The 144179-nt window shown below is 34.7% G+C and overlaps 2 protein-coding genes and 2 pseudogenes across 3 annotated transcripts; 1 reads left to right on the top strand and 3 right to left on the bottom strand.

Annotated features, from left to right (window-relative positions):
• Positions 1 to 30701: 30701 nt before the first annotated feature.
• Positions 30702 to 35146, top strand: LOC149226707 (large ribosomal subunit protein eL15y pseudogene; annotated as a pseudogene).
• Positions 35147 to 37274: 2128 nt separating this feature from the next.
• Positions 37275 to 44603, bottom strand: LOC149226706 (putative inactive purple acid phosphatase 27). The gene is made up of 13 exons (XM_089375353.1): positions 43719 to 44603; positions 43430 to 43517; positions 42129 to 42404; positions 41935 to 42043; positions 41714 to 41831; positions 41454 to 41586; positions 38797 to 38984; positions 38488 to 38677; positions 38289 to 38356; positions 38037 to 38145; positions 37768 to 37956; positions 37574 to 37654; positions 37275 to 37486 (listed from the first exon to the last, which is right to left on the bottom strand). Exons 1-13 carry the CDS (start codon positions 44075 to 44077, stop codon positions 37433 to 37435), a joined length of 1962 nt encoding a protein of 653 aa, XP_089231479.1. The 5' UTR covers positions 44078 to 44603; the 3' UTR covers positions 37275 to 37432.
• Positions 44604 to 65686: 21083 nt separating this feature from the next.
• Positions 65687 to 105737, bottom strand: LOC149226705 (aspartate aminotransferase, chloroplastic-like; annotated as a pseudogene).
• A 2926-nt stretch (positions 105738 to 108663) lies between these two features.
• Positions 108664 to 125807, bottom strand: LOC149226704 (putative inactive purple acid phosphatase 27). 2 transcript variants are annotated; one of them, XM_089375351.1, is made up of 13 exons: positions 125191 to 125807; positions 124886 to 124973; positions 122707 to 122982; positions 122508 to 122610; positions 122286 to 122403; positions 122029 to 122161; positions 110188 to 110375; positions 109877 to 110066; positions 109677 to 109744; positions 109425 to 109533; positions 109156 to 109344; positions 108991 to 109071; positions 108664 to 108903 (listed from the first exon to the last, which is right to left on the bottom strand). In XM_089375351.1, the coding sequence occupies exons 1-13, from the start codon at positions 125562 to 125564 to the stop codon at positions 108850 to 108852; spliced, it is 1971 nt and encodes a 656-aa protein (XP_089231477.1). In that variant the 5' UTR covers positions 125565 to 125807; the 3' UTR covers positions 108664 to 108849. The 2 variants fall into 2 exon arrangements, with proteins under 2 accessions (XP_089231477.1, XP_089231476.1); XM_089375350.1 differs by having other exon boundaries at positions 122508 to 122616; positions 125191 to 125804.
• Between the last annotated feature and the right edge of the window lie 18372 nt (positions 125808 to 144179).

The raw sequence follows: 144179 nt of genomic DNA, 5'->3' as shown, positions 1-144179 counted from the left end.
TCTTGCCCAAAATAACCATGAGGTGAAAGAATCACAACATTAAAAACCATAGGAATCCCTACTAGAAACATTTCCAAAGTCAATGGCTCAGGTGGCTGAAGGATCTCCAACAACAAATGAATCATATTGAAGACATTCTCTACATTCTCTCCCCATCCTTTTTCCAATCCCATTTCTTGTAACCTACCCACACCAAAGTCAAATAACAATCAAACGAAGGCATTGGCACTTTTTAAAATCTTTTATATCTATAAAATTTGAATCTGATTTGTTTCAATAACATATCAATTCATATTTAAATCCATCCTGTAATGAGAATGTATCAATCAAATAGGACATCAAAAAAATCGACCTTAATGAGGTCCTTAAAGAATTCCTATAATATCAATATTTTTCTTGTTGTGATATCTTAGGTAGAAAAAATAACATATCTGTAAAATAAAAATCCATATGTTACTTGTGTTCAAACTCTGTATATGGTGTAATCGTAGGCGTTTTTTCAAGATGTTCTTCTACATTTACCAAAGTAGACTGTAGCTTGGTTAAACTCTATATCATTTCATTCAACATCAATTTATGCAAGAGAGATGTCACACATTATTATTTTCCATTTCTCAACATGTTACAAATGATAAAATGAAAGTCACATAAAACTGAGAACAAACTCTTTTTTCTAACCAAAACAAACAAACAAATAGTGCCTCTAATAAAACTTCACACCTCAAAAATTACTCTGCCACATGCATGGGATAAAGATGAGATTATTTGAACCATCTTTAGTTCATACTTAATGGGATATTTGTATGTTTATCATGATTCCAAATTGGTGTTAAAAGCAATATATAAATCTAGGTTATTATCAGTTAAATTCAAGTATAATTAAAAAAAAATTCATTGCAAGATAGTGGAGAGAGAAACATCTTCATAATTAGGCTTCTCTATTTTATTTTGATTTGAATTGAGTTCATATTTGAATATATAATTTTCTCTAAATAAGTGAAATAGAAAGATGAGAATCAAAATAGCCTAGACAATCCCAAACCTTCCTTTCCTAGTTAGCCATACCTATCTCTTAGCCTTGTTAAAAAAATGTGCTTGAAATTATTGAAAGAGTAGAATGAATTTGCTACAAAAAAATTGCGGTCATCATGATATTAATTATAAGCTCCACAAAGAAAGTTGTCAATTGGGTTTATCTCTGGTGGTTGTGAGAAATGATTGCTATCCTTACCACCCAATTTCAATTTCCATAAGTGACGTGTTGAGCTCATAACAAGCATATTGGTGTAATGACAATGAACCTTGTTGTTGACTTTCATTCAACAAGGTAAGTCTTTTGGTCACCATTATTTTTAATTCACTCCAAAAACAATTGGCCAGTTGCCACATAAGTGATGTTATAACTACAACTTGTGAATTGTTTCCTAGCACATGACTTGTTTCATCCTGAAATTCATCTACCTTACCAAAAAATTGGACTTCTTTCTGTCCTATATTCAATAAAAAAACATATGTGGTATTGACAGAGTCAAATAAACTAAATCACCCATTTTAAGCTTCTAACAAGGATCACTAACAATTTTGTGATTAAATCTTGGCCTCAACTCCTCTTGTATTGGAAAACCATAAGATGTAAAAAGTGAATTGTGATAAGTTATTTTGTTTAGCAAATCCTTCACAATAGAATTTGGATGTAGTTCTTGCACATACGTCTATTTAACAACAATAAGCAATCCTTAATTAATGAAATTGATATGATGATAGAAATTTCAAACAACATACATAAAAAAATGTGTAAAACATTAGAAAATGAATTTCAAAATAAACAGACTGCAAAGAAACTACATCATAATATGGTGTTTTTAAGAATGCCATACTCACTTTATCATCTTCCAACATAATTAGAAGGAGACTATCATTTGTGCCACATGGTAGGCTGTAAAATTTATCCATATGTGGGCAACCATATTTATGGGAAGGGAAAGGGCAAGGTGGTCTCATGTCTGCACCCTGGGGAGATAACCATAGTTTAGTGTCGATAATATCATTGTTCCACATTAACACCTATCATGCCCACTCAATGATATGAACAATGAAGTAAGAGTGTGTTTCTTCACCCTCCTTCTACCTCCAATGTGCAACAACTCCAAATTCAATTTGTTGATGCATTTATTTAGTCTAGATCTGTATTTGCAGTGGAAGACCATCATCCCCAAAAACAACGATATGCAAATAATGATACCTAAATTGTTTGGACCACAACAAGTGTTAGGAGACTAACCCAAAAAATCCCATTCATTTGTGCCTAACTTAATCTACAAATGATGTAACTTCAACATAGCGGAATTATGTATATACCAAATCAAGGAAAGCATAAAATATATATCCTTTGCATACACACTTATAGTGCCAAATTAAAATTCCTATATTTGGGGAGTGGTAGCAATGCAAAAGATTTTCAAAGGGTATGTGTTGGAAATAATACTGAGAGGGGGGTTGAATCAGTATTATCAGATCAATAATTTTAATTTCCCAAACAGATTTATATACGCTACTTCATCTAAATGAACCAATGTGTACACATGACTGTACTTAAAGCAGCCAGCGTATATGCAGAGAACTTTTGATTTAGCCAATTTATCATGCATTGAACTTTAACGAGAATATCAGAGATTTATTAGACAGTGCAGTAAAAGTAGAATAAAGCATTACACATAAGCAACACACATGAACACCAAGATATAAGGTGGAAACCCAATGTGGGTAAAAACCACCTGCTGATGTTGTCTCTGTCTTCTTTTAATAATGAGAAAATTTGTTTACAATCTTGTACTGGTGCAGACTCATACCAGTACGTAGGCTTCTACCTGCAGAAGGTTACAACCTTCTCTTGTTCTCCAGCTTCTACTGGAAGGGAGCTACAACCCCCTAGCTCTTGTACAAGTTGATATGTTTACTAGTATGTAGGCAGTGACCTGCAGAAGGCTACGACCTTTTTTCTTCCTCCAAGGACCACACTTCATAAATTTTCAGACTGGATCCATCAACAACTTCATAACTACAATACAATCATCAAACACATCTGCATCAACCAATCACTGAAACTCAATCATCACTTTCTGAATCAACCACAACTGAATTAATCAATCACTTTGACAACCCATCGTCACTATAACAAATCACAATCAATCTGATCATTCAAAATACTGTCACCAACATACAGTCACCAGAACCCAAAGTAGAACCCAGAACTCTGCAACAACAAACAGAAACAACTCAAATATTCTTCATAAGGTATACACTACTTCCATGTGTCGAACCAGCATGTATACGCGCTTTTATCAAAGCCAACCAGTGTACACATCTGCAAATATTAATTCATAATTTTGCAGCTATTCCGGACTTCAGTTATACCCAGATCATAATATTTACAAAATAACACATGCGTCAGTATTCAGATCTACACTATACATGATCTAACCACATAATGATAATTCATTTGAAGCCTTAAGATCTTGATCCATCATTCGATCTTATTCCTCATCAACCGCTAAGGTTCATCCTTGGTTTAGATCAAGCACAACACCATAAGCCAATAACTTGCATACTAGATCTCACACTTCATCATATATTCGATACTTGCACACCTGGCCTAATGATCTTCTCCTCCTTATATAGTTTTAGGCCTTTCTCAATACCATGGACCAAAACCACTTAGGACCAATACCTTGGACCAAATACCTAGGGTCAATACCTCGGACCAAATACCTTGGATCAAATACCTCGGACCAAAAACTTAGTTTTCTAAGATATATGCACTTTTCCTTTCGTGAAAGTGCGTGTGTACGTATACGCTACTTGTGTTCAGTGAACCTGCGTGTATACACAGCTTGGTCAAGGTGAACTTGCGTATACCTCTCTTTCTTCATTCTTTGTAGTTTGATTTGTAATTCTTTGATGTTGACATGCTGTACTGTGATCTTTCATCTGAGTGAGTTGCCATCAAGGACAACACCTGTATCATAATGCCAACAATCTCGCCCTTTGGACTTGATGGCAAAAACAACACCAAGTCACTCTCCCCCTTTGACATCAAGGGCAAAGGGTGGGCCAAGATAATTTCTCCCTTTGACATACATTATGCTGGTTATGCTCCCCCTGAGTACATGATGAATTCTCTGATTGAGCTCCCCTTTTGTACATGTTGAGATGCACTGAAACCATCCATGCTCTTCCTGAGCATAAGCAGAGTCTTAAAAAATAATATTTTTTTAAAAGAATAACATGACTATATAACTCAACTATGTGAGGATGACCTTCCTATCACCAATAAATCATACATACATCCATCTCCCAACCAAGTGGGGATATACCAAATGTTTATACATGTCAGAAACAAAAAATATTACAGTGTCCATCCTATGTAAAATGGGGATACAAATTACATCATTTGTCCAAGAGGACTCATTCAAGACATATCACACCCTAGACTTTTATTTGAAGCCATAGCTAGACTCAGCAACCATAATGCCAACAATGTTGAATGTATGTGAAGGCTAATGCTCCCCCTAAACCTGTGCTACCTGTGCATTGTTAACATGTCAATGATCAAGGCATCTTTGTCAGTTAGATAAAATTAATGAACAGAACATATAGACATTAATCATCAATATCCGTCAGAGCACCCATATCAGAGCCCGCCCCACTGTTTTTCTTGTCTGAAACACATATACGCTACTTGAACCACAGAAACCCATGTGTGTACGCGACTATACTTCATGAAACCCGCGTATAATAACATTTCTCTGAAAATTTGGATTTAACAGCAAGATGATGCAGCAACTACTCCCAACTTTTGTATGAGATATTCAAATGTTTCTCTGGGCAGTGGTTTAGTGAATATATCAGCAACCTGTTCTTTGGAGGGAACATACTCCAATTTGACCTTTTGTTCAAACACTTGTTCACGTAGAAAATGGTATTTGATGGGTATGTGCTTGGTCTTGGAGTGCATGCCTGGATTCTTAGAAATACTGATGGCACTTGTATTATCACATAGAATGGAGATGGGTGGAGTACATGTAATATGAATGTCTTGCAAGGTTTGCATCATCCAAAGTAGTTGGGTGCAGCAAGATGCAACAACCACATATTCTGCTTCAGTTGTAGATAACGCAATTGAACTTTGTTTCTTGCTAAACCAAGACACTAACCTGGAACCCATATAGAATGCACCACCACTAGTGATTTTTCTGTCATCAACACTTCCTGCCCAATTTGCATCTGTATATGCATGAAGATTAAGATCTGTATCTCTAGGATACCATAAACCAAAGTTCTGTGTTCCTTGAAGATATTTGAAAATTCTTTTAACTGCCTGAAGGTGTGATTCCTTTGGATTTGCTTGGAATCTTCCAACTATTCCTATTGCATGCATGATGTCAGGTGAGGTACCTGTTAGATAAAGCAGACTGCTAATCATGGATCTATAAGTGGGTCGATGTACTGCTGCTGATTCATCATTTGAGCTGAGACTGCATCCTGATACCATTAGGGTACATACAGGTTTAGAATCTTCCATGTCATACCTTTTCAAGATCTGTTTGAGATATTTGGTTTGTGAAAGAAAAATACCATCTTTATTTTGTTGAACTTGTAGACCAAGAAAATAGGTAAGGACATTTCAAATTCTTGCTGCATTACTGTAGCAAAATTATGACTCATGGATTCATCATTCCTACCAAAGATGATATCATCAACAATAACAATAATAATTAGCAATTTATCAGTGTCAATCTTTGTATATAGATTGCTATCTGCTGACCCTTTTGAAAAACCCTGTTGGTGTAGATATTTGTCAAGGCGGTAATACTAGGCCCTTGGAGCATGTTTTAGACCATAGAGAGCCTTTTTGAGTCTGCATACAAGTTTTGTATCATTTCCAAGAATGAATCCTTCTGGTTGTTCAATATAAACTTCTTCTTCTAAATCTCCATTAAGGAAAGCAGATTTAACATCCATTTGGTATACTTTGAATTTTTGAAAGCTAGAAAGAGAAAGAAACATCCTTATGGCTTCAAGTCTAGCAACAGGTGCAAAAGTTTCTTCAAAATATATACCTTCTTGTTGAGCATACCCTTTAAAACAAGTCTGGCCTTGTTTCTAATGACTTCTCCATTTTCATTTAGCTTGTTTTTGAATATCCATTTAGTTCCTATAATATTTTTATCATGAGGTCTAGGAACTAATTCCAAAGTATTATTCTTTTCAATTTGCTGAATTTCTTCATTCATGGCCTTGACCCAACATTCATCTTTGCATGCTTCATTTACATTTTGAGGTTCTGTGGAGGATAGTAATGCTAGATAGCTTGAGGTTTCTGTAATAGTTCTTCTTATCTGTACACCTGCCTCTTTTTCCCCTAAAATTTGAGTTTCGGGATGATTTTTTTGAACATACTTGGACAGAGTCTTTTCTTCTATTGATATCTCTTCTTCTGGTGCTTCATTGGTTTCTTCTTCAGTATCATTGTGATCTAATGTGGGAAAATAATCCCCATCTTCTTCATTGTCATAATCTTCTGTTTTTATTTGTTTTGGATTTTTGCGTGCTTCATCAACTACAACACCAATACTTTCAACAATTTTTGCAAGTCTTTTATTATAACATTTATATCCTTTACTTCGGGAAGAGTAACCAAGAAGAATACCTTCATCTGTTCTGGGCTCAAACTTACCAAGTTTTTCATCAGTCCTTTTGATATAACATTTGCTTCCAAAAACTTTAAAGTATTTTACAGTAGGAGTCTTACCATACCAAAGTTCATGTGGAGTTTGAGTGTTGTTTACTCGAACATTTTCTTGGTTGAGAATAGTTACGACGACGAATGCAGCTTCACCCCAGAAGGTTGCAAGAGTTCTAGATTCATCTAGCATAGCTCGAGCCATTTGTTGAATAGTTATTTTCATTCTTTCTACCACTTCATTTTGCTGAGGAGTCCTTGCAGTGGAGAATTTCCTTTTTATTCCATGTTGTTAACAAAAGTCAAAGAATTCATTCGAGGTAAATTCCCCTCCTCGATCAGATCTGAGACATTTGATTTTTCGATCTGATTCATTTTCAACCAAAGCTTTGAAGGCTTGGAACTTTTCAAATGCTTCATCTTTATGCTTAAGAAGACCTATCCAATACATTCTGGAAAAATCATCAATGAACAAAATAAAGTATTCTTCTCCACAAGGTGACTTTTTCCTTGATGGTCCACATAAATCAATATGGACAAGTTCAAGAGGCTTACTAGTTGACCCTTCTTTTTCAATGAAATGAGCTATGGTTTGCTTACTGAATTGACATGGTTTGCATATTGTATTTTCAGGGATGCTGATATCTGGAAGATCACGAACAACCTTGAATCTGCATGCTTTTCTTATTTACGAAAAGCTTAGATGTCCCAATCTTCTATGACATAGCCAATTTTCATCGTTTTTTCTTAGATAGCACTGTTGTTGTACTCCCTTGAGTATGTATAAATTATTTGGAGTTCTTCTACCTTTGATCACGGTCTCTCCTGTATCAAGCTCATGAACAACACATCCGTTTGATCGAAACACTACTTCATTTCCTTGATCACACATTTGACTGACACTCAATAGGTTATGCTTTAAACCGTCTACATACATAACATTTATAGCTTTAACCTTTTCTTTAAAGAGAACAAAGCCTTTACCTTTTATGACTGTAGGAGTGTCATTTCCAAATGAGACATTCTTTTCCTTTTCTAAGGCAGTATATGATTGGAATTTTTCTTTGTCACCTGTCATGTGTTTTGAGCATCCACTGTCGATGTACCACTGATTTTCTTTTCCTTCTGCATACAAGGCTATACCACATCTTTCTGTTTGAGATTCATTCCTTCTCCATATCTTGGGGTTTAATGGAGTTTGCTCTTTTTGAGATATTTTCTGAAATTTGCTCCTGCATTCAGATTCTTCATGACCAAAGTTGTTACAAATTGAGCATTCTATTTCATTTTCAAGAAGAGAAATGTTATTATAGGAAAATTTCTTGACCCCTGTTACATTCCTTTGATTTTGTGCTTCTCTAGTCATGATGGTTTTATAAGAAACACATTGAGCAACTTTGTGTCCAAAATTATGACATGAGAAACATTGCCCATTAAATAAGTTCCTGTGATTATTGAGTCTATTGACCTGGTGATTGTAGTTTCTATTGATATTCATCTTTGGAGAAAATTGAGTATGATTTACCTGAGGTTGGTTGTGGCTTCTATTCATCCTTGGAGTAAATTGAGTCTGATTTACCTGGTGATCCACTTTATGCCTTTGCTGATGATTGTCATACTGTTCACTGGTCTTTTCTGCATCCAGATAGCTTTTAGTGGAGGTTGACAACTTCTGTGATTGAGATGCTTCTTCAGTATATCCAAGACCTGTCTTTATCAGAGGAGAATGCTGCACTTTGATAATTTCATTTAAGGTTTCTGATCCTTTAGCAAATATAAGATTGAGAGATTTCATTTTCTCAAGATCCTTTCTTAGACCCACAATTTCACATTCTATTTTTTCATTGTGTTTTTCTTTTTCAGCAAGTTGGTATGTCAAGGTATCTATAATCATATTCTTTTCTTCTAAACAGATTTTGAGTTTAGATATTTCTTCATGAGTATAGTAACTCTTTTTATTTACAACTTGTTTTCTATTCCATTTTGCATATTCCTTCCCTTTTTCATATTTATCTTTATGAGGACATTTGGCAGCATAATGACCGACTCTGCCACAAGCAAAGCATTTGAAGGGCAACTTACCTCTAAATCTTTCGGAACCTTGTTGAAGCTTCTTGACAAATTTTACCTCATCTTTTTCTTCTGAAATATGTCTTGATTCATTGTGTTCTTGCTTTCGTTTTGCAGAAGCTTTAAATGCGGCTTATCTCATATCTAATGGACCTCCTTTTCTCATCTCAAAGGCAATTAAGAATCTGTGCAGTTGTGTCATAGAGATAGTCTGCAGATCCTATTTTTCTTCTATGGCAGACACTTTTTATTCAAATATAGCAAACAAGGATCTCAAAAATTTCTCAACTAAGGTAACTTCCTTTATATCTTCACCCAGATTCTTCATACAATTAAAAACCTCATCTATACGTAAGAAGTAACTAGCTATACTTTCATCATTGTGCATATTAAGAGTTTCATACTGAATTTTGAGAGTTTGAAGTTTAGCACGTTTTACCTGAGAGTCTCCTTCGTAGCTTAGAACGATTTTGTCCCATATTTCTTTGGCTGATTTGAGCTGCATGACTTTGACAAAATTTGATTGTGACAAACTTCCCAATAAAGTATTGAAAATATTGGCATTTGTTTCATATTGCTTTTTACCTACCATATATGTAGGAATTGCTATTGGAAATGTATATCCTCCTTCCACAATTTCCCATACATCTGTTCCAAGTGATTGTAGATAGGTTGTGGTTCTTATTTTCCAATAAACAAAGTTTCTCCCATCAAAGATTGGCGGTCTGATGGATCCCACGCTTTCTTGATTACTCATGATTATGGATCTCCCTTCAAGCGATCAAGCTTCTTGTGCATATTAAGAGTTTCATACTGAATTTTGAGAGTTTGAAGTTTAGCACGTTTTACCTGAGAGTCTCCTTCGCAGCTTAGAACGATTTTGTCCCATATTTCTTTGGCTGATTTGAGCTGCATGACTTTGACAAAATTTGATTGTGACAAACTTCCCAATAAAGTATTGACAATCCTGGCATTTGTTTCATATTGCTTTTTACCTACCATATATGTAGGAATTGCTATTGGAAATGTATATCCTCCTTCCACAATTTCCCAGACATCTGTTCCAAGTGATTGTAGATAGGTTGTGGTTCTTATTTTCCAATAAACAAAGTTGCTCCCATCAAAGATTGGCGGTCTGATGGATCCCACGCTTTCTTGATTACTCATGATTATGGATCTCCCTTCAAGCGATCAAGCTTCTTCTGAAGAACCTGCTCTGATACCAATTGTTGGAAATAATACTAAGAGGGGGGATGAATCAGTATTATCAAATCAATAATTTTAATTTCCCAAATAGATTTATATATGCTACTTCAACTAAGTGAACCAATGTGTACACATGACTGTACTTAAAGCAACCAGTGTATATGTAAAGAACCTTTTATTTAGCCAATTTATCATGCATTGAACTTTAACCAGTATATCAGAGATTTATTAGACAGTGCAGTAAAAGCAGAATAAAGTATTACACATAAGCAACACACATGAACACCAAGATATAAGGTGGAAACCTAATGTGGGTAAAAACCACTCGCTGCTGTCATCTCTGTCTTCTTTTAATAACAAGAAAATCTGTTTACAATCTTGTACTGGTGCAGACTCATACCAGTACGCAGGCTTCTACCTGCAGAAGGTTACAACCTTCTCTCGTTCTCCAGCTTCTACTGGAAGGGAGCTACAACCCCATAGCTCTTGTACTAGCCTATATGTTTACTAGTACGTAGGAAGCGACTTACAGAAGGCTACGACCTTACTTCTTCCTCCAAGGACCACGTTTCATAAATTTTCAGACTATATCCATCATCAACATTATAACTGTAATACAATCATCAAACACATCTGCATCAACCAATCACTGAAACTCAATCATCACTTTCTGAATCAACCACAACTGAATCAATCAATCACTTTGACAACCCATCGTCACTGTAGCAAATCACAATCAATCTAATCATTCAAAATACTGTCACCAGATTCCAAAGCAGAACCCAGAACTCTGCAACAACAAACAGAAACAACTCAAATATTCTTCATAAGGTATACACTACTTCCATGTGTCGAACCAGCATGTATACGCACTTTTATCAAAGCCAACCAGCATAGACATATGAAAATATTAATTCATAATTCTGCAGCTATTCCAGACTTCAATTATACTGAGATCATAATATTTACAAAATAACACATACGTCAGTATTCAGATCTACGATATACATGATCTAACCACATACTGATAATTCATTTCAAGCCTTAAGATCCCGATCCATCATTAGATCTTATCCCTCATCAACCGCTAAGGTTCATCCTTGGTTCAGATCAAGCACATCACCATAAGCCAATAACATGCATACTATATCTCACACTTCATTAGATATTCGATACTTGCACACCTGGCCTAATGATCTTCTCCTCCTTATATAGTTTAAGGCCTTTCTCAATACCATGGACCAAAACCACTTAGAACCAATATGTTGGACCAAATACCTAGGGTCAATACCTCGGACCAAATACCTTGGATCAAAATACCGTGGACCAAATACCTCGGACCAAAAACTTAGTTTTCCAAGATATACGTGCTTTTCCTTCTGTGAAAGTGTGTGTGTACATATACGCTACTTGTGTTCAATGAACTTGCGTGTATATGCAGCTTGGTCAAGGTGAACTTGTGTATACCTCTCTTTCTTCATTCTTTGTAGTCTAATTTGTAATTCTTTGTTGTTGACATGTTGTACTGTGATCTTTCATCTGAGTGAGTTGCCATCAAGGACAACACCTGTATCATAATGCCAACAATATGTTGATGAATGATGTAAGTAGAAGCATCCATTATCCAACATATCCAATGGAATTTTCAAAAACATTAATAGCATTTTATTAAGAAATAATGAAAAATACGACGGCGTCACCATGTAAAACATGTCAATATGCCACCATGAAAAACTTGTTGATAGGATTGGTGATATGCCATTTAAGTTGTACTTTCTCTTATAATATGTCAAAAATCTCATCCACATATTTGCGGCAATTGATTTGAATGCCCTCTGTCATGAGATATTTCAACACCTGATTTTCTTCTTTAGAATGTATGATGATCATCAAGAAGGGGTTTGTTAAAATAACCTTCTTCGCCTATACTACCACTATATGATATCCCTTGTCATAATTTATTGACCTCCTCGAAGCTCAGGTATTTCATCTTAGGAACAAAAGCAAGGGAAAAAAGGAATGCAACCCCAACAATAGTTGTGAATACAATAAATTTTTTGGATGTGCCCAACACATCAATCAAACATAGGAATCTCTTTGAAAAAATCAGATTAAATATCCAACAAACTGTTGTAGCAATGCCTCCACACGTACTTCTATGCTTTCAAGTATAAATTTCGAAATTGATTGTCCATGGAACTGGTCCCATGCCAAGTGAGAAGAAAGCTATATATAAAACCAAGCCACAAACAACAAGCTAACCATAGCTAATTGGACCCACATCAATGTACCAAGAGCGAAAATGATGGGAATAGTATTACTTAGATGTTGACCTTTTTATTAATGAGTTTTGAGGGCATTAGTTCTACCAGAGTCCCTAATACAACACCCAACCTTATCCTTTTTTTGGCATGACATATGGGTTGGGAAAACCCAAGCGAAAATGGGACCCTGGTAGGGAAGGCCCTCTACTCTATTGAACTCAATAGTGAACCAAGGCCCTGTTGGCTATATAGAGATACTAAAATGATGAGTTTTAAACCTTATATGATCTTTAAAGCCTTAACACTTGCAACAATACTCCAGCTAAGAAGGCTTGAAATTCGAAATAGTTTAGGGAGATGGAAAGGTTTTCATGCCCTAAGGACAAAATATTTTGATTGCAGGACTAATTATTTTCTTGATCATGCTACCAGAACAAGATATATTTCAGCAGAAGCAGTCTCATGGAATCTCGACACTGAAATTTTTGAAGAACAAAAACAATGTTTTTACACTTAGGCATTTAATTCGGGTAATATTGCTACTATCTATAATTTGTTGAAGGGACATCGTTGGGATATGCTAGAGCAATTATTATATCAATTGATCCCATGTGTTGTAATTCAAGTATTGCTTGAAATCCAGGATGATGTTGGATTGGCATTGCAATTCTTCAACTAATTAGAAAAACAACATATTCAACAAACTATACAAGTTCACTTAACTCTGATTCATATATTGATAAGGGTAAAGTTGTACAATGATGCATAGGATGTAATGGATCATTATGTTATTACCTACAAGGATAAAACCTCAATTTCGGGCATTTTTTGGGCATTAATTTCTACATATTCAACTTATTCGATACCTATAGTCGTTAAAAAGGTGAACAACACTTGTGCATAATGTCAAATGATGCCAGAAACCACTGACATATTACAAGTCTTTGTAAGTGACATTCATTGTTGCAATATGCTTCTTAAAGCTTTAGAGCATATGGAACAATTGTAATTAGTGATGGAAATCTTTAAAGAATTGCAAGAAAGGGGATTTTTTCCAACTACTAATACTTGGAATTATGTTGTTGAAACTTTTTGTTATGGGGGTAAGCTACCAGAAGCCCCCAAAATTATACAAACCATCCATCAAACAGGCTACGTTCCTGACTTTTGTACGTACGATTTACTTATTTATGGGTATTGCAAGGAAAGTAGAGTGTCAAAGACTCTTGAATTGTGAATGATCTCATTTCACAATGGGCTTTGTGCCTCAAATTAAAAATTACAATGTACTTATCAGAGGTCTCTACAGGATAGGTAATTTGAAGGATGTCAACTACCTCCTACAATAAATTCATCAAAGGAGATTGAAACCAAGCTTTGAAATTTATACAATTTTAATTGAATCTCATTTGCAGAAGGGAAGCATTGGACATGTTATAAAGCTACACAATCATATGCTAGAACATGGTCTTATCCTTGAGCTGGCTAGCTACAGTTCATTCATTAGCATACTTTTTAAGCTTGGAATGGTAGAGGAAGTGAATAATATTATCTTTCAAATGTTAGGCTATGGATTGGTTTCCACATCAACAATTTTCTCTGTAGTTGTGGAGATCAATTGCCTCAAGGGCAATGTTGAACAAATAAACATAATCCATGATGACATTATTAGAAAAGGTATAGTATTGAATGTTGTAACTTATACTACACTAATTGAAGGGTTGTATAAATGAGGATTGGAAGAAGCAAATGAATGGTTTAATGAAATGTAGGAAAGGGGTTTGACTCCAAAAAAGAGTAGCTATGTCAAGCTTATATACGACCATTGTCAGAGTGGGAATTCAAGGATGGAATTGAAGTTGTTGGAGGAAATGATTCACAAAGGTCTTCCTCCTCTTTCCATATATTTCTAAGAAAAGTTGTTGGTGGGCTTTACGAGGATGGAGATATTAAAAAATCATTATAATATCTCTATTCAAATACTAAAGAAAGTTCTTGTACTCCAAAAAAAAAAGTATTTATGCCACACTAATTCTTGGGCACTTGCAGGAGGGAAATATTCATGAGCCTTTGGTTCCAATGGACAAAATTCTCTCAAAAGGAGTTGTTCCAGAATAAGACATATGCATACTATTCATTACTCAACTTTTCATGCAAAGAGAAATAAATGCAGCTGATAAATTTTTTCACTGCATGATCAATAATGGGTTGCGGCCCACTGTTTCAGACTATAACTTGTTAATTGATGGTTATTGCAAGGAAGATAGAATGCAGGAGGCTTTAAAAGTGCAGGAGAAGATGGCCAGAAATTGTATGGATTCTAAAATTAATAGTTTAAAGATACTCATCAGTGGGTTCTGTGTAAAAGGAGAGTTGGAGGAAGCTGAATGACTCTTGGACAATATGCTGGACAGGGGGTTGACTCCAGTTGTTTCTATTTACAATGATGTTATCCATGGCTATTGTATGAGTGGAAAATTAGAGGCGACATTTAGAATTAGGGATAAAATGTCAGTTAAAAGAATAGAACCTGATGTGGACACTTACAATGCACTTATCTGCGAAATTTTATACTTATGACAAAAACAATTAATGGGAAATGAGGGAACTCAAATCAGCTACCAATTATATGTTACTGATGGCACAAACAAGTTAAGATATCTCCTTGACGACTCCAACTTCTAGATGTTGAGTTCTATGTTTGCAATGATGCCATTAAATATGTTTTGGCAAAGTATTTTCATGTTTTCTAGACAAAGGACAATATGAAAAAAAATTGATCTCTGGATAACATTCATGAAATACAACAATAGCTTTCGTTCAAAAATTATGAGAAAATTATATTTTGTTAAAAAATGTATGGAAATGGCTACCTAAAGGTGGGCTCAATCACAAGTGTGTCTCATGAGTGGGATGATTTCATTATTCACTCATTTTTCATCATATTTACAACTTAGTTATAAATGTGTTGTAAATAATTTGGTGTGTAGAGGCATAACATAAAATCCCATTTGCATTCTTAGGTAAGATTTATACATTATAATAGACTATAGAAGTTCCTTCTAAAATGGATTTTGGTTACAATGCCGCAAACAATATGAAATAAAACAACCTAAATTGTAAGCCAAAATATTTATGTGACAAGAAATAGAGACAATCCATCCAAAATCCACATCATAATGTGGTTAAAACCAAAAAATATGATGCCCCTATTGTTTATGGCCTTGAGAATATTGAGTGCCAATACTCCCTGAGTTACATGCTTGAGCTTGGTAGGTTGTCCTACCTAAAAAGGGTTGATTAGGAAATGATTGATTGTTGCCATATGATTAAGTCCAATTTTCACCTTCCAACCATGGAGGAATTGAGTACCCATACCTCACATTTTCACTACTAACCCCTGCATTAAGTGGAGGTGTGTGATGAGCATACATAGAATTGACACCTCCTTTGGTAGGAATAAGGCAAGTGGATAAACCCTCATTTTGATAGTGAGGAACTTGAATGTTTATGAGGTCTTGGAATAATGGTGTATTATCTGCAATATTTTCCAATGTGTTTGACATAATCCTGGTTTCATTAGCTATGCTTGCATCATTGTCAACCATATTGATCATCCCTTGTTGTGCCTTTCTTGATTCCTTTTCCTGTCTTTCCATTTGTTTTTTTTGGTCGTTCTCTTTCCTTGCTTTATCTCTTTCAAGCCTTTCATCTTCTCAACGTTGTGCTGCAACAATCCTTGTTGCCTTCTTCTCCTTGGTTAGATCCTTCTTTTTCTGTTTTAATTCCTAATTTTTTTTATTTTTATTTTTTCTTTAGACTCAACTAATAGGTTTATATAGTCTTCTGAGGTGAGTAAATATGAACTTTTGCCCAAATGAAAACTACCCGATGTACCTTGATTTTTTTCATTGATACTCCCTCTACTGGTAGCTTTAGGAATCGATCAAGTATCTTCTCCATCCCTCCCACCTGCATGTCATTGCTTGGGACTTCCCTTTCAGTATCTGAGACAACTGATTGAACTATATTGTTATCTTCATTTGATGCCTCATTATGTGCTTCATCTTCTTCCATTGATCTATTGTCCATAAAAAAAATGAACAATTTCATTGTTCAATTCTGCTAGTTGTGAAGGCATGTTCGTGCTTTGTTCATTGGTTGTTGACACACAATGTTCATTCAAATTAATCATGGCTTCTGCCAGCCATGAAAATTTCATTACTTGGCTTGGAAATGTCAATTGGTCATTGTCAACTGCATGTTCAATAATGCCATTAACACTATCAACAACAAAAGTTTCATGTTCTTGAGTTGGTAGAATGACCTCCATGTTACTGTGAATTTGTTCATGATTATACTGTGTTTCACATACAATTTCATCATCTTCACCATATAAGTGTCCTTGAGAGAGGGAAATCATATTACCAGCTGCAACCACATCATCTTGTTCATCTACTTTTTTCACTTCAACACCTGTTTGGACATGCCCTTCTTCCTGACCATCCACATGAAACACTTGGCTACAACTAGTATCATGCAGAAGAGCATAATAATTCAGTGGCCAGATTCCTGTCCTCCTAAAGAGAACCTTGATATTTGATGGTGGCAGGTCCCTTTTAAACACTTTACTTGCAAGCTCTACTAGATCGAACCTTTTCACCTCAACCCCTAGATTCTTTGCCATCCATGCATCATGCTCTGACCTAAAATAGTTCTTAAAAGGGCCAAACACACTAACGTTAAGGGGTTGTAATCTGTGAGTGGTATGAACGAGAAATGTTAACATTTCGATACCTAAATTGTTTGCTTCCTCAATTGTTTGTAAAACCATGTGGATTCCATGGCCATCTAATATCAATAGGTGTTTATTATTAGGTGAGACACCACCTGGTACAAATGCAGCAAAGTGACAAAGCCAATTTAAAAAAAGTTCTTTAGTCATCCATGCATGGGGATGTGCAGCCATGCATGCACCTACTTCACAGTTTTGTATATAGTTTTTCAGTTGATTTTTACCTTTGAATAGATAAAATCCTAGGATTGAAGTACTAATTGCATTGACACAACATAAAATAGTTAACAAATCCCTGCTCTTAGGCAAAATCTTTGGAACATTTCGGCTCCCTCTCTTGGAAATTAACTGCATGCCAAAATTCCTTCCTTCCTGTAAACCTGTTTCATCATAGTTCCGTATATGGCATGTAGCATAAGAATGTTTATTGTAAGCACTAGAAAGAGTGTGATAGAACTTACATACAACTGCAGGGCGCAAATTTAATGCTCTATCTCTGTCAAGGCCCTTCGCTGTACGCGATACAAGGTCTAGATGACTTTTTTAAAACCCAAACCACCATTATTTACCAGGAAACCCCTCTTTGAATGGGTTCGGCCTCCCTTGATAGATTTGAGCAACTATGGATTTGAGTTGTATCAACTCTAGCCCATGTCCCAATTTAGCCATCTCTTTACACCACTCAACCACCTCGGCCTCCTCCTCTTCAGTCATAACTGTAAGAGGCCCTCTACGTTTTGTGTGAGTCAGTTCATTTTTCCAATAATGTATTGATGAGGGAGGAATACTATGTATTTTTGCAGATGCCTAAACTAAATATCCATTAAACTCTATGTCGTCAATTGAAACTAACATTTCTTCTTTTTCTCAACCTATTATAGCGCTGATCGTTTTATTTGAACTTGACCCTTGGACTGTTGTTGACGGTTGCTTTGTGGGTGATGGTGTGACAACATCAGCTTTAGTTTCATGGTCATCCTTAACAATGTTTCTTGGGGCATTGTTGACATTCACATCACTTGTCCGATCCTCATCTGAAAAAGGGCATCCTAGTTGGGCACCCCTTGTCATTTTCCTGCCACTTCTCCTTGTACAAGCAACATAACTAACTCTTGCCATAGATGCAACAACTTGCAGAATTATTGCATGCATTTAGTTAAGAATATTTGAAAATTATGCTTTCATACAAGCCAAAACATTTCTGCTTTATTACAGGGAATTATCAATATGTATGTTAGTATCCTTGAAAAATCAAATCTAAAGAATGAATTTGTTGTATGTCTTCAAAATTATCAATGATTGTTGTTTTGATAACTTGTTTTTACACTTAAAATACCATGACTATATTTATACTTGGAAACTACTGCCAATTTCCACCTTCTTTTGGTACTATGAGAAGACCCCTATACTTATCGCTGACTGTAATGCTTCATAAACTTCTGCATTGCTTGTTTTCTTTGGCGTTATCCTGGTTCCTTTTCTGGTTAAGATGTTGATCTAGTAGTTAATGTTGTTTGAATTAATTTGTTTAGCATCATGTTTATCATTATTGTTATTCATAGTGACCACAAACATCCTAGGTTTGGATTGGGAAGACATGGTAATTATGCAAGTTGTTTGGCTACTGAGGTTAGCCTTAGCTGTGTTTTTGGACCTATTTATAAAGTGCATTGGCTTACTATTTTTTCAATTAAATTTAACCCTTAAATGTTGAAAACTATAAAGTATGACACTTTTGGATACACTCATAGACATCCTAGGAATTTCAACTAAACAAAGTGATCTTTCTGCTTAAGATGTTGATCTGGTTTAGTTCTTTTTTTATAAAATGTTATTTGAATTAAATTGTTTAGCCTCATGTTTGTCAATATTGTTTAGTTTCATTAGGTTTCTAAGTACGAAGATCTGAACAATATTTATATTTTCTTTGAGACAAGTTAGTTTATTGTTAGGTTGCATGACAGCTGATTCAATGCTACATCGTTTTCATTCCTTTTGATATCATTATCATATATGCCTCTACTCACATATTTGCATGCTTTTAGTATTGAATTTTCCCAAAAGATATTTTGGGTTTCTACATTCTTGTCATCGGAGTAGACCCATCTATTTATTGTTTATTGTAATGCTTCATAAACTTATGCATTGCTTTTTTTCCATGGGTTTCCACCTTCTTCTGGTACTATGAGCAGACTCCTCTACTTATTGTTGACTTTAATGCTTCATAAACTTATGCATTTCTTGTTTTCTTTGGGGCTATCAATGAATTCTCATTTGGGTTCTTTGGCAACCTAGAGACCTAATGTCAATACTGTTGTTATTCCAATAACTAACACTCTTTAGATGTGAAGGAAGCTATAGGAGGAATTTCAGCTATAAAAAGTGTCACTTGGTTCCTTTTCTCGTTAAGATGTTGATTTGGATTGTCTATCACACGTTGATTTTTGGACTTATTTTTCCTCAAGAAAAAAGTTTAATGAAATATTTATTTGCAATAAAACAAGAAATGAATGTCTATGGTTTGAGAGTTAGAATATGTAGTTGTCAGTTCAATTTAATGTTTATCTCCATGATTTTTGTTCTTTTTCATCTGTAGCTAGCCATACTAGGCAATACTCTTCATTATGGTTGTCATATTTTCCAATCAACTTTAAAATGATTTAGAATATAGAAAAATAGAAAAAATATATATTTTAATGAAAATGAAACTGTATGAATTGAAATAAAAATTGTGAGAAATGAAAATAAAACTGTAAGAAAAATGTGTTGTAATTGAAATAACTAATCTAAATACACTATCAAATGTTCTGTGATGGTTTGTCTCCAGGGCTGGTGAATAGTTTGAATGTTAAACATGCAACTTCAACAGTGGTTGAACTTCTTTTATAGTTTTTTGCACTTGAATTTAATTGATGGCAAGGATGGACATGGATTGCAATATCTTCATTTTGAATGTGTGATATGGATTGATTTGGATGTGATCTAATGGCTGAGAATTTGTTTTTTGTTGATCCATGTGCTTTGATATGTTTTAATGGGAAATCAAATGGGTTGGATGTCATTTATTGAACACAATAGGTTTAAATGTTGAACAACACAATAGTTATGGATGACATACATTCACTTTTATTATGTGCAGGTATGGATATTTATTTGGGATACATAGCTTTAGTTCTAATGAATAGGGGTTGAAGTGACTACTACTATGTACTTCTGGAAAAAACCATTTTGGAAGGATTTATGGTTTTATCTATTTTATAGTTGGGTCAATATGATTTGTACTCTTAAGTATTAAGATACTATTTATGGACAGTTGTGGGCCCAGCTAATGTTTTGGGAAAATTTGGACATAAAATAAAGCACATTTGCACTTAATGTTATTTATTTTTGTTTAAATATTGGTTGCATCTCTTAATTTTTGCTGGCTTGGTGGGACTAGTACTATATCAACTTCTGGTCCTGCACAACATTAGACATCTCTCCCCTATATAGAGGAACATTTACATTTAGTTCAAGAAATTTATTGTGAGAATAGATTGGGTGATGGTACTTATGGAGGCAAGGTTGGTCTGTTTTGGTTTAAGCATCTCAATTCTTAGTCAGATGGAGTAGTGTGCTCCTTGAAATGAGTCAATCCCTACAAAAATATGGAGTTTCCATCAATGAATTGGCGTTCTCTTTTCTATATCTTCTGGATAACATGAGTAAGCTAGATAATAACTTTGATATTCGCTAGATAATAACTTTGATCTTAAGACAAATAATTATAGGAATGTTGCTGCAACATAAGAGGCAACTAGATGTTTTGGAACTTGTTGACGGTGCTGGACCCTCCAACATTACGGGATCTCCCTGGTATGAAGTCCCAACTAGACCTCACACTTTTTGGTGTAGGAATCCAATTCGATACAATGGCCTGGTTTCCATTATATTAAAGATATGCATTAGCTCTTGCTTGTTAGCACATGAGAGTGATCTGATTTGTCTAAGAACATCGAGGTTCACGTGCTTGGTGAGTGCTAGTGTTACTTGTGTCAAGGTTCTTTCACTACACAGAGAGAGGGTGGAAGTGAGTCTCCAGTCGAAAGGGAGGAAGTCCCAAATCTGTCGGAGACATAAATCACAATAGGACATGCATAGCTTCCAGAGGAGCAGTCCATAGGGATGCGACAGTCACAACACATAAGGGAAGATAGAACATACAACACCCAGCGGGACAGTCCGCGCGATTACGACAGTCATTATAACAAGTTTACGTGAAAGTTTTTGTCTAATGCCCGAGAAGGTAAACAACACAGGCATGACAACATTAACAACTTATACAACACATTTTCATAAATATATGTATTAGAAAAACTGAATGAGTTCAATTGTTTAAGATAGGTTAAAGAAACATGTATTACGAGTGTTTAAGATTAATCTTACAAACAGTTACAACACGTGTGAAAACATGTTGGCATGTTAGCATGCTTCTGAATTAAGCGAAAGTTCAAAGACACATCAATACACCATACATCACTAACCCTGTAGGAGGGGTGTTGGAGACACTGTTCCCTCCTCAAAGAAAATATTACAGACTCTCAAGGCTATGTGGGAGGAGCCAAGGTGAAAAAGTCCTTTGCATGTACAAATGAGGGGGTATTTATAGCCAAACTTCCCTCATGACTATTTGATTATTTCACTGTTCATCTTTACATGACTCTTCATATGACATGTAGGTCTCTTAGACTTCCACTTTACATTACATTTATTTACATAGTATGGCCCACAATAGTGATTTGGCCGACATGGCTCATGACATGACTCGACATGATAGTGTTGGTATGTTCATGTTGTTTCTAGTGTGCATGTTGAGTTGCAGTGCTTCTGAGTGATGGATGTCCTCTTGGTGTATCACAACTTCACCTCTGCATGGTGAGGTGTGCAGAGTCTTCAATGCTCATTGGGGTTCGCTTGATGTCATATGTGCACGTTGTTCCTTGCTTTTACTTTGGCATGCTTGACATGTCTATCCGTTTGTGAAACTATCTCCTTGCATGTTCATCCGTTCATCCGTTTGCGAACACATCTTCACATGGTCGTCCGTTCGCGAACACATCTCCTCCCATGCATCGTTTGTTCGTCCGTTCGCGAACACATCTCCTCGCATGCATCGTTTGTTCGTCCATTCGTGAACACATCTTTTTGCAAGTACTCTCCTTGTTCATCCCATTCGACATCGCGTCATGTCTATTCATGTACCTGTATTTGTAATCACTCATGATGAGACAACATCAAATCCTTAAACCTCCTAGTCAACCATGATGCATGATCATTCATTTTTTAGATGCGGGTGACTGGGAGAGAGGACAAAGCTGTGAAAATTCACAGGGAAAGTTTTAAGATGGGATGCGAGCTCTGGGCACTGTTGGTGAAAGTTGTGCATAAATCACTAGGAGACTGAGATGGACAATCTAGATCGGAAGTGACTATCCAAGGGATCTGGCTCGGCAAGAGGGCAAATCTGCGTAATTTCCGGAGGGAAGCAGTGCGGGTAGCTGAGGGGCTTGGACGAAAAAATCTGTAATTCATGGAGAGAGCTGGTTGCGAGTTTGAGGAGGCTTGGCAGCAAAAACTATGCAATTCCTAGAGGGAGCTTGCAAAGGGTTGCGATATGGTTTGGAAACAAAAACTGCGCAATTCTTGGACAGAGCTGGCAGCAGGTTGCGGGGTTGCTGGAGAAAAAATTTGTGCAATTGTTGGAAGGATGATCTGCTGAACACCTCTACATAGTTTTTGAGCTGAGTGGGATGCTGGGCTCCTAAGGGTATTCCTTAGAAATCTGTGCAATTTTCTGGGTGAGCAGCCGACTGGTTGACTGGGTAGTTGGCTGGAAAAATGGTGCAATTCCTGGAGGGAGATAGGGATGGGCACTTGATGTCTGTCTGATCTGTCTGCACAGCTTACTCAGTTAGCGGAGCGGGAAAGGTTTGCAACTTTTGTGCAATTTTTGAGGGGTGTGAATCTCGGGGTCACTACCGGGTTAAACTCTCTGGTTGACCAACAAGAGGGTTGGTTGATTAGTTTGTGGGCAACGTAGATTGAAATAGCTTGTTGGATATTTCTGCGCTATTCTGGGTGATATCTGGTCAAGTCGATTGTAGGGTGAAGGTTCGACTATTAGAGGTAGATTTAGTAGTCAGAGCTTCAACAAAATGACTAAGTGCGTGAGCAAGTGAATTTGTGCATACACATCTTTGTGAACACACACTCAACATAACTTGACAACAAGGCGCCTCAAACCATCAAGAAAACATATACTCAACATGACTAATTGGTGGTGTGAGCGACAAGCGCGATGCTTGTGATATATTGTTGAATGACCACGACGACGCTTGTGTGACAGTGCATACAAAATTATGTGTGAGTGCGATAGATGTGTACTTGGCAAACACAACTCAAACATAACCTTCAACATCACCAGAACAAGGTCACAAGCATGACATAACAATCAACATGCGGAAGACGACAGTTGGTAGAACAAGTTAAAAAGAAGCAAGACATGTAGAACAAACACATGAGATGAATTTTAGTTTTGCACACATGCATGTTACTGAGGGCTAGATGAGATGACAATGAAAAGCAGTCCTGCAAACTCAACTACGAGGTGTACTTTGTAAGATGTTCTTTACTTACCATACTTACCCTCAAGATGATCATGCATATGACGGAGTTTGAATGCAGTCCTGATATTTTCCATTACTTGGTTCCTTGGTCCTTCTCCTCAACTCCTTGGAAGCAATTTCAGCATGTCACCTTTTCTTGTAGTCACTGAGAGGTAGATCAGCGCAATTTCAGCGAACAATGACTGCGGCCAGAATGAGGCCTCGGGAGACCCGTCTGCGTAGTTTCTGCATGCAAGACCAACAAGACAACTTAGAAACAACTACGTAATTTTAAGGCTCAAAGCACTACTGTAGGAATGGGGTCTTGGGAGGACACCTCTACGTAATTTATGAGTGCAGTGCAGTTGAACCGCTCTACACATTTCTGGAGAGCAGTGCTGGCTAGGGCCTCTGTGGGCTGCGGGGTTTTAACAGGCAAGGGAGGTTAGTGTTTCTGCACACTGCGAAGTTTCAGTAGGCAAGGGAGGAAGATTGATGGTTGCAGAAGCAAAGAACAAACTTCCGAGAAGTTGGAGGAGGCTAGGTTGCTTGGGAAAATGGATAAGTGTGAGATCAATGAAACATATGCAAACACTGGTAGGAATCGACTGTGATCACACACAAACACTTTGTGACACAACGTAGACGATCCATAATACATAAGACATCCTTTACTTGATGCAACAACCTTCATGATGTGAGTGTGTGAGGTGAGTGTGAAATATTTCTATGTGATGACAACCTCTCATACACATACAATTCCCTTAAAGGTAAGACAACAATCCCTTTGTATGACAAACAAAAACCCCTATGCAAAAATATGACACATGCTGCATGAAGATGAGAACACGAAAAACTCTTAAGATCAAGGAGGGGGCTTGAAATCATCAACTTACTAGCAAGAGGCCAAGGATAATTGATCATAGGATCCAAGGTAGGCTCCGAAATTTGCATGCAAGCTAAAATTTTGGAGGGTGGTTGTAGCTGCTGCAACACTTGGCAACACACTAGTAGAACTCCAACGCTCTGTATGGACCTTGTTTCGTGAAAAGTGAGTCTACCCCTTCCGTAAGTATTGTTCGATTCTTTGATCATTGTGGTTTCCACACTAGCTTGATTGAAAGATGTAGTCCCTACCATTCTCTCAATCGGTCAGCACACATTCCAAGCCAAGTCAAATTAGTTATTTCAATTGTAGATGAGGGGTATATTGGTGCACAAGTAATATGACAGTCAAAGTTTAAGTTTCATCTTTGGAGTTGCTCTGCCGCGAGCAGGCCTGGACAGTACCTTGACGAAGTCACGTAGTAACACAAGCATCGCTTCACTGCCAGGGAGCCTGGTCAATACCCTAGCGAAGTTACTTGCATCACCTCTCTATGCAGGAAGCCTTTCTCTTCTTTTGCCTTAATCATTTTTTTTAATAGAACTGTGCATAGGCACAAATTTATTTCAGAGGTAGAAGATGGATCCCAACTTATTGAGAGAAGAAGAGGTTGTTCCTTCAGAGAAGTATGTTATGTATACCTTTAACATACTTTTTAAGGTTCCCCCCTCACCTAACTACTTGACTGAGCTGAAAATGATTAACCCAAAACAACCAACTAGAGTAGGTGGTGCTAGTTAGAGTGCAAGCGTTATGTTTTCAGCAAGACTCACTCTGAACAAAATGTATTTTCCATCAAGGCATCATCGACTGAAGACAACAAGTTCGTCATAAAGAGAGAGGACAACAAATAACTAGATGTTGATAGCTGTACAAATCCTCTTAGATTCGCTTGGCTTGTCTTGAGAGCCAAACATGGTTTCACAAGAGGCTGACCTATGGGTACAAGCAATCAAAGAAAGAAAAAAGAAAAAAGTAGAAGTAAAGTGAAAGAAAAACAAGTAAGCAAGAATACCAAACCAAGAAAGCAAGCAAACAAACATGCGAACCAGAAAGAAAAGAAAAGAAAGAAGCAAAGACTACTCCTACTCCTATGCTAAATAGTGCATGGGCCTATTCACGTGAAGTCATATTTCCAACGCAGCCACCGACACATTGGTTGGCCCATGTTGGTGAAGGCATGGTTCATGAGAAGCACAGTCAAGTGAACCAGCAAACAGAAAAGATATAACAATGAACACCAACATGCTCCGAGTTCTAAAACATCCACAAAAAAGAAAAGAGTGAATGCATAAGACAAACATTCTACGAACTTAACATGGTATTGTGACACACTGCATACAGATGATAAACATATGCACTCTCTTGACTGTGGCAGACAAGAAAACATGAGAAAAATATACAACTTACGCCTTTCAAGTGTGCTTGCTGTGAATGATTTCTCTAGTGTGCAAGCGATGGGATCATGTGATTCTAGTGGAGGAAGCAAAATTTGTGTGCTGGATTGATCTTCAGTGCATATAGATGAGTGATGAGGAGCCTTGGGTGTTTCGAAAACTTTCTGATCAGAAGTGGAACTAACCTCAGGACAACAAGGGTGTGACATAACCATTAGCTCAGGCTGAAGTGTCTCGACAGCCTTGGGGGTTTCCACTTTGTCAATAGATAAATCATCAGAGACTAGTATCTTAGATAGATTAACAACGAGTGAATCAACATCATGATTAGATGAAGAAGTCTAGATATCACGACAACCATGATCAAAAAATCCAAGATGTTTGTCGGCATCCTCATGATTTGATTAATCATACAAAGGGGTAGATGAGAAGCAAGAATGTTCACCCTCTACGTTTCCGGAAAAAGTAGATGAAAGATCAAGTGGATTTTTAATGAAGAATTTTTCCTCTCTGTTGTTAAATGATGTACTGACATTTGGTACATTCTGTGAATGATTGGAAGTAGATGCATCCATGGATAGACTAACACAGGGACAATCAGATATAACATAATCACCAACGATGTCAGGAAAAAGTGGAGGAGGCATGGATAGAAGGAGGTCATCCTTCACCGCGGATCATGCTCAGATGCTCGGTCATACTCTTCGTGGATGACAACGTAGGTTGGTTGTGCAACATCAACTCTGTCGATGGCTTGATCCTCGTTCACAACAGGTGTAGAGTCCGGAATGAAAGAACACAAGACAGTGCAATCTGGAGGATCAATACAACGCGGAGACGGAGGTTGATGTAACAAGTGTGTATGACAACCCATGGGCTTCCCAACCAAATTTGCGCATATATTGAGAGTAGTGAGGGTGGCAGCATATTACAGTTTAAAAGACGTGTGCACATGTTCTCCCACATCACTCTGTGGTGGTGGAGTTGTTTGATGAGGGGAAGGCGGATAGTCACTTGTGACAGCGACTGTGTCCACTTTTGATTGTGCAACCCCATCACCGAATGCTGAGCAAGGTTAGAACTTCAACTTCATCTTGGAACAAAGTGATTTGGTAAGGAAATAGTCAAATCTGTCCATGAGATATTGTAATTTCATTTGATTTTTCAGAGCTTCAAACATGAATAGACGAAAGTGCTGCGAAAAATCCATAGGCGATTCATGCAGGGCCTTCCGTTGTTTTAACAATTTTTTATCAAGTGCTTCAGGATCAAAATGGTGAAAAACATATTCAATTAGATCACTAAACTACTTGAATGAGTGCACAAAGTTATGAGGTAGTATGCTACACCATCGCAACGCGTGGTCGGGAAGTGTGTGTGTGAGCAGCAAACAGACCTCGGTTTCATTAAAACCTTCCACGTTCTCCATGAGCGCACGGAAGTCATCTAAGTTCTCAGGCCAGGCCACTTCGCCTTCACCATCATACGTGATTTGTGACAAGTCATCCCAGAACTCCCTCTTTACGTGAAATATATGTCCGTTGGACAGACATTTCAGAGGGTGAACTGTAACAAACTCCATGATAGATGTGCGAAGATTCAACACAGATTTTGAGGACTCAGATTGTCATCTGGCCCTCCTTCTAGCACCAAAATGTTGACAGTGATGGACCCACAAACAATAGGGGATATCCCTGGTATGAAGTCCTAACTAGACCTCACACCGTTTGGTGTAGAGTCCCATCCGGTATGATGGCCTGATTGACATTCTCTTAAAGATATGCCTTAGCTCTTGCTTGTCAGCACATGAGAGTGGTTTGCTTTGTTTAAGAACATCGAGGTTTGTGTGCCTGATAAGTTCTAGCATTCGCTACTTGTGTCAATTTTCTTTCACCACAAAGAGAGAGGGTGGAAGCGAGTCTCCAGTCGAAAGGGAGGAAGTCCCAACTTTGTTAGAGACACACAACACAACAGGACATGCACAACTTCCGGAGGAGTAGTCCATATGGATGTGGCAATCACAACACACAAGGGAAGATAGCACGTACAACACCAAGCGGGACAATTCGCGCGAGTGCGACGGTCATTATAAAAAGTTTAAGTGAAAGGTTTTTTCTGATGTCCGGGAAGGTAACCAACACGGGCAGTACGACATTAACAACTTATACAAGACATTTTCATAAATATATGTATTAGATCAACTAAATGAGTTCAATTGATCAACACAGGTTAAAGCAACATGTATTACAAGTGTTCAAGGTTAATATTACAAATAGTTACAACACGTGTAAAAACGTGTTGTCCTGTTAGAAGTCTTTTGAATTAAGTGAAAGTTATAAGACTCACCGATACACCATACATCACTAACCCTGTAGGCGGGGCATTGGAGCCACTACTCACTCCTCAAAGAAAATTTTACAGACTCTCAAGGCTATGTGGGAGGAGACAAGGTGAAAAAATCCTTTGCATGTACAAATGAGGGGGTATTTATAGCCAATGGTAAAACTGGACCTTGTGACTGTTTGACTTCCCTCATGACTATTTGACTTATTTAAATCTTCAGCTTTACATGGCTCTTCTTATGACATGTGGGTATTTTGTTCCTCCACATTACATTACATTGAGTTACACAATATGGCCCATAGTAGTGATGTGGACGACATCACTCATGAAACTACTCGACATGATAGAGCTGGTATGTTCATGTTGCTGCTGGTCTGCATGTCGAACTGTAGTGCTACTGAGTGATGGATGTCGTCTTGGTGTATCATAGCTTCACCTCGGCATGGTGAGGTGTGTAGAGTCTTCGATGCTCATTGGGGTTCACTTGATGTCGTATGTGCATGTTGTTCCTTTCTTGTACTTTGGCATGCTTGACATGTCCGTCCATTTGTGAAAATATATTCTCGCATGTTCGTCCGTTCGTCTATAGGCAAACACATCTTCACATGGTTGTCCGTTCGTGAACACATCTCCTCTCATGCATTGTTTCTTCGTCCATTCGTGAACACATATTTTTGCATGTACTCTCCTTGTTCATCCCATCCGTTGTCGTGTCATGTCTACTCATGTACGTGTATCTACGATCACTCATGACGATATGACAAGAAATCCATAAACCTCCTAGTCTACCATGATGCATGACCGTTCATTTTTCGGATGCAAGTGACTAGGAGAGAGGACAAGGCTGCGAAACTGCACAGGGAAATTTTTAAGCTGGGATGCGAGCTTGGGCACTGCTGATGAAAATTGCATAGAGGTTAGTGTAATTTTTGGAGGGAAGCAGTGTGGGCAGCTGAGGGCCTCGGCAGCAAAAACTTCGCAATTCCTGGAGGGAGCTGGCTGCGGGCTTCAGGAGGCTTGACAGCACAAACTGTGTGGTTCCTAAAGGGAGTTGGTAGTGGGATGGCTTGGCAACAAAAACTGCGCAATTCTTAGAGGGAGCTGGTAGCGGGTTGCGGGGTTGTTGGAGACAAAAATTGCACAATTGCTGGGAGGCTAACCTACTGAACACCTCTGCGCAATTTCTGAGTTGAGGGGATGCTGGGCTGCTGAGGAGTTTGCTCAAATCTGCGCAATTTCTGGGTGAGCAGCCAACCTACTGATTGCGTGGCTGGCTGGAAAAACTGCACAATTCTTGGAGGGAGACAGGGACGGGCACTTGGTGTCTGTTTGGCCTATCTGCGCAGTTTCCTCAGTTAGAAAAGTGAGCAAGGTTTGCAGCTTCTATACAATTTTTTAGGGGAGTGAGTCCCAAGGTCACTACTGGGTCAAACTCTCCGATTGACCAGCATGAGGGTTGGTTGATCAGCTTGTAGGCAACGCATATTGAAATGGCTTATTGGACACTTCTACGTTGTTCTGGGTGACAGTCAGTCGAGTTGATTACAGGGTGAAGGTACAACTATTAGATGGTGATCCAGTTGTCAGAACTTCAACAAAATGACTAATTGTGTGAGTGAGTGAATTTGTGCATACACGACCTTGAAAACACATAATCAACATAACTTGAGGACAAGACACCTCAGACCATTAAGACAACATATACTCAACATCACTGACCGATGGTGCAAGCGACAAGCATGACGCTTGTGATAGATTGTAGAACGACCACGACGACGCTTGCGCGACAGTGCATACAACATTGTGTGTGAGTGTGATAGATGTGTACATGGAAAACACAACCTTCAACATCACCAAATGAGGTCGCAAGCATGACATAGCAATGAACATGCAGAAGACGACAGTTGGTCGAACAAGTGAAAAATAAGCAAGACATGTAGAAGAAACACATGAGATGACTTTTAGTGTTTGTACACTTGCATGTTACTGAGGACTGGATGATATGACAATGACAAGTAGTCCTGCAAACTCAATTAAGAGTTGTACTTTGGAAGATGTTCTTTACTTACCATACTTACCCTCAAGATGATCATGCATCCGATAGAGTTTGCATGCGGTCCTAATATTTTCCATTACTCGGTTCCTCGGTCCTTCTCCTCAACTCCTTGGAAGCGATTTTAGCATGTCACCTTTTCCTGTAGTCACTGAGAGGTAGATCTGCACAATTTCAACGGATAATGACTATTGTTAGAATGAAGCCTCGGGAGGCCCATTTGCGTAGTTTCTACATGAAAGAGTGAAAAGACAACTTGGACACCACTACGCAATTTTGACGCTCAAAGCACTGCTGCGGAATGAGGGTCCTGGGAAGACACCTCTGCGCAATTTCTGAGTGCAGTGTAGCTGGATTGCTCTGCACATTTCTGGAGAGCAGTGCTGGCTGGCGCCTTTGTGGGCTACAGGGCTTCAGCAGGCAAGGGATGTTGGTGTCTCTGCGTACTACAGGGTTTTAGCAGGTAAGGGAGGAATCTTGATGGTTGCAGAAGCAAAGCACACAGTTCCGGGAAGCTGGATGAGGCTAGGTTGCTTGGGAAAATGGCTACTTGTGAGATGAGTGAAACATATGCAAACATTGGTAGGAATCGACTGTGATCGCACATGGACACTTTGTGACACAACGTACACCATCCAGAATACATAAGACATCCTTTGTTTGGTGCAACAACCTTTGTAATGTGAGTGCGTGAGGTGAGTGTGAAACATGTCTATGCGATGACCTCTCATATCATACAATTCCTTTGAAACAAGACAACATTCCCTTCGTATGACAAACAACAACCCCTATGTCCAAATATGACACATGTTGTATGAAGATGAGAACATGGACAACTCTTAAGATCAAGGAGGGGGCTTGAAATCATCAGCTCACCAATAAGTGACCAAGGATAATCGATCGCAATATCTGAGTTAGGCTTCTAAATTTACTTAAAAACCAAAATTTTAGAGGGTGGTTGTAACTGCTACAACAAAACTAATAATTAGTAAATCAAATAACCAATAAGATAAAAAGATTCCCATTACTTGTCATCTCCACCGAATTCACAAAGAATTTAGAATTAACATATAAAACAATGGGGAGAGTTCCCATTCCTCCTCATCTCCTCTAATTTCACAAAGGAGAGTTTAGAACAACATGTAAAACACTCTGAAATTAAAGAGCATGAGAAGCATTCCTATAAACTAGCTAGTACAAAGGACGCCACGAATGAAGACAACTTAGCACTGGGAGCTCTCCTTAGACGTCTTCGTTTTATCTATGTGGTATGTACACCTCTTATTAGGATTGTTTAACATTGGGACTCGTTTTGTATTTTTTTAAAACAATTTTATTAAAAAAATTAACGAATCGTTTGAGCTAATCTTTAAAATATTTTATTATGAAAAAATATCAGTATATTAGTAAATTTTAAATTCAAAATATGTTAGTATATTTAAATATGTCATGATGCTGTTGATAGTCAATAACCTTTCAATGAGAAGCCATGGATATGATTGATTATGCCTTGATGTTGTTGGTTGGGCGTAAAGTTAAAGAGTTTCATAAATTTAAAGAATGGATCATAAAAGTGTATTAAATATATGAGGTTTTATTCAATGAATTTATGTTTATTTATGTATATTAAACAATATTCTTAATTTCATTATATATTAGAAAATACTTCTAAAATCACATTAGTTAATGTTGTGCGGATATGAACCCAATTTACCTTTTCAATTAAGAAAACCTCTACTTTCTCTAATATTATATGTATCTATTTTTTCTATTAAACACACATGGGAGCAAGAACAATATGAAAGATAAATCATGAGAGTACAATTTTTATTAACAAGAGATATACATTTATAGTACAATATGTGACTGTTGGGTTTCACATCCCAAGGTCTCTTGGACTCCTTTTGTCCATTCGGCTTCCACACTAACCCATTGAGGATTAGGTGTCCAACATTCCCCCCTTAATCCGAAGGGTTATGTATGAGTCCAAGAAGAGAGCTGTAATACAAAATGTGCAAAAATGCATGGCAGCACTAGGCTGAATGTGCTCTCTAAAATGTTGGTATAAAGGGTGGTGGTTTAAAGATGACCACCAACACTGGAACGCTTAGTGCAGTTCCCGAAACTCTTCCAAAAATGGCAAGAAACTGAAGTCTTCTGCTAGAGGAAGTGATCCTATTGTTTTAAAGAGGGAAACCTTCAACCGTGAAAGGGAGGCCTCACCTCGCATAAAAGGGAGAACTTCAACCTGAAAAGGGAAGTCTCAGCCTGTGATGGTTTAAGGATGACCAACAACTCTGGAATGCTTAATGCAATTCCTGGAACTCTTCCAAAACTGGCAAGAAGCTGGAGTCTTCTATTAGAGGAAGTGTTCTCAATTGTGTTCCTGGAATTCTTCCAAAACTGGCAAGAAGCTGAAGTCTTATGCTAGAGGAAGTGTCCCAGATTGCCAACTGAAGGCATGTTCAGGGGCATCTTTGTTTCTGGCTACAACTCTGAAACTGGTGTGGCAGGTTGTGGCTCAGGCTCGCTTGACGTGGCTTTGAAGCTTGTAGATGACCATCATTTCCCCCCCTGTCAGATACAAGGTGAGATGATGGAGAAAACTCAACTGCAAGACTGTTCAATACTCTAGAACAAGTTCTGACATGTGTTTGGAATATCTTCTTGGCTGTTGATGCCCATTGCCAAGAAGCGATCCATCCAAGATGAATCTTTGTTCTTGCAGGACGTTTGTTTTTGAAGCATCTGTGTGAAGGATGGCTAGTTTTATGACAATGCTTACATGGATAAAGATCAAAACAGTGATCTTTCAGATGGCCAACTCGATCACAGTGTTGGCATTTCACAATCTGTTGTTGTTGTTGTTGCTGTGGAAGAGGGGCAGAATCTGGAACAGCTGGAGGTGAACTGTCATGAGGAGCAGCTGAACTATCATGAATGAATCCAACACTCTAAAACTGAATGGGCTTGGTGTAGTCTGGAATATGAAAGGATAAGTCCTTGTCATATCCAAGACCAGTTCTGTGCTTGTTGTGGACAAGTTGTTCCCAAGGTTTGATGATGGGCTTGGGAAGTGCACACTGAGTTTCTGCATCTGCATGTACAACTGCTGCTTTATTTGAATGAACAGTAACATTATTGTCTTGCTGTTTATGGGTTGCAGTCTCAATGTTCTGAACATAAACATGTTTAGAATGACTCCTTTGTTTTAATTCTTCTTGCTGTAGCTGAGATTCAAGCTGCAAAAAATCAATCTTTTCCTGTGCATATTGTAAAGATTTTTGAATATCTCTGAGAGTGTTTTTGTTGACTTTAACTGTACTTCCATCAGTAGATAAGATTAGAGTGCTTAATAACTCTAATAATCGATGATTTTTCTCCATTATCCAGACAATGTATTTGTAAAAACAATCAAATGACGAAAAATGCACTCCCCCCTTCCTTTTTTTTTTTTTTAGTTTTAGCCTCCAATGCACATTCCTTTAGATATCAGTCCACCCTTATAAGCATGAGTACAATAATGTTTAGTACTTATTTATTTGCTTCACACAGAGATATAACTAAAAAATAGTGATATCTGGAAACATAAGAGAAAACGGTACTGAAATATAGAACCTCGGTAGAAGTTTCAACTGTATAAGATGAAGATTTCCCACTTTTGCAATACCCAGAAATTGTACCCAAGAGCAACCTTTTCCTCTGACATTGTACAGTAGTGGTTTCAACCACCTGAGTATGACAAGCTTAGTCTTCTGCAATTTTATGTCAATACGAGCTCCTGAATTCCACAAGGAACCCCCAAAGACAAACTCCCACAAGCCTTCAAACCGAACTCAGTCTCAGTTTATTCTGTCCTGGGACTTACAACGACAATGAGCTCCCAATTGCTATGTATAGTAGCTCAACAATCTTCTATCACCCTGTGAGCACACATTCAGCCAGACTTCCACAATTTGACATTGAGTGATATCGACTTCAACAAGAGGGGATAAATACCAACGCTTAGTGGCCAATGCCTCTGGTCGCATGAACCTCTGCATGCAACAGGAATTCGCTCCAGAACAATTATTATCTTGGTATATCAGGTGCTCAATATACAGTATGATTTCCACCAACTATGCAAATTGGGTTCGATTGCCTGTTGGTTCAACATATATGTTGAGATTAGGACTAAGGGAAATATTTGCAAAAAATTACACTCTTTGAAGCTTGTAATGTAACTTGATCAACTATGAACAGTCATGAATTCAACCGCGCTTTCTCTTATACCCAATTTCCACATCATTTTCTCATTCCGCCTTTTCACTGCATGAGAACATAATCGACCTCTTCATACGCAGCACTATCCAATTAATGTAAACTTTGAATTGCAATGATTGTGAGGACTGCCTCTGGGCCTCTGAACTTCGCTGGATTTCGTTTTACAGCAAGGCAGTATTAGCAGAAGAGAGAGCTGGACGAAAGCTAGGAGGATTGAGAGTTTTGAACTCTTACCGGATCAATCAGGACTCCACCTACAAGTATTATGAAGTGATACTGGTTGACGAGGCACACAAGGTAATACGAAATGATCCTCGAATCAACTGGATCTGTAATGCAGTTCACAAGCACAGGGAGCTTCGTGGACTTACATCAGAAGGAAAGAAGTATAGGGGTCTTCGAGGGCGGGGCCATCTGTACCACAAGGCTCGTGCTATATGGAAAAGAAACAATACTCTATCTCTCCGGCGTTTTAATCAATAGCAGTATTGAAAAAGAAACTATATTCGTATAACAACGTTCAAAAATATGAAACTGATACCAGGTCAGATACCAGTGTTCAAGCAGCATTCAATACCTCATTCAAATGGACACCATATAAATGTCGATACCAGGAGCTGGAAAACTTCGGACCTTCATCAATGGTGGCGTGCAAGTAGAATCAACTGCATTAAATCATATAAAACAAGAAGTAATTTTTGCGTGAGTCGAGTCAGTTTCACGTCCCCATGCTCATCATTTTCAAGACCATCTCAGCCATTATTTATTCTCCATATTCTTCTTTAACTTGACTATCATCAGCGTATTTGTATGGAAGGGCGTATTGGAGTAGCGCACTGGAGTAGCTGCTGCGCACTGGAGCAGGAGGATAGGCAGCTATATAGGAGGATAGGCAGTGTGTATTTTGTGAAGAATGTGAAGGGCTATTGTGAATGGGAATGGGTCGATTATGAAAATGAAATGCTGCTCTGCGACGAATGTGACACCAGAGGTTATCACATGTATGTCTTCACCCTGTTGTGGCTAGAGTTCCGGCGGGAAGCTGGTTTTTCCAACAAATGCATTCACTGATAACGAGTTTACAACAACTACTGGAGCAATGCACATTACATTTTCCAGCTGTGTGAGACTCTCGTATGACAGATCCGAGCCATACTCCTGTCCATTGTGATTCATATTATGATCTGAACTTCCATCAGCGTATTGGGCTAATGAGAGTGAAACAGCTAGAGCAATTTCAATCTTGTAATGGTCAGAATTTGTCAAAGAATTCCAGCAGCATGGAATGAGCGACAGAGAGGAAGGCCAAGAGATACCACAAAAGATCTGGAAATGGGACCTGCATAGGCCACCACAATGAAACGCTTCGCTCCACGCTCACATCACCACAATGAAACGCTTCAGCACTCCATCCTGACACACAACAGCGCGACCTTCACCACAATGAAACGCTTCAGCACTCCATCCTGACACACAACAGCGCTGTATACCAAAATAAACCGCAGAGCGCATACACCAAAGCGCTGTATACCATGTCAGTTCAACGCATATACCAAGTGAATGCAAGCGTTAAGCATAAGACAGTTTTACCATTATTGCCTGTTCCTGTTTATGAATATTCATATAAGTGGTTTCTTCCTTTGAACCTTACGAAACAAAGGTTTCATCTGCGATTTAGCATACTTGAATGGGACAGTGCAAGAAACAAGTATAGACGGTAATTTTTTTTATTTGAAGACGTTGCAATGACAATTTGAAACTGCAAATACTCACAAAACACTTCGTTAACGATCGCTACAGAAAATAAATGGAGGCGCAGGTGAGATGTTGGGAATCCGCACAGAATAATCAATGGAGGCGCAGTATAATCAGGTGAAGCAATTCATGCAATGGAGGCGCAGGTGCAATAACGCCCTTTTTGAAACGTTTATGACAGTCAGAGAACTGAACAGTCAGACAGAGGGGCAGCTAATTTTATGGAGAACAGACACCAGCAGCAGTATAATCAGGTTGCAGCTAAAATTGAGCTGAAGAAATATTCATGAGAAAATATTCATGAATTTCATGGCAGAAATAAACTGCACAGAAAGGCCATAAAACAAATGGCTCAAATTAATTATGCAGGGCAGGAATACGCCTGCTCTGATACCATGTTAAACACACATGGGAGCAAGAACAATATGAAAGATAAATCATGAGAGTACAATTTTTATTAACAAGAGATATACATTTATAGTACAATATGTGACCGTTGGGTTTCACATCCCAAGGTCTCTTGGACTCCTTTTGTCCATTCGGCTTCCACACTAACCCATTGAGGATTAGGTGTCCAACATTTTCATTAACATTTTTTATAACCCTTTATAATTTTTCACTAATTTTAAACTCCATTTTTTATAACTGTCAATATAAAAACCCTTGCCCCTATTTTATGCTCAATATATTATATCATTTTTTTCCATATATATCTTCCAATATAAACCCACCTAATAAAATATTAAATATTGCTAAATTAAACATATTACATCATATTAAAATTAAATAAATACTCTAACATGTACCCCAATTCTTTAACTTACTTTGAGATTTAGAAAGGCAGATTGAGAAAATACTCTGCTACTGAAATGAGGTTAAGCGAACTCTTTTCACTCCCAAGAGCACAATTCAATGAATTCTCTCCTTGGATGATTATCTACAGTTGCGATTGGCTGAACTCTTTAACAACAACCTTCAAGGAGCACAATTTAACGACTTCTGTCCACTGGAAGATTATTTAGTCATCTGGAAGCTGTCTTTCACCTCCCGAGTAGGGGAACTGACGAACTGCAAACAGCGTAGGAGGTTTAGAAGAACTGGTGAATCTTAAAATCAAGAATTCAAAGGTTGCGGAGCACACATATCATGATTTACCTCAAACAACAGTAGGTGGGTCGTTGCATGAACCCGAGAATATCCATACTCAGAAATACGGACCAAACTCCAGCTACTAGGCTGCAGTAGGATACATTAATTAGATATATCACATTAGTGTAGTATTAATTAGATATATCACATTAGTATTGTTATTTGCATTTCTGTGATTGAGTTTCATTAGGATTACTCACGTTCGTTACAAATTTATCAAGACTAAATCCTCCCATCCCTATCACTGCGTGCACTGGTGCGCTGTAATTTGCACTGTTGTAGGTATCTACGCCATTCACGTCTTTTGTAGGAAGCGATTCGCAGGTCTTCTGAAACACAGCGCAGGTACGTTCATAGTTGTGAACATGGCCCCAGAAAACCAAGTCCACCTGCAATAATTCAAAGTCACGCATTTAATTTTTCTTAAAAACATGTCATTTGGTTTAAAGAAACATCTTTGCATTTTTACCTGGTAATTCAAGAGAAGTGGTTCAATGGCTGGAGCAAATTCAGCGTCTATGCTTGGTAAGATGAGTTCTAAAATACCATCATCTATAGAAGAATACATAGGCCGATGGCTGTTGGAATTCAATGTAAAATTTCGTTATTGTTAGAATGAGTTAATTAAAATTCCTTACATAGGTTTTTTTAAATATATATTTTATGAAGAGATTGTATTCTGGCTATATTGAAGTTAAATAAGCGAAATAAGAATACCTACCCTGTAAAAATAAGCCAAGGGGTTTGTTTACGGTCCACAGAAGCCAAATCCTTTCTGATCCATTCATACTGCCGAAGGAACTTCTCATATTCAGATGAAATTTCGGAACTTCTCATATTAAGATGAAATTTCGGAACTTCGCATGTTCGAGAGAAAAAAAAAATACCATGATGAAATTGAAATGAAAGATTTGCAATACCTGCTCACTATCTTGTGACCAATCATGCTCGGTGGACATTACAGTGAAGTGCACAGGTCCTTGATTGATTGAGTACCATGGCTTGTCCTCTGCAGTTGTTGGCATCGGAAAATATTTCTCATAAGGAACACCACATTCTCCACCAGAATCTCTACTTTGCTCGTACTTTGATCCACTGTTGGGATAATCTCTGAAATATTTCAGTCATTGCCCATTTGAGTTTTTGTATCAATGGCCTTAGAAGATATGATCAATGTCGAAGATTTAATGGAGAGAGAGGAATTTGTAGAAATGTGTAATAAATTTTACCTTTCATGGTTACCAATGGCAGTTATGTAGGATAGGCGGGAAGCGATTGGGGTGATGAGTTGGAGGAAGAAATCCCACTCAACGAGAAACCCTGTGGCGTAGCTAATATCTCCGATGTGGAACATAGAATCCAGGTTACCAGATGACACTTCTTCAGTCATGGCGTCGATAACTCCGAGGGCCCCTGGCTGCCAATAATTATTCTCAGCATACTCCTTTCTATTTTGCTCTTGCAATTTTAATTGTAAATGGAAACAATTTGTATGGCCAGAAACGAGAACGGACCCAGGAACGTTCGGTACTAAAAGTGGTAATTAAGAAAACCATTATCACGTGACTCTTTTTTCTTAGCTCATTAACTTATTTTCTTTAATTAATTTACCTCATTAACTTATTCTCTCTTTGAAGAAAGAATTTTCACATTAATTATATATGTAAATTGTGATTTATCATTAAGAAATCTAAGACATGAGCTAACATAAACTAAATAGTGTCAAAATCTTCCACAGAATTTTAAGAAAGAACGAAATAATATGTTGGAAAGTCAAATGTCACAGAGTCAAAGAAATTAACTAATTAAATCCACTGTATTTCAAGTTTGAGTAGCAGTAGCATAATTGATTGAGAAATGGTTTTTTTTAGGGTGTTTGTGTTCAAATCTCACTAGGGTGTTAAGCCCCCGAAAAGAGACCTCTTATTATCTAGGGGCTGTGTTTTGAAGATTTATAAAATTTTATTGTAATTATTAATGATGGATAGTAGAGATTTAATTTTTAAAGAATATGTTTTAGTAGTTATATATTTAAGATTTAATTAAAAATTACTTATGTCATTGATGTATTGTTTCATTAGCAAATCATAATATTGCCCCATGGTATTGTAACAAAATTTATTTACAACTTCAAAATTTTCCATATTAAATAGAGTGATTTTATATGTTTAAAAATCTTTTACATGTTTGTTTAAATTTGTATATATTTAACTTATATATTAATTCTTTTAATAATAACAATAATAATAATAAATATAATCATATTATTTTTTTAATGTTGGTAATGTGAAATGTATCATGAAATAACTATTTTAATGTTTATCAACATTTATCAATCATTTAATTTCTATAACTCTACTAATTTATTTTTCTTCACAAATTAAATCCACACTATATATTTTAAACTATAATATTATTTGCTATTTGATAATAAGTACAATAATTTTATAATTGTAAATAGAAAAATATAAAAATTTGAGTATATAAGTTTTAACAATTGTTAATTATATTTGTTTATTTTTTAATATAAACTCGGTATGAATAAAAATGGGCAATATTTTAAGTAGACACTTTACCAATTATGAGGATAAAGAAACAAAGGAAAAAAGGAGTGTCTACATTATATGTTGGATGTTTTTATTTTTACATACAATTTATACCAAAAATAAATAAACAAAATATGAAAAAGTTAAACGATTAATCAATAATATAAATATAAATTTAAAAATAAAATAAATTAATATTGAAAATTCTATATATTAAAATAAAAATAAAAATGAATTTCTAAAAAAAAATATTATTTTATCACATTTAAATATGCAAATAGTTATAAATTTTAATAAACACTTAAATATTAATTTATAATAACATTAATATAAAAAAATCTTTAAAATTAAAAAGAAATGAATATAAAAAATTCTTTAAAATTAAAAAGAAATACAAACAAAAATTTAAAGAAATGGAACATAAATAAATATTTATCTTTTCCAATTTTATTATATAGTATAATAATAATGATATAGGTAGAAAAAAATATCTTAAAAAATATAAATAAATATTCACCTTTTGCAATTTCATTACTTAATATAAGTATAAAATTTAAATAAAATAAAATGTTCATTAAATATTAGGTAATTAATATATATGTAATTTGTATATTTTTTTAACACTTCAATGTTTAAATTACCAAAATCATTTTATTAAATTATGAAAATTTAATATTAAGTACTAATCTTTCAAACCATACATTGTAATAATTATTAATTTAACATAATTACATGACATAATTTTCAAAGAATACATTTAGTAATCATTAATTTGACATAAATATACAAAAAAAATGTGTTAGAAATAACTTTGACATATATGTGTGAAAATATTTTTATAAATTTATAATTTTATTTAACATTTAAATTGTGTTGTTTTTTTTCCTGTGCGTTTGTGCTGGTTGGTTTGTGCTGGTTGATTTGGTCATTCATCTAATGGTTACTCTGCATCTGGTCTAAATGACCAATTTTTCTAAAGTACTCAATCTCTCACCAAGAAACCAGAGACCGAGTACTTGAAAATGGCATTCGGGTTTTACCCAAAACACAGTTCAACATCAGAATACTGTGAACATAGAAGAAAATAGCTGATTCATCAAAATCTGAATATAATAACTAATCATAAGTTTACGCCTAGAGTTTTGTTTGATCTTTTTTGTGATTAAGCAATTCTGGATTTTGACTGTTGATGCAGCTTAATAAGTCAATTACAGTTCTGCTTGATCTGCTCAGTGATCAATAAATTCTGGATTTTGAATTTTCATGTCTAATAAATCAATCCAAGGTTAAGGTGGAACCATATAAGTTTATCCAACTATGTCAAAACCCTAACGTCATACCTGAATGTAATGCTCATCAGATGAATCGCGGGGAGCCTTTCCCATGTCGCCGAATGCAAGAAACCGAACCTCGCTGGCGCCTGATGCAGGAGGGGTGGAGAAGCTCGCAACAGAACTCCAACCCACATTGTCACTGCAAAAATGATATAGATATCAATGCTAGCCACGAATTAATATACAATTCCCTAATACCAATTCAATGAAAATCTTTAGACTTACATTTAACAGGAGCCTGCAAGTATTCTGGGTGCTTGCAGTACCTTCCATATCTGTAACTATATTTCTGAGAAGGCAGCAGCCCCGTCATTAGGGCTGTATGAATATACCCTGGATCGTGCCATCCAAAATCCATTGCTGGGCTTGGAAGCAGATCATGACCTAGCAAAGCAATTAAATTTATGGTAGAAATTTCACATCTGCTTTATAATGTATCCATAATTGACAGAATGGAACAAGAAATTCAAAGATTGGCAGAACATACTGCACATATCAGCTCGAGTGAACCTTGTCACAGTGGACATGGCCGATTTTCCAGCACCGTATTGCACAAATTGCGTGGTATCGCTCCCGCTGATCCATGTTACCTTCATCTGATTTCTCGAAAAGTAATTATAATCTTATACAGTTGATCAATAACAGATATAAATGCCCTTAATTCTAGAATCTTATACTTACGGATGAACCAGTAGAATCCACGCTGGACAGATGGGCATAGAGCGGCATGTCTGGGTTAGAAAACTTGAGAGCCTCTGATCTCCGGAGGATGCAGGGGTTTTCATAACCACCAGACAGCAATACAAACTCGATATCTGTTCGTATGTTGATGACTTGAAATGTTATGGAACCATTGCAGGTCTTGGGTTCAAGTTCGTCCCAGTCCTCTAGTAATTTACAGCTGCTTCTGTTTTTGGTGCATTCCCTATAGGAGGGATCGTTTTTCAGGAACTGAGACTGTTGCCAGTAATTCGAATCACAGAATCGATCTTTAGACATTAATCCCAATCTTTTTGGAAACATTCAATTTCAAATTTTACAGATTTGCCAAAATTTGAAAATTTCTGTCATTTCCTAAAGCCAGGACGACTCTACTCCAGAACTAACTGAAGCCTAAAGCTGGTTTTTCTTCATTCCCACAAGGAACGAATTTAACCTTGAGGCCGAATATCTAGAGCCTATTTATCTTCAAATAAATTTAAAATATTTTGAATTTATTTAGATTGTGGAGTTCAGAATATTTAGGAATCTCAATAATAGGATGATGAAATGAGGTTGAGAAATTGTTTTACTTTGTTTTTGCACATTCAATTCTGAAATATTAAATTATATGACTTTATAACAATTTCTTAACCTCATTTTAATTTAATTTTCTCTGAAATTTATATATTAAAATTATTTCTTTCCTAAATATGTCAAGCTAGACCAATTTATACCAGTGGAATGATTATCAATGATCCCAGTACATATATAATAAAGTAAATTTATAAAAAATTACATTCTCCTCTATCACTCAAAATAAATTACATTCTTAGGAAGCAAAAGAAATATTTGTGGGATGTTCCTTGTATGGTTTGGATGAATTAATGATTAAAAGTGGATATTTCTTAAATTAGTTTAAATATATATGATAAAATAAATTTAATGATTAAAATAGATATATTTTTTTCCCTATAAATTCAAATTTAAAATATGTATATTTTAATAAATGATATATATAATTTGAGTAGCCTTAAAAGTTAAAAATAGATTTTTTTGAAAAATTCATACTTTCAAATTTAAAGAGGTTAGAATATTGTTGCATTTAGATGAATCCTGTACAAGTAGTAACTAAAAATATATGTTTCTTCTTAAAAATCACAAATTCAAATTCACAAAGATTAAAGTATATACAGCTTTTCCATAAACGAAGAATCTGATATATCAAATTTTTCCAAAAGGTTTCATAACACAGATATGAAATAAAAAGTGATATGGAATACCTTCACAGTGTAATGGCAGAGCAGAGAATGAAGCTTTATGTCTCCAGTTTCCAAGTACATGTACAGTTTCAGTGGACAATCCGAAATGCTGTTACACACTATGGTTAGTTATCGATTGGCATTTTTTTCTATAAACACCCTACGTTCTGATGCAAGCCTAAACATAATTATGATTCCACATTTCTCATCGGAAAAACTTCGGCACCAGAATCAAATTCATTACACAGGCCCATGAAAACATTATGAAATAAACGAGATAGAGGAAAAACGAACTGTTAATACACCGTACTTGCGGCTTGAAGGCGAAACTAAGGCAACCCAAATATCATCGGAGGGATTCGGGAGTCCATTTACAGTGACAGTAATGAACTCTTCATCCGGAAGGGGTCCTTGCGTGCTGAGATTCATCTGCAGGTCTGGATTCTGATCCGAACATTCTCGAAGATCCCTCCTATTAATACATCTGTAGCCTGTCCCGCACAGGTTACGATAGCCCGGACTTGAAGTCTCGGTATCGAACCGAGGGCCCGAAGGGTAATTATCTGAAGACGATCCATTGCAGCGGGAATCAAAACCAACGAGGCCTGTCACAACAAAAATCAAAGTGACGAAGAAAATAGGATCAATTTGATTCATGAATTTCTGCATTCTGAAAGTCCTTATGGCTGGAACCCTCTGACTGGGCAAGAAGGTGCAGAAGCAAAAATTTATGAGACTAATAATTGCGGCGCATGATATTTAGGCAGCCTTAGGGCCTTATGTAATCAAATTAAATGGAATTTGAGTTTATAGATAAAACTAAATCTGATAATGTTCGAAGAACTTTGAGTGTCATGATCGAAATTTATGGGCAGCTTGGTTCCGCTCCCGCGGGCAGCTTATGTCCATTAAAGATAACTCAACGTATGGACATAAGCTTGTGTTCAGCTTTCGCCGGAAGTTTATGTCCATTAAATATAATTTAGTTAGATGCAGAGGCTTAGTTGTTACGGGTCACCTCACTTGGAGCTTTACAGATGATCATAAATGCGATATTACGTCTCTTCAAACTACATGCGCCCTGTCAAAATCTCCCAACTATCATCCTCCATTCAGTCCCTCCTCCATTATGAACGCTATCTCGAATACTCGAAGTCTCCAACTGTCCCTCCTCCCTCCATTGAAAATAAAATCACACTGGATTGATTGCGCAAATTTTCAGAATACCCGCACGATAAACCAGCATTTATATCGTTTTGTACGAATGTCACCCAGTCACAGGGGCATAATGTAAGCAATGTCATCCAGTCACATACGGATAGGGAGACTTCAGAGCATTCTAATTATGAATTATTATAATATTCATAAGAAAATTTGAAAAAATTGTGAATTTTAATAATTTCAAATATATTTTTGTTGAATATATAAATAAATTTAATTTTTTTAACTTTTTAAATTAAATAATTAGATTTCAAATAATTTTATTAAAAATAGATTATTTATGCTATTTTAAATGGAGTTGCTTTTAATGTAATTTTTTAGAAGCTTTTACAGGAATTTATTGAAATCATAAGTTTGATGGGTAATCTTGTGCAATTGAAGTGCTCTAGTGTTTTTAGTGCTTTTCCAGGGTGCTGAATTCATATATACAATAAAAAAACTAGTTTAAATAACACAAATCAAGATTTCACCTCAAATTTTTCCACCGGCACCCGCAAAGTCCAAAAAAATGGACTAAAACCAACTCCATTTTAAACAAAGTTTGATTTTTTTTTTAATTTTAATAATTTCAAATATATTTTATATATATATATATAATTATATTACTGTATTTCAAATAATCTTATTAAAAGACAATTACCAGTTTTCCACAGAGTTTGATTTTTTTTTGAATTTTAATAATTTCAAATATATTTTTAATATATATATATATATATATAATAAATTATATTACTGTATTTCAAATAATCTTATTAAAAGACAATTACCTAGTTTTCCAATAATTATGTCATATGAATGTTGGATTCAATGAATTTACTCTTAAAAATAATCTTGGTAACCTTTTCTTTTCTTTCCTTTATCCAAACATTAAAATGCATTTGTAGTGAAATCAACATGCTTATAATAAAATGCATTTGTAATGAAATCAACATGCTTATAATAATTATATATAATAATAATAAAATATAAATAAAATAAATTTTAATAATAATAATAAAATATTTGTCTCAAAAATTTGATTGATAATTAAAGTAATGTGAAATATAAAAGATCAAAAAATAGACTAAACTATAGACCAAAAATAATAGTGTTAAAACAAACTATAGACTTCCAAGATTTACTAGTAATTAGTGCCAAACCAACTCCTCAGTTTTATTATAAAAGAAAATTGTAATAAAAAATATTTTATTTATATTTTAAATAAAATAATTTTTATAATAATAAAAATAATTTAAATATATATTTAATTTTTAATTTTTAACTTATTTAATTTAAAATATTAAATTATTTTAAATTTAATATTTAAAATAATTTAAAATATTATTGATGACGATGATGGTGGTTAACGTCTACTGAGACTAAACTTTGGTCTATGAGATCTAAAAAAACGAATTATTGAGCTCACTATAATTTTGACATCCTAAAAGGCTAGGAAGGTCAGTATTGCAACAGAGATTTTCAAACTGAGATCTAATGTGGCTGTAAGTGGGGCACTCTAAGAGGAAGTGATTTTCATCGTCGATGTTCGTATTCTCACAGAGATGGCAGAACCTTTCCATCCATGGAGCGGATGAGAGTTCGTTCTAATCTGGGCTATCTTAATTTTCTTCTTTGAGCTAGTTAAAACAAAGAGATACTTTTGATCTTCTAGGGTGGGGTTGATGACCTCCTTATAATATCTTAATTTTCTTTTAGTTGCTCTCACACAACATTTTTTTTGAACTTAGAAGTAACTATATTTTTAATGTTATTAATGTTTTGCAATGCAACATTCTTGTCGATCTCCCAATGGTTTAACCTGGCCCTGGTGTCTTTATACGAACTTCGCTTGGGCCTTAGAATTTAATAATTTATCTAATCTAGAATTTATTAAATAATTTAATTATACATATTTAGTTACTAGGCTCCTTTTATAAAAATATACAAGCCATCAATAACTTAGCATCATTAAGTTTTAAGTAATAATAATGTAATAATATAATTTTAGATTAATAATTAAATCTATTAATACTATAGTTAGAAGGATATTAGAAATAAGAAATACATGATGTCATTAATACAATTTACTATGAAACATTTTAACATAAATATAGTTACATTTTCTTAATTATTAATACTACAAGTTTAGTTGAACATTATAATAAAATTATTAATTGAACATTCAAGAACCCAGAGTATATTATAATAGATATTAATTAATTGATTGGATTTATCTAATAAAATTATTATAATTAAAATAGTATTAAATAAAAAAAATAAAAATTGGTCCATATCCTTAATCTTGTAGAGTCCGATTGGTTGGTCAAAGTTAGAGGTTACATGGTCAAATATAACCGTTAGTCCTATTTCCTAATTAAATTTAGCTGTTGGAAGATCTGCTCTCCCTATTTAACATGTAGCCATGGTCTGACGAATACATCATAATCTCTGATTTGAGCCGAAATTTTTTCTCATAAAATAATATTATTATAAAAATTTGAATTATTAATATTTAATGATAATTTTTATTAATAACTATTAAAAATAAATTGGCAAAATATTTTCCGTATATTATTTTTTATTTAATATAAATAAAATAAAATAATATTATTATAAAAAGTTGAATTATTAATATTTAATGATAATTTTTATTAATAACTATTAAAAATATATTTTTGTCATTATAAATTAAGTATATTCCATGAAAAATAAATTAGAAAAATATTTTAAGGAAAATATTGGCGAAAATTTGATCGATCTTTTATGATGAGTCGAGTCAAAATGTATTTTAAATATATTAAATGAAAAGAAAATTAGAAAAATATTTAAAAAAAAAATATATGGGTGAAAATTTGATTGAACTTTTACAATGAACCAAAATATCTTGTGAGTGTGGGATGAAGACTTCAAGGCTAGCCGGAGAAATGCATTTATCAATATAAATAAAATGTAATGATTAGCTTTTAGAACAATTTAAAATAAATTCATATTTAAATTTATGAAAATCATGTTCATATAGAGATTGATTTTAAGATTTTTTTGGACAATATAACTTGCGATATTAAGAACATGGAAGATGAAAGGTAGAGTGTTTGATTTTTGGCCACATTCGCTCTAGATTCCCTATGATCAGTGAGACCTTCAATCTTCTTGATTTATTAAGTCATTCCAATTATAGGTTGAAGAAGAATGACAATTAGACTCTCTTTTTTTGAGGTCTGAAAAACCACATTGGTGTTAGTGGACGTTAAGAACATGGAAGATGAAAGGTAGAGTGTTTGATTTTTGGCCACATTCGCTCTAGATTCCCTATGATCAGTGAGACCTTCAATCTTCTTGATTTATTAAGTCATTCCAATTATAGGTTGAAGAAGAATGACAATTAGACTCTCTTTTTTTGAGGTCTGAAAAACCACATTGGTGTTAGTGGACGTTAATCATCATCATCAAAAATCAATTATAATTTTAATGGATCGTTATTATATTATATAATTATTTGATAAAAATATTTTAATTAAAATAATTTTAAAAACATATTTTTATGTGAAATTTAATTATTATAATTGCTTCATAACTTAGAATAAAGTAGATGTTTAGGCGTTAAATGTTAGAAGTTAAATGTAACTAATTTTTAGATTAATTTTTTTTTATTGTAATTTTGTTTTATTAATAAAATTACTGACAAATTTTTAGATAAAAGAAAATAATAATATACATATCACATTAAAATATAACATATACATAGTATAAATTAACATTCATTTTACCATATAAAATAAAACAATAATTCAATAATTATATTTAAATTTAATTAATAAGCACATGATTTTTTTTGGTAGGTAAGCACCCATGGGGATTTGAACAAGTGAGAACCATTATATTTTATTATTTATTTTTATATTATTATTATTTTTTAATATATATAAAAAATAAAAATATTAAAATTATAAATATTTTTTTTTATAAAAATATAAATATTATAAATATTTTTTGTTTCTTTGTTTTATGGATCAATTAAATTATTTACTTATATATAAATAGGAACACTCTATATATATACAACTTTGAGTGTCATGTAGTGATCAAAATTTATGTGCAGCTTGGTTGTGCTTCAGCCGGTAGTTTATGTTCATTAAAAATAACTTAACATATAGACATAAGTTGGGTTCATTAATAATCTCCTTCCTTAGCTTCAAATAGTTATTGAAGCAATTATGATGTAACCATGATATAATGATATTGATATATATGAGTTTCTTCCAAAGAGTCGCACTACCCTTTTGAAAAAGAAAAGCTAACTTAATGTATGGACATAAGCTTGTGTTCTGCTTTCGTCGGAAGTTTATGTCCGCTAAATATAATTGGGTTAGGTACAGGGGGCTTAGTTGTTACAGTTCACCTCAGTTGGAGCTTTACGGATGATCATAAATCTCCCAACCATCATCCTCCATTCAACTGTCCCTCCTCCGTTCATTGAAAAAACGAGAATTAGAATAAATTTTGTACGAATGTCATCTAGTCACATTAGCATAATGTACGAATGTCATCCAGTCACATCAGGATAAGAAGACTTTGGAGCATTCTCATTATTATAATATTTATGAGATGTTTTTGCTTTTGGATTCCAAATTGACCTATATAATGTTATTAAACGAAATTGTGAATCTTATTTTTAATGATTTAAAATGTATTTTTAAATAAATAAATAAATAAAAAAAACTATTATTGTTAAAAAAATTTATATAAATAATTAAAAAATAAAAATATACACAATTTACACCCGGATGCGGGTGCTCTTTCTAGATAACAATGCAATACATCACCGAAACAACAGCTGGCTTATTTACTGGCAGTCGGGCGTGCTGCAAGGTACAGGGGGTTGATAGCATTTATACGCTCAAGGCATTCACATTTACTATGGAGCTGTCTCGAAACCAGTTATACTTCACCTCAAGCATGGTAACAATGAAGGCGCATGGGCTCTGGGTACTGTTATCAAGTCATGGCATTAATGCCCCTTGTCTCTTTAATACAATGCCGATCCTGTCTTGCCGCAGTATGTTGTATGTCTGTGCGGAAGGCTCCAGGAGTTTCATAGAATTCCCTCCCTGTTACGCCACTGGAGTTCTTTCTGCCTGTACAAGCTCTCTGTGCCCGCAAGCATAATGCGCAGGCGTGGCATTCCTCGGCGAGGCAGCAACTATGGCAATAGAGGAGGTCGAGCATATCCAGCTCCCTCGACTGTTAATCCGATTTCTGCAATTCCGCCTTCTCCTCTGTCGCTGGAAGCCGAGGGGGCGCATCCGAACAGCTTCAAACTTCTAGTTTTTCATTCCAGAGTGAGGTAAATAGGCCTATCATTACTATCAATTTTACTGTTTCGGTGGTAGAAGAGGAAAGGAATTCCTCCAGTTCGGCTCCCTCTGACAACGACCCCTCTCAAGATGACAGCATCCTGCTTGGGGATCTGTCAGGGCATGTGTATCGCTCAACATGACGACCCTCCGGCTTCTGAACAAATTCAGCCACCGCATTTCGCCAAGGAGAATGCTGGTTCAGGATCAAAACCCAAATTCGACTCCAGCGTGGATAGAGGGACCTTCTGGTGGTCCTTCTCATGGATACACTCGAATCCTGCACCTGGTAACTCATCCCAACGGCGAGCCAGTGCTAGACGAAGAAGGTGGTGTAACCTGGTTAGCATCGCCCAGTCCAGAAAGGGAGAAAGCGCCATCATCCCCGAATCATGCTAGTTCAGATCAGTAATCTCTGGCTGTGTGGCCATCCTGCTCTCATGTTTTGTATTTTTGTTTTCAAAGTCTGGGATAGGAAGTTAAATGCTAAATACTGGCATACCCTGTCATCTGTTTTTGTCCACTTCAGAGACTTTTTGGTTCTAGTTGTCAATATAGGTCCAGAATTCCACAGGTATGCTATATCTAGTATGCAGGACCTCAATGTAATCGTGACTGATGTGCTATATGGTAAAAACCATGATTTTCCAGCTGAGGACTGGCTGAGGCCTACTCTCGAAATGTAACCTCTCTGTACATATTTTTATTTTCTTAATAGATTTAGCCTTTACCGAGAAAAAAAAAATATACACAATTTATCATTACATTTAAATGTAAAATTAGATCAATTCAAATTAGGTAAATGAATTGAGAAGCCTTCTTCATACTTAAAAAATAATTTGTCACTTTTCCCTTCCTTTATCCAGATATTAAATGCATTTATGACAAAGTCAGAAGTCTTAATTTTGAAAACCAAGAGACATATAATAAATATATATAATAATAATAAGTATCAAACAATATTAATAATAATTTTTATTTTTGATATATTAAATTAAAAATATATAAATAAATAAATAAAATACAACTAATGATGGAGACCTCTTGTAATATATTTCAATATATTCTTTTTTCTATATCTTACTTTTAATATCAAATTCATTTGTGACAAAGTCAGAAGTCTTAATTTTGAAAACCAAGATGCATATAATAAATATATATATAATAATAATAAAAGTATTAAATAATATTAATAATAATTTTTATTTTTGATATACTAAATTAAAAATATATATATATATATATAAATAAATAAATAAAATAGAATTAATGATGGAGACCTCTTGTAATATATTTCAATATATTTTTTCTTCTATATCTTACTTTTATTTAAAATGATCAGATTTCTATATCAAGGTTTATTTTTATTTTTTATATTTAGCATCATTCTTTAATTTATTTATTGTTATTATGGTTCAGCGCCATAACTATTATGCTCATAGTAGGTGGTTTCCTTTAGTGTTAAGTCTTTGCATTGTGTAACTTTATATTAATAATCTTTGCATGGTTTGACATTGTAACGTCTTAGACATCGTAATGTGATTATATGTGGTTTACAACATGTCATACTGCTGAGATATTAGTAAGGTGATATGTTTATCCTATGGTTATTGCATATCATCGCATGTCACATTACACCATGGGTTATATCATTTGTTTTTCTTGGCCGGTTACATCGAACCTTCACGATGTTGCCAGATGTAACCCTCCTAGGGATTCGATCACCTTGGGATGTGAAGTGTGGTTTTGGATCAATAGTGCAGGCTTGTTAGGGTTTGCATCTACGATTGTGAGGGGAAAAGGTGGTTAGAGAGTAACCACTCGCCCTCCTGGTGTTGTGTTCACTCACTTGCTCTCTCCCCTTTCGTCGGAATTCTAATTTGCAATTACCCTTGTGATTTTATGTGGATACCGACGCCTTAAAGCTATTTCTTCCAACTTCGATTGACATCAATCTTTCCAAGTGAATTTGCTACTCCATTATTCTTTACAAAACTAGTTTTGGTAGATAGTGGGTTATGTTTTCAAATGATCGAACTCTAATTCCATTTTATTTTTATTTTTATTTTTATTTTTTGATTGAAAGAGAGCAGATATGGTTAACTTACGTAGCCCATGCATCGACCTCCCTTATGCACTCCTTTTTGAAATTTGCATGGTTCGAGCTGCATTTCAAGTTTAGGTTTTCCATGGATAGACTCAATGAAAAGGTATAGGCCACTTCCGTCTTTAGTTATTTCTAGATTCTTTATTTATACAATGTTCTTAGTGGATTTTCTAACTGTATAGTTGCGCAGGACAAAGTTGGGGATGACTATGGCGACTGAGTAGGGTTTCAAGTAAAACATTACCTCCTTTTTCTTTTATGCACCAAATATATATATATATATATATATATATATATATATATATATATATTTTGTTTATACTTATCAAAATTCCTCATGGCCTTTTTTTTCTATAGGTGAGGACCTTGGCTCCATTTCAATTGACAATGCTCTGGTTTTCACTTCTCTATTCCAAAATTTTAACATTACTTATCCCTTCTTCTTCTAGGTGTCATTGATTTCTAGACTTAGGCTTCCTAGGGTTTGCATAATGTTTCTCTTTTGAGATGTCTTTGTTAAGGGTTTCACCCCTTTTCAATTTAAATGGTCGCCGACATTGTTAATTAAAATATGGTATATTATGCTTGTAATTATTCAGTATCAGATTGCTCTATTATGACCCATAAAGAATTGGATTGATTCAAAACTTTGTCTATCAAATTTTATTAAATCAGCTTGTTGTTGTGGTCCTCCAACTTGGGATTTGCTAAATAATGCGACTGTAGTTTTCTATTGACTTATTAATGGTCGTGCTATGGCGAAGCAGTTATTGCTATGAACTAGCTTTAAATTTTCATCATACTATTGCTATTGGTTGATGCAACTAAATTTTGAATATTTATGGAAGTATTGTCTTGTTTCAATTCTAGGAGTTTCGCTTTATGTTACTTTTTAAATTAATATCACCCTAGAGTATGCTTCTCCTTGCATGATGTGATAATGATCTCAACTGTATAAACTATTGTTGTTGTTCTTATAAGGGATTTTGAGTGTTGTATTCATTATTTATAATGCCATAGATATGTAGCGCCGACTCATGTTATTAATATGGTTATTTAATTCATAGTTACATTTGAACTGAGTTTTTCTTTTATTTCGTTTGGTTTCAATCTTGCTTGAAGGGTTTTACTATCCTTGTTGAGTTTAATATAGATAATTCCTTTCGGACTTTTGTGCAATCTCTGTGATTGATTGCTGTAAAATAGTTCATGATCTATACACTAGTACAAAATGGCTAATTAATTACTAAAAAAATGACTAAAATTTGCATATAAACGACCATTTTCTAGTGGGTGACCAATAGTAGCTAATTTACAGTGTCTTATAACACGACCAACTTTTAGTCGTTTTTAGCTTAGTCATTAATTGGCTGTCTCGATTTTATCATCTAGTAGTATATTTAGTCACAAATTTGGTCATTAGTTGTTGTAATTAATGACCAAATATACAAAAAAATACATTACTATATGATTACCTGAGAAAACGAATTAATGGCCAAAGAAATATGACCAAAAGGTTGGTTGTGTTATAAGATATTGCAAATTAGCTACTAATAGTCATATATATGCAAATTTTAGTCATCCTTTGAAACCAATTAATGATTAAAGAAATATGACTAAATTTTAGTCGTGTTATAAGATACTGTAAATTAACTACTAATAGTCATATATATGCAAATTTTAGTCATCATTTTTAATCACAAATCTATCATTTGTAGTAGTCATTTATATTTTTTTGGTAGTTTCATATTCATTATATAAATGACTGATTTAGTAGTTTTTATTCATTTCATTTAATTTCATTCATAATCATTATAAATGACTAATTTAGTCATATATTCATTTTATTTGTGTTCATCATTAATCAATATAAACTACTAATTTAGTAGTTTTAGATTGATTTTATGTGTTCATTATTAATCAACATAAATTAATTAGTATGATTTTGCGACTAAATTAAAAAAAATGTCATACAATATGCATGTTCATCTAATATGATAACGTAAAGTTACATATGTAAATTACAAGACTAAATAATATCAAGTGCAAATAAAAATAATTTCAACTACATAAATTTTATTATATAAAATGTCAAGTATTACAATATGAGTTTCCAACTTAATATTGGTTGGACTACAATTTACACATGACATATTGTTTCATTATTTCAAAACATTATCGCTGTGTTGCCAAGGCATTGCAAGTGAATTCACCTACTTTGAAGACTTGACCACGAGTTTCTATGTGTGTGCCTTATTCAAGATATTGGCTCTAAGGGTATCATTAGACTAGTTCTTTTCTCTCTTATTTTGCATTTGTCGCTCTAGTGTTAATGTTCTCCTCTTTCTTCAATTCCTACTTCTTACCATCAATATTGCATTCCTCTCATGAAAATGAAAAAAGATACAATTCATAGTATAATACATGAAAGACGACAAATACTTTAATATAAACTAAAGTAGACTATAAAATATTTATACGAATTATACGTTAACATTAGTAATGTCAATGTCATTCCCCCCCATAAAAGCAAAAAACTCGAACAAGTTTTCTTCAGTTGGGGATAGTGGCAATTATGTGGTTATATGACTTGTATAAAAAAAAGTAAATAAAACATCACCATAGAAAATAATACCTTAGCAACTTAGTTATATTAGATGTTCAGAGAAAGCTTAGGCACAATCATGCCAACTAAGTTACATGTTAAAAAGCTCAGATTGTAGATAAATTGTTAAAACAAATAATCTGAGTTGTGACGTTTAACTCTTGTTGTTTTATTCGAAACAACATTTCATTCTCTAATGCATGAACTTGGTCAAGTATATAGATAACCTATGCTACAACATGAAAGTAAAATTTTTAATAGTCATGAAAATATTTTAACACAAAACAACTAAAAGGATTTCAATTAATATCATGTAATACTAAACTCATCTTCAAGCTTTGGATGTTTTTTAAATGGACATGATACCAAGTATTTTCAATTTCATAGTTAAAAGACAAAACAAAATCAAAAGAAACATTCAAAATACAATCAAACAATAAAGAGAGGATATCATGGAATGAACATTGCAATTATAAGAAATTTGTTTACCTGTCCACTAGTGTCTTGTCTAGCATTCCTAAAACATTTTCTTGCCCAAAATAACCATGAGGTGAAAGAATCACAACATTAAAAACCATAGGAATCCCTACTAGAAACATTTCCAAAGTCAATGGCTCAGGTGCCTGAAGGATCTCCAACAACAAATGAATCATATTGAAGACATTCTCTACATTGTCTCCCCATCCTTTTTCCAATCCCATTTCCTGTAACCTGCCCACACCAGAGTCAAATAATAATCAAACGAAAGCATTGACATTTGTTTTTAATCTTTTATATCTATAAAATTTGAATCTGATTTGTTTCAATAACATATAAATTTATATTTAAATCCTTCCTGTAATGAGAATGTATCAATCAAATAGGACATCAAAAAAATCGACCTTAATGAGGTCCTCAAAGAATTCCTATAATATCAATATTTTTCTTGTTGTGATACCTTGGGTAGAAAAAATAACTATCTGTAAAATAAAAATCCATATGTTACTTGTGTTCAAACTCTATATATGGTGTCATCGTAGGTGGTTTTTCAAGATGTTCTTCTACATTTACCAAAGTAGACTGTAGCTTGGTTAAACTCTATATCCTTTCATTCAACATCAATTTTTGCAAGAGAGATGTCACACATTATTATTTTCCATTTCTCAACATGTTACAAATGATAAATTGAAAGTCACATAAAACCGAGAACAAACTCTTTTTTCTAACCAAAACAAACAAACAAATAGTGCCTCTAATAAAACTTCACACCTCAGAAATTACTCTGCCACATGCATGGGATAAATATGAGATTATTTTAACCATATTTAGTTCATACTTAATGGGATATTTGTATGTTTATCATGATTCAAAATTGGTGTTAAAAGCAATATATAAATCCAGGTTATTATCACTTAAATTCAAGTATAATTTAAAAAAAAATTCATTGCAAGTTAGTGGAGAGAGAAACATCTTCATAATTAGGCTTCTCTATTTTATTTTGATTTGAATTGAGTTCATATTTGAATATATAATTTTCTCTAAATAAGTGAAATAGAAAGATGAGAATCAAAATAGCCTAGACAATCCCAAACCTTCCTTTCCTAGTTAGCCATACCTATCTCTTAGCCTTGTTAAAAAAATGTGCTTGAAATTATTGAAAGAGTAGAATGAATTTGTTACAAAAAAATTTCGGTCATCATGATATTAATTATAAGCTCCACAAAGAAAGTTGTCAATTGGGTTTACCTCTGGTGTTTGTGAGAAATGATTGCTATCCTTACCACCCAATTTCAATTTCCATAAGTGACGTGTTGAGCTCATAACAAGCATATTGGTGTAATGACAATGAACCTTGTTGTTGAATTTCATTCAACAAGGTAAGTCTTTTGGTCACCATTATTTTTAATTCACTCCAAAAACAATTGGCCAGTTGCCACATAAGTGATGTTATAACTAAAACTTGTGAATTGTTTCCTAGCATATGACTTGTTTCATCTTGAAATTCATCTACCTTACCAAAAAATTCGACTTCTTTCTTTCCTATATTCAATAAAAAAACGTATGTGGTATTGACGGAGTCAAATCAACTAAATCACCCATTTTAAGCTTCTGATAAGGATCACTAATGATTTTGTGATTGAATCTTGGCCTCAACTCCTCTTGTATTGGAAAACCATAAGATGTAAAAAGTGAATTGCGATAAGTTATTTTGTCTAGCAAATCCTTCACAATAGAATTTGGATGTAGTTCTTGCACATATGTCTATTTAACAACAATAAGCAATCCTTAATTAATGAAATTGATATGATGATAGAAATTTCAAACAACATATATAAAAAATGTGTAAAACATTAGCAAATGAATTTCAAAATAAACTGGCTGCAAAGAAACTACATCATAATATGGTGTTTTTAAGAATACCATACTCACTTTATCATCTTCCAACATAATTAGAAGGAGACTATCATTTGTGCCACATGGTAGGCTGTAAAATTTATCCATATGTGGGCAACCATATTTATGGGAAGGGAAAGGGCAAGGTGGTCTCATGTCTGCACCTTGGGGAGATAACCATAGTGTAGTGTCGATAATATCATTGTTCCACATTAACACCTGTCATGCCCACTCAATGATATGAACAATGAAGTAAGAGTGTGTTTCTTCACCCTCCTTCTACCTCCAATGTGCAACAACTCCAAATTCAATTTGTTGATGCATTTCTTTAATATAGATCTGTATTTGCAATGGAAGACCATCATCCCCAAAAACAACGATATGTAAATAATGATACCTAAATTGTTTGGACCACAACAAGTGTTAGGAGACTAACCCAAAAAATCCCATTCATCTGTGCCTAACTTAATCTACAAATGATGTAACTTCAATAGAGCGGAATTATCTATATACCAAATCAAAGAAAGCATAAAATATATATACTTTGCATACACACTTGTAGTGCCAAATTAAAATTCCTATATTTGGGGAGTGGTAGCAATGCAAAAGATTTTCAAAGGGTATGTGTTGGAAATAATACTAAGAGGGGGGGGAGGGGGGCGTGAATCAGTATTATCAGATCAATAATTTTAATTTCCCAAATATATTTATACACGCTACTTCATCTACGTGAACCAACATGTACACGCGACTGTACTTAAAGCAACCAGCGTATATGTAGAAAACTTTTGATTTAGCTAATTTATCATGCATTGAACTTTAACCAATATATCATAGATTTATTAGACAGTGCAGTAAAAGTAGAATAAAGCATTACACATAAGCAACACACATGAACACCAAGATATAAGGTGGAAAACCAATGTGGGTAAAAACCACCTGTTGATGTCGTCTCTGTCTTCTTTTAATAATGAGAAAATTTGTTTACAATCTTGTACTGGTGCAGACTCATACTAGTACATAGGCTTCTACATGTAGAAGGTTACAACCTTCTCTTGTTCTCCAGCTTCTACTCGAATGGAGCTACAACCCCCTAGCTCTTGTACTAGCCAATATGTTTACTAGTATGTAGGCAGTGACCTACAGAAGGCTACGACCTTCTTTCTTCCTCCAAGTACCACGTTTCATAAATTTTCAGACCGGATCCATCAACAACATCGTAACTACAATACAATCATCAAACACATCTGCATCAACCAATCACCGAAACTCAATCATCACTTTCTAAATCAACCACAACTGAATCAATCAATCACTTTGAAAACCCATCGTCACTATAGCAAATCACAATCAATTTGATCATTCAGAATACTGTCACCAACATACAGTCACCAGAACCTAAAGCAGAACCCAGAACTCCACAACAACAAATAGAAACAACTGAAATATTCTTCATAAGGTATACACTACTTCCATGTGTTGAACCAACATGTATACGCGCTTTTATCAAAGCCAACCAACGTACACATCTACAAATATTAATTCATAATTCTGCAGCTATTCCGGACTTCAGTTATACCCAGATCATAATATTTACAAAATAACACATGTGTCAGTATTTAGATCTATACTATACATGATCTAACCACATAATGATAATTCATTTCAAGCCTTAAGATCCCGATCCATCATTAGATCTTATCCCTCATCAACTGCTAAGGTTCATCCTTGGTTCAGATCAAGCACAACACCATAAGCCAATAACCTGCATACTAGATCTCACACTTCATCATATATTCAATACTTGCACACATGGCCTAATGATATTCTCCTCCTTATATAGTTTTAGGCCTTTCTTAATACCATGGACCAAAACCACTTAGGACCACCAAATACCTAGGGTCAATACCTTGGACCAAATACCTTGGACCAATACCTTGGATCAAATACCTCGAACCAAAAACTTGGTTTTCCAAGATATATGCACTTTTCCTTCTGTGAAAGTGCATGTGTACATATACACTACTTGTGTTCAGTGAACCTGTGTGTATACGTAGCTTGGTCAAGGTGAACCTGCGTATACCTCTCTTTCTTCATTCTTTGTAGTATGATTTGTAATTCTTTGTTGTTGACATGTTGTACTATGATCTTTCATCTGAGTGAGTTTCCATCAAGGACAACACCTGTATCATAATGCCAACAATCTCCCCCTTTGGACTTGATGGCAAAAACAACACCAAGTCACTCTCCCCCTTTAACGTCAAGGGCAAAGGGTGGACCAAGATAATTTCTCCCTTTGACATACATTATGTTGGTTATGCTCCCCCTGAGTACATGCTGAATTCTCTGATTGAGCTCCCCTTTTGTACATGTTGAGATGCACTGAAACCATCTATGCTCTTCCTGAGCATAAGCAGAGTCTAAAAAAATAATATTTTTTAAGAGAATAACATGACTCTATAACTCAACTATGTGAGGATGACCTTCCTATCACCAATAACTCATACATACATCCATCTCCCAACCAAGTGTTGATATACCAAATGTTTATACATGTCAGAAACAAGAAATATTATAGCGTCCATCCCATGTAAAATGGGGATAAAAATTACATCATTTGTCCAAGAGGACTCGTTCAAGACATATCACACCCTAGACTTTTATCTGAAGCCATAGCTAGACTCGGCAACCATAATGCCAACAATGCTGAATGTACGTGAAGGCTAATTCTCTCTGTGAACCTGTGCTACCTGTGCATTGTTAACATGTCAATGATCAAGGCATATTTGTCAGTCAGATAAAATTAATGAACATAGCATATAGACATTAATCATCAATATCCATCAAAGCACCCACATCAGAGCCTACCCCACTATTTTTCTTGTCTGAAACACATATATGCTACTTGAACCACACAAACCCATGTGTGTACGTGACTATACTTCATGAAACCCACGTATAATAACATTTCTTTAAAAAATTGGATTTAACAACAAGATGATACAGCAACTACTCCCAACTTTTGTATGAGATATTCAAATGTCTCTCTGGGCAGTAGTTTAGTGAATATATCAGCAACCTATTCTTTGGAGGGAACATACTCCAATTTGACCTTTTGTTCAAACACTTGTTCACGTAAAAAATGGTATTTGATGGGTATGTGCTTAGTCTTGGAGTGCATGACTGGATTCTTTGAAATACTAATGGCACTTGTATTATCACATAGAATGGAGATGGGTGGAGTACATGTGATCTGAATGTCTTGCAAGGTTTGCATCATCCAAAGTAGTTGGGTGCAACAAGATGCATCAGCCACATATTCTGCTTCAGCTGTAGATAATGTAATTGAAATTTGTTTCTTGCTGAACCAAGACACTAACCTGGAACCCATATAGAATGCACCACCACTAGTGCTTTTTCTGTCATCAACACTTCCTGCCCAATCTGCATCTGTATATGCATGAAGAGTAAGATCTGTATCTCTAGGATACCATAAACCAAAGTTCTGTGTTCCTTGAAGATATTTGAAAATTCTTTTGACTGCCTGAAGGTGTGATTCCTTTGGATTTGCTTGGAATCTTCCAACTATTCCTACTGCATGCATGATGTCAGGTCGGGTACCTATTAGATAAAGCAGACTGCTAATCATGGATCTGTAAGTGGGTTGATGTACTGCTGCTGATTCATCATTTGAGCTGAGACTGCATCCTGTTACCATTAGGGTACATACAGGTTTAGAATCTTCCATGTCGTACCTTTTCAAGATCTGTTTGAGATATTTGGTTTATGAAAGAAAAATACCATCTTTATTTTGTTGAACTTGTAGACCAAGAAAATAGGTAAGTTCACCAAGTAAGGACATTTCAAATTCTTGCTGCATTACTGAAGCAAAATTCTGACTCATGGATTCTTCATTCCTACCAAAGATGATATCATCAACAATAATTAGCAATTTATCAGTGTCAATCTTTGTATATAGATTGCTATCTGCTGACCGTTTTGAAAAGCCCTGTTGGTGTAGATATTTGTCAAGGCAGTAATACTAGGCCCTTGGAGCCTGTTTCAGACCATAGAGAGCCTTTTTGAGTCTGCATACAAGTTTTGTATCATTTCCAAGAATGAATCCTTCTGGTTGTTCAATATAAACTTCTTCTTCTAAATCTCCATTAAGGAAATCAGATTTAACATCTATTTGGCATACTTTGAATTTCTAAAAGCTAGAAAGAGCAAGAAACATCCTTATGGCTTCAAGTCTAGCAACAGGTGTAAAAGTTTCTTCAAAATATATACCTTCTAGTTGAGCATACCCTTTACAAACAAGTCTGGCCTTGTTTCTAATGACTTCTCCATTTTCATTCAGCTTGTTTTTGAATATCCATTTAGTTCCTATAATATGTTTATCATGAGGTCTAGGAACTAATTCCCAAGTATTATTCTTTTCAATTTTCCCAAGTTCTTCATTCATGGCCTTGACCCAACATTCATCTTTGCATGCTTCATTTACATTTTGAGGTTCAGTGGAGGATGGTAATGCTAGATAGCTTGAGGTTTCTGTAATAGTTCTTCTTGTCTGTACACTTGCCTCTTTTTCCCCTAAAATTTGAGTTTCTAGATGATCTTTTTGAACATACCTGGACAAAGTCTTTTCTTCTACCGATATCTCTTCTTCTGGTGCTTCATTGGTTTCTTCTTCAATATCATGATGTGGGAAAATAATCCCCATCTTCTTAATTGTCATAATCTTTTGTTTTTATCTGTTTTGGATTTTTGCATGCTTCATCAACTACAACACCAATACTTTCAACAATTTTTCCAAGTCTTTTATTATAACATTTATATCCTTTACTTCCGGAAGAGTAACTAAGAAGAATACCTTCATCTGCTCTGTGCTCAAACTTACCAATTTTTTCATCAGTCCTTTTGATATAACATTTGCTTCCAAAAACTTTAAAGTATTTTATAGTAGGAGTCTTACCATACCAAAGTTCATGTGGAGTTTGAGTGTTGTTTACCCAAACATTTTCTTGGTTGAGAATAGTTACGACAATGAATGCAGCTTCACCCCAGAAGGTTGCAGGAGTTCTATATTCATCTAGCATAGCTCGAGCCATTTGTTGAATAGTTATTTTCATTCTTTCTACCACTCCATTTTGCTGAGGAGTCCTTGCAGTGGAGAATTTCCTTTTTATTCCATGTTGTTCACAAAAGTCAAAGAATTCATCCGAGGTAAATTCCCCTCCTTGATCAGATCTGGGACATTTGATTTTTCGATCTGATTCATTTTCAACCAAAGCTTTGAAGGCTTGGAACTTTTCAAATGCTTCATCTTTATGCTTAAGAAGACCTATCCAACACATTCTGGAAACATCATCAATGAACAAAATAATGTATTCTTCTCCACGAGGTGACTTTTTCCTTGATGGTCCACATAAATCAGTATGGACAAGTTCAAGAGGCTTACTAGTTGACGCTTATTTTTCAATGAAGTGAGCTATTGTTTGCTTACTGAATTGACATGGTTTGCATATTGTATTTTCAAGGACGCTGATATCTGGAAGATCATGAACAACCTTGAATCTGCGTGCTTTTCTTATTTGCGAAAAGCTTAGATGTCCAAATCTTCTATGCCACAGCTAGTTTTCATCATTTTTTCTTAGATAGCATTGTTGTTGTCCTCCCTTGAGTATGTATAAATTATTTGGAGTTCTTGTACCTTTGATCACGGTCTCTCTTGTATCAAGCTCATGAACAACACATCCGTTTGATCGAAACACTACTTCATTTACTTGATCACACATTTGACTGACACTCAATAGGTTATGCCTTAAACCATCTACATACATAACATTTCCAGCTTTAACCTTTTCTTTCAAGAGAACATAGCATTTACCTTTTATGACCGCAGGAGTGTCGTTTCCAAATGAGACATTCTTTTCCTTTTCTAAGGCAGTATATGCTTGAAATTTTTCTTTGTCACTTGTCATGTGTTTTGAGCATCCACTGTCGATGTACCACTGATTTTCTTGTCCTTCTGCATACAAGGCTATACCACATCTTTCTGTTTGAGATTATTTCCTTCTCCATATCTTGGGGTTTAATGGAGTTTGCTCTTTTTGAGATATTTGCTGAAATTTGCTCCTGAATTTAGATTCTTCATGACCAAAGTTGTTACAGATTGAGCATTCTATTTCATTTTCAAGAAGAGAAAAGTTATTATAGGAACTTTTCTTGACCGCTGTTACATTCCTTTGATTTCGTGCTTCTCTAGTAATGATGGTTTTATAAGAAACACATTGAGCAGCTTTGTGTCCAAAATAATGACATGAGAAACATTGCCTATAAAATAAGTTCCTGCGATTATCGAGTCTATTGGCCGGGTGATTGTAGTTTCTATTGATATTCATCTTTGGAGAAAATTGAGTATGATTTACCTGAGGTTGGTTGTGGCTTATATTCATCCTTGGAGTAAACTGAGTCTGATTTACCTGGTAATCTACTTTATGCCTTTGCTGATGACTATCATACTGTTCACCGATCTTTGCTGCATCCAGATAGCTTTTAGTGGAGGTTGACGACTTCTGTGATTGAGATGCTTCTTCAGTATATCCAAGACCTGTCTTTATCAGAGGAGAACACTGCACTTTGGTAATTTCATTTAAGGTTTCTGATCCTTTAGCAAATATAAGATTGAGAGATTTCATTTTCTCAAGATCCTTTCTTAGACCCACAATTTCACATTCTTGTTTTTCATTGTGTTTTTCTTTTTCAGCAAGTTGGTATGTCAAGGTATCTATAATCATATTCTTTTTTTATAAACAGATTTTGAGTTTAGATATTTCTTCATGAAGGTCACCCTCTTCTAAAGCATCCCAAAAATTATCATCATCATAAGCCATTAGAAGTCTATAGTCATTACTATTTTCATCTTCATCACTATTTGATAAATCATCACTGTCTTCATGAGTATAGTAACTCTTTTTATTTACAACTTGTTTTCTATTCCATTTTGCATATTCCTTCCCCTTTTCATATTTATCTTTATGAGGAAATTTGGCAGCATAATGACCGACACTGCCACAGGCAAAAGCATTTGAACGGTAGCTTACCTCTAAATCTTCTGGAACCTCGTTGAAGCTTCTTGAAAAAGTTTACCTCATGTTCTTCTTTTGAAATATGTCCCGATTCATTGTGTTCTTCCTTTCCTTTTGCTGAAGCTTTAAATGTGGCTTCTCTCATATCTAATGGACCTCCTTTTCTCATCTCAAAGGAAGTTAAGATTCCATGGATTTGTGTCATAGTGATAGTTTGCAAATCCTATTTTTCCTCTATGGCAGACACTTTTGATTCAAATTTAGCAGACAAGGATCTAAAAAATTTCTCAACTAAGGTAACTTCCTTTATATCTTCATCCAGATTCTTCATACAATTAACAACCTCATCTATTTGTAAGAAGTAACTAGCTATACTTTCATCATTGTGCATCTTAAGAGTTTCATATTGAGTTTTGAGAGTTTGAAGTTTAGCACGTTTTACCTGAGAGTCTCCTTCGTAGCTTAGAACGATTTTGTCCCATATTTCTTTGGCTGATTTGAGTTGCATGACTTTGACAAACTTTGGTTGTGACAAACTTCCCAATAAATTATTGACAATCATGGCATTGGTTTCATATTTCTTTATACCTATCGTATCTGTAGGAATTGCTATTGGAAATGTATATCCTCCTTCCACAATTTCCCAGACATCCGTTCCAAGTGATTATAGGCCGTGGTTCTTATTTTCCAATAAGCAAAGTTGCTCCCATCAAAGATTGGCGGTCTGATGGATCCCACGCTTTCTTGATTACTCATGATTATGGATCTCCCTTTAAGTGATCAAGCTTCTTCTGAAGAACCTGCTCTAATACCAATTGTTGGAAATAATACTGGGGGGGGGGGGGTGGTGAATCAGTATTATCAGATCAATAATTTTAATTTTCCAAATAGATTTATATAAGCTGCTTTTGCTAAGTGAACCAATGTGTACACGCGACTGTACTTAAAACAACCAGCGTATATGTAGAGAACGTTTGATTTAGCCAATTTATCATGCATTGAACTTTAACCAGTATATCAAAGATTTATTAGACAGTGCAGTAAAAGTAGAATAAAGTATTACACATAAGCAACACACATGAACACCAAGATATAAGGTGGAAACCCAATGTGGGTAAAAACCACCTGCTGCTGTCGTCTTTGTCTTCTTTTAATAAGAAGAAAATCTGTTTACAATCTTGTATTGGTGCAAACTCATACTAGTACGCAGGCTTCTACCTGCAGAAGGCTACAACCTTCTCTCGTTCTCTAGCTTCTATTGGAAGGGAGCTACAACCCCCTAGCTCTTGTACTAGCCTATATGTTTACTAGTACATAGGCAACAACTTACAGAAGGCTACGACCTTATTCTTCCTCCAAGGACCACGTTTCATAAATTTTCAGACTGGATCCATCATCAACATCATAACTGTAATAAAATCATCAAACACATCTGCATCAGCCAATCATTGAAAATCAATCATCACTTTCTGAATCAACCATAACTGAATCAATCAATCACTTTGACAACCCATTGTCACTGTAGCAAATCACAATCAATCTGATCATTCAGAATACCGTCACCAGCATACAGTCACCAGATTCCAAAGCAGAACTCAGAACTCTACAACAACAAACAGAAACAACTCAAATATTCTTCATAAGGTATACACTACTTCCATGTGTTGAACCAGCGTGTATACGTGCTTTTATCAAAGCCAACCAATGTACACATCTGCAAAAATTAATTCATAATTGACATTCATTGTTGCAATATGCTTCTTAAAGCTTTAGATCATATGGAACAACTGTAGTTAGTGATGGAAATCTTTAAAGAATTGCAAGAAAGGGGATTTTTTCCAACTACTAATACTTGGAATTATGTTGTTGAAACTTTTCGTTATGGGGGTAAGCTACCAGAAGCCCCCAAAATTATACAAGCCATCCATCAAACAGGCTACGTTCCTGACTTTTGTACCTATGATTTACCTATTTATGGGTATTGCAAGGAAAGTAGAGTGTCAAAGACTCTTGATATTGTGAATGATCTCATTTCACAAGGGGCTTTGTGCCTCAAATGAAAAATTACAATGTACTTATCAAAGGTCTCTACAGGATAGGTAATTTGAAGGATGTCAACTGCCTCCTACAACAAATTCATCAAAGGAGATTGAAACCAAGATTTGAAATTTATACAGTTTTAATTGAAACTCATTTGCAGAAGGGAAGCATTGGACATGTTACAAAGCTACACAATCATATGCTAGAACATGGTCTTATCCTTGAGCTGGGTGGCTACAGTTCATTCATTAGCATACTTTTTAAGCTTGGAATGGTAGAGGAAGTGAATAATATTATCTTTCAAATGTTAGACTAGGGATTGGTTCCTACATCAACAATTTTCTCTGTAGTTGTGGAGATCAACTGCCTCAAGGGCAATGTTGAACAACTAAACATAATCCATGATGACATTATTAGAAAAGGTATAGTATTGAATGTTGCAACTTATACTAAACTGATTGAAGGGTTGTATAAAGGAGGACAACTAGAAGAAACAAATGAATGGTTGAATGAAATGCAGGAAAGGAGTTTGACTCCAAAAAAGAGTAGCTATGTCAAGCTTATATACGACCATTGTCAGAGTGGGAATTCAAGGATGGAATTGAAGTTGTTGGAGGAAATGATTCACAAAGGTTTTCCTCCTCTTTCCATATATTTCTATGAAAAGTTGTTGGTGGGCTTTAGGAGGATGGAGATATTAAAAAATCTCATAATATTTCTATTCAAATACTAAAGAAAGTTCTTATACTCCAAAAAAAGTATCTATGCCACACTAATTCTTGGGCACTTGCAGGAGGGAAATATTCACGAGCCTTTGGTTCTAATGGACGAAATTCTCTCAAAAGGAATTGTTCTTGAATAAGACATATGCATACTATTCATTACTCAACTTTTCATGCAAAGAGAAATAAATGCAGCTGATAAATTTTTTCATTGCATGATTAATAATGGGTTGTGGCCCACTGTTTCAAACTATAACTTGTTAATTGATGGTTATTGCAAGGAAGATAGAATGTAGGAGGCTTTAAAAGTGCAGGAGAAGATGGTCAGAAAGGGTATGGATTCTAAAATTAATAGTTTCAAGATACTCATCAGTGGGTTCTGTGTAAAAGGAGAGTTGGAGGAAGCTGAATGACTCTTGGACAATATGCTAGACAGGGGGTTGATTCCAGTTGTTTCTATTTACAATGATGTTATCCATGGCTATTGTAGGAGTGGAAAATTAGAGGCGACATTTAGAATTAGGGATAAAATGTCAGTTAAAAGAATAGAACCTGATGTGGACACTTACAATGCACTTATCTGCAGAATTTTATACTTATGACAAAAACAATTAATGGGAAATGAGGGAACTTAAATCAGCTACCAATCATAAGTTACTTATGGCACAAACAAGTTAAGATATCTCCTTGACGACTCCAACTTCTAGATTTTGAGTTCTATGTTTGCAATGACACCATTAAATATGTTGTGGCAAAGTATTTTCATGTTTTCTAGACAAAGGACAATATGAAAAAATAATTGATCTTTGGATAACATTCATGAAATATAACAATAGCTTTCGTTCAAAAATTATGAGAAAATTATATTTTGTTAAAAAATGTATGGAAATGGCTACCTAAAGGTGGGCTCAATCACAAGTGTGTCTCATGAGTGGGATCTTCATTATGTGTTGCAATACCTCAAGTAGCAATTTCAACATTTACTAGTTTTCCACTAAAAGCTTTCCTAGAAAACAACGAGGACAGGCCTTACTTTCAACGTAGTATATATAATAGAAAAAATAGACTTCTTGCCTACCAATTTTTTTGCCACCTATGGAAATCCCACAGTCATCGTCCTTACATTAATGTTGCGAGGTGATAGATTGCCAAGTAATCTCCCAAAATTCTAATGGAAGGTAGAGGATTTCCCCTCTTACTCCCCTATTTACAAGTTGGCTCTTCTTTGCTCTGTGCCTTATTTAAAGCCAATGGTTCCATGGTTTCATAGATGAAAAGGTGTAGCGCCTATGCTCCAAAATAATTTAATTCTTCCATTATGTACCAAGACATGTTGACATGTATCAGGATAAAGCATGACCAGTTCACTTTGGGAAGTGTTTTGGTTGTGTGTGCTGGAAATGCAACGCTAAAATAAGGTAAGGAGGTCCATACCTACTTTATACCTAGATTGGGATCAAGTGTTATCATTGGGAGTGCCCTTGTTGACATGTATGAAAAGTGTGGGAATGTAGAGGATTCACTGAAGGTTTTTTAGAAAATACTTGAAAGAAATGTGGTTTCATGAAATTCCATAATTTTCGAATGTGCTCAACATGAATGAGGTATAGGGGTTCTCAAATTGTTTAGGTAGATGATGCAAGTGGGAATATGTCCTGATTTTGTCACCTTTATAACACCATATTTTCCCGAGAGGATAACACCCCAATTTACTAGTGATACCTAGTTTCTGCATCTAACGAGGAGCACACAACATTGATAGCTCCTATTTGTTATGCATATAAAACCAATTTCTTGTTGTAGGAATGGGTAATATAAAATTCCATCGCATGAGCTACAAACAACCTCACAGATGATGCATCCTGATCAAGACTGCCACTTGAAAATCCCTGCAAATTCAAGTAAAATCTCAAATTTGAATCATGAAAATAAGCTCTTTTAGACCAATATTTAGTTCATTACTCCATGAAATACTACTAGACAAATCTAAGTTGGATAAGAACACATAAAAGCATCACAATATTAATCAAATTATATTTTTTTCACAATAAAATATAATTTTTATAAGAAAATGTTGCAGTTAAGCCAAACATCTTAGTAATAGAAAAAAGAAAAGTGGTAGCCATAGCCGAATGCCCAAAATGAAAAATTATAGTCCCTCAAACCATATGGTCAATCTTCCTTGATCCAACCTCTAGTGGCCTTACAAGTGCATTTCCTTACATATATAAAACTGGAAAAGAAAAATATTAGTTTCCATGAATACTACATGCATATGATTGTTGCTTCTCCTTTGGATCACTTCCAACATCCCTCCAAGTGCCTCTCTTGCCCAATTGCAACAACAAGGCTGGTCTTATATGTACTTTCATCCATTACCAGATTTTGAACATGTTGAATACCCACTTGATTTTCTTCTTTCATATTCATTTACATCCTAAAAAATATCCAAACTAAAAATGGCTAAAATTGAATCAACTGTATTATCCATTTAAGCAATTGCTAAATATCTAGGAGCAACATAAACACCCAATGGGAAAAATAAAAATCCATAATTTACAAGTGATATCTAGTTGTTGCATCTAACGAGAAGGACACAACATTGATAAATCCTATTCGTTTTGCATAAAAAACAAAGTTCTTGTTGTAGGAATGAGAAACAAGAACTTCCATCCCACAAGCTACAAACAACCTCACAGATGATGCCTCTTGATCAAGACTACTACCTGCAAATCCTTGCAAATTTAAGTAAAATCTCAATTTTGAATCATGAAAATAAGCTCTTTCAGACCAATTTTTTAGTTCATTACTGCATGAAATACTGCTAGATACATCTATGTTGTCAAAGAACACATACAAGCATCACAATAGTAATCAAAAAAAAAAAAATCACAATGAAATATTATTTTTTAGAAGAAAATGTTGTAGTCAAGACAAACATTGTTGTAATACAAAAAAGAAAAGTGTTAGCCATAACCGAATGTCCAAAATGAAAAATTATAGTCCCTTGAACCATATACTCAATCTTCCTTCATCCATCCTCTAGTGGCCTTACAAGTGTATTTCGTTACATATATAAAAATGGAAAAGAAAAATACTAGTTTCCATGCATACTAGAAGCATCTTCTTATTTGTCCTCCTTTGGCTCACTTCCAATAGCCCTCCAAGTGCCTCTCTTGTCTGATTACAGCAACAAGGCTAACCTTATATGTACTTTCAGCCATTAACAGATCTTGAACAAGTTGAATACCCCTACAATTCTCCAAAAGACCAAAGATATAGCCACAAATGGACTTGACTCTTCAAGAGGGGGATATGACACAATTTCTGGAGGTAAATCAAAATGAGCCACAATTCTTCCAACCATATGTTGTAGAGACCATAGATGTACATTGAACTCCAAATACTTCCTGTAGTGACCCCAATGAATCCATCACATTTTTGAAAATCCCAGATTTCCAACATGCGATTGCTATGTCCATTGCACAAGAGTTCCCAACACAATTTTTCTTCAGAAAATGCTTCTCATACTCTTCCTTCCATTTTTTTCCACGTAATTCATTTCTCAAAGTAACCCACTAGAATTTTCCTTCATTATGGTGATGTTACATAGGGTAAACCCAATTCTGTGAAGCTCAAAGCTTTTCCATGTCACTTTCAAGAATAGAACCTGAGTGGGAAGGATAACATCATAACACTCCATCAAAGAATGGTAGAATTCATCATACTACACTTCACCTCCACTATTTCTTTTGCATGTGCTTCACTGCTCTTTTTACCCTATCATGCTCAAAAAATTCACAAGAAACACTCTTGCAATGGTGGTGAGCCATTGCCACAATCCTAGAAATCTGAACAAATAAGAAACCACCATTCTATGTCCATTGCTCATGCCAAAGGTCAAATTCTAAAGTAGAGAAAAATAAGTCAAACAAAGTCTCAATTCCCTATCGAACAAGCCCACACACCCATTGCTTGCACTTGGGGAAGGGGTCAAAGCCCAAATCAAGGGAGCATAATGAAATCCTCATCCTAATTCCTAGCTAAATAAACCCACAAGTGGCACTTGACTCCTCCATTGTAGCCGTCATAAACACCTATGCAAAAGTTGTGAGGAAGAACTGAAAGGGGTGATATTGACGTATTAACTTGCTATCATGTCAAACTTTACATGATTTTATGTGTTTTTGAATGAGGGCTCACCCTATGATTCAAATGGATTCATGGGGATACATGGATAGTAGGGTCCTATTTGAATCACCCACCCATCTACAACCTAGTTTCCTTGCTAGTCTACTTGTCGAAGACCTTGTTTTGCTTTTATGGGACATCAAAAAACTCAAATATTTTGAAAGTATTTAATCTCTACTAGAATTATTTGTGCTAGCCTATATAGACTGAAATTCGTCAAAATCATTTTGATACATTGATGTTTGAATTAGTGAGGGGTCCCCACCATTGTAGCTATATGGATCCATTTATATTTAAGATTAGGAAACATTTGTATAATTCCAAGGCTTCCGCCTCATTATTAGTTGATATCCTTTAAGGTTGAAGATACCCTCCCCACACCTACCTCCCTAACAATAATAAAATTATAACATGTAACAATAGACCTGATTTATGGAGAACAACATGATTTTTTATTTTATTTTTTAGCACATAAGCCAACATATCACCCCTTTGTTGTTTCTTTGCAATTGGTTTTTTCGTTTTCTTATTTCTTTTTGGTGGTTGATGTTGCTTGGCTAATGTTAGTCAAGGGTTTGAGATTATCCTCTGATGAGATTTTGACTCACCCTCCCACATTCATGGACATGCACATCTCAATCCTTATCTAGAATAGGCCAGAGCTAAAGTGATGAAGAAGTGGGGTCTACCCGCATTTTCCATGGCAAGAGATTTGCAAGTTGCGGGACTATACGTTACCCTAGAGAAATAAGGGTTCCCCTGGGCTCAAACAACGAAGAAGATATTGATGAAGACATTGAGAAGTGAGTCTTTGGGAAAGGAAATCTTCCTTATTTCAAAGTGGGAAACGGACACCCACATTCATGCTTCAACTGCAATCACTCAAGAATCCTACACGAGGTTGCTAAGCTGGATGATGAGGCACGACAAAAGGACAAAGGAAAGGGTCTGGAAGGCATCTCTCCCTCAAATGTTTTGCTGAATGATCCTAGGAACATGAGACACTTACCTAATGGTAGAACACTTTGCACGTGATGTGTCACATTAGATCTTTTGTGGTCTCCTATCTTGATCCAAGAAGTTCAGAGATCTGCTTAAAGATCTATTGTCATAGATGGAGCTGACATTTACAACTCTTTCCAAGGGGATCTCCAAGAAAACCTACAACTTGCATACTCTCTCAAGTGAAAGTGCTCCTTCCTTAGTTTCATGAAAAGGGTAAGGTTGGAGCATAGGTGGACTGGTAGTAATCTAGCCCATATGAACCCATTATTTCCACTGGCTAGTGTCATAGTATGTTATGACAACCTAGATTACTATCAAATTCATGTCAATAACAATACAATTTATAGTGTTTCCTATGTTACTAGTTCCAATTTCACCCTACAATTTGGTATGGTACATAGTCTTGATAGACTCTTGCATCTTGGTAATCATATAAAGTCCTAATAGACTCTTGCATCATGGAATCATACAGGTTGATGATATTATGATTATTCTCATTTTGATAATCAAATTATGAGGGAACTTGCAATGAAATCATAAAGATTTGAAAATGAAGAACCAGTAAAAACTAAAAAATTATTTTCAAGAAACAAAATAAGACTTACCAATATAGGAAAATGTAAAAAAATGAAAGAACAAAGTAATATGCAATGATTGATTCACAATATAAAGGATATAAACATAACCCCCATATCATTAATAACCTGATAAGCAACATCAAAGAAAGCAATATGATTATTTTCCTGAATGAAATCAGCAATCTTCTTCCACTGCTCAGGAGTTAGATCAATTACAGTTGGACTTTGAGCACAACCATGAAGTAGCACAAAAGAACCACTTGGTGTAGGCTGAAGGAAGTTGAGAAACTATCAGTCTCCTCTACTAACAAAAAATCAACAATGACTTTACCAATCATCTCTCTGTGAAAATATCTAAGAATACAAATGTTTATTACCTTGATGTTTGCAATCATCGTGTCAAATCTAGTCCTACAGTTTTAGGATCATAGTATCGGTATTCCAATCATGGAACCCCAACATAATTGAAATTGATCTTGTGATTCCTTCGTCAAAATCAAACTAGAATCAAATAGCTTCAAATAGATCAAATATTTGTTTACATAAAAATGATTAATAATGTTCAATTATAAGATGTGCATGAAAACTCTAAATACATAACTTAGAGTTCAGTATCACAACTCTAAATACATTACTTAGAGCTTAGAAGAAAAAATCTAATAATTGCCCCAAGTTGGAGAAGAAATCATGACTTGTGCTTCAGGGAAATGTCTTTGAATAAAGGTAGCAACGAGGAGAAGAGAACCAGTTCCTGAAAGGCCTTGGACAATAGCCACCAGATAAGTGTCAACATGGTATTATGTAAATTTAATTCCACATACACAAGCACAGAATATCATCATCCTAACATGCACATGACATAAGCATTGTAATGCTAGTCTGAAAAAGGGGATCTATGATACACCTTCGCTACCTTTTATTAGGTGATCTACAAAGATACAAATATGTTTTTCCTAGCATAGTCTACATAAGGGAAAATATTGTGCAGCCTAAAAGTTAAAAATAACTTGCCCTATTCTACCACCCATATCACCTTGTTACCCCCAACCTACTCCGCCCATAAGTAATTCATAGAGTAATTCGGAGACAACATACAATCCTTGCTTGGTTGCATTATTGTTAGCTCCCATCAACAACTCCATAGCAACCTTATTAAAAGAAGTCAAACCTTCAATAGGGAGGTGTTGTAGAAAAAGCATAACAAGTAATGTCAAATATGTAAAAACTTAAAATGATTCCCACAGAAAGGGTGTAATAGTTTCTTCACTAAAACCACATGCATACCTCTTCATTGTCTCCCTTCTCCAACATCATATTCTCTACCTGCAAAATAGAAGCAGTGATAAGAAGGATTCCATTTAATAATATAAATCTAAAAGAGCCCTCAAAATTCTATAAACTAAGATAAATACCTCAAAACCTTTATACTATCCAATTCAAATTAGCTAAAAGAAAAAATAATTCAATGACACCTTTTTCACTAGATTGAGCACACAGGGTTGAAAATCTTCTGTTTTGTAAGCTCCAACACCAAGATTAAGCTTCAACTCGCTTATTTGCTTTAAATGATTCTAAAACACCCAGAATTGGATCGAGAGGTGCCATTTTCATTGCTTCAAAGCGAGAGACGTCTGTTGCAATAACCATATTAATTCTACTCACAGTCTGTACAAAAAATCATTCTGTTAGAAAAAAACCTCCACCTATGGGAATAAATTTCAATTAAAATTGTTTTATATCAATATACTACAGAAAATACAGTTGGTGGATGCAATGCATTCAAATCAATAGATATGGAAATAAAGTTACACGTTTAATAAAGTTATTCAAGAACCTAAAATACATCGCATGTCTTATATTTCTTTTTTAATTAATACTTTTTAAAATACTACAAAATTTGAAATAATATAACTTAGAAACCAACAATGATAAATTTATAATATCACTTCCAAGCAAAAGTATTTCCTATCACTCATCAGTTTGATTTTGATCACCTCAACAAATTTATTCACTGACAACTGATTTTATCATGATGGAATAATACTTTTAATCGCAAGTATCTTAAATTCACTTTTTTCATTCATAACAAAGATTTGAATTCTTTAAGAAATCATCTTTCTCAAGGTACCTTACATAAATTTCATGATATTGTTTTGCAATGAGAAAATAAATTTACTTAATTATGGCATTATTTTATCATAAGAACATAGGCATTAATTCATTCAAACTTTTAAACGCAATCATAATTGCAATTGTGGTTGTTTTCCAATGGTTTAAACATCTCAAAAGAAAGCTTTGGCACACATGATGAAACATCAATCAAATGTTAGATAAAATTGACTCGGTGGTGGGTTTGAGTTTGTGTCAACATTTGTGGTTAACAATTATGGTTTTGGGCACCAATTGTGGTTAACAGTTATGGTTGTGTCAACAATTGTGGTTAACTTTTCTAAGTGCTAAGGCTATCACAATTGGGTTGAACATGTAGGAGAATCTCCAAGAGGATTCTTGCTCATAGTACATAAGATGACCTCAAATAAGTCAAGAATATTCCTAAGGTTTTGTGCTCGTAAACGTATTTGCATGGACAAGCTCACATGAATTAGGGAGCTGGAAAACCGACATAAACTTTTATCATGCTGTATGAGATTAAATAACACACCATTCATTTTCTTACAAATAAATGAGTATTTCCACTCCCCAAAGATGCCATGAAGCCTACAATTCTATTGCCCATGGTAGTTCATCACATAACAAGGCTATCTTCCATGAGATTGACGTTGGTAAAGCTAACCAGAAAAGAACTAAACCCATTCTTGGACAAACTTGGGAGGAGGGAAAAAACAAAAAAAATGTGCTTGAGGATTTGAGCATCTTAGACTGACCATCCACAGGGAAATTAGGTTGTGGTATTCCCAAGCTATGTAAGTTTCATGCCTAGAGGTAGGCCACCCAGTATTAATGATCAAATAAAAAATACCATTTTAGTTTCATGAAATGGCTTCCACACACTACGAATTATGAAAATCCAAGTCTTTTGTTTCAATTAGAAAACCTGTTGTAATTGACATCATAGCAATCCCAAACAATTATTTTCTTGGGAAATGAATCCATATTTCTAGTAAAATGTAGTACCTCTCCTTGTTAAGTTTACACTTCAACAAACCCCTTCCTACCGAATCACTATTTTGCTCTGTATCTCTTTTCCTTTGGTACTAAGGAGATGTCATGGCACTGCCACATTACTATTAGTGTTTTGACTCCATATACTTTGCATTCCCATTGAAACCATTTGATAACTTGTTAGCATTAGTAAAATTATTGTATCTTATGATTTAATAATATATTTTTCCTACATATGAATCATCTTTTGATAGAGGATATAGTATGGCTATGAACTAATCTGGTGAACTCGAAAGAGTGTTCAAACGTATGGATACTTTACAAATATTTTACTTTTTACTAAGTGATTATGCATGCAAGTAATGTAGTCCAGAGTCTACTCTAGAAGAGCCAATCAATTTGTAACTAGACAAGACCTATGCTATCACCATGGATGGATAGTCACCATCCCAACCATACCATAGGAAGTAAAGGCTATTTTTAAAACTGGAAAATGGCATTCACAATTCCATATGATATATTTTACTAGTAATAGAGTCTTTGAGGGGAGGTTTACACACTTTAGTTGATTAAGCCCTACTAACTCAAACTCTAATTTTCTTCTAGTTAAATATGAAAGAGAAAGACACATATAAAGAAATAATCACTTTATAGATATAAATATTTAATGCATATGGTTAAAATTGTTGTTGTCCATCAACTCCTATTATGTTAGAGGCCTTATCAAATCTCTAGAGACATGACAATAACATAAACAATCTTAGTGTGTAAGAACCCAAAAATAGCTATACATGCAATATCTCAATGATTATTGTTGGGACTCAAAAATGCCATATTTTCATCCACCTTTTTCTTCACTATTCCTTCCATTTCATCATCCCATTAACCTTTTATCATATCATCTTCATACATACATTTGGGTTTCACCTTCTTATTTTCCATTTTATTCATTTTTGTATTACAAGTGAATTTATGATTATTTAGTAGAAAATATACATATTTTTATATATATCTCAAGAATATGTGAGTTTTCTGATGTGTAAGAAATATGTGAAGAATTAATTCCAAGAGACTTATCCATATATCCTCCACCATATTAAGGAGATAATTATGCAAGCCTATTCCTAAGGAGAAAAACATGGAGGATTTGGTTGGCATATCTTATCCAATTCCTAAGGAGAAAAGCATGGAGGATTTGGTTGGCATATCTTATCCAATTCCTAAGGAGAAGATCACGGAGGATTTGGTTGACATATCTTATTCAAGATATGTGAGAGATTTATGGAGGATTCAAAGGGATCATATTTTGTAATAATGGGAAAGTAGTTAAAAATGCTTGAGAGCTTTGTGGGATCATATTTTGTAATAATGGGAAAGTAGATTAGTGGATGATCATTATGAGTTGTTACTCATCCCATTGTATAAATAGGAGTACAATCTCCTCCATTTGTAATCTGGAAGTTTTTGTAATCTTATAGTTTTGGAGTATGTAATCTTAGAAGCTTAGAGTTGTAATTTTAGAGTTTGTTTGTGATGGAGATTTTGAAATAAAGGATCATACTTCAATTTTGCTTCTACATCTGAGTCTCCATTGAAGTGGTGTGCTTGTGGAGTTATGGAGGGCCCCCATGGCCTCACTTGCATGCTTATTTGTTTATAATTTATTTTATGTTTTTGTTTGATTTCAGCTTTCAAGTTTTGCTAAATGTTCTAATATTGGAAGAGTCTTATTTGAAGGTGTTCTTGTAAGAGAACCGTAAGATCTCATACAATTATTAGATCTAGGTTTATTTCATTTCAGCTTTTAATTTCTTATTAGATGTTCTAATGTTGGAAGAGATCTTGTAGAATATGTTCTTGTAAGAGAATCATAGATCTCAAACAATTGTTAGATCTAAGTTTGATTAGTTATTGAAAGAGATCTTAATGAATATGTTCTTGTAAGGGGACTTTAAGATCTTGGAAAAATTAGGAATCTTTCTAGATCTATATATTTTAGATAAGCACTTCTAAGTTTACCTTCCCGGGTTGACATTAAATTAAACTCTAATTTGCATCCGCATTTTAGACCAAACATTTTGGCGCCGTTGCCGGGGAAGTGAAACTAGAAGGATTTAGTATTTATTTTATGCATTTGTTTTTCTGGACTAATTTGTGGAACTTGGTGACAGCAGGTTCGTAAAGGAGTTCAAAGTTTGGAGCATTTTTATTTTCATACATAGTTATTTTAAATTCAGTTTTTATTTTAAACCCCCCATTTCTCACTAATCCATCTACGGATGAGGGCTTTGACAATGTTGAACAGGTACTTCTTGGAGAGCAAGGACAATAACCTTGAGCCAACTCTAAGACATGATTCTCACATACTTGCAAAAAATAGTGTAAATTTTTTAAATCTTGATGTGAGCATGTTCAAATTTATAGTCCGTAGATGGCTTCAATGGAGGCATGCTTTTACTTAGAAAATAAAACATCTTTTAAGTTAATGTAGAATAGATTAGAAAAATAAAAATGAGATCTCATTAGAAGTCATTAGAAGTCGTTATCATTAGAAGTTTTTAGTTTTGTTTTCAAAAAAATAAATCATCATGAATAAATTCAGTGGCACATCTTTGCATTTCTATGTCTTGTTTCTGTATCACGGGTGAGCCAGGAGCCTGATTATTGGAAAGCCTTGTCTTCCGAGAGTCTAAATGCCCCCGTGACATTGCAGAAAGAGTGTAGATAATGCAAGGTTTTGTCGCAGATCTTAATTGTGTTTTTTTTGTCGCAGATTTTAATAGTGTTTTATCCATCCACGCTAACCTGCATAAATAAAAAATAAATCAAGAGATTAGTATGCTCTCTTCCCGCGCTTCGTGCGATCTAGAAGATCAGAAAATCTATTGATTTATTTCAAATAAAAATACTCTTGCTGGAGAACTAATCTGCAATATGACAATAAAGAATTTTGTGAATGAGAAAAAGATCATCTTAAAATAATTTAGATAAAATCTAGTTTTTTTTTTTGAATCAGAACGCAACCCCTTAAAAACGTCAGTTTTCAAAAGCGGTTTGTGGTCGAACCAGGACAAATTTGGAAAAACGAAGACATGGGTTTTTTCCATAATAGAATGAATTATATAACCCAGAAATCGTTTGCTTAAATTCCTAATGGTCTAAGAGGAAATCGTGGTTCTTCGGGACCCTATTTTGGTAACTGCATGATGAAAAAACGGTTTTTACAATTAATATGCAGAGGAATTCAAAGTTACATAAAAGCTCGATTTTTCATTGATTCTAGAGGATTTTGTGTGTTTTTTAGGATATTGAAAAAAAATCCATTTTAATGTTAATTTATTTTTAGAAATTTTCTATATTAGTTTTTAATTAATTTCTTTATTAAAAAATAAAAATTAAAAATTAAAAAAAATGATTTTTTTTAATTTTGTTATTAAAAAAAAAAAATTGAATTTCATTCTTTTGTTTTTTATTTAAAAAAATAAAAATAAAAATAAAAAATAAAAATATTTTTTTTTTCACAAAATTCATGCAGGTCTGAAAATTAAAAAAAATGGAACACTTGGAAACAAATTTTGAGGATCAATTTATCAAACATTTGGAGGATTCTATAAACGATGATTATCTTGTTTAAATAGCTTCAAGTTGGCATTAAATATTCATGTTGAATGCTTTTATATCACATACTAATATGTAGAACACAACAGATCTTTCTAATGTCAGTCTTTTTGCCGAGCATATTTCATCTGACCCAAACAGGGAGTATTACTTTTCATGGTTATTTTAAGAATGGATTGATTTTAATATCATGATTAAGTCAATTTCAACACTTTGATTGTCCTTAATATGTTTTATTTGGTATGAAATTTTTGCGTAAGAATCATGAAGGAAATGGCCATTTCTTCTTGAACACACTTATGTTTTCTTTCTGCCAAGTTTTTTTTACAGGTTACAGGATAATCAAGTGATCATAAGGAGATTACATTGTGATGAAAATTGGTCTTCCAAAGACTCAATTCATGAAAAATTCTAAAGACAAATCCAACTCCACAACCACTACCTTGCACCTCCCTTTTTGAAGCAGATTTTGAATTCCACCAATTGTAAATCCATAAAGCATGACATTTCCATATCCATTTTTCACAGCAAGAGTTCATCTTCATACACCATGCATTTCCTTACATCCATTTTTGGACGCTTGAAGGAGCTAATTCTTCACTGCACATATCATGACATTTTCCACTCCACAACGATCCTTTTGCGTCATGATTACAACTCCTTGTTTTACAATGATGAATAAAACTCATTCCCTTTCCATGATTACATTGCCTTGTTTTCCTCGCCATGCTGATCCACACTGCTTGTCCGTGAGTTCTTTCCATTTATAGTCCTACCAAATCTTTTTGTACAAACTCGCGTTGACTGATGTGGGATTCCTTAAGGCCCACCTTTCAACAAGTCTTGCCCCATCGACATCAGCACCTTATCTGGGAAATAGACTAGAGTTCCTTTTGAGTACCTAGAGGCTTGCATGCCTTAATGGCAAGTTCTCTCGCTGACGATCATGGGAATACATCAATGTCCCTTGATCTTCAGATCTTGCAAGTGGCTCGACCTCAACACATCCATTCACACTTCGCAAGATGTACTCGGGTACCTTGGCACTCATTGACATCAATGGTGAGTTTCCTTGCATTGGTTAATGGCATACATCAATGGCCGGTAATCCAATGATTTCTATTCATGCTCGACATCGACACATTCTTTCGCATGATTAGAATTGTACCAAGAAGTTTAGTAGCAGGTGAAGACTATACACTTTTTCACGACTCCCTCAGCAGTTACAGCAGCATGAATTCTGATCTATGAGAGTACCACAGTTCCACTTTCAGCGTTTCTCTTTTCCATGATTCAGCATCAGCAGTTTAGATTCCTTCATCTCCCAGAATCCAGTTACAACAACATCAGTCACATTTTCCTGATCCAGCAGCAGCAACAGCTACATTCCTATTGCATAGTTCATCATTCTTGGGTAAGTAGAGGTATGTTTTTTTCTAATCTTTAATCATGCAATTCCTTATATGTTGATTTGAATATTTTGGAAAATTCCCTCACCATGCTACATTTCCTTTCATGAGCCATGTCAAGTTGCATGAAGACATGCAACCAATTCAGTTGAGGGGAGGGGAACTATATTCACTACATATTCACTTCCATGATTCTATTTCTTCACTACACTACATATTCACTTCCATGATTCCATTTCTTCACCACTATCACTCCATTTTTTTCATTTACCATTCACCAACATTTATTTTCCAATGATACTTTGTTGCACTTTGCTTCATACGTAATATTGGCATGCTTCATTAATATTACAAAAGGGCTTTCTTATGCACATTGATAGCTTATGATTTCTAGTGAGTGTTTACATTATTATTGAAGAAAAGAGAATAGAAAATGAAATGAATGTTGTTAACACAAGAACCAACATTCTTTGTATTCATGGTTGTCACACAAGAACCAACCATAAGAAAATGTAAATTGTTACTCATGTCTTTCACATATCCTGGAAACATTCATTATTAAAAGACATCATCATGTAAAGCCAAAGTTCAAAATGCCAAATGTTCTTAAGGAGACTCATGCATGGTTGCATGAGGACATGCAACAAGTTCAGTTGGGACTCAGAAATGTCATATTTTCATCCACCTTTTTCTTCAATATTCCTTACATTTCATCATCCCATTAACCTTTTATCATATCATCTTCATACATACATTTGGGTTTCACCTTCTTATTTTCCATTTTATTCATTTTTGTATTACAAGTGAATTTATGATTAATTATTAGAAAATATACATATTTTTATATATATCTCAAGAATATATGAGTTTTGTGATGTGTAGGAAATATGTGAAGAATTAATTCCAAGAGACTTATCCATATCTCCTCCACCATATTAAGGAGATAATTATGCAAGCCTATTCTTAAGGAGAAAATCATGGAGGATTTGGTTGGCATATCTTATCCAATTCCTAAGGAGAAGATCATGGAGGATTTGGTTGACATATCTTATCCAAGATATGTGAGAGATTTATGGAGGATTCAAAGGGATCATATTTTGTAATAATGGGAAAGTAGTTAAAAATGCTTGAGAGATTTGTGGGATCATATTTTGTAATAATGGGAAAGTAGATTAGTGGATGATCATTATGAGTTGTTACTCATCTGATTGTATAAATAGGAATACAATCTCCTCCATTTGTAATCTGGAAGCTTTTATAATCTTAGAGTTTTGGAGTATGTAATCTTAGAAGCTTAGAGTTGTAATCTTAGAGTTGGTTTGTAATGGAGATTTTGAAATAAAGGATCATACTTCAATTTTTCTTCTACATCTGAGTCTCCATTGAAGTGGTGTGCTTGTGGAGTTATGGAGGGCCCCCATGGCCTCACTTGCATGCTTATTTGTTTATAATTTATTTTATGTTTTTGTTTGATTTCAGCTTTCAAGTTTTGTTAAATGTTCTAATATTGGAAGAGTCTTATTGAAGGTGTTCTTGTAAGAGAACCGTAAGATCTCATACAATTATTAGATCTAGGTTTATTTCATTTCAGCTTTTAATTTCTTATTAGATGTTCTAATGTTGGAAGAGATCTTGTAGAATATGTTCTTGTAAGAGAATCATAGATCTCAAACAATTGTTAGATCTAAGTTTGATTAATTATTAAAATAGATCTTAATGAATATGTTCTTGTAAGGGGACTTTAAGATCTTGGACAAATTAGGAATCTTTCTAGATCTATATATTTTAGATAAGCACTTCTAAGTTTACCTTCTCGGGTTGACATTAAATTAAGCTCTAATTTGCATCTGCATTTTATACCACACAATTATCATCACATCAGTTGTAAAAATTAATAACTACTGATATCATTATTGAAGGATCTGCAACTAAAAGACAAGAATGGAAAAATCATTGGAGATCTTGCCCTTTTTGGTTTGTTTAAACTGTGGTAGAGAAATATCTCTTTCTCTTATGCCTTCAACATGCAAACTATAGCCCCAACAGAGCCCTCCCATGCATCAAAACCTTAAGGAGATTACTCTTCACTAGCTAGAGCTTGGTCCATGTCAAAGGTTGAGATCTTAACCATAGTTTACTACTAGAAAAAGCTTCAATCACTGGGTACATACAAAGTATTCTCCAATTGAAAATCAATGGAAATCAGGAAAGGAAAAAAAAATTCTCATTTAATTTGGGTTCTAGGAAAGGACAAACATATTCACATATGGGAAGATAACATTGTGGGAAAGTCCTTACTAGTGAAAAATCTATCTCTCCATGTTCTTCATGCTTGGATACATCTTGACGGCCCTCCAATGGAGATTGGTTGGGCTTGAACATAGGCTCAATACTACCCCACCATAGGGCTCTTCCTTTCCTTTTGATTACAGATCTTAAGGCGTGTGCTCAATGTCACATCAAAGACGAATATTCTTGAGCTTGGGAAAACATTGGTTATACAATTAAGCATAGTTACAAGATGCAGTTGAACCCAGATAGGATCCATTTGAAATATGGTGTATGGGTACAAATTTGGCATCCATATGGGATTTTCGAGGTAAATATTTTTTTGTTGGACCTTGGCCCATAAGAAGTTGCTTACATTGGAGAATTTGTCTAAATATGGAATAAAATGCACTTCTAGATGTGCACTATGCCCCTCAAGCAGTGAATCTAAAACCCACCTTTTCCTCGATTATTAATTCATAAGGACAAAATTCAAAAATTTATCCAAGTATTGAGCTCAGAATCAATGGCTCACCACACTACCCCAACTCTTTGACTCCTAGTAAAAGTAACATCATGGCACTTTTAATGGTAAACCCTTTCTAAAATATTTTGGCAAGCCATTCCCAAGTTCGTTTAATGGAAGGGTGCAATTTATCCCAAACAAAGACATATTCCACGTTAACTCTTAGCAATCAACAATATTAAAATGGGGTAAATTCCTATTGGCTAAGAATCTTCATTCTCGTAATAGAAGATCTTTATGCTGCAAGTGTTGGATCCAATAGAAGAAGTCTCGTGCTCTAAATTCAACCTATAGCCCCTCCAAGTAGGACTTTATTCCCATGAGAAGAGATGGTAGATCCCCTTCTCATAGGTTGAATTTAAATAATGGATCAAGTCTCACGATGCCTATGTTCTTTGTTTTCATGCAACCTCTAAGGGAAGTAGGTGCTCATTCAGCGTAGAGGAAAAAATAAATTTTTCTTACTCTTGGAGCATAGGTAGAGCCACCAATAATCAAATAAAGACTTATGAACTACTCCTATGCATAAACTTAGAAGTCACCTTGCATACCTGCAAATTGATTATTATTGGGGACTCCAAAAAATTATATAATAATGCATTTGCAACTTAGTTCCTCTCCTCCAAATACGAAACGTCAAACTTTTTTTCAAGCAATATGGATAGGATTGGGCTCCATCCTTAATGTGTATTAATTCCATGTTCTAATAAATAACTCCCTTGTTGACTCTCTTGCTTCAAAATCTATTGTGAGGCTTGAAGGAACTTATGAGGATTAATAACAAATCCCATTTATAGCCTATCACTTAGTATACATGTTGACAGGTGACTCTCTCTCTATGCATCAATTGGTGGTTCAGGGTGTCTTTTCAAAGTTTAAGTTGCCATGAAGTGTGGGAGCTCTATTAATTGGGACAATTGTTAAACATGTTAGCTTGTCCCATCTCTTTAGTCTAGGAAATGGTCATGCATGTGATGGATAGTGAGAATTTATGGCATTTGTTTGTGGCTTTGGTATAGGGGCCTCTTCACATGCTACAACATCCCCATAATGCTCCTAGGCAACATAGTATCTAGGTCTAATCTTTGGAGGTTTAGATTGTAGACAACTTGTCCAACCTTGTCCAATTGGTTATGGTGTAGTGTTCCCCTAAAATCTAGTGGAAGGAGCATATGGTTTCTCATCTGCATTGAGTACTAGTTGGAAGTGAAATTGGTAGTAACAATGGATATTATGATAGAGCGCTACCAACGAATCTGAAAGGTGGAGGACAAAATTGATAATATAAGGGGTCAATTAGAAGAGATTTAACATGTTGACACTCATGGTACTTTGTCTCCCTCTTCTTCAATAAATTATGTTAGTGCATATTAGTGGTAACATATGCAATGGCGAGTAAAAGGACTGCAATTTATATATTTTTTGGAATAAAGTCTGTGATAATATGCAAAGATTTCACATTCGAACTTCTTAGGGAGATACTTTAAATGCAGTGACTGCATTAATCTGTGAAATTCGTTTTCCGATTCCTTCCTCTATAACACTTAGAGTTAAAATATGTAATTGCACTTAATGTTTGGGTTGGAACAAATGTATAATTAAAAGATGTTTTGGTTGGAATGAATGTACTTGTGTGTTGTTGTCCCATTCCATTGTGGCATCTAGTTTGTGGAGAAATCTGGATTTTATGTCATTTTGGAAATGGTTTTGGTTCTGGTCAGATTTAATTTGTTGTCTTCTTGAGTTTATATTAAATGGATCTAAGTTGTCCTTTTGTAACTTTCCATCTTGAGGAGCTTCTTTATTGCTCTGTCTCCATATTTTTTGATGTATGGAATGCTAGGTTATTTGTGAATATGAAACTAATAGGTATGTAACTTTTCTATATTAATGAATTTCAAGTGCTACAATTTATAAAAAGAGAAGAATTCACAAGTTAGTATAACAATTCTCCCATATTATTGACCTTATTCCTAAAATTTTCAACGCTTCTTTTAATTACATTACAAGTTTTTTGAGCTTGTTGGAGCACATTCCTCTTTGTCAATTTTTTGTCTTTCTCCATGATCATTGTAGTCATTAGCTCTAAGGGATTTTAATTTGTCCCAAAATTTAGAGTTGAAATTTTTTATAATTATATTTTCCCTATATATTTTCTAATTGTCCTTGAAATTTAATTTTAGTCTTATGATATTCAATTATAATTCCATCTTTTTCCTTTATTTTCTCTTTAAAAATCTCTAACTTATCATTTTTAATAGTGATTACTCTCTTCAAATTCTCAACCTCAATATCTTGAGGCTCAAATCTAACAATATCTTAGCTAACTCTTCAGATGGGTCTATTAGTATTGAAGGTCGAGAAGATGAATATCTTTTTCATATATGTTCAACTCTCTCCTTCCTTAGAACCTTAATCTATTGCTCATATAATTCAATATGATTAATCATTTCAAGAATCTACTGTAGGAGTTGAACATTTTGTTTTTATATTGCTTGCAACTTAGGAGCTTGAACATGGTCCATATTTGGTATTTTTAGATTTTTGTTTAATTTTAGGATTTGAATGTCTTTGGTTTTGACCAAATCTTGTAGTGACTTCACATAGTTAGGGTTAGCACCTAGATTAATTATCCACTATTCCAACTCATCAATTCTTATTTATTTTGTTTTAGTGGCTAATTTTTTTTGCTTTAGCTATTTTCCATGGTTTGTAATTTAGTCATGCATGGAGAAGTTTGTTTGTCTTCTAAGTTAACTTACAATGGATGAGGTTTCATATGTGGTGTGAGGTTAGGTACTTTTATTGTTCACTGTTTTATGGAATTTTCATATTAAAATAAGTGACTTGTTCAAGATTTCATTATTCACTCATTTTTCATCATATTTACAACTTAGTTATAAATGTGTTGTAAATAATTTGGTGTGTAGAGGCATAACATAAAATCCCATTGCATTCTTAGGTAAGATCTCTACATTATAATAGACTATAGAAGTTCCTTCTAAAATGGATTTTGGTTACAATGCCGCAAACAATATGAAATAAAACAACCTAAATTGTAAGCCAAAATATTTCCGTGACAAGAAACAGAGACAATCCATTCAAAATCCACATCATAATGTGGTTAAAACCAAAAAATATGATGCCCCTATTGTTTATGGCCTTGAGAATATTGAGTGCCAATACTCCCTGAGTTACATGCTTGAGCTAGGTAGGTTGTCCTACCTAAAAAGGGTTGATTAGGAAATGATTGATTATTGCCATATGATTAAGTCCAACTTTCACCTTCCAACCATGGAGGAATTGAGTACCCATACCTCACATTTTCACTACTAACCCCTACATTAAGTGGAGGTGTGTGATGAGCATACATAGAATTGACACCTCCTCTGGTAGGAATAAGGCAAGTGGGTAAACCCTCATTTTGATAGTGAGGCACTTGAATGTTTATGAGGTCTTGAAATAATGGTGTATTATCTGCAATATTGTCCAATGTGTTTGACATAATCCTAGTTTCATTAGCTATGCTTGCATCATTGTCAACCATATTGATCATCCCTTGTTCTTTTTCAAGCATTTGTTGTGCCTTTCTTGATTCCTTTTCCTGTCTTTCCATTTATTTATTTTGGTCCTTCTCTTGCCTTGCTTTATCTCTTTCAAGCCTTTCATCTTCTCAACGTTGTGTTGCAACAATCCTTGTTGCCTTCTTCTCCTTGGCTAGATCCTCCTTTTTCTGTTTTAATTCCTACTTTTTAATTTTTTTTGTTTTTGTTTTTTTTTTCTTTAGACTCAACTAATAGGTTTATATAGTCTCCTGAGGTGAGTAAATATGAACTTTGGCCCAAATGAAGACTACCCGACGTACCTTGATTTTTTTTCATTGATACTCTCTTGACTGGTAGCTTTAGGAATCGACCAAGTATCTTCTCCACCCCTCCCACCTGCATGTCATTGCTTGGTACTTCCCTTTCAGTATCTAAGACAACTGATTGAACTATATTGTTATCTTCATTTGATGCCTCATTATGTGCTTCATCTTCTTCCATTGATCTATTGTCCATAAAAAAATGAACAATTTCATTGTTCAATTCTGCTAGTTGTGAAGGCATGTTCATGCTTTGTTCATTGGTTGTTGAGACACTATGTTCATTCAAATTAATCATGGCTTCTGCCAGCCATGACAATGTCATTACTTGGCTTGGAAATGTCAATTGGTCATTGTCAACTGCATGTTCAATAATGCCATTAACACTATCAACAACAAAAGTTTCATGTTCTTGAGTTGGTAGAACAACCTCCATGTAACTGTGGATTTTTTCATCATTATATTGTGTTTCACATACAATTTCATCATCTTCACCATATAAGTGTCCTTGAGAGAGGGAAATCATATTACCAGCTGGAACCACATCATCCTATTCATCTGCTTTTTTCACTTCAACACCTATTTGGACATGCCCTTCTTCCTGACCATCCACATGAAAAACTTGGCTACAACCAGTATCATGCAGAAGAGCATCATAATTCAGTGGCCAGATTCCTATCCTCCTAAAGACAACCTTGATATTTGATGGTGTCAGATCCCTTTTAAACAATTTACTTGCAAGCTCTACTAGATCGAACCTTTTCACCTCAACCCCTAGATTCTTTGTCATCCATGCATCATGCTCTGACCTGAAATAGTTCTTAAAAGGGAAAAACACACTAACATTAATGGGTTGTAATCTGTGAGTTTTATGAACGAGAAATGTCAACATGTCGATACCTAAATTGTTTGCTTCCTCAATTGTTTGTAAAACCATGTGGATTCCATGGCCATCTAATATCAATAGGTGTTTATTATTAGGTGAGACACCACTTGGTACGGATGCAGCAAAGTGAAAAAGCTAATTAAAAAAAAGTTCTTTAGTCATCCATGCATGGGGATGTGCAGTCATGCATGCACCTACTTCACAGTTTTGTATATAGTTTTTCAGTTGATTTTTACCTTTGAATAGATAAAATCCTGGGATTGAAGTACCAATTGCATTGACACAACATAAAATAGTTAACAAATCCCTACTCTTAGGCAAAATATTTGGAACATTTCGGCTCCCTCTCTTGGAAATTACCTGCATGCCAAAATTTCTTCCTTCCTGTAAACATGTTTCATCACAGTTTCGTATATGGCATGTAGCATAAGAATGTTTATCGTAAGCACTAGAAAGAGTGTGATAGAACTTACATACAACTGCAGGGCGCAAATTTAATGCTCCATCTCTGTCAAGGCCCTTAGCTGTATGCGATACAAGGTCTGGATGCCTTTTTTAAAACCCAAACCACCATTATTTACCAGGAAACCCCTCTTTGAATGGGTTCGGCCTCCCTTGATAGATTTAAGCAACTATGGATTTGAGTTGTATCAACTCTATCCCATGTCCCAATTGGGCCATCTCTTTACACCACTCAACTACCTCGCCCTCCTCCTCTTCAGTCATAACTGTAAGAGGCCCTCTACGTTTTGTGTGAGTCAGTTAATCTATCCAATAATGTATTGATGAGGGAGGAATACTATGTTTTTTTGCAGATGCCTGAACTGAATATCCATTAAACTCTATGTTGTCAATTGAAACTAACATTTCTTCTTTTTCTCAACCTCTTATAGCGCTGATCGTTTTATTTGAACTTGACCCTTGGACTGTTGTTGACATGTTGTTGACGGTGGCTTTGTGGGTGATGGTGTGACAACATCAACTTTAGCTTCATGGCCATCCTTAACAACGTTTCTTGGGGCATTGTTGACATTCACATAAGTTGTCCTCTCCTCATCTGAAAAAGGGCATCCTAGTTAGGCACCCTTGGCATTTTCCTGCCACTTCTCCTTGTACAAGAAACATAACTAACTCTTGCCATAGATGCAACAACCTGTAGAGTTATTGTATGCATTTAGTTAAGAATATTTGAAAATTATGCTTTCATACAAGCCAAAAATATTTCTGCTTTATTACAGGGAATTATCAACATGTATGTTAGTATCCCTGAAAAATCAAATCTAAAGAATGAATTTGTTGTATGTCTTCAAAATTATCAGTGATTGTTGTTTTGATAACTTGTTTTTACACTTAAAATACCATGACTATATTTATACTTGGAAACTACAGCCAATTTCCACCTTCTTCTAGTACTATGAGAAGACCCCTATACTTATTTTTGACTATAATGCTTCATAAACTTCTGCATTGCTTATTTTCTTTGGCGCTATCCTAGTTCATTTTCTGGTTAAGATGTTGAGTTTGAATTAATTTGTTTAGCATCATGTTTATCATTATTGTTATTCATAGTGACCAAAAACATCCTAGGTTTGGATTGGGAAGACATGGTAATTTTGCAAGTTGTTTGGCTGCTAAGGGTAGCCTTAGCCGTGTTTTTGGACCTATTTATAAAGTGCACTGGCTTACTATTTTTTCAATTAAATTTAATCCTTAAATGTTGAAAACTGTAAAGTATGACACTTTTGGATACACTCACAGACATCCTAGGAATTTCAACTAAACAAAGTGATCTTTCTGCTTAAGATATTGATTTGGTTTAGTTATTTTTTATAAAATGTTATTTGAATTAAATTGTTTAGCCTCATGTTTTTCAATATTGTTAGCCTATGTTTGTCAATATTGTTTTGTATTAGGTTTCTAAGTACCAAGATCTAAACAATATTTATATTTTCTTTGAGACAAGTTAGTTTATTGTTAGGTTGCATGACAGCTGATTCAATGCTGCACCATTTTCATTCCTTTTGATATCATTATCATATCTGCCTCTACTCACATATTTGCATGCTTTTAGTATTGAATTTTCCCAAAAGATATTTTGGGTTTCTACATTCTTGTCATCTGAGCAGACCCATCTATTTATTGTTTACTGTAATGCTTCATAAACTTATGCATTGCTTTTTTTCCATGGGTTTCCACCTTCTTCTGGTACTATGGGAAGACTCCTCTACTTATTGTTGACTGTAATGCTTCATAAACTTATGCATTGATTGTTTTCTTTGGGGCTATCCTTGAATTCTCATTTTGGTTCTTTGGCAACTTAGAGACCTAATGTCAATACTGTTGTTATTCCTATAACTAACACTCTTCAGATGTGAAGGAAGCTATAGGAGGAATTTCAGCTATAAAAAGTGTCACCTGGTTCCTTTTTTCGTTAGGATGTTGATTTGGATTGTCTATCATGTGTTGATTTTTGGACTTATTTTTCCTCAAGAAAAATGTTTAATGAAATATTTATTTGCAATAAAACAAGAAATGAAAATCTATGGTTTGAGAATTAAAATATGTAGTTGTCAGTTCAATTTAATGTTTATCTCCATGATTTTTGTTCTTTTTCATCTGTAGCTAGCCATACTAGCCAATACTCTTCATTATGGTTGTCATATTTTCTAATCAAATTTAAAATGATTTAGAATATAGAAAAATAGAAAAATATATATTTTAATGAAAATGAAACTGTATGAATTGAAATAAAAGCTGTGAGAAATGAAAATAAAACTGTAAGAAAAATGTGTTGTAATTGAAATAACTAATCTAAATACACTATCAAATGTTCTGTGATGGTTTGTCTCCAGGGCTGGTGAATAGTTTGAATGTTAAACATGCAACTTCAATAGTGGTTGAACTTCTTTTATAGTTTTTTGCACTTGAATTTAATTGATGGCAAGGATGGACATGGATTGCAATGTCTTCATTTTGAATGTGTGATATGGATTGATTTGGATGTGATCCAAGGGCTGAGAATTTGTTTTTATTTGATCCATGTGCTTTGATATGTTTTAATGGGAAATCAAATGGGTTGGATGTCATTTATTGAACACAATGGGTTTAAATGTTGAACAACACAACAATTATGGTTGACATACATTCACTTTTATTATGTGCAGGTATGGATATTTATTTGGGATACATAGCTTTAGTTCTGATGAATGGGGGTTGAAGTGACTACTACTTTGTACTTCTGGAATAGACCATTTTGGAAGGATTTATGGTTTTATCTACTTTCTAGTTGGGTCAATATGATTTGTACTCTTAAGTATTAAGATACTATTTATGGACAGTTGTGGGCCCAGTCAATGTTTTGGGAAAATTTGGACATAAATTAAAGCACATTTGCACTTAATGTTACTTATTTTTGTTTAAATATTGGTTGCATCTCTCAATTTTTGGTGGCTTGGTGGGACTAGTACTATATCAACTACTGGTCCTGCACAACATTAAACATCTCTCCCCTATATAGAGGAACATTTACATTTAGTTCAAGAAATTTATTGTGAGAATAGATTGGGTGATGGTACTATGGAGGCAAGGTTGGTCTGTTTTGGTTTAAGCATCTCAATTCTTAGTCAAATGGAGTAGTGTGCTCCTTGAATGAGTCAATCCCTACAAAAATATGGAGTTTCCATTAATGAATTGGCGTTCTCTTTTCTATATCTTCTGGATAACATGAGTAAGATGGATAATAACTTTGATATTCGTTGGATAATAACTTTGATCTTAAGACAAATAATCATAGGAATGTTGCTGCAACATAAGAGGCAACTAGATGTTTTGGGTGTTGGACCCTCCAACATTAGGGGATCTCCCTGGTATGAAGTCCCAACTAGACCTCACACTGTTTGGTGTAGGAATCCAATCCGGTACGATGGCCTGGTTTCCATATATTAAAGATATACATTAGCTCTTTCTTGTTAGCACGTGAGAGTGATCTGATTTGTCTAAGAACATCGAGGTTCATGTGCTTGGTGAGTGCTAGTGTTACTTGTGTCAAGGTTCTTTCACTACACAGAGAGAGGGTGGAAGTGAGTCTCCAGTCGAAAGGGAGGAAGTCCCAAATTTGTCAGAGACATAAAACACAACAGGACATGCATAGCTTCCAAAGGAGCAGTCCGCAGGGATGTGGTAGTCACAACACACAAGGGAAGATAGAACATACAACACCTAGCGGGACAGTCCGCGCGATTACAACGGTCATTATAACAAGTTTACGTGAAAGGTTTTTTCTGATGCCCAAGAAGGTAACCAACACAAGCATCACAACCTTAACAACTTATACAACACATTTTCATAAATATATGTATTAGAAAAACTTAATGAGTTCACTTGTTTAAGACAGGTTAAGGAAACATGTATTACAAGTGTTTAATATTAATCTTACAAACAGTTACAACACGTGTGAAAATGTGTTGGCATGTTAGCAGGCTTCTGAATTAAGTGAAAGGTCAAAGACACATCGATACACCATAAATCACTAACCCTACAGGAGGGGCATTGGAGACACTATTCGCTCCTCAAAGAAAATATTACAGACTCTCAAGGCTCTGTGGGAGGAGCCAAGGTGAAAAAGTCCTTTGCATGTACAAATGAGGGGGTATTTATAGCCAAGGGTAAAACTGGCCCTTGTGACTGTTCGACTTCCCTCATGACTGTTTGACTGTTCATCTTTACATGACTCTTCGTATGACATGTTGGTCTCTTAGACTTCCACTTTACATTACATTTATTTACACAGTGTGGCCCACAATAGTGATTTGGCCGACATGGCTCATGACACGACTCGACATGATAGTGTTGGTATGTTCATGTTGTTGCTAGTGTGCATGTTGAGCTGTAGTGCTTCTGAGTGATGGATGTCCTCTTGGTGTATCACAGCTTCACCTCCGCATGGTGAGGTGTGCAGAGTCTTCGATGCTCATCGGGGTTCGCTTGATGTCATATGTGCACGTTGTTCCTTGCTTTTACTTTGGCATGCTTGACATGCCTATCAGTTTGTGAAACTATCTCCTTGCATGTTCATCCATTCATCCGTTTGCGAACACATCTTCACATGGTCATTCGTTCGCGAACACATCTCCTCGCATGCATCATTTGTTCGTCCATTCGCGAACACATCTCCTTGCATGTGTCATTTGTTCGTCCATTCGTGAACACATATTTTTGCATGTACTCTCCTTATTCATCCCATCCAACGTCACGTCATGTCTATTCATGTACCTGTATCTGTAATCACTCATGACGAGACAACATCAAATCCATAAACCTCCTAGTCAACCATGATGCATGATCATTCATTTTTCAGATGCGGGTGATTGGGAGAGAGGAAAAAGCTGTGAAAATTCACACGGAAAGTTTCAAGATGGGATGCAAGCTCTGGGCACTACTGGTGAAAGTTGTGCATAAATCACTGGGAGACTGAGATGGACAATTTGGATCAGAAGTGATTGTCCAAGGGATCTGGCTCGGCTTGAGGGCAGATCTGCGCAATTTCCGGAGGGAAGCAGTGCGGGCAGCTAAGGGGCTTGGGCGAAAAAATCCACAATTCATGGAGAGAGCTTGTTGCGGGATTAAGGAGGCTTGGTAGAAAAAACTATGCAATTCCTAGAGGGAGCTTGCAATGGGCTGTGAGATGGTTTGGAAACAAAAACTGCGCAATTACTGGACAGAGCTGGTAGTGGGTTGTGGAGTTGATGGAGAAAAAAATTGTGCAATTGTTGGAAGGATGATCTGCTGAACACCTTTGCGCAGTTTTTGAGCCGAGCAAGATGTTGGGCTCCTGAGGGTCTTTCTTAGAAAACTGTGCAATATTCTGGGTGAGCAGCTGACTGGCTGACTGGGTGGTTGGCTAGAAAAAATGTGCGATTCCTTGAGGGAGACAGGGACAGGCACTTGATGTCTGTCTGATCTGTCTACACAATTTCCTCAGTTAGAGAAGTGGGAAAGGTCTGCAGATTTTGTGCAATTTTTGAGGGGTGTGAATCTCGGGGTTACTACCTAGTTAAACTCTCTGGTTGACCAACAGGAGGGTTGGTTGATTAGTTTGTGGGAAACGCAGATTGAAATGGATTGTTGGATATTTCTGCTCTATTCTGGGTGACATCCGGTCAAGTCAATTGTAGGGTGAAGGTTCGACTGTTAGAGGTAGATCTAGTCGTCAGAACTTCAACAAAATGACTAAGTGTGTGAGCGAGTGAATTTGTTCATACACATCTTTGTGAACACACACTCAACATAACTTGACGACAAGGCGCCTCAAACCATCATGAAAACATATACTCAACTAACTAATCGGTGGTGCGAGCGACAAGCGCGATGCTTGTGATATATTGTTGAATGACCGCGACAACACTTATGCGAAAGTGCATACAAAATTATGTGTGAGTGCGATAGATGTGTACCCGGCGAACACAACTCAAACATAACCTTCAACATCATTAGAACAAGGTCACAAGAATGACATAACAATCAACATGCGGAAGATGATAGTTGGTATAACAAGTGAAAAAGAAGCAAGACATGTAGAAGAAACACATGAGATGAATTTTGTTGTTTGCACACATGCATGTTACTGAGGACTAGATGATATGACAATGAAAAGCAGTCCTGCAAACTCAATTATGAGGTGTACTTTGTAGGATGTTCTTTACTTACCATACTTACCCTCAAGATGATCATGCATCTGACGGAGTTTGAATGCAGTCCTGATATTTTCCATTACTCGGTTCCTTGTTCCTTCTCCTCAACTCCTTGGAAGCAATTTCAGCATGTCACCTTTTCCTGTAGTCACTGAGAGGTAGATCCGCACAATTTCAGCGGACAGTGACTGCTACCAGAATGAGGCCTCGGGAGGCCCGTCTGCATAGTTTCTGCATGCAAGACCAACAAGACAACTTGGAAACCACTACATAATTTTGAGGCTCAAAGCATTGTTGCAGGAAGGGGGTCCTGGGAGGAAACCTCTACATAATTTATGAGTAGCAGTGTAGCTGGACTGCTCTACACATTTCTAGAGCGCAGTGCTGGTTAGGTCCTCTATGGGTTGCGGGGTTTCAGCAAGCAAGGGAGGTTAGTGTTTCTGCACATTGCGCGGTTTCAGTAGGCAAGGGAGGAAGATTGATGGTTGTAGAAGCAAAGCACACACTTCCGAAAAGTTGGAGGAGGCTAGGTTGCTTGGGAAAATGGATAAGTGTGAGATCAATGAAACATATGCAAACACTGGTAGGAATCGACTGTGATCACACACAACACTTTGTGACACAACGTAGACCATCCATAATACATAAGACATCCTTTACTTGATGCAAAAACCTTCATGATGTGAGTGCATGAGGTGAGTGTGAAACATTTCTATGTGATGACAACCTCTCATACGCATACAATTCCCTTAAAGGTAAGACAACAATCCATTTGTATGACAAACAAAAACCCCTATGAAAAAATATGACACATGCTGCATGAATATGAGAACACGGAAAACTCTTAAGATCAAGGAGGGGGCTTGAAATCATCAACTTACCAGCAAGAGGCCAGGGATAATTGATCGCAAGATCCAAGGTAGGCTCCAAAATTTGCATGCGAGCTAAAATTTTGGAGGTTGGTTGTAGCCGCTACAACACTTGGCAACACACTGGTAGAACTTCAGCTCTCTGTATGGACCTTGTTTCGTGAAAAGTGAGTCTAACCCTTCCGGAAGTATTGTTCGATTCTTTGATCATCGTGGTTTCCACACTAGCTTGATTGAAAGATGTAGTCCCTACCATTCTCTCAATCGGTCGGCACACATTCCAAGCCAAGTCAAATTATTTGTTTCAATTGTAGATGAGGGGTATATTGGTGCACAAGTAATATGACAGTCAAAGTTTAAGTTTCATCTTTGGAGTTGCTTCGTTGTGATCAGGCCTGGATAGTACCTTGAAGAGTCACGCAGGAACACAAGCATCGCTTCATTGTCAGAGAGCCTGGTCAATACCCTAGTGAAGTTACTTGCATCACCTCTCTACGCAGGAAGCCTTTCTCTTCTTTTGCATTAATCATTTTTTTAATAGAACTTTGCGTAGGCACAAATTTATTTCAGAGGTGGAAGATGGATCCCAACTTATTGAGAGAAGAAGAGGTTGTTCCTTCAGAGAAGTATGTTATGTATACCTTTGACATACTTGTTAAGGTTCCCCCCTCACCTTACTCTACTTGACTGAGCTGAAAATGGTTAACCCAAAACAACTGACTAGAGTAGGTGGTGTTAGTTAGAGTGCAAGCGTTATGTTTTCACCAAGACTCACTCTGAACAAAATGTATTTTCCATCAAGGCATCATCGACTGAAGACAACAAGTTCATCATAAAGAGAGAGGACAACAAATAACCAGATGTTGATAATTGTACAGATCCTCTTGGATTCGCTTGGCTTGTCTTGAGAGCCAAACACGGTTTCACAAGAGGCTGACCTATGGGTACAAGCAATCAAAGAAATAAAAAAGCAAAAAGTAGAAGTAAAGTGAAATCAAAACATGTAAGCAAGAAAACCAAACCAAGAAAGCAAGCAAACAAACATGTGAACCAGAAAGAAAAGAAAAGAAAGAAGCAAAGACTACTCCTACTCCTACGCTAAATAGTGCATGGGCCTATTCATGTGAAGTCATATTTCCAGCGCAGCCACCGACACATTGGCTGGCCCATGTTGGTGAAGGCATGGTTCGTGAGAAGCACAATAAAGCGAACCAGCTAACAGAAAAGATATAACAATGAACACAAACATGCTCAGAGTTCTAAAACATCCACAAAAAAGAAAAGAGTGAATGCAGAAGACAAACATTCTACAAACTTAACATGGTACTATGACACACTGCATAAGACGATAAACATATGCACTCTCTTGACTGTGGCAGATAAGCAAACATGAGAAAAATATACAACTTACGCCTTTCAAGTGTGTTTGCTGTGAATGCTTCCTCTAGTGCGCAAGCAATGGGATCACGTGATTCCAGTGGAGGAAGCAAAATTTGTGTGTTGGATTGATCTTCAGTGCATACATATGAGTGATGAGGAGCCTCGGGTGTTTTGAAACTTTTCTGATTAGAAGTGGAACTAACCTCAGGACAACGAGGGCCTGACATAACCATCAGCTCAGGCTGAAGTGCCTCGACAGCCTTGGGGGTTTCCACTTTGTCAATAGATAAATCATCACAGACTAGTATCTTAGATAGATTAACAACAAGTGAATCAACATCGTGATTAGATGAAGAAGTCTAGATATCACAACAACCATGATCAGGAAATCCAGGATGTTTGTCGGCATCCTCATGATTTGATGAATCATATAGAGGGGTAGATGAGAAGCAAGAATGTTCACCCTCTGCATTTCCAAAAAAAGTAGATGAAAGTTCAAGTGGATTTTTAATGAAGAATTTTTCCTCTCCGCTGTTAAATGATATGCTGACATTCGGCGCGTTCTGTGAATGATTGGAAGTAGATGCATCCATGGATAGATTAACACAGGGACAATAAGATATAACATAATCACCAACGATGTCAGGGAAAAGTGGAGGAGGCATGGACAGAAGGAGGTCATCCTTCACCGCGGATCATGCTCAGTTGCTCATTCATACTCTTCGTGAATGACAACGTAGGTTGGTTGTGCAACATCAACTTTGTCAATGGCTTGATCCTCGTTCACAACAGGTGTAGAGTCTGGAATGAAAGAACACAAGACAGTGCAATCTGGAGGATCAATACAACGCGGAGATGGAGGTTGACGTAACAAGTGTGTATGACAACCCATGGGCTTCCCAACCAAATTTGCGCATATATTGAGAGTAGTGATGGTGGCAGGATATGACAGTTTAAAAGACATGTGCGCATGTTCTCCCACATCACTCTGTGGTGTTGGAGTTGTTTGATGAGGGGAAGGCGGACAGTCACTTGTGACAGCGACTGTGTCCACTTGTGATTGTGCAACTCCATCACCGAAGTATGCCGAGCGGGGTTTGAACTTCAACTTCATCTTGGGACAAAGTGATTTGGTAAGGAAATATTCAAATCTGTCCATGAGATATTGGAATTTCATTTGATTTTTCAGAGCTTCAAACATGAATAGACGGAAGTGCTACGAAAAATCCATAGGCGATTCATGTAGGGCCTTCCGTTGTTTTAACAATTTTTTATCAAGTGCTTCAGGATCAAAATGGTGAAAAACATATTCAATTAGATCACTAAACTGCTCGAATGAGTGCACAAAGTTATGAGGTAGTATGCTACACCATCGCATCGTGTGGTAGCGAAGTGTGTGTGCGAGCAGCGAACAGACCTCTGTTTCATTAAAACCTTCCATGTTCTCCATGAGCGCATGGAAGTCATCTAAGTGCTCAAGCCAAGCCACTTCGCCTTCACCATCATACGTGATTTGTGACAAGTCATCCCAGAACTCCCTCTCGATGTGAAATATATGTCCATTGGACAAACATTTCAGAGGGTGAACTATAACAATCTCCATGATAGACGTGTGAAGATTCAACACAGATTTTGAGGACTCAGATTGTCATCTGGCCCTCCTTCTAGTGCCAAAATGTTGATGGTGATGAACCCACCAACAATAGGGGATATCCTCGGTATGAAGTCCCAACTAGACCTCGCATTGTTTGGTGTAGAGTCCCATCCAGTATGATGGCCCGATTGACATTCTCTTAAATATATGCCTTAGCTCTTGCTTGTCAGCACATGAAAGTGGTTTGCTTTGTTTAAGAACATCGAGGTTTGTGTGCCTGATAACTTGCGTCAAGTTTCTGTCACCACAGAGAGAGAGGGTGGAAGCGAGTCTCCAGTCTAAAGGGAGGAAGTCCCAACTTTGTTAGAGACACACAACACAATAGGACATGCACAACTTCCGGAGGAGTAGTCCATATGGATGCGGAAATCACAACACACAAGGGAAGATAGCACGTACAACACCAAGTAGGACAATCCATGCGAGTGCGACGGTCATTATAAAAAGTTTACGTGAAAGGTTTTGTCTGATGTCTGGGAAGGTAACAAACATAGGAAATATGATGTTAACAACTTATACAAGACATTTTCATAAATATATGTATTAGAAAAACTTTATGAGTTCAATTGATTAACACAGGTTAAAGCAACATGTATTACAAGTGTTCAAGGTTAATATTACAAATAGTTACAACACATGTTTGAAAACGTGTTGTCTTGTTAGAAGGCTTCTGAATTAAGAAAAAGTTCTAAGACTCACTAATACACCATACATCACTAACCCCGTAGGCGGGGCGTTGGAACCACTACTCACTCCTCAAAGAAAAATTTTATAGACTCTCAAGGCTATGTGGGAGGAGCCAAGGTGAAAAAGTCCTTGGCATGTACAAATGAGGTGGTATTGATAGCCAATGGTAAAACTAGACCTTGTGACTATTTGACTTCCCTCATGACTGTTTGACTTATTTAAATCTTTAGCTTTACATGGCTCTTCTTATGACATGTGGGTATTTTGTTCTTCCACGTTACATTACATTGAGTTACACAATATGGCCCATAGTAGTGATGTGGCCGACATCACTCATGACACTACTCGACATGATAGTGCTGGTATGTTCATGTTGCTGCTGGTCTGCATGTCGAACTGCAGTGCTATTGAGTGATGGATGTCTTCTTGGTGTATCATAGCTTCACCTCTGCATAGCGAGGTGTGTAGAGTCTTCGATGCTCATTGGGGTTCGCTTGATGTCGTATGTGCACATTGTTCCTTGCTTGTACTTTGGCATGCTTGACATGTCCGTCCATTCGCGAAAATATATCCTCGCATGTTTGTTTGTTTGTCCATTTGCGAACACATCTTCACATGGTTGTCTGTTCAACACATCTCCTCTCATGCATCGTTTGTTCGTCTATTTGTGAACACATATTTTTGCATGTACTCTCCTTGTTCATCCCATCCGTCGTCATGTCATGTCTACTCATGTACCTATATCTACGATCACTCATGACAATATGACATCAAATCCATAAACCTACTAGTCTACCATGATGCATGACCATTTGTTTTTCGAATGCAGGGGACTGGGAGAGAGGACAATGCTGTGAAACTGCACAGGAAAATTTTTAAGCTGGGATGTGAGCTCGGGCACTGCTGGTGAAAATTGCATAGAGGTCAGTGTAATTTTTGGAGGGAATTAGTGTGGGCAGCTGAGGGCCTTGGCAGCAAAAACTGCGCAATTCCTGGAGGGAGCTGGCTGTGGGCTTCAAGAGGCTTGACAGGACAAACTATGTGATTCCTGGAGGGAGCTGGCAGTGGGATGGCTTGGCAACAAAAATTGCGTAATTCCTAGAGGGAGCTGGTAGTGGGTTGCGGGGTTGCTGCAGACAAAAATTGCACAATTGTTGGGAGGCTAACCTACTGAACACCATTGCACAGTTTCCGAGCTAAGCGGGATGTTGGGCTGCAGAGGAGTTTGCTCAAAAATCTGTGCAATTTTCTGCGTGCGCACCTAACCTACCGATTGCGTGGCTGGCTAGAAAAACTGCACAATTCTTGGAGGGAGACAGGGAGGAGCACTTGGCGTCTGTCCAGCCTATCTTCGCAGTTTCCTCAGTTAGAAAAGCGGGAAAGGTTTGCAGTTTCTATACAATTTTTAAGGGGAGTGAGTCCCGGGGTCACTACTAGATCAAACTCTTCGATTGACCAGCATGAGGGTTGGTTGATCAGCTTGCGGGCAACGCATATTGAAATGGCTTGTTGGACACTTCTACGTTGTTCTGGGTGATAGTCAGTCGAGTCGATTACAGGGTGAAGGTACAGCTATTAGATGGTGATCTAATTGTCAGAACTTCAACAAAATGACTAAGTGTGTGAGTGAGTGAATTTGTGCATACATGACCTTGAAAACACACAATCAACATAACTTAACGATAAGACACCTCAGACGATCAAGACAACATATACTCAACATCACTAATCGATGGTGCGAGCGACAAGCACGATGCTTGTGATAGATTGTAGAACGACCATGACGACGCTTGTGCGATAGTGCATACATCGAAAACACAACCTTCAACATCACTAGAACGAGGTCGCAAGCATGACATAGCAATGAACATGCGGAAGACGACAGTTGGTCGAACAAGTGAAAAATAAGAAAGACATGTAGAAGAAACACATGAGATGACTTTTGGTGTTTGTACACTGGCATGTTACTGAGGACTGGATGATATGACAATGACAAGAAGTCCTGCAAACTCAACTAAGAGTTGTACTTCGGAAGATGTTCTTTACTTACCATACTTACCCTCAAGATGATCATGCATCTGATAGAGTTTACATGCGGTCCTAATATTTTCCATTACTTGGTTCCTCGGTCCTTCTCCTCAACTGCTTGGAAGCGATTTTAGCATGTCACCTTTTCCTGTAGTCATTGAGAGGGTAGATCTACACAATTTCAACGGATAGTGACTATTACCAGAATGAAGCCTCGGGAGGCTCGTTTGCGTAGTTTCTGCATGCAAGAGTGAAAAGACAACTTGGACACCACTACACAATTTTGAGGCTCAAAGCACTGCTGCAGGACGAGGGTCTTGGAAAGACACCTCTACGCAATTTCTGAGTGCAGTGTAGCTGGACTGCTCTGCGTATTTCTGGAGAGCAGTGTTGGCTAGTGCCTTTGTGGGCTACGAGGCTTCAGCAGGCAAGGGAGGTTGGTGTTGTTAGAGCCTAGATTTGCCTCAGGCTGAAAAGACAAGGTTCTAGGTCCACATCAAACCACGCACAGCCTCGTAGCTAGTACTACGAGGACAGGGGAGGGCTCTCTTCCAGTCAATCTCAGCAAAGGATAATCAGATGGGGCTTGAGATGACCAATTTAACAACTAATCTTAGGCTAGGTATGAAGTGCAAGGATTGATTTGAGTTTTTGGGGGTTTTGTTGGAAAAAAGGGACAGGCAAATTTTGGGTCCGGGGATGAGGCCAAATTTTTGCAGAGTTCAGGTAGGGGCAAGATAGGTAGTAGTTTTGATGCTTTGGATTGAATGAATGGGTGGATCAGACTAGTGAGGAGCCAAGGAGGGCAAGAAGGTCTCAAGAGTCCTCCTCAAACAGATGAAAACATGAAGAATTAAACAAAATATCAAGGTAGAGCATAGCAGTCCAATGAATTCTACCTTAATCACTCATTTGTTTAATTGCAGAAGACAAGAGAAGGGAAAATGATACACATAAACATCAGTGAACTTACAAATACATAGAGAAACACACCATAAAAACATAGAGCCACATGGATCCCAACAAGTGCTGCAAAACCCTAGTCCTTCCTTTGCCAAAATTGCAGAAAAGAAATGTACAATAGAGTGCCAAGCAATCCCAAGTGTCCAACCCTGAAAATGACTTAGGAATTGCATGATATAGACTAGCCCAACCCATTCCCTTGCCTCTAGGGGTCAAGCTCATCATTCTAGGAGCTGTTTGAACTAATTCTAAATAAGGAACTGAAATCTAGGTAGTCAAACAACTTACCCCTATATGCTAGGAAACTGATTCATTCATTTAATTTTCACCTCTTAATGAATGAATCCTCTAGAACAAGTAAATATGTGCCAAAATTACATCATAGTCATCAAGTTACATCAAGATAGATCAATAATTACATCAAAAAGTAAAACTGGTCAAAACTGGGCGAAATTCTGAGCTGCTAAGTGAAAAACAGGGCAAAATTCTTTATGCGCCGCGCCAAAATCTGTATGCGCCGCACCACTTTGGAGCTGATTTTGAGGCACTTCCTAAAGTCCAAAGTGAGCCCAAGTGTGCTTGTTGGAAAGCCCTGTCTGTCTAATTTCCAACCCAAGTGGAATTTCTGAATTTGGATGTCATTTACCCCTCCAAAACCTCAATCGCCGAAGGCTGCTTCCTATGTGTCAAAATAGGGGCAGTGAGGTCATTTTTAGGGTGTTTTTGACCCTTTAGGCAACCCATAACTTGATAAAATCCTTAGGTAATCCATGAGCATACATAACTTTTGATGAAAAATAAAAAAATGTAAAGTTTTCCTCCTAGAGATTTCCCAATTATAAGCGCGTGCCAAGTGGCGCTACGCGTTGGGCAGAAAAACCTGTTTTAAAGCCAAAAAATTCAAAATTGACAAAATTTTCTCCAAATTTCTTGAAATTTGGGCTGTAGGTCCCCAATCAAGTACCATGCTCAGCCAAAGAAGCTTCGGCCAAAATTTGGAGTCGATCATGCTCCTTTTGCCTCTTTTGCTTCTTTGTCGCCTTCTTCAATTTTGCCTTTAGATTCCTTATTCGTGCCTTGGAACTCATATGTCGCGCCCTGTAATGGAAAACCATGTGTCTCAACAATGCTTTATCTCTATCGGCCTTGTCCAGTAGTCTCTCCAAGTGGATGTTGATTCTTTCGAGCCAAGACTCCAATCCTCATTAATCTCTTGCTCCAATGAAGTGAGCTCAATCCTCCTCCTTTGTGCAGCTTGGTGATTCTTGCAGATGTTTTCTAACTCCATGATTGCTAGCTGATCTTCAAGCTGTTTTTTCCTCTGCTCCAAGTATTTCATAGTCCACTTAGCCCTCTCCAAGTCAAGGGATAAGGCTTTGATCTCTGTTTGCTGCTCCTGGATGATCTCTCTAAGTTTGGCACTTTCCAGGCCCATATCTGTATCATCATCATGAATGAGAATGAAGTCGGTCTCTTGTTCACCTGAAGGCCCCTCATCCTGCATTGGCCTCTTGCCTTTGTCCTGTACCTATGGTGCTAATGTCGGAAGCGAGGCCCCTTCCACACTGGGTGGAGATAACACTCACTTTGCTGCTGCAAACAATCCTCTCATGCCTCTCTGATAGGTGACATATGCCGGCACACTAGTAGTCTCTGCCTCCTGACCTCCATGCTGATATGAAGGTTCACCAGTATGATGGACAAACTCCTGATGAACTACTGAAGCTGTGAAAAACTCACGGGAAATGAAATCTTCCCATGTGATACCCTGCAAACCAAGCTGATGCACAACAATGATCTTGATGAGTGCATAGTGGTAAATGTTGTTGTACTGCTGTTCCGGAGTCTTCTTCTGCACAAGAGTGGTCATCCTCTTGATGTTTTGGCACATGAAATATGGAATGTTCATCAACCTCACTCTCGTGAAATGCATCAATAACCTAATATGGTATGCATAGAGGCGTGAGAAGCGACCTTCACAACTGAAGTATCTGATAATGAGTCTCATCAATGGCACATAAGATTCCTTCAGAAACTGAAATGGGAATACTCTCCTGAGCTGTCTCAAATAGCTAGGCCTGATGTAAGGTTCATAATATGATCTATCCAACTGCTGCCTCTTGTTCCACTCATCCCCTATATTCGGTATCCCGGTAGCTTGAGATATGGTTTCTGGTGTCAAGATGAAGTTTACTCCAGCAAGAGTAACATGACTATCATGCAAATGTAAAACAAACAACCGAACTAACTCCTGATGATGCTGGATCTGAGCAATCATCTCACAATACTGAAAGCATGACAGCTGCTGAAAGCATGTCATTGCAAGCGGGCAGACTTGCAATTGAGTTAAAGAAGTAGGCTCTTCCTTGACATGTCTGCCACCTTTTCGAGCCCTTCTCGGCACATTAAGCTCAGTGGTTGAGTCATTGTTTTTCTCATATTCTTGCTCATGTGATGAATCTGTCTCTATCATGGTGCTACAATGTGTATGTTTGACTCGTTTGACAAAGAGAAATAGGTGATGTGTTTTTCAATGCCGAATGTGCCAAAGGGAAATGGGACTGTGAGGAATATGGGACAGTGGGAAAAGCGGATGATGGAGTTTTTCAAGTGAAGAAATGTGAAAACAGTCACTTGACTGTGTTTAGGGAGTGGGGATTTAAGGATTTTGTGAATGATACGAGAGATAAATGATATAGGAGTTTAGTATAGGGAAAATGGGAAGCAGGGATATGAGTGTTTTGGGAGTTTAATAATGATAGGATTATGAAAGGGAAGGGATCACAAGTGAGAGAGGAGACTTGGCACCAAAATCATCATTTAAAAACACCAATCACAAAACCCAATGGAGCAGATTTTGATATAAATGTAGGGTTTATATTTTCAAACTTCAAACCTTTGAATTCTCCCTCCAAGCAACACTCAACACAAGATAAATTCAATAGCAAGAAGGCTCAGACTTACTTGGAGCAAAAGACATGGCGCTATTGAGTTTTGATGACTGCAGGGATAAACAACTGGCCTGTCAGCTCTGTGCGCCGCGCACAAACCGAGGGCGCCGCACCTCCTGGATGCGCCGCGACAGTGTAATTTAACATTGCGGAATTTCCCCGATGCGCCATGCGGCCTGTGTGTGCCGCGACCTCGTCCAATGCGCCATGCGGCCTGTGTGTGCCGCGACCTCCTCCAATGCGCCGCACGGCCTTTCAACGCACAGTCAAACACAAAATTCCTTCCTTTAACCCTCAAATCAATATCCTTTGACCTCTTGGCACATCAATGAAAGTTTCAAGCAACGAAAATCCCTCATGGAGTAATGGATTTGATTTTTATTGAAGCCACAATGATTTTTTTGTCTTGGAGGTTCTGTGCGCCGCGCGCAAGCCCAGTGCGTCGTGCCCTGTGGATGCGCCGCGCCCCGTGGATGCGCTACGCCCTTTGGAAAATGCATAATGTATTTCGGCTCTATGCACCGCGCTCTATGGGTGTGCCGCGACCTATCCCAATGCGCCGCATTGTATTCCAATACACATTCGGCCTTCTAAACTCAAAGTTTCGTCCCTTCAAACTCCAACATCGACTTCTCTCTTGGATTTTTAAATATCTCTTGATGAAAATGGATTAATAACTTGAGAAATATCTTATATAGAGATGGATTAAATTTTTGCTTCTCAATAACCCATTTTGTAATGTTTTTAACTTTGGCACTTTTTGCATTTAATACAACTTCTGTCTTTTCAAATTTCCTTCTGATTTTTCTGACTTGAATAATGAATCTTTTGGCGATTTTTGCAGGGATAATGGCATGTCTTGACAAAGGAAGACCAGGGCTACGCCTGGAGATTTCAACAACTGAAGAATTTTGAAAATTACATGGCAATTTATTACAAAAAGAAATGACGAATTTTATTCAAAACAGAGTTTTGAAGAAAAGTCGTAATCCATCCATATGACGATAAAATTTTGTGAAATAAAACCTCCCTCTGGCATGCTGGCATTATTGGACAGTTTGAAGACACAATTTGTGAAACCCTAGACCTAGTGACTGAATTGACTCTGCTGATCAAAAGACTAAAACAGGATTGTAAGTGACTTTAAAAGCTTGATTAAAAGACCTGAGATAGCAGGTATAAGACATGAGGGGTAATGGATAACAAGACCCTCCCGTCAGATTATGGCATGCCCCTAGTGGAATGCAAGTAAAATAACTGAATGAGACACCTAAAAATGAAATGCAATAAGAGAACTGATCTCTGACGGAGGGATGTAAAGGCCGACTCTAACAGGTGTCTCTGTGTACTACAGGGTTTTAGCAGGCAAGGGAGGAATCTTAATGGTTGCAGAAGCAAAAATCACAGTTCCGGGAAGCTGGATGAAGCTAGGTTGCTTGGGAAAATGGCTAAGTGTGAGATGAGTGAAACATATGCAAACATTGGTAGGACTCGACTGTGATCGCACATGGACACTTTATGACACAACATAACCATCCAAAATACATAAGACATCCTTTGCTTGGTGCAACAACCTTCGTAATGTGAGTGCGTGAGGTGAGTGTGAAACATGTCTATGTGATGACCTCTCATAGAATACAATTCCCTTGAAACAAGACAACATTCTCTTTGTATAACAAACAACAACCCTTATGTCCAAATATGACACATGCTGTATGAAGATGAGAACATGGACAACTCTTAAGATCAATGAGGGGGTTTGAAATCATTAGCTTACTAGTAAGCGACCAAGGATAATCGATCGCAATATCCGAGTTAAGCTTCTAAATTTACTTATAAACCAAAATTTTAGAAGGTGATTGTAACCACTACAACAAAACTAATAATTAGTAAATCAAATAACCAATCAAATAAAAAGATTCCATCACTTGTCATCTCCACCAAATTCACAAAAAAATTAAATTAACATGTAAAACACTCGGGAGAGTTCCCATTCCTCCTCATCTCCTCTAATTTCACAAAGGAGAGTTTAGAACAACATATAAAACACTCTGAAATTAAAGAGCATGAGAAGCATTCCTATAAACTAGCTAGTACAAAGGAGGCCACGAATGAAGACAACTTAGCACTGGGAGCTCTCCTTAGACGTCTTCGTTTTATCTATGTGGCATGTACACCTCTTATTAGGATTCTTTAACATTGGGACTCGTTTTGTATTTTTTTAAAACAATTTTATTAAAAAAATTAACGAATCGTTTGAGCTAATCTTAAAAATATTTTATTACGAAAAAATATCAATATATTAGTAAATTTTAAATTCAAAATATGTTAGTATATTTAAATATGTCATGATGCTGTTGATAGTCAATAATCTTTCAATGAGAAGCCATGGATATGATGGATATGATTGATTATGTTTGATGTTGTTGGTTGGGCTTAAAGTTAAAGGGTTTTATAAATTTAAAGAATGAATCATAAAAATATTATTAAATATATGAGGTTTTATTTAATGAATTTATGTTTATTTATGTATATTAAATAATATTTTTAATTTTATTATATATTGGAAAATATTTCTAAAATCATATTATTTAATGTTTTGCGGGCGGCTTAATTTATTTTTCCAATTAAAAAAACCTCTATTTTCACTAATATTATATGTATCTATTTTTTCATTAACATTTTTTATAACCCTTTATATTTTTTCACTAATTTTAAATTCCATTTTTTTGTAACTGTCAATATAAAAAGCCTTTTTCACTAATTTTAAACTTCATTTTTTATAACTGCCAATATAAAAACCCTTGTCCCCTTGCCCCTATTTTATGCTCAATGTATTATATCATTTTTTTCCTACATATATATCTTCTAATATAAACCGACCTAATAAAATATCATTTTTTTCCTCCATATATATCTTCTAATATAAACCCACCTAATAAAATATCATTTTTTCCCTCCATATATATTTTCCAATCTAAACCCACCTAATAAAATATTAAATATTGCTAAATTAAACATATTACACCATATTAAAATTAAATAAATACTTTAACATGTACCACTTACTTTGAGATTTAGAAAGGCAGATTGAGAAAATCCTCTGCTACTGAAATGAGGTTAAGCGAACTCTTTTCACTCCCAAGAGCACAATTCAATGAATTCTCTCCTTGGATGATTATCTACAGTTGGGATTGGCTGAACTCTTTAACAACAACCTTCAAGGAGCACAATTTAACAACTTCTGTCCACTGGAAGATTATTTAGTCATCTGGAAACTGTCTTTCACTTCCCGAGTAGGGGAACTGACGAACTGCAAACAGCGTAGGAGGTTTAGAACAACTGGTGAATCTTAAAAACAAGAATTCAAAGGTTGCGGAGTACACATATCATGATTTACCTCAAACAACAGTAGGTGGGTCGTTGCATGAACCCGAGCATATCCATACTCAGAAATACGGACCAAACTCCAGCTACTAGGCTGCAGTAGGATATATTAATTAGATATATCACATTAGTATTGTTATTTGCATTTCTGTGATTGAGTTTCATTACTATTACTCACGTTCTTTACAAATTTATCAAGACTAAATCCTCCCATCCCTATGACTGCGTGCACTGGTGCGCTGTAATTTGCACTGTTGTAACTATCTACGCCATTCACGTCTTTTGTAGGAAGCGATTTGCAGGTCTTCTGAAACACAGCGCAGGTACGTTCATAGTTGTGAACATGGCCCCAGAAAACCAAGTCCACCTGCAATAATTCAAAGTCACGCATTTAATTTTTCTTAAAAACATGTCATTTGGTTTAAAGAAACATCCTTGCAGTTTTACCTGATAATCCAAGAGAAGTGGTTCAATGGCTGGAGCAAATTCAGCGTCTATGCTTGGTAAGATGAGTTGTAAAATACCATCATCTATAGAAGAATACATAGGCCGATGGCTGTTGGAATTCAATGTAAAATTTCATTATTGTTAGAATGAGTTAATTAAAATTCCTTACATAGGTTTTTTTAAATATATATGTTACGAAGAGATTGAATTCTGGCTATATTGAAGTTAAATAAGCGAAATAAGAATACCTACCCTGTAAAAATAAGCCAAGGGGTTTGTTTACGGTCCACAGAAGCCAAATCCTTTCTAATCCATTCATACTGCGGAAGGAACTTCTCATATTCAGATGAAATTTCGGAACTTCTCATATTAAGATGAAATTTCTGAACTTCTCATGTTCGAGAGAAAAAAAAAAATACCATGATGAAATTGAAATGAAAGATTTGCAATACCTGCTCACTATCTTGTGACCAATCATGCTCGGTGGACATTACAGTGAAGTGCACAGGTCCTTGATTGATTGAGTACCATGGCTTGTCCTCTGCAGTTGTTGGCATCGGAAAATATTTCTCATAAGGAACACCACATTCTCCACCAGAATCTCTACTTTGCTCGTACTTTGATCCACTGTTGGGATGATCTCTGCAATATTTCAGTCATTGCCCATTTGAGTTTTTGTATCAATGGGCCTTAGAAGATATGATCAATGTTGAAGATTTAATGGAGAGAGAGGAATTTGTAGAAATGCGTCATAATTTCTTACCTTTCATGGTTACCAATGGCAGTCATGTAAGATAGGCGGGAAGCGATTGGGGTGATGAGTTGGAGGAAGAAATCCCACTCAACGAGAAACCCTGTGGCGTAGCTAATATCTCCGATATGGAACACCGAGTCCAACTTACCCGATGACACTTCCTCTGTCATGGCGTCGATAACTCCGAGGGCCCCTGGCTGCCAATAATTATTCTCAGCTTACTGCTTTCTATTTTCCTCTTGCAATTTTAATTGTAAATGGAAACAATTTGTATTACCAGAAACGAGAACAAAAATTGAAACGGACGCAGGAACGTTCGGTACTAAAAGTGGTAATTAAGAAAACCACACAGGCTCTTTATCACGCGTTTTTTTTGCCAATTAATTTTTTTTTATGCAGATTAAATCCATAGTGTTAATAGCACAATCAGTTACTAAAAAGAGTTTTCTTAGTAAAGGTAGTTTGTGTTCAAATTTTACTGGGTGGCTAAGAGCATGCTCTGAGAGATTTAAGCCTGTATTTTGGAAGAAAATATCTGACTTCAAAATTAAATATCCATAGTATTTTTTACAATTAATTAAAAACATGTGACTTCAAAAAAAAATATCCACAAGATATTTCACATTTAATTTATATATATTTTTAAATCTTTACAATGTAAGATGTAACTATTATGTCTATCAATATTTATTAAGTAATTTATATATTAATTCTTTTATTAATAATAATAAGTATAATTTAATTAATTTTTATGTTTTTTTAATTGTGGACAAGTTAAGATGTATTATGATGTAATTATTTTAATGTTTAGCAATATTTATCAACTATTTAATTTATGTGGTTCCATTAATTTATTTTCTTCACAAATTAAATCTACACTATATTTCAAGTTATAATATTATTTGCTATTTGGTAATAAATACAATGATTTTATAATTGTAATATGAAAATTTGAGTATGTAAGTTTTGACAATTGTTCCTTTATTTTTTCTTTTTCTTTTGTCTTCAGGCTTTTGTGATCCATAATGAATTAAGCAAAGTTTTTCGGTAGAAATCACATAAGAGAAATCTGGTCCTAATAATGAACCACACTTGTTGGTTTGAAATGCGTTATGTGATTTCCATCAAAAGACTTTGCTTAATTGTTCATTTTGTTTGTTTATTTTTGAATATAAATTAGGTATGAATAGAAATGGGCAATATTTTAGGTAGATACTTTATCAATTAAGACTTTACTTAATTGTTCATTTTGTTTGTTTAGGATATAAACTGGATATGAATAGGCAATATTTTAAGTAGATACTTTATCAATTATCTAGACAAAGAAAGAAAAAAGAAGAGTGTTCACCTTAAATGTTGAATATTTCTGTTTGTACATACAATTTATATCCAAAAATAAAGTTAAATTATTAGTAAATAATATAAATATAAATTAATATTGAAATTTTAAATGTTAAAATTTAAAATTTAAATTTATTTTATTAAAAATAAATTAATATTGAAAATTTCATATACTAAAATTTTAAAATTTATTTTTTTATTATTACAAATATTATTTTATCATATTTAAATATGAGTATAGTTATAACCTTAAATAAATACTAAAATATTAATTTATAATGCCTCTAATATAAAATAAGAAAAAGAAATAAAACTTTAAAATTAAAAAGAAATCATAATATAGAAAAAGATTATATAAACAAAAATTTAAAGAAATGGAATATAAATAAATATTTATCTTTTCCAATTTTATTATATAGTATAACAATAATGATATAGTAAAAGATAATAGTTAATATAAGTATATAAAAGATAATAGTTAATATAAGTATATAATTTAAATAAAATAAAATGTTCATTAAATATTAGGTAATTGATATATGTGTAATTTGTATTTTTTTTTAACACTTCAATGTTTAAATTACCAAAATCATTTTATTAAATTATGAAATTTAATATCAAGTACTAATCTTTCAAACCATACAGTGTAATAATCATTAATTTGACATAATTACATGACATAATTTTCAAAGAACACTGTAATATCCCTCTTGTAAATAACCCATTGTAAAATCACAAGTTACAAATCAGTTATTAACTAATTTTTGGTAGTTGTGAAATCGAATAAGAATGAAGGAAAACAAGAGCGAGGAAGGTGAACGGGGAGTTTCCATCCCTCTCGGCATGTGACTTCATTTAATTTATAAGATTCATAGATCAGTTTCATGGAACCCAATATTACAACAAAATGTATCTCAAAGCTCTATCTTCTCTAGCTGCGGGATTCGTATTTGTGTTCGCCGTTGTGAAATTTGCTGTGAAAATATGGTCGGTGCGCATTCGAATGAAAAGGTCCTTCGAATCGCAGGGTATCTTGGGGCCCCCATATAGGCTGCTTTACGGAAACACAATGGAGGTAATCGAAATGATGAAGGCGGCCAATTCGGTTCCAATGGAGCTATCCACACACAGTATTTTGCCTCGAGTGCTACCTGAGATTCATCATTGGACTAAGGCCTATGGCAAGAATTTCGTGTACTGGTTTGGTCCTGTGCTGAGGTTTGTTGTTCCTCAACCAGAGCTTATCAGGGAGTTGCTCTATCTTAAGTTTGAGCAGTATGAAAAGCCAGAGCCAATTCCCCAGCTCAGGCAGCTGTCTGGCGATGGGCTTGCGAATTTCCGAGGGGAAAATGGGCGCGCCAAAGAAGACTTCTCAGTCCTGCCTTCCATGCAGAAATGTTAAAGGCGTGATGAGGTTGTCGCCTAAGATTTTCTAGGCATGATGAAGCTGTCTCATAGTAACGATCATAGTTCATTATGTTCGATGATGCTTTCTCTCGAACAGCCTCAGGAAGAAATGAACTCAGAACAGCAGTTGGTGGCCAGGAGGAAAATAGGGCCGCGACACCAGGCCTTTTATGAGGGCTAACAAAATAAACAGTAATGGCACAATAGTGTTTATTGTCGACAGATTTTCAACAGTTAGCTATCTTCCTCGATGTCTCCCTTTTGGTGATTTTGGGTTGTTATAGCAGGTATCTGGCCTTTAGTCTCGACACCATAACCACTGGAGTTTAGTTTGTGGCTGGTGTTACGGAACAAATCATGCGTATGATATTCCAAGGCTTTTCAAGACATAGTTCGGACAGATGATGGAGGCAAGGAGGCTGCCAAAGATAAGATAAGTAACTGCTCTCTTTCTAGAAGGAAAAATATATGTGTGTTTTGTTATCTTTTTGATAGATTACCTTGTGTGAAATGCTGAGTCACTTGTCATTTTCTTGAAAAGGGATATATGCATAAATGATTTGTGAGACTAGTTAAGTTCAAAGTTTCTTGTGAAATAATTATGCATTTCATGCATGATAGGAATTGCTAATGATGTGCTTCTAGGTACATAGATAATCATTCTAACTATCTTGAAGAAAAATGTATGTTTTATATACACATAAAAATAGTTTCTTTTTAGAAGAAGAGTGCATTCTTCATGCATGAAAATAATGACTTTATGCGAGATTTCTTGAAAACAAAGATAGAGATTCTTTCCTTAAAAGACACATATGAATAGTGTTCATGCAAGAACAAGATTCCATACTTGTTTCATGAAAATATTATGTTCATTGAAGTAAAAGTAATTGTGTTAGGAAAAACACATGTTGCATGCACATAAGGGTAGCAATGTAACTTCCTTGGAAATATTAATCTTTTGAAAAGAATGTCTTGCTAGATGAGTTGGGACGACTTCTTGATTTTGGCGCATAAGAGGTTAGATTAACCTTGTTATGGTTTCTTGATTTTTATGCATAAATATAGGGTATCTATAATAGTTTCTTGAAAGGAAAAGCATGAGAAACTTACTTATAGGAAGATAGAGAAATGGGGTTATGATGACTTCCTTCAAGAAAGAAGTAATTGCTTGCTTACATGAAATAATGGTAGAGTTCTAAAGAAGGGAATATGCATTGCATATATTAAATAAGGGCTATTAAGATAAGCTAATGGATGCTCAAAGAACAGTCATTGTGTTATGGAGATGTGTTCTTTGTATGTTAGAAAAACTATGTTAATTTCTTGAAAAATAACTATGTGAAAGGAATTAATGTGCAAAGGCGCAGAAACAATAGTTTATTACCTGTATGTAAACATAACTAATGTGTTATATGTTTTAAAGGGAAACATGGACTTGTAAAACTAATGGTTAAATCTCTTAGAGAGAAATATTCATTAGTGTGAATAAGCATTGTGAAAAGTAGAACAAGAATTTACTTGAATATATGTACTAGTTAATTAGTATGTTATGCTTGCTCATGCAGATGAGTAGATGTTAAAAGATCACTTTTAGAGGTTGCTTAATGAATGATTAATAATGTATCTAATATTGTTGCCAAAGCATGTTGACAACTACATTGACAGGAAACGATGGCGGTTGGTGCCAAAGGAAAGTGATATTTAACATTATGGCAGGAAAAGGATTATTGGTCCATGCAGATGAGTTCAAGTTGCAGGATCGTCCATTGCTAGAACAATTATGCCACAAGGAATGTTGCATGTGGCGGTATGTAAGAAAAGGGTTTCATGGAAAATGTTTTAGCTTTTAGCTAGTTATGTGACAACTTAATGATAATTCATTGTAATGATTTTAATAACAATGGTTAAGGGATGGAATCCCTTATAAGCCATTGAGTGAGGGGTGAAAACCCTCACGAGCGTTTAATAAGAAGATTAAACGTTTGTTGGTTTTCACCCTACGGGGTTTCCAAGATACATCGGTGTTCAATGGTGTGATTCCCTTTTGTGTCAGTTGGATGATGTTGAATCATTGATGATGATGTTTCTTTATTTTGATGTGATAATCATAATGTCCAAAGTATGTGATTAGTTTGTATGGTAAAAAAAATTCTAACTCCCTAGTTTTACATCCGAGGTTACCAGGCATTACAAGTGGTATCAGAGCTAAAGGTTGCAGTACTAACGCCTTTGGGAATTGGTAAGCAGGAAAGAAATTGAGGTATGCCACCAGTGGGCATTAACTCAGGTAGGAGTTTAACCATTCACATATTGATTTATGTAGTACACTACTTTCGGCATGATATGTGTGATTCATGTTTATAACTGCTTTGCATAGTAAGTAATAAAGTTTATTGCATAACTATTGGATTCTTGATGAGGATGAAAGACAACAAAACTTTTGTCGCACTTAAGAACAATATTGAACACTCATTATACTTATGAACAATATTGAACACTCATTGACGAAAGTGACAATCAACTACCCACTTTTGATTTGCAAATATGGCAATAACAATGATGCATTTATTAAACAAGATTGAAGTTGCAATGAACTAATTTTAATGAGTCAATGCATGAATGTAAAATACGGGGATGTTCTTGGATTTGACAATATAGTGTTTTAAAAAGACGTTGTAAGAACCCCTTTAGATATTGGAAATATACAATAAGTCAAGTAGTGAGACTTGATTGTAATAACTAATTTTTGATTCAATCTTGTCATAGATGCATGAAGATGATTGGTAGTTGAAATTGGTTAGTATTGTATGACTAACCAATAGAACTTATATGCATTAATTACATTTGATTTAAGATTATTACAATTCGTAAACAAGTGATGGTTTGATTGGTGTCACATGCGTGGAATGTGTGTATGATGATTCTTACTTTCTCTGTGCTAAAGTTCCAGTTGTTTATGAGAAGGGTTCTTAATTTTATTCACCATGAATGCTTGATGCATAGTATATGCTTACATCTTAATAGATTTAATGATGCTTCCCTTTAATTCTTTGAGATTCACTAGCATGGTATGTGTTTTATGTTAATCATTACTTGTTGTGAGAGTAAAACCATTGGAGCCTCGATTTAATGATGGTTGAATTTATCTCTACTATGGGAATGACGGATTTCTTATGCATGTTGCATTCCAGTGTGAAGTTAATTGTAGAGGCATGTTCAGTGGGTAACATTTCTAGGACCCATTCATGGTAGAATTACATGTGACAATTATTCATAAATAGACTACCTATGTTAATGAAGTTTCTAGTAAACTCTAACTACCTTCCCCAACTATAGATCCTTCCAAAGGAAAAGGAAATAAGGGGAAGGAAGAAGACCGTGTTGTTGGGACAGACGGAGAAGGGGAAAGAATCGATAAGTCTGGTGATGACCAGATACCGCAGACTTTGAGTGCCAGAATCTTGCAGAAGACGCTAAGTCTGGTGATGACCAGATAGCACTTGATGTGCATGTGAGTATTCCTTTGACCATGCTTAAGGAGTTGGAAAATGATAACTATAGTGTGTTGATGTTAATGATTTTCGTAATGTCTCCTTGAAGTCATTATTCTGAGATGGTCACATAGTAGTGATAAGATAGTTGTTGCATCTAACATCAAGCGGTAACTCTGGTGCATGTGTGACACTTAGGGGATCATGCTTCTAATTACATAAGTAGAGGAATTGCTTCCGATAAGGGTAGTTTAATTTGTTAGTTATGCATGTTGAACCAAGAGTTGGTAAAAACACCTTGATTATTCTTAATTATATTAATGATGCATGGCCAATGCTGGCCATAGTAAATGTAAGATAATACTCCATTAATGACGGTGTGGATTAAGACAACAGACTATGGGAAATTGGAAATGTTTAGATTATTAACTCAACTATTGTTGACATTTATACATTAATGAATATTTGTGTATGCTTTTATACATGACGATATTGTATGCATGAAAAATTTTGGAAATTGAATACTTGTTAACTGATGCATATTTATAACTAATGTTGCTGATGGGATTAAGTAGTGGTAGCTTAATGGCAACAAGAAAATTCATCACGTAAATTGTTGCAATGTGAATTGCAATCATATGTGAGAAGGAATAATGTTATATGATATGAATGAATTGTGTTATTTGGAAAATCTGAATGCATACAACATGTATGATAGATATGTTTCCCATCAATCTAGATGTTGTGGACCCATGATGAGGGTTAAGTGTAAATTCATGGTGTACATGCATGTTTATTTTGTTAATGATAATGTTCATATGGTTCATTACGTAAATTACTTTGGGAAAGAGTAATAAAAGAGAAATTTAACATGCCAGACAGTTGCAGATAGTTGGGTTGATGGCAATTACCTGCCCGGAGGGGTTGAGGGTACTTCTCTGCCCGGATATGCCTTGGGTTGATGGCAGTTACCTACCCAGAGGGGTTGATGGTACTTTTCTGCCTGGATTTAATGCCTTGGGTTGATGGCAGTTACCTGCCTGGAGGGGTTGATGGTACTTGTATGCCCAGATTTCCTCTCCCTAGAGATCAATTATCTCAATAAGGGAAAAGAGTTTGCAAAGATGGTGAAGAGGGTAAAAAGCCTGAGGCAACTCTGTTGATTTGGAGCCTGTTGGAGGAGGCCCAAAATTCCTCATAGATGGGACACTGTCAGAGGAATAGGCAGGACGCTGCCAAGAGGAATCCTATATTGGACCCTATGTGGTCATTGGAATTCTTGAGCTGGTTAGCCAGTGGAATTCCATGTTAGACCTGGTAAGGTCTCTATCAAAAAAATTGTTTGGATGTGAAAATGACTCGATTTGGTTGTGGAAACCAATTCCCATGGGTTGGGAATTCTTTAGCCTATTGTGGTTCTCATAGCTAAAGAAATTAACTAATCAGCTATATGTTGTGTTAAAAATGAATTTTACATATAGTTGTGTGAAATATGTTATGCACATTTAACAGGAAATGAGCTTAGTATTCAATAAGGAGTTATTAGAAATTTTAATTCCTTTTTCATATTATTAATCTTGTAAACGTCTTAGTAGGGGCTAAGACAATTTTCACTTGATGCAGTGATTGATTGCTAGAGAGCTAGGTGCTCTTTTGGTACTTTTAAAAGTACTATGTGGATGTCTTTAATGAGAGTTAATTCAGTGTGCATGTGGAGCAGTGATGAGCTCTTAAGTACTTGTAAAAGTACTGTGAATTAAATATCATCTAACATTGCACAATTGATTGATAGTTAAAAGTATTTCATTTGACTCGAAATATTGTGACTAATGCGATTGAATTTGTTAGTCACACATTACAGGAATTACTTACCATAGAGGGTTAATGGGTTGTCCAACCACTATTCAAATGCTTATGTGAAAGTACTCATAATTTTCAAGAGTAGATGGTAAGTAATGGTAAGTTGACATAGAGAATTGTTTATTATGAATTTGAATAAGGGTCAAGTGATGGTAACCAGAACTTGCATATTTTTCAGTTATAAATGCTTATGAATATCGGTTTTTCTTATGTTATGACACTAAAATTTTTGTTTATTGTCATTTCTTGGAATGAAATCTTTGATTTTAAAAAAGAAGGATCGCTTTTTTTTTGTGGTTAGATGGTTATATCATGAGTAAAACCTTAAGTTCCAATGAGAGATGAACGTCGAGGACGGTGTTCTTGTTAAGGGCGGGAGTATGTAATATCCCTCTTGTAAATAACCCATTGTAAAATCACAAGTTACAAATTAGTTATTAACTAATTCTTGGTAGTTGTGAAACTGAACAAGAATGAAGGAAAACAAGAGCGAGGAAAGTGAACGAGGAGTTTCCATCCCTCTCGGCCTATGACTTCATTTAATTTATAAGATTCACAGATCAGTTTCATGGAACCCAATATTACAACAAAATGGATCTCAGAGCTCTATCATCTCTAGCTGCAGGATTCGTATTTGTGTTCGTCGTTGTGAAATTTGCTGTGAAAATATGGTGGGTGCCCATTCGAATGAAAAGGTCCTTCGAATCGAAGGGTATCTTGGGGCCCCCATATAGGCTGCTTTACGGAAACACAATGGAGGTAATCGAAATGATGAATGTGGCAAATTCGGTTCCAATGGAGCTGTCCACGCACAATATTTTGCTTCGAGTGCTGCCTGAGATTCATCATTGGACTAAGGCCTACGGCAAGAATTTCGTGTACTGGTTTGGTCCCGTGCCGAGGCTTGTTGTTCCTCAGCCAGAGCTTATCAGGGAGTCGCTTTTTCTTAAGTTTGAGTAGTATGAAAAGCCAGAGCCAATTCCTCAGCTTAGGCAGCTGTCTGGCGATGGGCTTGCGAATTTCCGAGGGGAAAATGGGTGCGCCAGAGAAGACTTCTCAGTCCTGCCTTCCACGTAGAAACGTTAAAGGCGTGATGAGGTTGTCGCCTGAGATTTTCCAGGCGTGATGAAGCTGTCTCATAGTAATGATCATAGTTCATTATGTTCGATGATGCTTTCTCTCGGACAGCCTCGGGAAGAAATGAACTCAAAACAATAGTTGGTGGCCAGGAGGAAAATAGGGCTGCGACACCAGGCCTTTTATGAGGGCTAACAAAATAAATAGTAATGGCACAACAATGTTTATTGTCGACAGATTTTCAACAACCAGTTATCTTCCTCGATGTCTCCCTTTTTGTGATTTTGGGTTGTTATAGCAGGTATATGGCCTTTAGTCTCGACACCATAACCACTGGAGTTTAGTTTATGGCTGGTGTTACGAAACAAATCATGCGTATGATATTCCAAGGCTTTTCAAGGCATAGTTCGAACAGATGATGGAGGCAAGGAGGCTGCCAAGGATAAGATAAGTAACTGCTCTCTTTCTAAAAGGAAAAATATATGTGTGTTTTGTTATCTTTTTGAAAGATTACCTTATGTGAAATGTCGAGTCACTTGTCATTTTCTTGAAAAGGGATATATGCATAAATGATTTGTGAGACTAGTTAAGTTCAAAGTTTCTTGTGAAATAATTATGCATTTCATGCATGATAGGAATTACTAATGATGTGCTTCTAGGCACATAGATAATCATTCTAACTATCTTGAAGAAGAACGTATGTTTTATATACACATAAATATAGTTTCTTTTTAGAAGAAGAGTGCATGCTTCATGCATGAAAATAATGACTTTATGCGAGATTTCTTGAAAGCAAAGATAGAGATTCTTTCCTTAAATGACACATATGAATAGTGTTCATGCAAAAACAAGATTCCATACTTGTTTCATGAAAATATTATGTTCATTGAAGTAAAAGTAATTGTGTTAGGAAAAACACATGTTGGATGCGCATAAGGGTAGCAATGTAACTTCCTTGGAAATATTAATCTTTTGAAAAGAATGTCTTGCTAGATGAGTTGGGACGACTTCTTGATTTTGGCGCATAAGAGGTTAGATTAACCTTGTTATGGTTTCTTGATTTTTATGCATAAATATAGGGTATCTATAATAGTCTCTTGAAAGGAAAAGCATGAGAAACTTACTTATAGGAAGATAGAGAAATGGGGTTATGATGACTTCCTTCAAGAAAGAAGTAATTGCTTGCGTACATGAAATAATGGTAGAGTTCTAAAGAAGGGAATATGCATTGCATATATTAAATAAGGGCTATTAAGATAAGCTAATGGATGCTCAAAGAACAGTGATTGTGTTATGGAGATGTGTTCTTTGTATGTTAGAAAAACTATGTTAATTTCTTGAAAAATAACTATGTGAAAGGAATGCATGTGCAAAGGCGCAGAAACAATAGTTTATTACCTGTATGTAAACATAACTAATGTGTTGTATGTTTTAAAGGGAAACATGGACTTGTAAAACTAATGGTTAAATCTCTTAGAGAGAAATACTCATTAGTGTGAATAAGCATTGTGAAAAGTAGAACAAGAATTTACTTGAATATATGTACTAGTTAATTAGTATGTTATGCTTGCTCATGCAGATGAGTAGATGTTAAAAGATCACTTTTAGAGGTTGCTTAATGAATGATTAATAATGTATCTAATATTGTTGCCAAAGCCTGTTGACAACTACATTGACAAGAAACGATGGCGGTTGGTGCCAAAGGAAAGTGATGTTTAACATTATGGCAGGAAAAGGATTATTGGTCCATGCAGATGAGTTCAAGTTGCAGGATCGTCCATTGCTAGAACAATTATGCCACAAGGAATGTCGCATGAGGCGTATGTAAGAAAAGGGTTTCATGGAAAATGTATTAGCTTTTAGCTAGTTATGTGACAACTTAATGATAATTCATTGTAATGATTTTAATAACAATGGTTAAGGGATGGAATCCCTTATAAGCCATTGAGTGAGGGGTGAAAACCCTCACGAGCGTTTAATAAGAAGATTAAACGTTTGTTGGTTTTCACCCTACGGGGTTTCCAGGATACATCGATGTTCAATGGTGTGATTGCCTTTTGTGTCAGCTAATGATGTTGAATCATTGATGATGATGTTTCTTTATTTTGATGTGATAATCATAATGTCCAAAGTATGTGATTAGTTTGTATGGTAAAAAAAATTTTAACTCCCTACTTTTACATGCAAGGTTACCAGGGTACATTACAAGTACATTTAGTAATCATTAATTTCACATAAATATAAAAAAAAATTATGTGTTAGAAATAACTTTGACATATATGTGTGAAAATATTTTTATAAATTTATAATTTTATTTAACATTTAAATTGTGTTGTTTTTTTCCTGTGCGTTTTTGCTGGTTGATTTGGTCATTCATCTAATGGTTACTCTGCATCTGGTCTAAATGACCAATTTTTCTCAAGTACTCAATCACTCACCAAGAAACCAGAGACCGAGTACTTAAAAATGGCATTCGGGTTTTACCCAAAACACAGTTCAACATCAGAATACTGTGAACATAGAAGAAAATAGCTGATTCATCAAAATCTGAATTTAATAACTAATCATAAGTTTACGCCTAGAGTTTTGTTTCATTTTTTTTGTGATTAACCAATTCTGGATTTTGACTCTTGATGCAGCTTAACCCAACTATGTCAAAACCCTAACGTCATACCTGAATGTAATGCTCATCAGATGAATCGCGGGGAGCCTTTCCCATGTCGCCGAATGCAAGAAATCGAACCTCGCTGGCGCCTGATGCAGGAGGGGTGGAGAAGCTTGCAACAGAACTCCAACCCACATTGTCACTGCAAAAATTATATAGATATCAATGCTAGCCACGAATTAATAAACAATTCCCTAATACCAAATCAATGAAAATCTTTAGACTTATATTTAACAGGAGCCTGCAAGTATTCTGGGTGCTTGTACCTTCCATATCTGTAACTATATTTCTGAGAAGGCAGCAGCCCCGTCATTAGGGCTGTATGAATATACCCTGGATCGTGCCATCCAAAATCCATTGCTGGGCTTGGAAGCAGATCATGACCTAGCAAAGCAATTGAATTTATGATACAATTTTCACACCTGTATTATAAATCTATCCATAATTGACAGAATGGGACAAGAAATTCAAAGATTGGCAGAACATACTGCACATATCAGCTTGAGTGAACGTTGTCACAGTGGACATGGCCGATTTTCCAGCACCGTATTGCACAAATTGTGTAGTATTGCTCCCGCTGATCCATGTTACCTGCATCTGATTTCTCGAAAAGTAATTATAATCTTATACAGTTGATCAATAACAGATATAAATGCCCTTAATTTTAGAATCTGATCTTATACTTACGGATGAACCAGTAGAATCCACGCTGGACAGATGGGCATAGAGCGGCATGTCTGGGTTAGAAAACTTGAGAGCCTCTGATCTCCGAAGGATGCAGGGGTTTTCATAACCACCAGACAGCAATACAAATTCGATATCTGTGCGTATGTTGATGACTTGAAATGTTATGGAACCATTGCAGGTCTTGGGTTCAAGTTCGTCCCAGCCCTTTAGTAATTTATAGCTGCTTCTGTTTTTGGTGCATTCCCTATAGGAGGGATCGTTTTTCAGGAACTGAGACTGTAGCAAGTAATTCGAATAACAGAATCATTAGACATTAATCTGAATCTTTTTGGAAACATTCAATATCAAATTTTACAGATTTGCCAAAATTTGAAAATTTCTGTCATTTCCTAAAGCCAGGACGACTCTACTCCAGAACTAACTGAAGCCTAAAGCTGGTTTTTCTTCATTCACACAGAGGAACGAATTTAACCTTGAGGCCAAATATCTAAAGCCTATTTATCTTCAAATATAATTTCAAATAAATTTAAAATATTTTGAATTTAATTAGATTGTGGAGTTGAGAATATTTAGGAATCTCAATAAGAGGATGATGAAATGAGGTTGAGAAATTGTTTATTAAATTCTGAAATATTAAATTATATGACTTTATAACAATTTCTTAACCTCATTTTAATTTAATTTTCTCATAAATTTATATATTAAAAAGATTTATTTCCTAAATATAACCAGTGGAATGATTATCAATGATCCCAGTTATAAAATTTAACATTTTATTAATACCTCATTGCGTGTTTTTTTTGCTTTCTTTCTTATCTTTATACATTCCTTGTGCATTTACATATACTTGTGGGATGTCTCTTCTATCACTCAAAATAAAATTTATACAAGTGGAATATCTATCAATCATCGAGTTAAATATAAAATCAAAATAAATTTATAAAAAAAACATTTATTAAAACCTCATTAAATTTCTTTTATGTGTTTACATATATTGGTGGGCATAATTACCAAATTCGCATTTAAATTTAAATTTAAATACAATACCATATAAAAATTCAAATTTTTCTAATTCAAAACAAAAATACTAATATATTTAAAAAAATTAAATATATTTTTTAAAATTTACATAATCTCCTTGTAATCTGAGTAAACCTGCTTATTACTTTGGCTTACTTTGCTGACTGCTCACTTTCTAATATACTTTAATGTTAAGACAAATGAGTAACTAGTTTTTTATGGAGTTGTTTTTAGTGTGCGATTTTTTGGAGATTCCGGCCGAAAAAATTGAGGTTAAATCTTGATTTGTATTATTTAAAAATGGTTTTTTAACTACATATTTGGATTCAGCAACGTGAAAAAACCCTAGGACGCTTTGATTGTTCAGAAATTACCTATCAACCTTGAGATTTCAATAAATTGCTGCCGGATTTTAGAGAAATTTAACCGGAAAAACCCACCCAAAAAACTTCCAAAAAAACTCACTAAAAACAACTGCGTTTTTTATTTCCGGTTTTCAGCTTTAATGGCTCCGGCATATATGGTCTGTGTATCTTTAAAAACGAATCGAATTTTTAAAATAATTAGGCCTAATCGAAAGAATCGACGAATATTCGAATTTTTTCGACAGATTCGGCCGAATTTGGTAACTGTGCTGGTGGGATGTCTCCTCTATCACTCAAAATAAATTACATTCTTGGGAAGCAAAAGAACATTCTTAGGAAGCAAAAGAAATATTTGTGGCGTGTTTCTTGTATGGTTGGGATGAATTAATGATTAAAAGTGGATATTCCTTAAATTAGTTTAAATCATACATAAATGATAAAATAAATTTAATGATATATATTTTAATAAATTATAAATAATTTGAGTAGGTTTAAAAGTTAAAAAATAGATTTTTTTTTTGAAAAATACATACTTTCAAATTTAAAGACGTTAAAATATTGTTACATCTAAATGAATCCCATACCAGTAATAACTAAAAATATATGTTTCTTCTTAAAAATCACAAATTCAAATTCACAGAGATTAAAGTATATACAGCTTTATAAGCTTTAACAATCAAATTGCTACACTAAAATGAATCCCTTATCCCATCCAAAAACGAAGAATCTGATATACCAAATTTTTCCAAAAGATTTCATAACACAAATATGAAATAAAAAGTGATATGGAATACCTTCACAGTGTAATGGCAGAGCAGAGAATGAAGCTTTATATCTCCAGTTTCCAAGTACATGTACAGTTTCAGTGGACAATTCGAAATGCTGTTACACACTATGGTTAGTTATCGATTGGCAATTTTTTCTATAAACACCCTACATTCTGATGCAAGCCTAAACATAATTATGATTCCACATTTCTCATCAGAAAAATTGGCCATGGCAGTAACTTCGGCACCAGAATCAAATTCATTACACAGGCCAATGAAAACATTATGAAATAAACGAGATAGAGGAAAAACGAACTGTTAATACACCGTACTTGCGGGTTGAAGGCGAAACTAAGGCAACCCAAATATCATCGGAGGGATTCGAGAGTCCATTTACAGTGACAGTAATGAATTCTTCATCCGGAAGGGGTCCTTGCGTGCTGAGATTCATCTGCAGGTCTGGATTCTGATCCGAACATTCTCGAAGATCCCTCCTATTAATACATCTGTAGCCTGTCCCACACAGGTTACGATAGCCAGGACTTGAAGTCTCGGCATCGAACCGAGGGCCCGAAGGGTAATTATCTGAAGACGATCCATTGCAGCGGGAATCAAAACCAATGAGGTCTGTCACAATAAAAATCAAAGTGACGAAGAAAATAGGATCAATTTGATTCATGAATTTCTGCATTTTGAAAGTCCTCATGGCTGGAACCTTCTGGCTGGGCAAGAAGGTGGAGAAGCAAAAATTTATGAGACTAATAATTGCGGCGCATGATATTTAGGCAGCCTTAGGGCAAATGGAATTTGAGTTACAGATAAAAGTTAAAACTAAATCTGATAATGCTGGAAGAACTTTGAGTGTCATGATCGAAATTTATGGGCAGCTTGGTTCCGCTTCCGCGGGCAGCTTATGTCCATTAAAGATAAGTTAACGTATGGCCATAAGCTTTGTGTTCAGCTTTCGCCGGAAGTTTATGTCCACTAAATATAATTTAGGTAGGTGGAGAGGCTTAGTTGTTACAGGTCACCTCAGTTGGAGCTTTAAAGATGATCATAAATGCGATATTACCTCTCCTCAAACTACATGCGCCCTGTCAAAATCTCCCAACTATCATCCTCCATTCACTTTTTCGAAAATATTCTCATCGTATGAACGCTATCTCGAATACTCGAAGACTCCAACTGTCCCTCCTCCCTCCATTTAAAATAAAATCACACTGGATTTGCCCGCAGGATAAACAAGCATTTATATCGTTTTGTACGAATGTCACCCAGTCACAGGGGCATAATGTACGCATGTCACCTACGGATATGGAGACTTCGGAGCATTCTAATTATGAATTATTATAATATTCATAAGAAAATTTGAAAAAATGGTGAATTTTAAAAAATTTGTGAATTTTAATAATTTCAAATATATTTTTGTTGAATACATAAATAAATTTTTATTTTTTTTTTAACTTTTTAAATTATATAATTAGATTTTAAATAATTTTATTAAAAATACATTATCTATATTACTTTACATGTGTTGTTTTTAATGTTATTTTTTGGAAGCTTTTATTGTCGGCTTTTCTGGTCAAATTTCTCTAAAATCTGGCGGGAATTTATTGAAATCACAAGCTTGATGGGTAACCATGTGCAATCGAAGTGACCTAGTGCTTTTCGAGGGTGCCATATATAGAATCAAAAAACAAGTTTAAATAACACAAATCAAGATTTCACCTCAAATTTTTCCACCTGATTCCGGCACCCGAAAAGTCCAAAAAATCACACTAAAAACAACTCCATTAATTTAATTTTATTTTGAATTTTAATAATTTCAAATATATTTTTACTAAATATATAAATAAATTTATTTATTTATTTTTTAAATTATATTACTTAAATTTCAAATAATCTTATTAAAAGACAATTACCTAGTTTCCAATAATTATGTCATTCAATTACCTAGTTTTCCAATAATTATGTCATATGAATATTGGATTCACTTAATGAGTTTACTCTTAAAAATAATCTTGGTCACCTTTCCTTTTCTTTCCTTTATCCAGACATTAAATGCATTTGTAGTGAAATCAACATATTTATAATAATTATAAATAATAATAATAAAATATAAATAAAATAAATTTTAATAATAATAATAAAATATCTCAAAAATTTGATTGATAATTAAAGTAATTTGATTGATAATTAAAGTAATGTAAAATATAAAAGATCAAAAAATAGACTAAACTATAGACCAAAAATAATAGTGTTAAAACCAAATGTAGACTTCCAAGATTTACGAGTAATTAGTGCCAAACTAACTCCTCAGTTTTATTATATATATATATATATATAATAAAAAAACATTTTATTTATATTTTAAATAAAATAATTTTTATAATAATAAAAATAATTTAAATATATATTTAATTTCTAATTTTTAACCTATTTAATTTAAAATATTAAATTATTTTAAATTTAATATTTAAAATAATTTAAAATATTATTGATGACGATACTGAGACTAAACTTTGGTCTATAGGATCTAAAAAAACGAATTATTGAGCTCACTATAATTTTGACATCCTAAAAGGCTAGCTATAATTTTGACATCCTAAAAGGCTAGGAAAGTCAGTATTGCAACAGAGATTTTCAAACTAAGATCTAATGTGGTTGTAAGCGGGGCACTCTAAGAGGAAGTGATTTTCATCCTCGATGTCCGTATTCTCACAGAGATGGCAGAACCTTTCCATCCATGGTATTTTAGGAATTGCCCAACCAGGCGTTTCACTATGGAGCGCATGAGAGTTCGTTCTAATCTGGGATATCTTAATTTTCTTCTTTCAGCTAGTTAAAACAGAGAGATACTTTTGATCTTCTAGGGTGGGGTTGATGACCTCCTTATAATATCTTAATTTTCTTTTAGCTGCTCTCACACCACTTTTTTTCTTTGAACTTAGAAGTAACTATATTTTTAATGTTATTAATGTTTTGCAATGCAACATTCTTGTCGATCTCCCAATGGTTTAACCTGGCCCTGGTGTCTTTATACCAGCGTCGCTTAGGCCTTAGAATTTAAAAATTTATCTAATCTAGAATTTATTAAATAACTTAATTATACATATTTAGTTACTAGGCTCCTCTTATAAAAATATACAAGCCATCAATAACTTAGCATCATTAAGTTTTAAATAATAATAATGTAATAATATAATTTTAGATTAATAATTAAATCTATTAATACTATAGTAAGAAGGATATTTAAAATAAGAAATACATGATATCATTAATACAATTTACTATGAAACATTTTAACATAAATATAGTTACCTTTTCTTAATTATTAATACTACAAGTTTAGTTGAACATTATAATAAAATTATTAATTTAACATTCAAGAACCCACAGTATATTATAATAGATATTAATTAATTGATTGGATTTATCTAATAAAATTATTATAATTAAAATAGTATTAAAAAAAAAAAATTGGTCCATATCCTTAATCTTGTAGAGTTCGACTGGTTGGTCAAAGTTAGCGGTTACATGGTCAAATATAACCGTTAGTCCCATTTCCTAATTAAACTTAGTTGTTGGAAGATCTGCTCTCCCTATTTAACATGCAACTATGGTCTGATTCTTCAACTTATCGATGAATCATACTAGCTGTTTAGCTGTTGGTAGATCTGCTCTCCCGCTGTTGGAAGATCTGCTCTCCCTATTTAACATGCAACCATGGTTTGATTCTTCAACTTATCGATGAACCACACTAGCTTTTGGAAGATCTGCTCTCCCTATTTAACATGCAACCATGGTCTGATTCTTAACTTATCGATGAACCACACTTGCTCGTACCATGGTCTGATTCTTCAACTTATCGATGAACCACACTAGCTTTTGGAAGATCTGCTCTCCCTATTTAACATGCAACCATGGTCTGATTCTTAACTTATGGATGAACCACACTTGTTGGTTCGAAAAGCCTCGACGAATACATCATAATCTGATTCGAACCCAAAATTTTTCTTATAAAATAATATTATTATAAAAATTTGAATTATTAATATTTAATGATAATTTTTATTAATAACTATTAAAAATATATTTTTTTCATTATAAATTAAGTATATTAAACGAAAAATAAATTAGCAAAATATTTTCCGTATTTTATTTTTTATTTAATATCAATAAAATAAAATAATATTATTATAAAAAGAAAAGTTGAATTATTAATATTTAATGATAATTTTTATTAATAACTATTAAAAATATATTTTTGTCATTATAAATTAAATATATTCCATGAAAAATAAATTAGAAAAATATTTTATGGAAAATATTGGCGAAAATTTGATGGAGCTTTTATGATGAGTCGAGTCAAAATGTATTTTAAATATATTAAATGAAAAGAAAATTAGAAAAATATTTTTAAAAAATATATGGGTGAAAATTTGATTGAACTTTTACAATGAACCAAAATATCTTGTGAGTGTTGGATGAAGACTTCAAGGCTAGCCCGAGAAATGCATTTATCAATATAAATAAAATGTAATGATAAACTTTTAGAACAATTTAAAATAAATTTATATTTAAATTTATGAAAATCATGTTTATATATAAACATGGAGATTGATTTTAAGATTTTTTGGGACAATATAATTTGTCAGATTTGTAATATTAAGAACGTGGAAGATGAAAGGCATTTTTTTTTAGAGTGTTTGATTTTTGGCCACATTTGCTTTGAATTCCCTATTATCAGTGAGACCTTCAATCTTCTTGACTTATTAAGTCATTCCAACTATAGCTTGAAGAAAAATGACAATTAGACTTCTTTTTTTTGAGGTCTGAAAAACCACATTGGTGTTAGTGGACATTAATCATCATCATCATAAATCAATTATAATTTTAATGGATCGTTATTATATTATATAATTATTTGATAAAAGTATTTTAATTAAAATAATTTTAAAAACATAATTTTATGTGAACTTTAATTATTATAATTGCTTCATAACTTAGAATAAAGTAGATGTTTAGGCGTTAAATGTTAGAAGTTAAATGTAACTAATTTTTAGATTAATTTTTTTATTGTAATTTTGTTTTCTTAATAAAATAACTGACAAATTTTTAGATAAAAGAAAATAATAATATACATATCACATTAAAATATAACATATACATAGTATAAATTAACATTCATTTTACCATATAAAATAAAACAATAATTCAATAATTATATTTAAATTTAATTAATAAGCACATGATTTTTTTTGGTAGGTAAGCACCCACTGGGGATTTGAACAAGTGAGAATCATTATATTTTATTATTTATTTTTATATTATTATTATTTTTTAATATATATAAAAAATAAAAATATTAAAATTATAAATAATTTTTTTTATAAAAATATAAAAATTATAAATATTTTTTGTTTCTTTGTTTTATCGATCAATTAAATTATTTACTTATATATAAATAGGAACAGTCTATATATATATACAACTTTGAGTGTCATGTAGTGATCGAAATTTATGTGCAGCTTGGTTGTGCTTCAGCCGATAGTTTATGTTCATTAAAAATAACTTAATGTATGGACATAAGCTTTCGTCGGAAGTTTATGTCCGCTAAATATAATTGGGTTAGGTACAGGGGGCTTAGTTGTTACAGTTCACCTCAGTTGGAGCTTTACGGATGATCATAAATCTCCCAACCATCATCCTCCATTCAACTGTCCCTCCTCCGTTCATTGAAAAAACGAGAATTAGAATAAATTTTGTACGAATGTCATCTAGTCACATTAGCATAATGTACGAATGTCATCCAGTCACATTAGGATAAGAAGACTTTGGAGCATTCTCATTATTATAATATTTATGAGATGTTTTTGCTTTTGGATTCCAAATTGACCTATATAATGTTATTAAACGAAATTGTGAATCTTATTTTTAATGATTTAAAATGTATTTTTAAATATATAAAAAAACTATTATCGTTAAAAAATTTATATAAATAATTAAAAAATAAAAATATACACAATTTACCATTACATTTAAATGTAAAATTAGATCAATTCAAATTAGGTAAATGAATTGAGAAGCCTTCTTCATACTCGAAAAATAATTTGTCATTTTTCCCTTCCTTTATTCAGATATTAAATGCATTTGTGACAAAGTCAGAAGTCTTAATTTTGAAAACCAAGAGGCATATAATAAATATATGTAATAATAATAAGTATTCAATAATATTAATAATAATTTTTATTTTTGATATATTAAATTAAAAATATATAAATAAATAAATAAAATAGAACTAATGATGGAGACCTCTTGTAATATATTTCAATATATTCTTTCTTTTATATCTTACTTTTAATATCAAATGCATTTGTGACAAAGTCAGAAGTCTTAATTTTGAAAACCAAGATGCATATAATAAATATATATATAATAATAATAAAAGTATTAAATAATATTAATAATAATTTTTATTTTTGATATACTAAATTAAAAATATATAAATAAATAAATAAAATAGAATTAATGATGGAGACCTCTTGTAATATATTTCAATATATTTTTTCTTCTATATCTTATTTTTATTTAAAATGATCAGATTTCTATATCAAGGTTTATTTTTATTTTTATATTTAACATCATTCTTTAATTTATTTATTGTTATTATGGTTCAGCGCCATAACTATTATGCTCATAGTAGGTGGTTTCCTTTAGTGTTAAGTCTTTGCATTGTGTAACTTTATATTAATAATCTTTGCATGGTTTGACATTGTAACGTTTTAGACATCATAATGTGATTATATGTGGTTTACAACATGTCATACTACTGAGATATTAGTAAGGTGATATGTTTATCCTATGGTTATTGCACATCATCGCATGTCACATTACACCATGGGTTATATCATTTGTTTTTCTTGGCCGGTTACATCGAACCTTCACGATGTTGCGAGATGTAACCCTCCTAGGAATTCGATCACCTTGGGATGTGAAGTGTGGTTTTGGATCAACAGTGCAGGCTTGTTAGGGTTTGCATCTACAATTGTGAGGGGAAAAGGTGGTTAGAGAGTAACCACCCGCCCTCCTGGTGTTGTTCTCACTCACTTGCACTCTCACCTTTCGTCAGAAATCCGATTTGCAATTACCATTGTGATTTTATGTGGATAATGATACCTTAAAGCTATTTCTTCCAGCTTCAATTGACATCAATCTTTCCAAGTGAATTCGCTACTCCATTATTCTTTACAAAACTAGTTTTGGTAGATAGAGGGTTATGTTTTCAAATGATCAAACTCTAATTCCATTTTATTTTTCGTTTGAACGAGAGCAAATATGGTTAATTTACGTAGCCCATGTGTCGGCCTCCCTTATGCACTCCTTTTGGAAATTTGCATGGTTCGAGCTGCATTTCAAGTTTAGGTTTTCCATGGATAGACTCAATGAAAAGGTATAGGCCGCTTCCGTCTTTTTATTTCTAGATTCTTTATTTATCCAATGTTCTTAGTGGATTTTCTAACTATATAGTTATGCAGGACAAAGTTGGGGGACGACTATGGCAATTGAGCAGGGTTTCAAGTAAAACCTTACCTCCTTTTTCTTTTATGCACCAAGTACATATATTTTTTGTTTATACTTATCAAAATTCCTCATGGCCTTTTTTTTCTATAAGTGAGGACCTTGGTTCCATTTCGATTGACAATGCTTTGGTTTTCACATGTCTATTCCAAAATTTTAACATTACTCATCCCTTCTTCTTCTTCTAGGTGTCATTGACTTCTAGACTTGGGCTTCCTAGGGTCTGCATAATTTTTCTCTTTTGAGATGTCTTTATTAAGGGTTTCACCCCTTTTTAACTTAAATGGTCGCCGGCGTTGTTAATTAAAATATGGTATATTATGCTTGTAATTATTCAGTATCATATTGCTTTGTTATGACCCGTAAAGAACTGGGTTGATTCAAAACTTTATGTATCAAATTTTATTAAATCGACTTGTTGTTGTGGTCCTCCAACTTGGGATTTGCTAAATAATGCGACTGTAGTTTTCTATTGACTTATTAATGGTTGTACTATGGCAAACCAGTGATTGCTATGAACTAGCTTTAAATTTTCATCATACTATTACTATTGGTTGATGCAACTAAATTCTGAGTATTTATGGAAGTATTGTGTTGTTTGAATTCTAGGAGTTTCGCTTTATGTTACTTTTTAAATTAATATCACCCTAGAGTATGCTTCTCCTGGCATGATGTGACAATGATTTCAACTGTATAAACTATTGTTGTTGTTCTTATAAGGGTTTTTGAGTGTTGTATCCATTATTTATAATGCCATAGAGATGTAGCGCCGACTCCTGTTATTAATATGGTTATTTAATTCATAGTTACATTTGAATTGAGTTTTTCTTTTATTTCATTTGGTTTCAATCTTGCTTGAAAGGTTTTACTATCCTTGTTGAGTTTAATATAGATAATTCCTTTCGGACTTTTGTGCAATCTTTATGATTGATTGTGGTAAAATAGTTCATGATCTATACACTAGTACAAAATGGCTAATTAATTACTAAAAAAATGACTAAAATTTGCATATAAACAACCGTTTTCTAGTGGGTGACCAATAGTAACTAATTTACAGTATCTTATAACACGACCAACTTTTAGTCGTTTTTAGCTTAGTCATTAATTGATTGTCTCAATTTTATCATCTAGTAGTATATTTAGTCACAAATTTGGTCATTAGTTGTTGTAATTAATGACCAAATATACAACAAAATATATTATTATATGATTACCTGAGAAAACCAATTAATGGCCAAAGAAATATGACCAAAAGATTGGTTGTGTTATAAGATATTGTAAATTAGCTACTAATAGTCATAGATATGCAAATTTTAGTCATCCTTTGAAACCAATTAATGACTAAAGAAACATGACTAAATTTTAGTTGTGTTATAAGACACTGTAAATTAACTACTAATAGTCATATATATGCAAAATTTAGTCATCATTTGTAATCATAAATCTATCATTTGTAGTAGTCATTTATATTTTTTTGGTAGTTTCATATTCATTATATAAATGAATGATTTAGTAGTTTTTATTCATTTCATTTAATTTCATTCATAATCATTATAAATGACTAATTTAGTCATATATTCATTTTATTTGTATTCATCATTAATCAATATAAACTACTAATTTAGTAGTTTTAGATTGATTTTATGTGTTCATTGTTAATCAACATAAATTAAATAGTATGTTTTTACGACTAAATTAAAAAAAAAAAATGTCATACAATATGCATGTTCATCTAATACGATAACGTAAAGTTGCATATGTAAATTACAAGACTAAATAATATAAAGTGCAAATAAAAATAATTTCATCTACACAAATTTTATTATATAAAATGTCAAGTATTGCAATATGAATTTCCAACTTAATATTGGTTGGACTACAATTTACACATGAAATATTGTTTCATCATTTCAAAACATTATCACTGTATTTCCAAGGCACATAAAGTCAAATAAAACTGAGAACAAACTCTTTTTCTAACCAAAACAAACAAACAAATAGTTCCTCTATTAAAACTTCACACCTCAAAAACTACTCTGCCACATGCATGGGATAAAGATGAGATTATTTGAACCATCTTTAGTTCATACTTAATGGGATATTTGTATGTTTAACAATGTAAACTTTGAAACGGGAACTGTAAACTCAAAACGAGAATTCTAGCCAAAAAAACCCCTTAAAAACATCAAAAAGAGTGTTAAAAGCAAAAAGTGTTGATGCTGGAATAACGTTTTTTTTTCTAGGGTAAATTTTGAACATGTTTTAAAAATGGCAGTGAAAACCAATTTTTTATGCAAAAATTGTTCCAAAAATTCCCTTAAAACAAAAAGTGTTAATGTTGGAATAACATTTTTTTTTTTTCCTTTTTTTTAAGGGTAATATTTCAACATTTCGAAATAATAGCGTAAAATATTTTATCATAACCCTGGAAAAGATTAAAATTTCAAACAAATAATGAAGACATAAAATAAAATAAAAAATAAAAAAATTAAAACAATGAAAAAAGACAAAAAAAGGTTAAAAAATTAACAAAACATAAATTAAAGCATATACTAAAAAAAACATGAAAAAAAAATCAATCATAAAAATCTAAAAAAAAATAAATTAAAAATCTAAAAAACAATTAAAAATTATAAACAAATAAATAGTAAAAAAACATATTTAAAAAAATGGGAAAAATAAAAAATAATAATAAAAATAAAAAATATCAAAAATCTGTAAACAATAAAAAAAAATATCAAAAGAAAAGAAAACAATATATATATATATATATGGAAAAGAAAAAAAAAAATTATATAAACTATAAAATTTAGGTAAAAATAAAAAAAATTAGAAAACATTAGCAAAAAACTAAAAAAAAAAAATTAAAATTAAAAACAAACTAAATTTAATAAAAACATAGAAAATTAACAAAAAATAATAATTTAAAAACTATTAAAATTAAGATTAAAATGTTAATTACTTAAAAATATATATATATATATATATATATATTAAAAAGACCAAAAAAAAAGTTTAAAAGAAAAATTATCTCATAACCATAAAAGAATTAGGAAAAAATATATATATATATCTATATAAAATTAAGTAAATAAAAAGAGAAATAAAAACGAACTAGATCTAAAAAAAAAAATAGAAAATACACAAAAATAAAAATAAAAAACTAGTAAAATTAACATCATAAACATTTAAAAAAAACTAAAAAAATAAAAATATATTGAAATTAAAACAAAAAAAAAAAAAACAAAAAAATTTAAAAATATGTCTTTTCAAAAAAAAAAAAAAAAAAAAAAACCCAAAAAATTTAAAATTTTTAAAGAAACATTTATTTATCTATTAAAAAAAAAAAAAAAAAAATTAATACACATCGTTTTTTATATTTAAAAAAGTATATATTAAAATTTTTAAAATTAATTGATAAACAAATTTGGTTTTTTTATTATTATTTAAAAAAAACAATCATTAATTTTTTTTTTTTTTTTAAACAATGTTTTTTGTTTTCTATTTTAATATTTATAAAAAAAATAATTATTATTATTTTTTTTAAACGGTTTTTTTTATTTAAAATGTATATATTTAATTTTTTTTAATTTAAAAAAAAATTATTAAAAAAAAAAAATTCTTCGCCCCCCGGGCGGTCTACGGTGGCGCGGCCCGGGGCGGAGGGCCTGCGTGCAGGCCTCCGCCCAGGGCCGCGCCGCCGCGGGCCACCTAGTGGGCGGAGGGCCTGCACGCAGGCCGGGAATCGACCTTCCGCCCACAGGGCGGCCCGCAGTGGCGCGACCCGGGGCAGAGGGCCTGCACGCAGGCCGAGAATCGACCCTCCGCCCACCGGGCGGCCAGCGGCAGCGCGGCCCGGGGCCGAGGGCCTGCACACAGGCTGGGAATCGACCCTCTGCCCACCGGGCGGCCCGCGGCGACGCAGCCCGGGGCGGAGCCCTGTGTGCATACCTCCGCCCCGGGCCACCCGGGGGGCGAAGAAATTTTTTTTAATAAATTTTTTTTTTAATAAAAAAAAATTAAATATATACATTTTAAATAAAAAAACTGTTTAAAAAAAATTAATAATTGTTTTTTTATAAATATTAAAATAAAAAACAAAAAACGGTATTTAGAAAAAAAAATTTAATAATTGTTTTTTTTTTAAATAATAAAAAAACAAATTTGTTTATAAATATCAAATTTGTATAAAAATTTGTATATTTTTTTTGGGTTTTTTAAATAAAAAAAAGGTAAGTTTAAAAAATTTTAAATTTTCTTTTTTTTTTTTGTGTTTTTGTGTTTAATCAATTTTGTTTTTTATTTTTTAAATATAAAATACATAATTCTTGAAAATTTTAATTTTTTATTTTAAATACATGTTTTTTTAATTTTTTTTTGTTTTTTTTAAACATATATTTCTAAAATTTCTATATTTTTATGGTTTTTTTTGTAAATTTCAGTGTATTTTTGTTTTTTTAGTTTTTTTTTTAAATATTTTTAATGTTAATTTTACTAGTTTTTTATTTTTATTTTTGTTAATTTTCTATTTTTTTTTAATCTAGTTTGTCTTCATTTTTTTTTTTCTTCTTGTTTTCGTTAATGTTTTTTTAATTTTTCTATTTTCGCTTACTTATATATATATATATATATATTTTAAATTATGTTTTTTTTTTCCAAATTCTTTTATAATTTATGAAATAAATTTTTTTTTTATTAACATTTTTATTTTGTCTTATTTTATATATATATTTACATGACTTCCTTGAAGTAGTCAACATTTAAAAAAGTAAAAATAAAACAATTTAAAAATTCTTTAAGTAATCATAATTTAAAAAAAAAAAAATGGACATAATAAATTTTAAAGTGTGAAAAATAAGTCCTCTAAGAAAAAAGGTATGATGTATAACAACGTTTCAAAATCAGCATAAAAATCATTAACATTTAAAAACAAATATTTATATTTGATACATGAGAATATTTAAATTGTCAAAAATATGCTCTAAAAAATAATTATTGTATTCTGCATCACCACTTTTTAAAATCAGGTCATGTTTTTACTACCTCTATGAAACGGGTAATCGTATCGGTTATTTAAGGTTATTTAAAGTGCCAAAAACTATGTTCTAAAAAAAATATGTGTATTCTGCATCACCCCTTTTTAAAATCGGGTCATGTTTTTACTACCTCTATGAAACGGGTAATCATATCGGTTATTTAAGGTTATTTAAAGTGCCAAAAACTATGTTCTAAAAAAATATGTGTATTCTGCATCGCCCCTTTTCAAAATCAGGTCAATTTTTTGCTATCTCTATGAAATGGGTAACAGTATCAGTTCTCGTTTCAAAGTTTACATTGTTGTTTATCATGATTCCAAATTGGTGTTAAAAGAAATATATAAATCCAGGTTATTATCAGTGAAATTCAAGTATAATTAAAAAAATTCATTGCAAGATAGTGGAGAGAGAAACATCTTCATAATTAGACTTCTCTATTTTATTTTGATTTGAATTGAGTTCACATTTGAATATATAATTTTCTCTAAATAAGTGAAATAGAAGATGAGAATCAAAATGGCCTAGACAATCCCAAACCTTCCTTTCCTAGTTAGCCATACCTATCTCTTAGCCTTGTTAAAAAAATGTGCTTGAAATTATTGAAAGAGTAGAATGAATTTGTTACAAAAAAATTGCGGTCATCATGATATTAATTATAAGCTCCACAAAGAAATTTGTCAATTGGGTTTATCTCTGGTGGTTGTGAGAAATGATTGCTATCCTTACCACCCAATTTCAATTTCCATAAGTGACGTGTTGAGCTCATAACAAGCATATTGGTGTAATGACAATGAACCTTGTTGTTGACTTTCTTTCAACAAGGTAAGTCTTTTGGTCACCATTATTTTTATTTCACTCCAAAAACAATTGGCCAGTTGCCACATAAGTGATGTTATAACTACAACTTGTGAATTGCTTCCTAGCATATGACTTGTTTCATCCTGAAATTCATCTACCTTACCAAAAAATTCTACTTCTTTCTTTCCTATATTCAATAAAAAAATGTATGTGGTATTGACATAGTCAAATCAACTAAATCAGCCATTTTAAGCTTCTGACAAGGATCACTAACGATTTTGTGATTGAATCTTGGCCTCAACTCCTCTTGTATTGGAAAACCATAAGATGTAAAAAGTGAATTGTGATAAGTTATTTTGTCTAGCAAATCCTTCACAATAGAATTTGGATGTAGTTCTTGCACATACGTCTATTTAACAACAATAAGCAATCCTTAATTAATGAAATTGATATGATGATAGAAATTTCAAACAACATATATAAAAAAAATGTGTAAAACATTAGCAAATGAATTTCAAAATAAACAGACCGCAAATAAACTACATCATAATATGGTGTTTTTAAGAATACCATACTCACTTTATCATCTTCCAACATAATTAGAAGGAGACTATCATTTGTGCCACATGGTAGGATGTACAATTTATCCATATGTGGGCAACCATATTTATGGGAAGGGAAAGGGAAAGGTGGTTTCATGTTTGCACCCTAGGGAGATAACCATAGTTTAGTGTTGATAATATCATTGTTCCACATTAACACCCATCATGCCCACTCAATGATATGAACGATGAAGTGAGAGTGTGTTTCTTCACCTTCCTTCTACCTCCAATGTGCAACAACTCCAAATTCAATTTGTTGATGCATTTCTTTACTCTATATTTGTATTTGCAGTGGAAGACCATCATCGCCAAAAACAACGATATGCAAATAATGATACCTAAATTTTTTGGACCACAAAATGTGTTAGGAGACTAACCCAAAAAATCCCATTCATCTGTGCCTAACTTAATCTACAAATGATGAAACTTCAATAGAGTAGAATTATGTATATACCAAATCAAGGAAAGCATAAAATAGATATCCTTTGGATACACACTTGTAGTGCCAAATTAAAATTCCTATATTTGGGGAGTGGTAGCAATGCAAAAGATTTTCAAAGGGTATGTGTTGGAAATAATACTGAGAGGGTGGGGGGCGGGGGTGAATCAGTATTATCAGATCAATAATTTTAATTTCCCAAACATATTTATATACGCTACTTCATCTAAGTGAACCAACGTGTACATGTAACTGTACTTAAAGCAACCAGCGTATATGTAGAGAACTTTTGATTTAGCCAATTTATCATGCATTGAACTTTAACCAGTATATCAGAGATTTATTAGACAGTGCAGTGAAAGCAGAATAAAGCATTACACATAAGCAACACACATGAACACCAAGATATGAGGTGGAAACCCAATGTGGGTAAAAACCACATGTTGATGTCGTCTCTGTCTTCTTTTAATAATGAGAAAATTTGTTTACAATCTTGTACTAGTGCAGACTCATACTAATACGCAGGCTTCTACCTGCAGAAGGTTACAACCTTCTCTTGTTCTTCAGCTTCTACTGGAAGGGAGCTACAACCCCCTAGCTCTTGTACTAGCTGATATGTTTACTAGTATGTAGGCAGCGACCTACAGAAGGCTACAACCTTCTTTCTTCCTCCAAGGACCACGTTTCATAAATTTTCAGACTGGATCTATCAACAACATCATAAATACAATACAATCATCAAACACATCTACATCACCCAATCACTGAAACTCAATCATCACTTTCTGAATCAACCACAACTAAATATATCAATCACTTTGACAACCCATCGTCACTGTAGCAAATCACATTCAATCTAATCATTCAGAATACTGTCACCAGCATATAGTCACCAAAACCCAAAGTAGAACCCAGAACTCTGCAACAACAAATAGAAACAACTGAAATATTCTTCATAAGGTATACACTACTTCCACATGTCCAACCAACATGTATACACGCTTTTATCAAAGCCAACCATCGTACACATCTGCAAATATTAATTCATATTTTTGCAACTATTCCGGACTTCCGTTATACCCAGATCATAATATTTACAAAATAACACATGCGTCAATATTCAGATCTAGACTATACATGATCTAACCACATAATGATAATTCATTTCAAGCCTTAATATCCTGATCCATCATTAGATCTTATCCCTGATCAACTGCTAAGTTTCATCCTTGGTTCAAATCAAGCACAGCACCATAAGGCAATAACCTGCATACTAGATCTCACACTTCATCATGTATTCGATACTTGCACACCTGGCCTAATGATCTTCTCCTTCTTATATAGTTTTAGGCCTTTCTTAATACCATGGACCAAAACCACATAGGACCAATACCTTGGACCAAATACCTAGGGTCAATACCTTGGACCAAATACCTTGGACCAATACCTTGGATCAAATACCTCGGACCAAAACTTAGTTTTCTAAGATATATGCACTTTTCCTTCTGTGAAAGTGTGTGTGTACATATACGCTACTTTTGTTCAGTGAACCTACATGTATACGCAGCTTGGTCAAGGTGAACCTGCGTATACCTCTCTTTCTTCATTCTTTGTAGTCTGATTTGTAATTCTTTGTTGTTGACAAGCTGTACTGTGATCTTTCATCTGAGTGAGTTGCCATCAAGGACAACACCTGTATCATAATGCCAACAATCTCCCCCTTTGAAATCAAGGGAAAAGGGTGGACCAAGATAATTTCTCCCTTTGACATACATTATGCTGGCTATGCTCCCCCTGAGTACATGTTGAATTCTCTAATTGAGATTCCCTTTTGTACATGTTGAGATGCACTGAAACCATCCATGCTCTTCCTGAGCATAAGTAGAGTCTAATTTTTTTTTTTTTTTAAGAATAACATGACTCTATAACTCAACTATGTGAGGATGACCTTCCTATCACCAATAACTCATACATACATCCATCTCCCAACCAAGTGGGGATATACCAAATGTTTACACATGTCAGAAACAAGAAATATTACAGCGTCCATCCCATGTAAAATGGGGATACAAATTACATCATTTGTCCAAGAGGAATCATTCAAGACATATAACACCCTAGACTTTTATTTGAAGCCATAGCTGGACTTGGAAACCATAATGCCAACAATGTTGAATATACGTGAAGACTAATGCTCCCCCTGAACCTGTGCTACCTATGCATTGTTAACATGTCAATGATTAAGGCATCTTTGTCAGTCAGATAAAATTAATGAACATAGCATATAGACATTAATCATCAATATTCATCAGAGCACCCATATCAGAGCTTGCCCCACTGTTTTTCTTTTTTGAAACACATATACGCTACTTGAACCACAAAAACTAGAGCGTGTACGTGACTATACTTCATGAAACCCGCGTATAATAACATTTCTCTGAAAAATTGGATTTAATAGCAAGATGATACAACAACTACTCCCAACTTTTGTATGAGATATTCAAATGTCTCTCTGGGCAGTGGTTTAGTGAATATATCAACAACCTGTTCTTTGGAGAGAACATACTCCAATTTGACCTTTTTTTCAAACACTTGTTCACATAGAAAATGGTATTTGATGGGTATGTGCTTGGTCTTGGAGTGCATGATTGGATTCTTTGAAATACTGATGGCACTTGTATTATCACATAGAATGGAGATGGGTGGAGTACATGTGATCTGAATGTATTGCAAGGTTTGCATCATCCAAAGTAGTTGGGTGCAGCAAGATGCAACAACCACATATTTTGATTCAGCTGTAGATAACGCAATTGAACTTTGTTTCTTGCTGAACCAAGAAACTGACCTAGAACCCATATAGAATGCACCACCACTAGTGCTTTTTCTGTCATCAACACTTCCTGCCCAATATGCATCTATATATGCATGAAGAGTAAGATCTATATCTCTACGATACCATAAACCAAAGTTCTATGTTCCTTGAAGATACTTGAAAATTCTTTTGACTGCCTGAAGGTGTGATTCCTTTGGATTTGCTTGGAATCTTTCAACTATTCCTACTGCATGCATGATGTCAGGTCGGGTACCTGTTAGATAAAGCAGACTGCTAATCATGGATCTGTAAGTGGGTTGATGTACTGCTGCTGATTCATCATTTGAGCTGAGACTGTATCCTGATACCATTGGGGTACATACAGGTTTAGAATTAGACCAAGAAAATAGGCAAGTTCACCAAGTAAGGACATTTCAAATTCTTGTTGCATTACTGAAGCAAAATTCTGACTCATGGATTCTTCATTCCTACCAAAGATGATATCATCAACAATAACAACAATAATTAGCAATTTATCAGTGTCAATCTTTGTATATAGATTTCTATCTGCTGACCCTTTTGAAAAACCCTATTGGTGTAGATATTTGTCAAGGTGGTAATACCAGGCCCTTGGAGCCTGTTTCAGACCATAGAGATCCTTTTTGAGTCTGCATACAAGTTTTGTATCATTTCCAAGAATGAATCCTTCTAGTTATTCAATATAAACTTCTTCTTCTAAATCTCCATTAAGGAAAGCAAATTTAACATCCATTTGGTATACTTTGAATTTCTGAAAGCTAGAAAGAGAAAGAAACATCCTTATGGCTTCAAGTCTAGCAACAGGTGCAAAAGTTTCTTCAAAATATATACCTTATAGTTGAGCATACCCTTCACAAACAAGTTTGGCCTTGTTTCTAATGACTTCTCCATTTTCATTCAGCTTTTTTTTGAATATCCATTTAGTTCCTATAATATTTTTATCATGAGGTCTAGGAACTAATTCCCAATTATTATTCTTTTCAATTTTCTCAAGTTCTTCATTCATGGCCTTGACCCAACATTCATCTTTGCATGCTTCATTTACATTTTGAGGTTTAGTGGAGGATAGTAATGCTACATAGCTTGAGGCTTCTGTAATAGTTCTTCTTGTCTGTACACTTGCCTCTTTTTCCCCTAAAATTTGAGTTTCTGGATGATTTTTTTGAACATACCTGGACATAGTCTTTTCTTATACCAATATCTATTCTTCTGGTGCTTCATTGGTTTCTTCTTAAATATCATTTTGATTTGATGTGGGAAAATAATCCCCATCTTCTTCATTGTGATAATATTCTGTTTTTATCTGTTTTGGATTTTTGCGTGCTTCATCAACTACAACACCAATACTTTCAACAAATTTTCCAAGTCTTTTATTATAACATTTATATCCTTTACTTCGAGAAGAGTAACCAAGAAGAATACCTTCATCTGCTCTGGGCTCAAAATTACCAAGTTTTTCATCAGTCCTTTTGATATAACATTTTCTTCCAAAAACTTTAAAGTATTTTATAGTAGGAGTCTTACCACACCAAAGCTCATGTGGAGTTTGAGTGTTGTTTACCCGAACATTTTCTTGGTTGAGAATAGTTACGATGACGAATGTAGTTTCACCCCAGAAGGTTGCAGGAGTTCTAGATTCATCTAGCATAGCTCGAGCCATTTTTTGAATAGTTATTTTCATTCTTTCTACCACTCCATTTTGCTGAGGAGTCCTTGCAGTGGAGAATTGCCTTTTTATTCCATGTTGTTCACAAAATTCAAAGCATTCATCCGAGGTAAATTCCCCTCCTTGATCAAATCTGAGACATTTGATTTTTCGATCTGATTCATTTTCAACCAAAGCTTTAAAGGCTTGGAACTTTTCAAATGCTTCATCTTTATGCTTAAGAAGACCTATACAACATATTCTGGAAAAATCATCAATGAACAAAATAAAGTATTCTTCTCCACGAGGTGACTTTTTCCTTGATGGTCCACATAAATCAGTATGGACAAGTTCAAGAGGCTTACTAGT

The sequence above is a fragment of the Pinus tabuliformis genome, chromosome J, assembly GCF_031772625.1.
Source record: "Pinus tabuliformis cultivar Carrire ecotype Pingquan chromosome J, CPIR1, whole genome shotgun sequence".
Lineage (NCBI taxonomy): Eukaryota > Viridiplantae > Streptophyta > Pinopsida > Pinales > Pinaceae > Pinus > Pinus tabuliformis.
Note: the sequence above shows the minus strand (reverse complement) of the source record. Positions and strands in the feature narration are given on the sequence as shown.

Bases quoted from the DNA above. Each gene is read 5' to 3' on its own strand.
- LOC149226706 (XM_089375353.1), bottom strand. From the start codon at position 44,077: ATGCAGAAATTCATGAATCAAATTGATCCTATTTTCTTCGTCACTTTG. The intron at 38,678-38,796 runs GTAAAATTTATT...GAAATATTTCAG, and splicing joins GCCATTGGTAACCATGAAAG to AGATTATCCCAACAGTGGAT. The intron at 38,146-38,288 runs GTAGGTATTCTT...GAATTCCAACAG, and splicing joins CCTTGGCTTATTTTTACAGG to CCATCGGCCTATGTATTCTT.
- LOC149226704 (XM_089375350.1), bottom strand. From the start codon at position 125,564: ATGAGGACTTTCAAAATGCAGAAATTCATGAATCAAATTGATCCTATT. The intron at 122,983-124,885 runs GTATTCCATATC...TACTTGCTACAG, and splicing joins TCTGCCATTACACTGTGAAG to TCTCAGTTCCTGAAAAACGA. The intron at 108,904-108,990 runs GTAAATCATGAT...CGCTGTTTGCAG, and splicing joins CCCACCTACTGTTGTTTGAG to TTCGTCAGTTCCCCTACTCG.